This window comes from Cydia amplana, chromosome 14 (genome assembly GCF_948474715.1).
Source record: "Cydia amplana chromosome 14, ilCydAmpl1.1, whole genome shotgun sequence".
Lineage (NCBI taxonomy): Eukaryota > Metazoa > Arthropoda > Insecta > Lepidoptera > Tortricidae > Cydia > Cydia amplana.
In genome coordinates, this window is record NC_086082.1 from 3,139,567 (window position 1) to 3,283,745 (window position 144,179).

The following is a 144,179-nucleotide window of genomic DNA, read 5'->3' on the forward strand; positions in this document are numbered from 1 at the left end:
CAAAGTTCATTTAACCAATCATCATCGTTCATGGGTAACGAGTATAAATACCTAGAGTGGTGGTCCCGTTATTAATAGAGTACCTAATACTCATCGTCATTAATCTGATTATCAACTTTATTGCAATGACGTAAGGTCTACAAATGGTTAGTAGTGTTAGTCAGAAGCAGAACTGGTGTCGAAATCTCTTGAGTGCTGTGATGATTCGTCATCAACTTTCTGGATACTGCAATGGGTTTAGGTATGAAAGGGAGTATTTCTCTATTCAAACTTTTGTTCATTACTGAGTATTGTATAGTATTTATAGTAAATATAAATCAATCATAAGACCTGTCGTCATGTATCATATGGATCAGAGTGTGGGTGACGGATGAAAAGAGATTGTTTGTAGCGGAGATGAGAATGTTAAGATGGATGTGTGGCGTGACGAGAATGGATAGGATAAGGAATGAGTATATAAGAGGAAGCGTGAAAGTTGCACCCATAACAGAAAAAGTAAGGACAAACCACCTAGGGTGGTACGGGCATGTGATGCGGAGGTATGAAAGTCATGTGACGAGAAAGGTATTACGAATTAATGTGGAGGGAAGTATTAGGAGAGGAAAACCGAGGAAAAGGTGGATGGACTGTGTGAGAGATGATATCAAACGAACGCAAGTGAATGATGAGATGACGGGGAAGAGAGAGGCATGGAAAAGAAAGACATTCTGCGTCGAACCCAAGTGAATGGGACAAGGGCAAGCGAATGATGAGTAACAAGAGTTTATGAATTAACCCACTGATGGTTCCAGCTCTAAAATCATCCTACAAAGTAGTTAATATAATCGGAAGTAGCCAAGTGTTATGATTATTAGTCATTAGTGACCGTCATCACCTCTGAATACAGATACGAAAAATAACGGTGTTCCGAGAAGCCGTCGAGAGGGTTTCAGAAAGCTTATCTAAAATTAGTAAAAGATGAGAAACAATTTATCTGGAAGTAACATTTTGTCTTAAAAAAATAATTTCTGAAGATAAGATGAAAGAAGCTCCATGAAAGAATGTGGCAATAGTCTAATATAAATGCAATAGAATATATCGCTATGATCTTGATCCTAAAATTATTTAAAACTCTCGTTTTCTCGGATCTTATAATCGGGAATCGGGACAAATTTTTGCGTAACTGTTACCTGTTAGTCAGGCTTAATAAACAAGAATAGGTACAATAAGATTCCTAACCCTGTTTTGTCTATATCTAAACTATAGTTACGTGACAGCTCTGTGATGTTTACATTGCGCATGAGTGGCAAGTTACCTATTAACGCATCCGGTCCTTTGACACCTGAACCTCCTTCTCATTAGGGACGTTGGCGTTCTGTACCTTTGTCCTATATGACACTGCCGAATCAAATGATTTACGACTGTTTGTGACGGATTTATTAGGGCGAGCGAAGCGAGCCCTATCACTATTCGACAAACTATGCATTCTTGTGGTACACTTTACGGAAAAACTACTGCACTGTTAGGTTTGAGATTTAACATAGTAATTTAAATTGATGTCTAGATGTGTTATCAAACATAAAAATATCATTTTATGAGCGTAAAAAAATAAATTAAAGTAATAACACTTTGTATTAAAACTAGCGCCATCTGTTGGCAAAATAATGAATTAACATTGGCGCTAATGTTAATTATTTATTTCTCTAACAGATGGCGTCAGTAGTAAATAAATAAATAAATATTAAACATTCTTATACAAATCGACTAAGCCCCACAGTAAGCTCAAGAAGGCTTGTGTTGTGGGTACTCAGACAACGATACCTATGTGGTGTTTTCAATTTCAATAATGTCGATGGCGCTTACGCCATTAACATCGATGAAATACAAAAGTGGGTTAAAATCGCTTCGTTTGGTTTGATTCCCAATTTAGCAATTTTCTGTGAATACCTACTAGAACAATCAATCTTGCTGTATATTCACTGCGGAGGTCAATTTACTCGTATGTTTTGTGACGCTAATGAACTGATCAGTCATGTTGTGCTAGCAACTTAAATCAGGTATTTTCAGTTCGAGAAACAGTTTTGGCGCCATTCATTTATTACGTAAGACGATTTTGGGGTGGAGGGGGATCGAACAATGTCTTATTTTTTCTTACAAGGGCGGGAGGGGGTTTTATAGTTCTTACGTAAGATCACAAAGATGCGATTTTTTAAATTTCTATGAAGTTATAACGTTTAAAATAATAATAATACTTCCACACTCTATGCTATCAAACACGGTGCAGAGTTAGGGTAAATGAGCTCAAGTACCTTTGTACAGGTACAAATAAACATTCATAAAAATATATTTTTGAAAAATAAACACTAAAACAAACCAAACGTGAACTCATTTTTTCATTTAGATTAATATAGGGGGTCGGAGGGGGAGGGGGTCAGCCTATTCTTATTATTTCTTACATAGGGGAGGGACGGGGTCAAAACCTGGCAAAAATTGTCTTACGTAATTAATGAATGGCGCCTTTAGTGTTACTATTGCTTGGAACTGCTAAAATTATAAATAAAGATAAGCATATTAATACAAAGTTAGTCGTTAAGTCATGTATCAGCCCTAAGTCACTGAACATAGTTCAGTGACTTAGGGCCGATACACGACTGCAACTTGTATGGAAACTGCACGCCGACTGCACGCCAATTGCAACGTCGGCGTGCAGTTCAACAAAATGACCCAGAATCCTGGCAGTTCCTAGTGGAACTCAGGTTTGGTGCAACAAAGGCACATTATGTTTTAGTCATCCGACTCATCTTGATGAGCACTTAGGAGAGTAGTAGGTACCCAAGATAGAGCTGATGCTGAAACCTGACAGTACCTAGTGGAGCTCGGGTTTGGTGCAACATATATAGACACACGCTGTTTTGGATATCCGACTCGTCATGCGTGATCACTGGGTATACCAGTACCCAAGATAGCTGATGCTGAACCTTGGCTGTACCTAGTGGAGCTCGGGTTTTATACAACATAGGCACACGCTGTTTTGGTCATGCAACTCGTTTTGATGTGTACTCTTAGGAAAGTAGTACCCAAGATAGAGCTGATGCTGAACCTTGGCTGTACCTAGTGGAACTCAGGTTTGGTGCAACACAGGCACACGCTGTTTTAGTCAATCGACACGTGAGCACTTGGAAGAGCAGTACCTAGTGGAACTCAGGTTTGGTGCAACATAGGCACACGCTGTTTTGGTCATCTGACATGTCTTATAATGAACACTTAGAAGAGCCAGGTTTGGTGGAACATAGGCAAACGCTGTTTTGGTCCTCCGACTCGTTTTTTTGAGTACTTGGGAGATACCCAAAATAGAGCTGTAGCTGAACCCTGGCAGTATTTAGTGGAACTCAGGTTTGTTGCAATATAGGCACACGATGTTTTGGTCATCTCACTCGTCTTGATGAGCCCTTAGAAGAGTATATAGTACACAAGATAGAGCTGATGCTGAACCCTGGCAGTACCTAGTGGAGCTCGGGTTTGGTGCAACATAGACACATACTGTTTTGGACATCCGACTCGTCTTGGTCCTCCGACTCGTTTTTTTGAGCACTTGGGAGATACCCAAAATAGAGCTGTAGCTGAACCCTGGCAGTATTTAGTGGAACTCAGGTTTGTTGCAATATAGGCACACGATGTTTTGGTCATCTCACTCGTCTTGATGAGCCCTTAGGAGAGTATATAGTACCCAAGATAGAGCTGATGCTGAACCCTGGCAGTACCTAGTGGAGCTCGGGTTTGGTGCAACATAGACACATACTGTTTTGGACATCCGACTCGTCGTACCCAAGATAGAGCTGATGCTGAACCCTGGCTGTACCTAGTGGAACTGTGTTTGTGTGTTTATGTGCGGAGCAGCGTGATTACCGCCAGTAGGTGTCCAGACGGGATAGTTTTTCGGTCAATTGTGTGGTGTGGATGCAAAAATAAATTCAAGGACATTGGCTCGCTGACCCAACATTATGTAGGAAAAAGCCAGTTAGCTTCCTTACAAAAAGTACTGGGCGATCGTGTAGGATATATATAATGCGTGTGCCTAACGCTGTTTTGGTCATCCGACTCGTCTTGATGAGCACTTAGGAGATTAGTACCCAAGATAGAGCTGATGCTGAACCCTGGCTGTACCTAGTGGAACTCAGGTTTTGTGCAACATAGCACACGCTGCTTTGGTCATCTGACACGTCTTAATGAACACTTAGAAGAGCAGTACCCAAGATAGAGCTGATGCTGAACCCTGGCTGTACCTAGTGGAACTGTGTGTGTGTGTTTATGTGCGGAGCAGCGTGATTACCGCCAGTAGGTGTCCAGACGGGATAGTTTTTCGGTCAATTGTGTGGTGTGGAGAGGGTGTGGACGCAAAAATAAATTCAAGGACATTGGCTGACTGACCCAACATTATGTAGGAAAGCCAGTTGGCTTCTTTACAAAAAGTAAGTACTGGGCGACCGTGTAGGACGTAATAAGCGCTTATGAAATTGTATAATTATGTGTGGATGATTTTGTCGTCTGGACACATTTTTAATGGACAAAGTAAAAGCTGTAACAGACAGGCGTACCGGACAGCAACCGAGGTCCGGTTAGTATATTTCCTTCTTGTTCTCACTTATAGCTGCGTTCTTAACGGACTTATTACGTAGGTACCCACTCGATCGAACATGAAACAAGCCTTGGATTCGATCAAAGTCGCGGTCCGGTACGTTTAGGTAACTCCGCGAGCCCTTACAAAGCTCTGCTTTTTGCTAGTTATAAGTGTGGCCAGGGGCCTATTTATCGAACGGTATTAGACTAATATTATTAGTCCACGAACTGGCAAATCGTATGGGTTGTCATGACAACACACTAATAATATTAGACTAATGTCGTTTTTGAGAAATGGGCCCCAGGGGCCGATTTCTTGAACGACGAACTGTCAAATCGTATGGGTTGCCATGACAACACACTAATAATATTAGACTAATATCGTTCGAGAAATGGGCCCCAGAAGTTGATGTCATGTACCAAGTAGCAATGTCATGTGGTAGTGAAAATTTATTAGTTAGTTTATGCACTTATAAGCGCCACTTGTACCTCCGTATTAATCCGGAGTTAACCGGTTAAACCGGTTTATCCCGGGTTAGTGAATGGGGCAAGTAACTATCTCCGGTTTTAACGCTAAAATACCGGCACAAAAAACATTTTTTTTTTCAAATAGCAATGATAATAAGTAACTAATTAGCAATTGTTACCCAGTCTCAAATAGCTGTGATTATGATAATACTGACACTGATAATGACAGTGATCGTTTCCTGAGGGGCTACCGTGAAAACCGGGCATTTTTCTCTGTCACTCTAATTACGCATTAATTGGAGTAAAAGAGAAAGATCCCCGCACTTTGCGAAATTCGGTTTTCGCGGTAGCCCCTCCGTATTTTTTCATTGCACTTTGCTAAAAAGTGACGTCTATCATAGAAGGACATAATGTTTCACCTTCCGTACCCCTAGATGAACTCGTGTCAAGCTATCGAATGAAATTTACACTAGAGGTTCAATTTGACCACCTTGTTGAGGCCCTCAGTCACTTAATTTCCCAAACAATTTTACGTATGCAATTACAAACCCCTTAATAACAAAGATTCCATTCTAATTTAAGAATTTGTCATTATTTTTAACTGGTCCAGATACGACCTTGACGACCGCTTTGATGATTGGCACGCATCTCACTAACGACTTTATTATGCACCAATCAACCATCACCGCGAGCGATCTTCCAGATCGTATCAAAACAAGATCATCACCGTAACAAACTGTTAACCTCCGAATCGGGCTCCAGTATATGGACGAAAGTCAGGATTAATTGCAGCAAGTATCAAGACACGTGGCCAGGTAAATACTAATATTAGATCGCTATTTTAATCCCGCGGTCAGCGTTGAACGTATATCGTAAAACAAATGAGCATCAAAGGAATGGACTACTTTTGAATCTTTGATTGATATCATATGTACAAATGGGATTTAAATCAAAGATGTTTTCATTCAATATCGCTGCATAGGAAAAAAGAGATATTATGTGGATTGGCAGTTGTTTAATTTCGTAAGTCAAAAGGGTTTTATTTTGCTGTTAAAAGTTAAGAAAGTCTTGCAATTTAGATGCAGCTGTCACTTAAAATGTATGTAGATTTTTTTGGAAATTTAGCACACAATTTAGAGATGAAACATCTTCTTCCTCGCGTTAGCCTGGCATTTGCCACGGCTCATGGGAGCCAGGGGTCCGCTTGACAACTAATCCCAAGAATTGACGTAGGGCGCTAGTTTTTACGAGAACTACAGCCTTCAGACCTTCCAACCCACAGGGGAAACTAGACATTATTGGGATTAGTCCGGTTTCCTCACGATGTTTTCCTTCACCGAAAAGGAACTGGTAAATATCAAATGATATTTCGTAGGTAAATAAGTTCCAAAAAACTCATTGGTACTATGATACGTGCCGAGGTTTAAACCCGCGCTGCGACCTCCCGGATTGAAAGTCGCACGCTCTTACCGCTAGGCTACCAGGATTTAGAAATGTAACATCAAAGTAATAAATTACGGTAAAAACACCAAAACAAACTTGAAGGAACCACCATTCGACGCGTGAGGTATACTTACTTTAAAACATACAAATGAACACCGTTTGTATGGAGCGTGCCTTTTAATAAAAGACGATCAATTGATTGATACAGTACAATCTAAACTGTTTAAGCGGTATCGCCCCCATCGAGTATCGTTCTGCTTGTTAAGGATGCTCATAAAATTATATCAGGAACTCTATTTGATATGCGCTCAAGACATATGGTGAATATGAACGTTTGTGATAGACGTTGTTTTAATAATTGCAATTGCTATTTTACTAAGAAAACGTTGTTCCAAGTAAATATGAGAGAGGGAGGGAGAGAGAGAGAGAGAGAGAGAGAGAAAGAGAGATTCTTTATTTGTGAAAACACAGGTACAATGAATGATCTTACATTACAGTTTCGTACTCGTAGTCTCACTCTGCCAATAAAGGCGTATATACAAATACTATACTACTTATAAACATAAACCATGCATTATTTCAAAATTTACAATTTGTAAATTAAATATTAATCATTAGAACATAGATGTGATGAATCAAAGTCCTTGGTACAATCATTTACTTTTAATTTACTCCGACTAGTTACTTCTACGTACACTCTTAAACAATCTTAAGTTCACAAGCAGTAACCTTCGTGCTAAATTTAGTGTTACTCGTTCCAGCGCCGGGCGAGAATGAATCTTCCACCCCATGGTACATTATATTTATACTCTTTTATCATTACAATCTGCGGGTAGGAGAGAAGGGTCATTTTCGCGACGACCGACAGATTAATTAACAAATATTCGGGTATACACAGATCATATTTTTAATCACTACCTACTGAATACCATTATTTTAACCTAACTCATACTAAATAATTATAATTTATTCTCTAAATCTTATGAAATATCACATAGATTATATGGATGGAGATATATGGTAAACTATTTACTTAGTGGTCATTTTGGTGAACATTTTCTATTTCCAAATGTAATCTGGATTTTACTATAGGAACAACCCCGCGATTTCGGGGTTGGTCCCATGGTAAAATTGCTCGCGTATGATATGACCTATATATTCACCCCGTCTTGGCCCCGTAAATTATTGCAGGTGACTAAATAAACATCCTGTATAAAACGTCAAGTGAATTGTATTGAATTATATTTAATTCTGTTAGGTAATTTCAAGGTAGTCACATTTCTAGTTTCCCATTTAATTAAGTTTTTTATGGATTAAGTTACCTCGTATACTTTGCCTTTGTGGATATCACTTAATCTCCCATCATTTTTGGCACTTACCGGCCCACGTGTCAAGCCGAGCCTAAAATACTTTATCTATTAACACTCAAGGTTTATAATGCGTTAAATTCACAGGCCGATGAACCGTGAGATGAGATGAAACAGCAACGCGTCGGTTGACTAATACTCAATGTAAACCTTGTTGTAATGACAATAAGGTCTGCCGGTGGTAATGGTAGTGTTGGTAGGAGTAGGAACTCAAGGTGTTTGAGTCCACAGGCAACTAGTAATAGGTACACCTATTCCGCGAGACAATTCTAGCCCCAAACAAAACTAGTTGGTGTTGTTTTATCACAGAGTTCCCATGACCATCACCTCTGTCTCCATCATCAGATCAGCTCCATGTCATCATAATATTGCATTGGCATCCAATATACCTATGTATGCAAAAGTTCAGCTCGATCGGACAACGGGAAGTGGGTCAAATTTAGCTTCCAAGATTTGACCCACACTAACGTACTACATAAATAAGAAGCTTGTACAAATGGTAACCACTATGGCCCGTGCAACGTGCAACGTAGCGAACGAAACGCAACTGTCACTGTCACACTAATATAATATAATAAAATAAAGAGAAAAAATATATATATATATGGAAGAGTGATAGAGAGACATAAAGCGATTCGATGGCGAAGCACAAGCGATTGTCACCTTGGCTAGACCGCTTGAAAAGACTCAACATTCTACAAAGACTCGGGTCTCTAACAACTTGAAAGAAACTTGAGTTTTGACTTAATTTTAAAAATGTACATATATATGTATTGTACATCATTTTTGAGAGACATTGTACAATTTTGGGTCAAAAGGTTATCCGACGACTTTCCTGTGGACATCCTAAAATATTTAAGCCTAATGCTTGTAGCATGTTCCAATCTTCTTCTTCATATAACATGTTTGATTATATAAATATAAAGCCTTAATACTAAAATCTAACCATTATAGTTAATATTGTTATAAGAAAGCTATGCTGTGCCCTTACAGGGTCCATGTGAGACATTGTACATTTATACTTGACATCTATACTGTACCATGGTTGCAATAAAGAATTATGAATTATAAATTATAATTTTCGTATGGTCCACAGAAAAAGTCAGTTTTTACCGAAAAATTTTAACCCATTTGTACCTACATTGTGTTTTGCGCTACTAATTAATTATTTCTTCTCCTAACGTGATAATCATTGATTCCTAAATTTTTGACCAATAGCAGCACAACAGAGGCCATTGAACCACGGTTGCGTGCGCGCATAAACATTGGTGGATACACAAACACACCGGAGTCAGCTGGAGGCAAAGGGATTGGTATCTTTATATGTGCACAGCTAGAGGTACAGTCAGTATCAATATTAGTAGCGGATTATGATACAACGCGTCAAAAGTATGCTATCCTGGATTTATTTTCCAAATAGGGATATAAATAAATAAATAATTATGAAGGGGACATCTTACACAGAACCTAGCCCCAAACTAAGCAAAGCTTGTACACTATGGGTGCTAGGCGACGATATTAGAAAACATAGATGCCTACATAGAAAACACCCATGACTCGGGAACAAATATTTGTGTTCATCACACAAATAAATGCCCTTAGCGGGATTCGCACCCAGGACCACCGGCTTCGCATGCAGGGTCACTACCCGATCGTACTAGGCCAGACCGATCTTGTCAGGTCGGTTATGTCTCTATAATTCACGATCTACATCATGTAGAGTCTGTGCGGAAAGAAAAGGTTCGGTTTTGCCCTAGCTTCGGCCATAACCGGATCTTTGGCTGAAACTTGATTCTTATGCTGAAACCTGCCGATACCGAAACTAGTCGGCTAGTATTGACACCGGGAACTGAACGCTAAAATCAATTTACCAGGAAAATATGACGTTTGTAATGACACCTCCTCACTTTGTTCGGTTCAACTCGGTGCAAAGTTACCTTAAATCTAGGTACTCTAAAAGTCTGCATACATAAATTGACAGTCAAGGTCAGTTAAAATTGCGCCAAAAGTCAATGTAGATTTGTACTTTGGCGTAATTTAAAATTTTCATTAGGTACCTTACACTTCACTTCATAATCATAATCATCATAATCATAATCATTTATTTGCACATAAAAACTTCAGGGTACTTTAGTTTCTGTAGTTTAGCTATATTAGTACTTAGTAGGTATTGTATTCGTTACTAAAATTACATCTAGTTAAAATAATATTAGTATAAATACTAGCTTAGTTAGCAAAATATTTAAAACTGTTAACTAGAAACATTATAATTTCAATTTCATATAAAGTTCCTAATACAGAGCCTTTTGTGAAGTCGTGATCATTTCGTTGACAACCAGTTTCTGTTAGGTAATTCTGTAGCATTGGTACAGTTATATACCTATTTTTGTTTTATTTGCAATTGTTCCGTGTTTTATTTGGGTCTTATATTGTAGATATTCGAGCTTAAAATCTAATAACAATTTATAAAAAAATTGTATTAAAAATATGCAATTAACAAACGACTGTTTTCAGGAGTCTACAATTTAAAGTGATACCTACTAAAATGTAGAGAAATCGGAAAACATCAACAATGATGGAAATGGATCATGAAATTCAGGAAGTTTTAGTTTATGATGAGAGAAAGCAAAAAAAGTTTGTAATAAACACACAGAAGGTATAAAGCTAAAATAATGGTTCAACATACTCACACGAGAATATACTGTACTATAAAATGTTTGATTGAAATGGCAGGATGTTGCTGACAGCTATTTCAGTTCGTTTTGAAAAGCTCAAAATATAATTGCATCTACGTATAATCCAAATACTACTTTTATTTTACTAAAACAGCAGAAGAATCAATACTAATCCGTATTAATTCTGACACCATTTACACACGAGCACTAAACGTGAAATTCCCGAACCAAAATACTTTATGGAACACAGTGACGTTGGCATTAAATACGTTCTAAATCCGTCTTACCTGATCATTCTGGTCGTGTGTCAAATACAGCCATCCGAGGAGGGCTTGAGGGCAGTTATCAGCCTTACCGCACCACTGGGGCAAATCGGCCCCCAAGGCAGTCGGAGACATGCCCCTCATGAGACCACTAGCACAACACTTTGAAGTTCAAAAAAAGAACTAGTATAAAATTTTAAATCAACAAAAGACGAGCGTGATGTTCGAATTTGGAATAAAAACAGTTGGTTGGTGGAATTGTTTTGTTTTTAAAACGGTTGCGCTCAGGGCGCGCCGCGGGTCGGGATGGCCGGGTGGTATTTTTGGATCGTGCGCGGGCGCCGGCCTCGGCTACACTGTGGACGGCTACCTTAAGACGGGGCGCGGTGGTGATGCTGGGATTGTCGATTAATTTTGTCGATATGCTCAATTGCTCATTGCTACTGCACTTTCAGACGGCCTACTGCGAAATTTGAAATTATGTTGTCTGCCTCTTTTTCACTCTTATTTATTCGAACGATAGACAGGCAGATAACGAATTTTTGCGGTGGGTTCTTGAGTTACATATACACAGAGACCATCAATGTTACTAACTTTCGGGAACAAATTGGATCTTTAGCTATTTTTGACCCATTTTATAAAACTCATCATTGTTTTATTCAATGCTACGAGTATGAACCGTGCTGGTTTAGACTGTATTAAGGAAAGCTTTTCTGCTGCTATATATCTCGGCAGAAATAGATTTGTCTTATATTAAAGAAAGCTTTTCTGCAGAGATGTACAAAATGGTTTTAAAAATGCATTTAAATACAAAATGCAAAATACTTTTCAGATTTACTATTTCAAATGCAAAATACCAAATAGTTTTGCGTTTTGTATTTCAAATGCAAAATGCAAAATAGGTATTTTCAAAATACTTTTTCAAAATAAAATACCTTTTGACCAAATCTCAGATATTTTTTTTATTTTAGGTATTTATCATGAGAATAGCCATAGAATAGATAAAATGTCATTCAATAGAACTTGCTAACTATGTAAACAAACCGCCATACTAAAATTGACACTGAATGTCAAATTACTAGTAAGTTTTGTTTACATAGTTCGCAAGTTCTATTGAATGACACTTTAATGTTCGTCGTTTTCGTTTGATATTGACACTAGTCAGACATAATAGCCGGTTTAGTCTCTCGTGGCTCGCAAGCTCATCGAGCTAATATAATTTAAACACTAACGGCACGGCATAAGGTTTATAACCGAATGACAAGCCGAACGCGAGTGTGTCGAGGCGAGTCACGAGACGCGCCGCGAGCCGAGCCGAGAGTCTAAACGGCTATAAGGCGCGCACTCTGACCAAAGAAGAAAAAAGGGCGCGCATGGCTAGCAGGCGCCTCTATCAGTCAAATTCGGCAATACAAGCGTCATTCGTTCATTTCATTTTGTTTGACTGGTAATGTTGGCTAAACTTAATCACAAAGTATTTTGCATTTTGAAATTAATATTAAAAATGCAAAATACATCTCGAAAAGTATTTCAAATAAAATACAAAATGTTTTTTACTAAAAGGCATTTAAATGCAAAATACAAAATAGGTATTTTGCATTTTGTATTTGCATTTTAAATAGAAGTATTTCAAATAAATCGCATCTCTGCTTTTCTGCTGCTATATATAGCTGTTTCTAGCAGTAGCAGTACCGTATTCTTTGCATATATTATTTTCTACTACCGCCAGCATGTGTACTATAGCCCGTTTTTTCTCTTGCATGAGGCCTACGCCCAGCAGTAAGTCGCATACAGGCTGAATAAATAATTTATTAATATCAAGCCCTAAAAATTTAAGAAACCAAGAGCCGTAGAAAAACACCCGCGTCCTATCAATATTTAAAAAGCTTTTGAACTTTTAAACCATCGATATATTTATCGACTGCTATCCCGTGTGTCCCATCCTTATAGCGAACATGTGGGCGCTCCCGACCGCCGGGGACTCAGAGCAATATTTTTGTTCAGCCCCCGTACCACGACACGGTCGCTTACCTATCGCTATGGTAGAACGGTGTCGTGGTGCAGGAGCCTTTTGTTGTTCTACATATTTAGTGGATTACCTATACATAATTATACTCTTTATTAGTGTTATATATAGTGTCATTATGTATTATACATTCACTTTATTAAAAAGATAATTATTTATTCTACAACCTAGCTAGAAAACAGATTATGCTAAGACTACAACTTTTGTAGTTTTCATTTTAAATTTTACAGCATTTTCAATTTGAACCTTAATTGCTCTAGATGCCGATTTAATGAATTTTCTCTACTAAGGTTATTTAACGAATTAGTGTCTTTTTCTATTGAAATTATAGCTAAGTGAATAAAATTATGTAGTTATTTATAAACTCGCCCAAAAATGTTAAGAACTGTGACTTAGTCCTTAAGTGGAACTAAAACTTTTAAAGTGGGAATAATAAATTAAAAGTTAAGTGTGGACTTGAAAATAATAGATTTTTCAAGTGTTATGTCAAGCGCGGCTTATCCATATAAATTGTATGGAGATGACAGCTGTCACCGTATGCAAGCTATTAAAAAAATAGTAACCAAAATAAAAAGCTGAATGTAAAGGGAAGTGTAATGAGAACAATAGTTCATTGCGTGCACTGGCGCGTCCCAAACACATGTTTAACTAAGAAAGGTATTGTTGTGTTGAGTTATTGACATCGAAAACAAAGATTCATTGATTGCTCAAAAGTTAAATTTACAATTGCTTTTATGAACGCCGTAGTTTTCAAATTTTGTTTTGTACAAAAGCCTGGTCAATGATGTTTGACAATAAGTAGGTACCTAAGAGGTAATTATAAATAGTGTAATGTAATGTTAGAAATATTTATTATTTAGGTATATAATATTATTTAGTTATTTAGTTAAATTTCAATTGAATTTGTACATATGTAAATAATTGTGAATATTTTGCATGCTATATATTATGGCTAATTAAGGAATGTACATAACATTGTAATAACACCTGTAAACCAACCCTTATTATAGCAAAATAAATTGATTGGTTGATTGATTGATTGAAGAAAGTAAGTAAGTTGTAGTAGGAGTAGTAGTAAGTAGTAGTAGTATTCAGTATTCATTTAATCATTGCTTTGTGTGTACAAAAAGGTCTTATGAATATTATATTATGTTACAACACAACCCTGTAAGGGCACTGCAATTGTAGTACTAAATAGTACTGAACTAATTCAGTTATTTATGCCAACTGTATTGATGTAAATTATTAGGTACCCAAATTACGTCACATAGGTACTTACCTAATACAGTCAAAGAATTTATTTTTCGTATCATTTCGTACCTTGTCACAGTGACAATCAATATGAAAGTCGCTAAGGGACCTCATACTATAATTATTGCCACTGTGACAAGGTACGAAATGGTGCTTGACCGTACCATAAAATCACTATCTTAGAAACCGACCAAATCCAAATACAGTGTATATCAGTATACATAATATAGAAAGATGTGTGATATCAAATCAACAACAGTTAAGACGAAATTGGACGGTCGCAAGAAATCATCATGTCAATATCCAGAGCAAGGCTCGGAACCGGTTTTTTTTTCATACAAAAAATACCGGTATTATTTCGTTCTTTTTCGTTCTTCGGTTTATTATTTCATTTTTAATGGGACAATCTAATAATACGAAGTTTTTACGTAAATACATGATTCAGTCCTACGTAAAGAGCATAAAATAATTAAAAATATTGGGCTATTTTGGGTTTTACAAAAAAACCGGTTCCGAGCCCTGATCCAGAGAGGAAAATGGGGACTACGTTTGTATGGAGAAGCCGCCTTTCCTCTTAAAGTTTGATGCCGCTCCTGCATATTATACCGGGTAGGATAGTGGGGCCTCATTGGAGTCAATTAAATGGCATCAGCCAACCAATTGTGTTTATTACGAGCGTGGCAACAATTTATAACGATGACAGGATAAAATGGTTCTGGTTCTAGTGATATGAGTGACTTTTAAAGCCCTTTCTGCTTGTTTTGAAGTGTGAATACTTATATACTAGTCCACACGTCTTTTTAAATTAAGCGTAACATTAATAAATAAAAAGTATTCGACAACAAAGTCAAGTTCAACTAAAGACGCCGTTCGGATTCACACTGCACCAGTAATGCTGGTGCAGTATTGCAGCGCGACATTGCTGCCACAAATGTCAAAAATATCAGCGTCCATATTGAATTTGAGATTTGCGGCAGCAATGCAGTTGGTAGTAATGTCCGCATTACAGCCGCAGTATTGCAGTGCAACGTTACTGCCGACAGCATTGCTGTCGCAAATGTTCCAATCCGTATTCTTCTGAATCAGATATAATGTAGGTACGTACATAAGTGTCACATGAGCTTTGTCAATGCTTTGTATTATAGGTAGGTACACTAAGTAGATCAGGGCCGGATCTAGGGTGGAGCGAGTGGAGCGGCCGCTCTAGGCGCCGGATGGCAAGGGGGGCGCCAAAATGGCAAATGAGAAAAAACAAGCAACAACGGTTGCACTCCGGGAGTGCCGATAGAAGTGAAAACTCACCTCACTATGTTACCGACGCCCGGTAATACGATACATACGTTTAGCGGAGGTATTCTATTTATTTATTATATATTATTATCATTCTCAAATAAGATCACACTTTTTCATTGACATGTTTATTTACATACTGCCATGACAACGTGAAATTATTTGAACATAGGTAAAGAGTGTGTAAAAAGGAAAGTATAGGTTTTGAAAAGGAGTCCGCAACATAACGGTCACGTGATCGCCTTACGCCCCTTACGGTCACATGATCGCCTTACGCTGTTTCGTCTCGAGTTTATCATTTTTTCCCCACCTCAAAAAGTGCCCAGCGCCGCTAAAAAAGTTTTCACTTCAAAAAGTTTTAAAAGACGCGAGTGTGGCGAGGGTGGAAAATACGCTTGAAAACTTCAAAGAAGGGCGCCAAAACCCGATTTCGCTCTACCCTGATCAAGGGCTCGGGCCGGCACTGAAGTAGATTATGGCCATTATCAATATTATCATTCCGTCCTTCAGCGTAGATTTCCAAGAAAAGTAGACATTTTCAATTGTTTGGTTTACGATGTATAGGTACACTAGAATTTGTTTTAAGAACTGGATTTAACAATCATAACACTTTAAAATACTTGTAAAATAATTTTCGGACAATCTTTCATAATTCCAAATAATTCTAAACAGCCCCTATGGCTTCCAAATAACTTCGCTCGGCAGTAAGTTACCTGAGCCCGTACCATGAGTCATTAACAGTGTCAAAACTGACATAAACGCTTTCGAGAACGTAATTTACTTTCTATACATCTCGCTTGCCGTAATATGCGAGTACGAGCGAGATGCATAGAAAGTAACATACGTTCTCGATGGCGTTTATGTCAGTGTCAAACTGGTGATAGTGGTACTTAACTATTAACAAAAAAATAAAATAAATTAATTAAAAATTAAAAAACACGACTGCAGTTTAAAACCGAACTGAAAAGCTAAAAATAATTTTTAGTTATGTTAGTTACTCAACTTAATGAATGTAAAATATAATATATAAGTGTCCTGTCAGGGTCGTAAACAGCAAACGGAAAAGCTTAGGCTCATTTAGGATCGTGACTGTACCTGTATATTTTATTTCGATGCAGTCGGGGACCTGTGAATGGGAGAAATTCAATATATCAAGGTCCCCGACTGCATCGAAATAAAATATACAGGTACAATCACGATCCTAAATGAGCCTAAGCTTTTCCGTTTGCTGTTTACGACCCTGACAGGACACTTATATGTATATTATATTTTACATTCATTAAGTTGAGTAACTAACATAACTAAAAATTATTTTTAGCTTTTCAGTTCGGTTTTAAACTGCAGTCGTGTTTTTTAATTTTTAATTAATTTATTTTATTTTATACATTTTAGTGACCATACAAACCAATCACATTTTTTATATGATTTAAGGAACTTAAGTTGCTTCAAGGAGCTTTCATCATGTTGATACTTGATATGTTAGCATAAAACGTGCTTAAAAACCTAAATAGGTCGGACCCAAAAACCAGACGTATTGAAAAGTGCTATGGCTTAATATCTCTGCAACTACATAATTATTTCCCATTAGTTGGCTTTCGGCCTTCGCAATTAAGATACTTAGGGAAGCTGCAGAAAACATGCACCTATCTTACGTTCCGGGCCTTCGGCCCTACGCGAAGCTCGGCCTTCGGCCTTTGCAATTAAGAATCTTGGGGAAGCTACAGAAAGCGCGCACCTTTCTCACGCTCTGGGCCTTCGGCCCTACGCGAAGGTCGGCCTTCGGCCTTCGCAATTAAGAAACTTGGAAAAGCTGCAGAAAGCGTGCACCTTTCATACGCTCCGGGCCTTCGGCCCTACGCGAAGCTCGGCCTTCGGCCTTCGCAATTAAGATACTTCGAGCTGCAGAAAGCGTGCACCTTTCTTAAGCTCCGGGCCTTCGGCCCTACGCGAAGCTCGGCCTTCGGCCTTCGCAATTGAGATTCTTGGGGAAGCTACAGAAAGCGTGCACCTTTCTTACGCTCTGGGCCTTCGGCCCTACGCGAAGGTCGGCCTTCGGCCTTCGCAATTAAGAAAATTGGAAAAGCTGCAGAAAGCGTGCACCTTTCTTACGCTCCGGGCCTTCGGCCCTACGCGAAGCTCGGCCTTCGGCCTTCGCAATTAAGATACTTCGAGCTGCAGAAAGCGTGCGTCTCTCTTACGCTCCGGGCCTTCGGCCCTACGCGAAGCTCGGCCTTCGGTATTTACAATTAAGAAACTTGGGGAAACTGCAAAAAGCGTGCACCTTTCTTACGCTCCGGGCCTTCGGCCCTACGCGGAGCTCGATCGGCCTTCGGCCTTCGCAATTAAGATACTTGGGGAATTTACAGGAAGCACGCACCTGCCTTACGCTTCGGAGCGTCGACCCTATGCGGAGTTCGGCCTTCGGCTTTCGTTATTAATATACTCGGGGAAGTTGCAGGAAGAGCCCATCTGTCTTAAGCTCCCAGTCTTTGCTTCTCTAAAATATTGTTTCACAACAGTAGGTAGCACGTGTGCTCCGGGATTTGCAAAATTTGTCGTGCAAACTTAAAATCAATTCAGAGTACCTGAGCATTTCTCAAATAATTTGTACATTTCGATCACATCTTAGATTAATTCTTCTTATTCTATAAAAATTGGTATGCTGGTAAAGTGAAGCTGAACAATTTCCTTACACATTTGGTAACAAAAAAGGAATGTTTCATACAAACTTTCTTGGACATTTTGGGAAATATGGTGGAAATTGTTCAGCTTCATGTACTTTACCAGCATACCAATTTTTATAGAAATCTAAGATGTGATCGAAATGTACAATTTTTTTGAGAAATGCTCACCTAGTCAATCGTTCAAACCGTTGCTTTCGTATTTGACACTTTCGCAATTGAAAATAACGTAAGCGCCACGTATGACGTTGTCGTATATAGCTGCAAAGAGAAATGTCATTAGCGCGATGTAGAACATTTCGTATTTTCTCTCCAACGATACAATTAAACATATAACTTATATATATTCGTATGATCGCCTTAAAAAATCCTTTCTTCTAATATCCCATTCAATAGATTTAGACAATTCATTTATCTTTGCGTTATACTTACATTTTGTAAAATCTTGTCCTACCAAATGAATAGTTTAAACCATATTTTGTGTACAGTTTTAGAATCGTCTTTCAAAATCCTTTATTTTAATACCCAACTCGATAGGTTTATAAGTTTTATTTTTGTTTCGGTTGCACAATTTGCAGTGCATAATCCGCCATATTGGTTTTGTGATGACGTCACATAGCCTATGTTACTCGGGATGACGTAAGGATTCCAATGACATATCAAACACCTAAATCGGTTCAGGCACTTAGCTGTTACGGTGTAACAAAGAAACTTACATACCCACATACAAACATGAACCCTGAAAACAATACACTCTTTTTTTGGGGCAGTCGTGTAAAAACACGCACACACAAACATAGCGTTTTAACATTTTTCCGCTAAACGTTCGACATTATAAATGTCTTTCAACGCTGATAATGCTATCGACCATACATTTCATTAGAAAAAAACTGGCCAAGTGCGAGTCGGACTCGCGTTCCAAGGGTTCCGTACATTAAGTCCGACTCACGCTTCACTGCACATTTCTAATAGGTTTTCCTGTCATCTTCAAGGTATAGAACTATTTTTGTATTTTTTTACAAAATTTTAGACCCAGTAGTTTTGGAGATAAAGGGAGGGGGAGGTCGGACGGACAGACAGACAGACAGACAGACAGACGCACGAGTGATCCTATAAGGGTTTCGTTTTTTTGCCGTTTGAGGTACGGAACCCTAAAAACACAAAACCGGAAACGACGCACTACGGAATAACTATCCATCTTAGCTTTCTTCCTATTTCCGCTATAGCAGACTTAATTGTTTTGGGTCAAAGAATAAAACAGATGTGTCAAACAATAAATATTGAATGTTTTTTTTTACTTACATATTTGATTTTGAAATTTTGTTGACGCAAAATCCCTTCCCTTATCCAAAATAAACTGTGTACCCACAAACAGTACAACTGTAAACTGGTAGTTCAAAGTACACTTAATTAATCAAATTAGTTAATAGTAGGTGTAGGTAATATTAGTTCTAATATAATATTCATCATGAACAATATTGGGTGAAGAGCTCAAAGTACCTTGTCAATGAAAGATAAATTAAAATTATTTATTTCAAGCACAAAGTCACGCAATTTTTTTTTCATTAGGTACTTTGTAACAAAGTTTACTGCAACATAACAATGTTACATGTCAATGTAGCAATCGGACGCTTGCGCAATTTGGTGATGATAAGTCACGACGACCGTTCAATAGAGTTCAAAATTGTGCAAAAAAATAGAGAACGGAAAGTATATTATGAACAATAGTTCATTGCGTGCGCTGATGCGTCCCAAACACATGTTGAACTAGAAGAAAGCTATTGTGTTATTGTTGTATTAAGGTCCATTTGAAGAATTTATTGTTCATAGATTTATTTATAGGTTGAAAGGGCTTAATGTAAGTAGGTAGTACAGTTATTTTTACAATCTTTTGCAACTTATTTCATTAGTTTCTTTTAATAATATCTTGCAAGAATTGAAACAGTTCATCTTCCGGATATCCAATTTAGTTGAATTCTAACATACTTACTTACCTACCTTCTTCTACGTAACTTTAGTGACAATGACAAGTGACGACGTAATATAATAGCAGAGACCAAAACCCATAATACATAAATTATATATTAACATGATCTTCATACCATGAAGTGACCGCGATATGTCATTTAAGGTCAGTCTAGTTACTAGTAGAGTCTGTGCGGAAAGAGAAGAGTCGTGGAATGTATGGGGCCCAATACAATTCACGACTCTTCTCTTTCCGAACAGTCTATAGGCTAGTGATCTTAAGCGTACACAGTACACACACCATGCAAAAAGACATAACAGCATGGAAATGTCATTCAAATGTGTTCCGTATTTTCGGGCAATAAATTCCAAATTCAAATTGCTTTACAATGTCTGATAATGGCTATCATTGTATGACGGGGCAGAAATATGAACACTTTTCCATCGGTCCTTTTTGGTCGTACCAAAATAAATAAAAATGACATTTGACAGCGAACGTTCTAAAATTGACAGTTGTCACGAGAGTCGTAAAAGAGTTTCGCGTGTGAAACGTGGAAGAAATCGTGTTTATATCGAAATTGTGCATCGTGTTTAATATTCCTGATTTTCCGGTTTTGTGATACCTACTCGGTAAGTGATTTTTGTATAAATTATATTACTTGTACCTACTGTGCTATGATTTAGTTGGATTGTATTTATAAGAGGCCATATCGTCGCTATACTTACTCAACCTCATATCTGCAACAATCATTTGATGGAAATGTCGCTTTTCTTTCATTCGGAATACGGGTGTTTTTGTCATCAAATGAGTGTTGCAGATACGAGGTTGAGTAAATATAGCGGCGATATGAAGATTACGCTTAATGAATAGGTATAATTTAATGTTCCACTCGCCAAATAAGTACCTACCCATTTGCAAAAACTAATCTTTCTGTAATTTTATTGTTTTTACATATATTTTTATAATACGTATTTCACGATATCCCAAGTTAGTAAATTGTCGTATAAAATAATGCTAATATAATACAAGCACATAATAAGTCTTAAAATCGGCTTATTGATGTTGCCACAGACTTAAATGTGACGTTATCTATGAAAAGGGACCTTATTGTCGATGGCGCTTACGCCGTTGTTAACGATGCTCCGATATAAATACAATGCCGCGCGACGCTGTGCGGCGTAAGCGCCATCGACAATAAGGTCCCTTTTCATAGATAATGCCCCAAATATATTTTTAAGCCTGTGGATGTTACTGAACTTTCAGTAACATCAATAAGCCGATTTACACTTGTATTCTAAGTTCTATACCTACTAAGGTCCACTTGCACCATTCCACTAGCCCGGGGTTAACCGGTTAAACCTGGAGTTACCATGGTTACCAGTACAATTTGACACTAGGTTAGCGGTTTAACCGCTTAACCCTGGGTTAGTAGGATGGTGCAAGTGGGCCTAAGTGCATGAATTCAGGGTTGGCAAGGCGCATGTAATGTACACTAATAGGCGTCCACAGGCTACGATGACTGCTTACCATTAGGCAGGTGTGTATGCTTGTTTGCCACAAACGTGGTATTAAAAAAAGAATACTCGAATAATCTTCTGGTCGATTCTTAAAGGTCTGAGTCATTACATTGTGAGTAGTTAATACATTTTAGTTTGCGTATACATATTTTAAATCATTGACATATATCTAAGGACGGGCCTTACGGGCACTAAGGCTGGGGCTTGCACTCACGAATTCGAGTCATTCGTGCAGTCTAGCGCAGCTAGTTGCGACTAATCGCGTGCGTGATTCGAACTCATTAACCATCGCGTTGTGGCGTAAAACTGCACGATTGGCTCGAATTCGTGTGCGTGATACCGCTAGTAGTAGGCTATAACCGCGAAAATCTAAGTTCGCAAATTGCGGGCACCTTTCTCTTTCACTCTAATTACGCCTTCATTGGAGTAAAAGAGAAAGATCTCCGCGATTTGCATACTTTGATTTTCACGGTTATAGTCCTGCCCCATTCTTATTGCCCGTAAGGCCCGTCCTTAGATATAATATGTCAATGTTTTAAATACTTTGTAGCTTATCAATTCGTGGTAGCAGCACAAAGCACAACGAGATGGAGCATAGCTGACCTCGCATTCGGTGAACTTAATCTGATAAATACTGCTTAGGCAGTTTCATAGAAATGGCAGAGGATATTGTCCTATATAATTTGTATGTAAATATACACTGTATATATATATTATACAACGTGGGAAAAAATCATGGGCCCTGGAGGGCAAGTAGGTACCTTAAAACCTTAAGTTAGCTTATCTTATACCTTTAAATTTAAACGAGCAATTCTTGTTTATTTACCTATATATTATATTTCGGGGAACTCGGAAACTGCTCTAACGATTTCGATGAAATTTGTAATACGGGGGTTTTCTGGGGCGAAAATTCGATGTGTCTTATCTCAGGGAATCCGCGCATTTTTGAATTTTTATGTGTTTTCCGAGCAAAGCTCTGTCTTCCAGATATGTTTACTTAAAGGAAACATTATTTTATTTAAAAAAAGAAACAATACTGCATCGTGCGTCTCGCCCATGCCAATACATGTACAGTCGCCATCAAATATATCGGAGCGACCAAGGCGCTCACAAATATCTGAACACGCCTCTATTGTCAAAGCGTTAGAGTGCGTGTTCATATATTTTTGAGCACCATGGCAGCTTATTTACGGACAAGTACGAGCGACAAGCACGGTAAGTCGGTACGGTAACTGAATGACTTCAATTAGATGCCATTCTGATATCAGTGTACATTCGAATTGGCCTGCTATAAAATAGTTAGTAAATACTCGTATCCATGAGAGTCCGGCACTCGGCCTGTGACCCGGACGTGGGTGACACTTCCGGGTCTCGTCCGGTGTTCCACACACGTAACTTGCACTGTTACCCTACATTACAGTACGTGTGGAGGTTTTGTGGCCATTTGCTAACATGGGTAAGTAGATACATGGAAAAAGGAATGTTTGCCATACTGTATCTAAAGTGTCATTCTATGGAACTTGCTAACTATGTAAACAAAAGTCACTAGTAAATTCATGTTTTTTGACAGTTTCAATATGGCGGTTTGTTTACATAGTTAGCAAGTTCCATAGAATGACACTTTACTACTAAGTACCTACCTACTTATCCATGTACCATTTAGTAAAGGGCCGTTTTGAGCGTTGTGTACGAATGTCAGACTTTGACTGTCGTTGCTAAATGTTGTATTGCTTTAATGCAATGAATCTCATAAAAACATTTGATCCTCAAAACAAACCGGATGGACAAATACCATTAAATAAACTCATCATCTAACCTATTGCCATGAATACATTAAAAACAAATAAATAATAACCAGAAATGGATGGATACACTGAACGAACCATAATTTTTTTATCAAATACATCCATACAACATAATATGGTATCCATTTATAAATTAAGTAAGTGACATTGCAATCAATATATTGTGATAACTAGACTGTAAAATGTGTACAAAACAGCCACATTATTTAATTATTATATTATTGACATGTCTGTCATATTATAAGGTAAAATAGCTCACCCCCGCCGATCTCTGATTAACTGATTATATATGGCATTATTACCATCAGTCGTAAAAGTGCATGGCAACTTTATGAATGAATTCATTCATAATTTCTCCATGCAATTTCGCAGTCCACTGTACACACTACCATAGAGAAATATAGTAAGACAAGAGTGCTCACTCCATACATCAGTTCAGACTATTAATTTCAGTGTCTACATCTAGCATCGAGTAGCGGAACTATCAGTACTGCTACTTGACAATAGATGTAGCACCGACCGGAAAGTCTTATCTCAACAGCATAAGACTTTCCGGTCGGTGCTACATCTATTGTCAAGTAGCAGAGTACTGATAGTTCCGCTACTCGGTGCTAGATGCTAATAGTCTTGTTGGTACTAAAACTGATGTATGGAGTGAGCACTCTATGTATTTTTTTCTCTATGACACTACCTACTCTAGGGCAGTCGGGTAATGACAAAATTTTGCAAGTGGTTAGTGACCCTGTTACACCGTTAGAGGGTAGCGAGTATGATGGAGTGCTGATACCGATCTCGGCGCAACGACCCCTACTGTTACTTATTCTGTACAGTCGCCATCAGAAATATCGGAGCGGTCAAGGCGCTCACAAATATCTGAACACGCCTCTATTTCCAGGGCGTTAGAGTGCGTGTTCAGATATTGTGAACACCTTGGCCGCTCCGATATATCTGATGCCGACTGTACTTCGGCTAAACCAGACTAATAACTGCCTAGTTCACGAAGCTTGTCTTGTTAAGAGGCTAGACCAGCTCGGTAAGCTTTGTTTCTAACAGCCGCGATGTCTAGTCACGAACCTGAAATTGGCTACCTTATTTGTAATAGGATTACAGCAAGTAGCTACAAATTAATTCAGTAGCCATTATGGACTGTAAGACGTTGCACGATACACGTGCGAATAGGTAATTCGCAACTGGTGTCAATTTCCTATTATCGCACTTTTATCGTAAATAACTATTCTGTTATCGTACTTATAATAATGGAACGCTCCTAGGTACCTACCTAGTATTTATAAAATTAAAGTGGTGTTTTTCGTAGACGCTTCATGAAGTCTAGGTAGTCTTTAGTTAAATCAGAAACGCTTACTTCGTATTACTTACGTCTCTTGTGTTATATTATACTAGCGAACCGCCCCGGCTTCGCACGCGTTAACAAATATATACATTCCTCTTGAATCACTCTATCTATTAAAGAAAACCGCATCAAAATCCGTTGCGCAGTTTTAAAGATCTAAACATACATAAGGACAGACAGCGGGAAGCGACTTTGTTTTATACTATGTATTGATACCTACTTATTTATATCATACTCTGCAAGTGGCTTGCCTCCCAAGACTGTAAGGCAGTTATTTAAAGGCTATTTTTAAGGATGACCTAATAAAGATATGACACAGCAGATTAAACATTCAAGCAGCATTCTAACCACATGTTGTTTCGGCCTAGTTCGTCCACTCATTTATATTTTATCGTTTTTGCTTTACTTTTCTTTCGCTTCTTTAGTCGAAAGTTGGAGTAATGTTTGAGTGTAAAAATGTCTATTATATTTCAGAAATTTTAGGGTGTTATTTCAGAAATTTATGAATTTCAGAAGGAAACACATAAAATCATTTCCTATTTCCCATGCTATAAATTATGAGCGAAAGTAAAGAGTTGAAACTTTACTTGCAGTTCCCCTTTCTATTTTGTTATTAGGTACTTTTCAGTATTTTACAGTAGCTTATTTTCACTAAAAGTACATAAAAATAAAATCCTATTAATATAGGTACAGTCAGCAGCAGAAGTTGCTAAGCGGGCCAATTGTTCAAAATGATCTTGACGCGACTTTGTTGTTTAGAGAAGAGTCAAGATAATTTTGAACACCTCGCCCGCTTATCACTGTGCCCCGTACCACATACCACATTTGCCTATAATTAAAAAAACATAACCTGCTTATAATTCCCGGAAATTCCCCAGAACCAGGCATTAAATGGCATAACTAAGCATAACCGGGAACAGCCTTCAGAGGTCGCTGAACCCTCGCGTGCCGTCGCGGTCAAGGGGTGGTCAGAGTTGACCGCCGAGATCTTGGTAAAGGAGGTAACACACTAGGTACATTTATGAGAAATTGTCGAGCATGCTGGAAAGTTGTTTTATGTGAGTGCGTAGTGTGATATTTCAAGTTCAAACTAAAGTTAGTAATTATTAAATTTAAAGACTGCATGATGATTTAGCCCGCATAGAAATCGGCAATCGGAAGGTTTTATATTCTCCTTCATAGACCCCCCCAGGTATTCGATTCGGTGACGTACCTTAGGTACCTAAATCTAATCCACTAAAATACTTAAAATCGTCAAGATCTAGCAAATAGCTTCTGACTGAAAGTACTCAAATTCTGATATTATTTTGCATGGATTTAAACTTTCGTTGACAAATAGCCTTACCGGCATGACATTAATAAATCTTGTACAATCCGAGTCGTAGACGTTTTATAAAGTTCATACATAAGTACATACATATAATCACGCCTATTTCCCGGAAGGGTAAGCAGAGACCACGGATTTCCACTTGCTACGGTCCTATATAGTTCGTCTGTTACGATTCATATTTAAGAGATTTGGTAGAAGCCGTGTATTATCTATCTATCTATCTAATACCTTTAAACGGGCAATTCTTGTTTATTTACTTATTTATTTATTTATATATATATTTCGGGGATCTCGGAAACGGCTCTAACGATTTCGATGAAATTTGCTATATGGGGGTTTTTGGGGGGGAAAATCGATCTAGCTTGGTTTTATCTCTGGGAAAACGCGCATTTTCGAGTTTTTAATGTTTTCCGAGCAAAGCTCGGTCTCCCAGATATTGTGAATTAAGTGAGTTAAGTACAGCCAATTGTAAAAATATGGGTGCACATATCATCTCAATAAAATGACCCATAGCTCTTATGTCAGAGAACTAAGAACTATGGGGCATATTGTTGAGAAAGTAGTCTACATCCATATTTTTACACTTTTGCCCACAAGTAAAATCCATTAACCTAGGTACTTTAAAGCCAATGCCTAGAATTGTCCACATCAAATTGACCACAAACGACAGTAAAAAAGCATTGTCATCAATTTGTTAACCATTTGTTCCAATCGTAGCATCGACTTCGCGGTAAATGCAATTGAATTGAATTGTAATTGAGCAACGAGAACTATGAAAATGTCAATTAAGATGGCATTGCAACCGTTTAAGGAATCATAAAATGACAGCTGGCAATTAATGCAGGTAATTAGGTATACCAATCTGCAGAAAAAAGGTAAAAATCATCAGATTGCGTGTCTAAAATGTGAAATGTACTTAGATTCCTATAAGGGGGGCCATTTAGACTGCGGGGTAATTTAAACTAATTGAAATATCCTCCATGTTTTACATTATTTGTCTCTATGTAGCAAAATTCTGGTGATTGGAATAGCAGATTGAAAATATTGAAATATTTTATTTTCCAGAAAATTTATTTTAGGAAGTACGTGTTATTCGGTTGCTAGGTTATTCTACTTATCCTGTTCTTCAACTGTCGTAGACTACATTTTTGTTATTATTCTGGTTAAAACAATTGGTAGTGTCAAAATTTACGAATAAAACTGTTTATTTTCTTCATGAGTCTCACGTAAAAACCATTGATGTGATGTAATAATTGAGAAAAAAATACAGGTCCAACAAATATATCACAAACAGGTGAAACAGGAAATTAAACAGTTATTTTGTCTCCTGAAAAAGTAGCTTAAAAATACATGGCAATTTTTTTATTCGCACCGACTAATATTCGCTAACGTCTGCGTTACTTACTTTCTATACATCTCGCTCGCACTAATATGCGAGTACGACCGAGATGCTTAGAAAGTAATTTACGCACACACTAGCGAATATGTCAGTGTCAAACTGGTGCCGTACCACCGCCCATACTGTTAATTGACAGTTTGTAAACCTTATTATAAAAGGCATACGGTCCACCGACGGATAGCTAAGAGCGTTGCTCTTTGTACAGTCACCACACGGGATAGTTATGCCATTTAGGGTTCTCGCTAAGTTGGAGATTCTATAGCGTAAGTGGGCCATTTTATTTGAAGTTGTCCCCTATACTTAAATTTTTTAATTTTGAGAATTTCTATGTTATTTCTACTCAGAATCACGAGCTCTTTCTATCCTAATAGGAGAAAAAAAGTGTCCCAAGGTTTTTTTCCCATTCCGTTACCATTTTTCATAGACGTTGTATGGCGGCCACGGAATGGAAAGATCGAAAAATGTATGAAAATTTTGGGACACTTTTTTTCTCCTATTAGGACCAAAAGAGCTCATGATTCTAAGTAGAAATAACATAAAAAATCCCAATTTTGAAAAAAAAGTGTAGGGGACAACTTTAAATAAAATAGTCCAAGTATTGAACAATCAATTTATCTAGGACCCTTAAAGAAGTCCTTAAAGAAACCCTTAATCCTTATCAACCACGTACTTATTTTTCCAAACTCGTCATTGTTTTGTTTGTGTATCGTGCTGCAGTTTTCATTCGCCGGTGATTTATTCGCGACGTCGCCGCTTATTTCTTCCGATGTCGTTGTAACCCGATACCGTTTGCGTGACGCTAGCCGGGCCTTCGGCTTCCGTCGGTATCGCCACATTGATAAGTAGGAATTTTCGCCATATTGATAAGTTTACGTGTCAGAGGGCATCCTTATTTGCTGACTAACAGCCTTATTCGAACTTTAAGATACGTCAAATATAAGATATTGAAACGTATTTTTGTTTGAAGAAACGTCACTTTTGACACTGACATATCCGATCCATATCGTTTCAATATCTTATACTTGACGTATCTTAAAGTTCGAATATGGCTGTAATACTGTGATACATTCCTGAAAATCTGTACAATTGTCAAACAAAAACCGATAAAAGTTCAGATTGTTGACGTTTTAAATTTCACAGTGTTGCATTAGCTTAATATAGTTTAATGATTATTTTTATTCAAAGTGTTATTCTTCTTCGATAATGACTCTTATTTTTGTTGATGATAGCGGAATTACATAACTACAACGATAATCGATGAAAAGGTGACATCATTAGATCATTACATATAGCGGCTGGGAGAAATCCAAAGGTATAATTTTAATGATGTATTTCTGATCGTGAACAGGTTTACAGACCAATTCGAACGTAGGTTCACTGACATCATAATGATATTTGAATCATGGTACCTACTTAATTATTGTGCATTTCGCTCGTACTTGTCCGTACATGTATTAGCGTGGGCGAGACGCACGATAACTAAACAACACGACCTGTCATATCATTCTAATGCCAGTGTCCGTCCGAATTGGCCTATTAGAAACTAAAACTTCGGTTAAATACCGTTGATTCGGTTTAGATTTATCTGTCCCCATGCATTATGCTATCCGAAACCACGGTATTCGGAAAACAAGATCCGTTCTAGACTAGAGAACGATACGATATGTAATATGTACTAGATATGTTGTAGTTTAGATTTCAACTAGTTCTCTTTTGCATCTCAATTCGGGCGACAAATGTCACTTTTACGTTAAAATATCGTAATAATATCTTGTGGAAATCGTTCAAGAGTATCTCCAGAATCGCGGAAATGTCAAATTTGACATGCTAGATCTTAAAAATATCGTTATCGTATATTGGTGATGTCTAATAGATGTGTAGTTCAAAATCGGAATCGGGCCCCGAGCCTCGCTACGACAACGCACACGATAGTCATACTTGTCGTCAGTGCAGGCTGTCGCGCGCCCGTAGCCGCCCGCCCCCGTAGCACCGTAGCACCGCGACGCGTAGCACTTACTACATTCGTAGCCGGCACTTTAGCCTCTGTGAGTTAGGGATGTGTAAGGCTTAGGGGTCAGTCGACTAACTGCTTGTACTTATATATTATTTATAATTTTTTTTATTGTATTATTTGACAATCATTATCTGAAAAATAAATAAATGGACATAAATTGTAAGTTCTGTAGTGAAATAAATAAATTTGAATCAGAATTTATTTACTTAATCTTCATTAAATGACTAAGTTCGTAATTAATTTTGTAAACCCTCGGTTTTAAATACTCAACTAAATTGTATAAATGCATTTAACATACTGTCTGTATATCATAAGGATCCTGGCTTAATTTTTAGTCTTCTTTTTGCATTTTTTCTGCTCTTTAGCGAGGTCTTTACGATTTTTGGCAAACATATGAAAGGTTAAAACGGCTAATTAATGAACAGTTGTATAAAGTGACATTTAAATCACAGTGAAAAGACTAGTTGGAACTTTATTGCCTGATTGGCTGAAATTAATTCGTCATTTAAAATGGTGACTGTCGCTTTTTGTGTTAGTGCCGCAAAAGTGTGTGGTGAGTATTTTTTTACCTATTTTTAGTTTTTTTTTATTGCAGTTTTACAAAAATAATATAGCCTGTACGTAAAAACTAGCCAAGTCAATGCCTGAACTGTAATTACTTACAGCCCCCAAGTGAACTAGAACTTGGCACTCATATAGGTAGATAATATACATATATCAATTATTTTGCCGGCGAAGTCAACAACGACTCACTGCCGTATTCGAACTTCAAGATATTCACAAGAGACGACACGTACTAGATCCATTCTAGATACGTTATAGTTTAGATTTCAACTAGTTCTCTTTTGCAGCGCAATTCGGGCAACCAATGTCACTTTTACGATAGATCGTGTTAGATATCTATTAGATCTCTAAGTAATATCTTGTGGAAATCGTTCAAAAGTATCTCCAGAATTGCGAAAATGTCAAATTTGACAGGTTAGATCTTAAACATATCGTTATCGTATCTTGGCGATGTCTAATACATATCTATTACAAAATCTGAATCGGGCCCTCATATTCATAATGTTGAACTTGGCTCTCATTTCACACTTATGTTTTTGATGGGATCGATTGTAACTGTGACAAGGTTTTAAATGGTACTGAAATTAAATTCTTTGACTGTGCGATCATCCGCAATAGTATGTTACTCTTCGAAGGCCGAAAAACTATGTGACACGCTCTTATGGCTTTACAAATAAGATCGTGTCAGATATTTTTGCGGCCTTCGTTGTGCAACATATTATTGCAGGTCTTACTTTACATAACGTCAGGTGACAACCAAAACTCACTAATTACTACAAAATAATTAAACAAAAATCACCCTTATTTTGGTTACGGCCCTATGGCTAATGAACTTGTGATGGTAAGTGATGGTAGGATAAAATGTTATCACCGTCGTTAGCGTCAACCTTCACATTTTCACATTGAATACAAAGTGGTTTCCACTCATTAGTGGTGCTTGACCTCCTGCACATTTTACGGGGGGTAAAACACTGCTTTACATTCAAGGGCTTCGTGCTTATCGCAAGACTGCAGCATGATTCATTATGGCTACTTTGTTATGTTTAAATTATGTCATTATATGGCGCTCCCCAACAAACAATTAAGCGACACTTAGCACTTATTTTATCACCTAAAGACATAGAACGGCTGTAGAATAGCTACATATTCTAAGCTTACAGACTCTGGTGACATCAAGGTCTTTAAGAGGTCCATGTAAGATCCACAGTAGCCGTTTTGGCCGCTACGTATAATGCATCTTAGCCGCTAGTGTTATAGCTCAAAGTGAATTCTACCACCTAGTAACATCTATATGAGTAATAAGCAGCTGCAATTTGCACATAAGGTTCTAAACAGGCGATAAAAAGTCTTTTATATCTCCGTGTATCGCAATCGCTACTTAACTCTCTTGTATCACTTACAGTCGAAAAGAGAAGAGAAGAATACTCATTGACAGTCCGTCGGACGGTATCGGCCTGTCCGTTGTTCGGAACTGTCAACTTTTTGTTCTAACTGACAGGCCGATACCATCCGGCGGACTGTTAATCAGTGGGCCCCTTTAGACCATTCAGAGCTACTGACATAGATCTATAATGTACAAGATGGCTCAAATTATAACAAAAAATTATACTTTCATATACGGGATATAATAACGTGCTGGTCAATCAGTGCCAACCTTTAAATTGTTTTAGCAATAAACGCAGCGTTGAACGCGTGCGTTAACGGAATGCATGAAAAATGACAAATATTTCTACATTCCGTTTATCACATATAACCGCGCGATTTATACCTACTTGCGTATTTTTACATGCAGCAAATGTTCCCACTCTCGAACCGCGAAACTACGCAAATAAATAACAAACCACCAACAAAAGCACAAAACTCGACACAGTCATGTTTCGCCTCTCTACGAGGCATCATCAGATGCTGGAGACGGTCTGACGTCCGGCAATGGAACCGACCTTACTTTCATTATGTAACAGTCACATAAACTGCTATTGTGAAGTCTTGTTTTCTTTTTAATAAAATTTACATACTGATTTGATCATATACCTTTAAACGAGCAATTTTTGTATATTTATATATTTCAGGGAACTCGGAACCAGAAACGGCTCTAACGATTTCGAGGGCGAAAAATCGATCTAGCTAGGTGTCTCTGGTAAACCACGCAGCTTTCAGTTTTCACATGTTTCCAGAGCAAAGCTCGGTCTCCCAGATATTTATTTATAATTACATGGAGACCATGGAGACAAACCAATGTAACTAAAAGCACATCGTACGGGAAGTAAATCCAAGCAGCGAGATTGCGTGTCCCCGCCGATTTGCTGCGACATCACGATCGCTAATCAATAGCGGCCGCAGTCGCTTCCACGATTTTTTTTCTAATGAATCAGTTTTGACATTGCATCGTGCTGGTGGGTGAATCAACTTTTTCTTGTCACTCGTTGCCATGGTTACGTTCTCTTGGGTCACTCTTTAAAACCTGATTTTTAGGCATTTAAATTCACTCAAACACGCTTTTTTGTAATACTTATAAACCCTTTCCATAGAGGGTCGTCTACCAAGCGTGCCAGAAGAAGATACTTAGTGTACAATGTCTTCTAACAAAGTATGCTACTATTGTCTCTTGGCTGACCGGACAGAATAACAACAAGAAATAGTTGATCCACCATGGTAATCTGATGATTCCTTGGATGACCGATTATCTGTTACACGGTACGAATGATGAAAGATGAAGCAAAAAATAAAGATAAAGAAATTCCAAAATCTGTGTTCTTTATCTTTCGAGTTTCTCTTAAAAACTTGGTATATTCCCATTTGTCCCTAGGTGATTAGGTGAATATTCATATGAATCTTTCCCGTCTGTCCCCGCCACATGTACGGCGGTGGTCACGTGGGGCGGAGAGAAATGGGAATACACCAAAAACTTCCGAAAATCGGTAGGTTACAATCCATTAAGTATAATAATCCATATTTCCATTGCAGATAGAATTAAATATATTGGCTACGTCCTAGCAGTCTAATTTGATTCCTAGTACATTTTATAGAATTCAATGTCGAATGTCGTGCTAATACTTTATTACCATCCAGTCTTGGCTCGGGAATGTTTATTAAGCTATTGAAGGAAGGTAATAAGGAAAAATTATAGCCAAGAGCGAGTAGTATTTGCCTGTTGATGTTCAGTAGGCAAAAGATACAATTACTAGAGATGCCCCGAATAGTGGTTTTGGCCGAATACCGAATATTCGGCCTCTCTCGGCCGAATACCGAATATTCGGCGACCGAATATTCGGCATGAGATGCGAACATTGTGAGTCACAATTATTATGAAAACTGTTCGCCAACTAGGGTTTGAGATCCGGATATCCAGATATCCGAAATATCCGGATATCCGTCAAATCTAAGATCCGGATCCAACGTCTCATAGGATCCGGATATTTCGGATCTCACGGATCCGTTAAATATTGCATTGGTCGCGTTATTGGTACGCGATAACGTCATAATAGTAGTTTATGCAACAGTGATATAATAAGGGTTCTTAAAATTCAAGGGTCGAAGTTACAAAACGAGACGTAGTCGAGTTTTGTAAAAAAAGACCCGAGAATTTTAAGAACCAATTATGAGCTGTTGCATACATTACTTTTTCTATGACAGCTGCAGCAAAAAAAAAAAAAAAAAAAAAGACCCTTGAATTTTAAGAACCAATTATGAGCTGTTGCATACATTACTTTTTCTGACAGCTGCAGCAAAAAAAAAAAAAAAAGAGTTATTATTAAAAAAAAAGAGTTATTATTAAAAAAAAAGAGTTATTATTTAAAAAAAATTGAGTTATTATTTAAAAAAAAAAGAGTTATTATTGTAAATGAAAACATACCTCTTTCAATCAAGATGATCGGAACTTGTATCTTTAAAAAAAATAAAGCAGTTGTATTATACTCATAAGATGACTGCTAGCAGTCATCTTATGAGCCTATAGACAAAGCATTCAAATGACATTGCTTTAGATATCACTGTCAGTCATTTAATTGACACATTTAAGTGCTGGAGTAGAAAAAATAAATACAAATATTGCTTAAACTAAACAGTAGTAACAGTAACAGTCTTAAAACGAGCTACCTGCATGCCTCCTGACTGGAATAAGTGTTTGTATGTTTTAAAGTAATTGTTATCAGGTTTTCGCTCAGTCGCCTTTGGGTCGTCTACCTGGAACATCATTAGTGCTTGTGCGTGTTGTTATCAGTGACTTTTTTGTGTTATCGTGTCGGTTCCCAGTCTTCTGTTAACATAAATAACATGTGCTTGATGTGCTGCTAACTGAGTAACTAATATTGATATTTTTTTTTTCTCGTTATTAAGAAGCTGTAGCCCAAATTTCTTAATTTCCCGAAACTTTTGTAGTAATTTTACATTATTTTGCAGTAATTAACTGGATTTATATATACCTATAATGGAAGATTGTTGTAATGGGGACTGAATAAATGAGTTAGATACTTTTTCTAAGCTATTTTTCTCAGTCGAACGACTGAAGGTATAGCTATTTTACCAAGGTAAAGGAAGTACGTTTTTTAATAGTATAAATTATATCACACCACACCGGTATAAAATAATAAAAGTACATAAATGTAACTTTTTCTCCATTTTCTATTTTGTGAGCTTATAATGGCAAATTTAAGAAAAAACGCCGAAGTTAAAGCGGTGTTTTAGGCACCTTTAGAATTAATTCTTCTGAGCAGATATATAGAAATAAATTTGCTTTAATTACTTCATTTTTGGCGTTTTCGGTTACAAATCGACTACGGCCTCCTAAAAAAAAATGCATAATATTATTAATAGGAATACCTAATTAAGACTACACTGAATATCTTATTATACTTATTTATATCGTTTTGAGATAATAGTAATAATTATTAATAATTGTAATTAACTAAAATATGAACATTTTACATTTTACTAGCTGTTTCTTGTATGTAAGTTGTAAATTTCGTCACCTTTCTTGATACAGATCCGTATTATCCGAATTATCCGGATATCCGGATCCGTCAAATTTTAATATCCGAAATATCCGGATCCGAAAAATTGACGGATCTTGCAAACCCTATCGCCAACAAAGCACAACGTTTGCTAAGATATATTTTTTGTAAAAAAGAACTAATGAATGTAGTTAGAGTCAATCAAATCACACCCATGATAAAAATAAAATATGTCATAATCAACAAATGCTTTAAAAAAGGGTCTTCCTATTTAACAACTTTCCAATAATACTTTTTAAATATTAAATATACCATTTTTTTATTTTTGTTTTGTAATTTTTCTTTTTAGTTAGCGACAACAGATATTCGGTATTCGGCCGAATAAAAGGCAACATTCGGCCAAATACCGAATATTCGGCAAAGTGGCAGAATAGGCCGAATACCGAATAGTTGCCGAATATTCGTGGCATCTCTAACAATTACCTGTTATCACAACAATCCCTTGATAATCGTTTGTCCTTATCTGTCGTTTTGACATTCGTGTTAGTTAGAAAGAGACAAAATTTAACAAAGATTTGCTGCTAAGTTTTATGAGTAAGGGGGTAAATGTCAGCAAATACAAATCCCCCCGCTGATCCCTGAACTCTTACTATGAGTAGCCTATTAGCTAAATATCCCTGAATTTCCACCTTGACGTTACAGATTTCATTTAGTGCACATTTGCTCTTAACTCTTAAAGTGACGATGTTGGTAACCATTATTACGTGCACCATGGTATTGCGGAACCCTAGAATGCACAAATTAGGAATACCGTGCTCGTGAATCTCGTGATGCGTGTCTCCTACTGGCTTTACCATTATTGGATTGATTATAACTCTGCAATTTTTTATATACCTACTTCCTTTCCGCGGCGCTGCTATAAATTACGAATGCAACGGAAAGTTTATGTTTTGCTGTGCTTTTGCTATCATTATTTTAAAGCAGGCGCTTTTATTGTTTCGTATTGCGAATCGAGCAGCAAATAGATTTTCGCTTCGCTGTTATCAAATTTAATCTTCATAATCATGGGAAAAATATGTCGTTTACAATATGATTACTCCAACTACTTGGCAAGGAACTGTATCATAGTCATTTTCGCTCATTGCAGATCATTTTGATAGACGTAGAGTTGTAGGTACCTACCGTTCACGAGAACATTCTTCGTTTCCTATGGGAAATATTTTCGAGCGAGAACATTTTACATACAAAACAGAGAACAAGAGAGTTTAACAGCATCGTATGCAGACGTTTCTGCTTAATGCAAAATTAAAACAGAGAACGTTCTCGAGAAAGGCACAATTAACTCTAGGTACGGGCAAGCACTGCCCTTAGTTCTACAAAAGCTTGAATTATTCAAGCAACTTCATGTATCATGAGTTCATGACAAAACGCTTAACTTCCAATGGCCGTATCAATAAACAATGACATAACCAATGACATGTCCGTTTGGCATTGACCGTTCCCCATTAGCGTCACGAAACGTGTGGGCAGCGAAAAAAAACCGGCCAAGTGCGAGTCGGACTCGCGCACGGAGGGTTCCGCACCATAAACAAAAAATAGAGCAAAAAAATCGTGTTTGTTGTATGTTATTTTATTTTTAGTATTTGTTGTTATAGCGGCAACAGAGATACATCATTTGTGAAAATTTCAACTGTCTAGCTATCGCGGTTCATGAGATACAGCCTGGTGACAGACGGACGGACGGAGAGCGAAGTCTTAGTAATAGGGTCCCGTTTTTTATACCCTTTGGGTACGGAACCCTAATTACCATTTTGAGCCTAATTTCTTCAACATTTGTTCTAAAACATAGGGTTTGTCCAATGTCACGTAAAAATAATCGAAGGACAGACCGATTTGGCTATTTGTTATGTATGGAGACGTTAAACAATGAGTTTCGCGTGCTGCCCTCGATCGATTTGATTGCTTTGTTAACTTTGAGTAGGTTTCATGTCAAACTGTAAGACCTGACATTTATGACAATTATGACTTATTTTTATAGCCACTATAATAGGAGTTTGCATTGATTCAAGGGATTAAAAGTGTCTAAAAGGTTATTTGATGTGTACCTAATTAGTATGTCCTAGCGTTCAAATATAACTTTTAATCCAGTCTGTATAATAAAATTATTGACGGACTAATTTATTCCAAGTTTAGATATTCTCCATTTGATGATGGAGACACCTTAGCTTTGTACCAATATTAATCTTTATTCAAATTAAAAATTAAACATTGCACTTCCTAATGTCCTCCTTCCTAATGTGTTCCTAATGTAATGTGTGTAATGTAAGGTAAAGGTTATTTATGTCAAGGATTTGTTTCAATTAAATTACTTTGTTCGGAAAGAGAAGAGTCGTGGAATGCATTGGGCGCCGGCGCCATACATTCCACGAGTCTTCTCTTTCCGCACCGCACAGACTATAGATAATTCAACAATAGGACAAATTGGACGCATTCTGCCCAAAATGATGGGAAAATGCCAATGACAGGGTCGAGTGGAAAAAATGAGGGGAGGCCTTTGCCCAGCAGTGAGACACTAAAGCTGAAGAAAGCTAATTTAAAGAAATCTAGGAAGGTAGGTATATAAGTTACATTGCTGGGCACAGGTCTCCTGTCAAACGTGAGAGGCTTTGGGCTAATAGTCCCCACACAGGCTCAATGCGGGTATTGTGGGTGGAGGACTATATCCCATGCACATTTGAACTAACCTATGTCCTTCGCGATCGTGAGACCATAACTTATCTTCAAAAACGTAAAACGTAGCGATTATATTCTCTTTGCTTATCTCCATTCCAAATTAAATTTCATCTAAATCGGTTAGGCGGTTTAAGGGTGATGAGGTACCAAACAGACAGATAGGGTTACTTTCACATATACCTAGGGAATAGGGAAGGGAATAGATAAGTCGCCGTTTGCTATTAGGCAAACACACCGATTCTAAATTCAAGGAACAATTTTGGTTTTCTTCGAATACTTTTTAAAAACTCTAAAGAGACCAAAGCTTTTAACTTTATAAATTACTTGCACCAATCTGAAATCGATACCTGTCACATTCAACTTTTCAAAAAAAATTGTCAGTAAATAGGAACAAAAAAAACTATACTCATGCTTTTCTTTTGGGTGCTAGTACTAGTGTAAGACAAATATAGTATGATTCTCTCTGTCTATGTTTGGAATAAGACAGGCCTTCGACACACTCTAATTTAAATTACACCTCTTCAAATCACAAAGCGAAATGAAACTAAATGACAGAGTTCTGCCTCTGAATAATTGAGAACTGTGCGCAAATGCAGCCTGGATGGCGGGTGTGTAATTACATTTAGTCGATGGATCACAGTGAACAGGCCGCCAGTAAAGGCATAGACCATTCCATTCACATCAACTGCTACGTTGTTGTCATTATGGCAGCTGATCGGCTCAAATTAAAGTCATAATCATCAACTGAGTGACGTCCACTATAGTTCGTTTTTTTTAGCATTAGAAAGAAGGTAAGCGATCTTGACGTGATTTTTCATTGAAAAACGCTTTTTAAAAATCAGTAACTTATACTTATGAAAGCAGAAGAATATAAATGATCGTATTAGATTCATAATTTTGCCTTGACTTCTTTTTAGAACATGTTTTTCAATTAAAAGACACATAAGATTGTTTACCTTTTTTCTAATGCTAAAAAAACGAACTGTAGAATGCACAGGCCTACGACAAGGATTTTAGATGCAAGTTACATCTGTTTAGATGTAAGTGAAGTATATAGTGATAGATTTTTTGGCAGAAAAACAAAATTTAATGCAGCATGCATTTGCACATGTTATCTAAAGTTAAGGACTCTAAGCACGAGGAATTTTTTTTCTCTATCGCACAGCGGGATTGACAGCAATAGGATTACGCGCGTGCGATAGAAATAGGAAATAGCGGGTGAATGTACGAAATTCTTCGTGCTCAGTGTCCTTACTTTAGCCGACCGATCTACTCTACTGCTTCTCGTGGTCTGTGTCAAACTGTCAACATATGTATCTACTAACCCGCCCCGCACCTGGTTCTGCCGCGATTCCTCCCATATTAATATTCTATGTAACAAAACGAGTCAGTCCGTGGATGTCAAAGTATATACATATAGATACCGTATACTTATATACGTAATTTGTGAACCAGAACTGTATATTATAGACCTTCAAGTCTCTAACAATTATGACTGTTAGCAATTATGAAAGGTTAAACAAAAAGTATTTCAGGAATATTCACTTTACAGTCTAGCTTACAAAATAGCTAAATCCTCTCTTAGGTAAGTATCTATATATGTAGCACCTCCGTGGCACAATATTTACGCTCCACCCATCAGAACCGTGGCAAAAAATGTGCGGGGTCATCTAGATGACGAAATACGTAGCTCTTCAAAATGGCCCTATGAACCTAAAAATGACCCTAAAAACATAGCTATGTTTATTATACACCAAATAAACCATTTCTATTTCTATTATCAATCGCTGGTTAACTACTAAAAACTAATTTTCACTTTATTCTGCTAGAGTCGAAAGATAGGACGAGCGAAGCGAGCGTGTTAGGTTAATCGTGATCAAAAAGCAAAGAGAAGAGTCGTAGAATGTATTGGATCCCATAGATTTCGCGACTGTTCTCTTTCCGCATAAAGTCTACCTATACAGAGGGGTTGACGAACCTGATATTGTTTATGGCAAATTATAATGTCTGTTTTACTGCAAATTGCCTTTATTGGGTCCAATTTAACGATTCCACCGCATTTCCACCGCGAATAATGTGCCATAATAAGGAAGTAGGGCAGTTATAGATACCGGAGCAAGTAATATCTGAATGTTTAAAATTTTTGCAGCCATGCATAGAGAATGGAACAATAAATGCGTTGACAAATATTTTTTTTGAAATATCGTCGCTAATATTCTTACTCAACCTCATATCTGCAACAATCATTTGATGGAAATGTCGCTTTTCTTTCATTCGGAATACGGGTGTTTTTGTCATCAAATGAGTGTTGCAGATATATACGAGGTTGAGTAAGTATAGCGGCGGTAATTATGTTTGTTACTGTCATTATTGTCATTACTCATTAATTAGGTAACAATTAAAACCATAATGTTTTACTAAATTCTTTAAATTATCGTGGGTGCTCTTTTAAATTCTGTCATATGCTCAAATTACGGAAACTGAAACTGAACTATAACAACTATAGAAATGGTTTTCTTCCGCTGTAATTTAATTGACAGACCGCATAGCGAAATTTACCACCGCAAAGATGATAATATCTAATTATACTTTAGCTTTGGTATAGTCCGCAGCAGAATTTGCTAAACGAGCGAGGCGTTCAAAATTACCTTGACACGCTCTTATTCTCTTAACTATAAAGTCAAGATCATTTTGAACACCTGGCCCGCTTAGCAACTTCTGCTGCTCACTGTACACAAACGCGCATTCAAGGGAGTCCGAAATCAATTGCCATTTGCTATCCTTGAGTGACAATGTTGAACAATACACAAAAGTTTCATTGAACGCTTTCAAGTAAGAATTGCGGAACTCAAGGTTGGGTCAACATGAATGCAAAAAGTCCACATTTTTAAAAGTACTACCTCCTTTTTATTTCTTGCTTAGCCCATGGTCTAGTGACCTACATCTTTATAAGTGTACACTGTACAGTCAGCAGCAATAGTTGCTAAGTGGGCAAGGTGTTCAAAATGATCTTGGCGCGACTTTATATCTCGCGCGCGCATGATAGCCGGCCGGTGCCGAGCACAGCAGTGGGACATATATAGGCTGATGAATTATTTTATTATATTATAGAGTATTAAAGTTTTCAAAACTACTTCACAAAGACGAGAGTTACTCGTAATTTTGATCCTTAATTTCAGTGACGTAGAAAAAATACAATTCAAATGCCAGAAAAATTATGATTTTGACAGTTAAAACCATTGTCCTCAGATTCATCAAGTAGCAGCTAAAATGGCCGGCCATGAGGAGCAAGATGCGCCGTTTGTCCCCCTCCACCCCTAGCAGCCGCGCCATGGACAAGTATGAGCAGCTAGCAGTCGTGAGTACTATTCATCAAGTAGCAGCTAAAATGGCCGGCCATGAGCAGCATGCGCCGTTTGTCCCCCTCTACCCCTAGCAGCCGCGCCGTGGACAAGTATGAGCAGCTAGCAGTCGTGAGTACTATTCATCAAGTAGCAGCTAAAATGGCCGGCCATGAGCAGCATGCGCCGTTTGTCCCCCTCTGGCCCTAGCAGCCGCGCCGTGGACAAGTATGAGCAGCTAGCAGTCGTGAGTACTATTCATCAAGTAGCAGCTAAAATGGCCGGCCATGAGCAGCATGCGCCGTTTGTCCCCCTCTGGCCCTAGCAGCCGCGCCGTGGACAAGTATGAGCAGCTAGCAGTCGTGAGTACTATTCATCAAGTAGCGGCTAAAATGGCCGGCCATGAGCAGCATGCGCCGTTTGTCCCCCTCTACCCCTAGCAGCCGCGCCGTGGACAAGTATGAGCAGCTAGCAGTCGTGAGTACTATTCATCAAGTAGCAGCTAAAATGGCCGGTCATGAGCAGCATGCGCCGTTTGTCCCCCTCTGGCCCTAGCAGCCGCGCCGTGGACAAGTATGAGCAGCTAGCAGTCGTGAGTACTATTCATCAAGTAGCAGCTAAAATGGCCGGCCATGAGCAGCATGCGCCGTTTGTCCCCCTCTGGCCCTAGCAGCCGCGCCGTGGACAAGTATGAGCAGCTAGCAGTCGTGAGTACTATTTATCAAGTAGCAGCTAAAATGGCCGGCCATGAGCAGCATGCGCTGTTTGTCCCTCTCCAACCCTAGCAGCCGGGCCGCGGACAAGTATCAGCAGTGGTATATTTAAGTCTGTGTGTCGTGAGTACTCAAAAATATCATGACACATACCATAGACGTGTACAACCGCAAAAAAATATGATCACTTTATGAATAATTCATTTATAATTTAATTTTTTTTGTCGCGCGAGTGACAACTTGACAAGTGAGTCTAAACAGTAAAATTTCTCAATGTTAGTATGTCTCACAACAGTTTAAATTCGGTTTAGGTATAATGCAATTTTGCAGCTCGTTGTAGATATAAGAATACAACGATGTTTGCTATATGTAGGCACCTCACTCGGCACCTGTAGGTAAACATTTATATCTGCGATACAAAAACAGCTTAACTTACAGTTTAAAAGGATGAAATAAAATATTATCCTTTTTGAAGGATAGAGCGTTACCAACTGATATGTTTGAAGTCGGTGCCAAGCCAAGTGGTAACAATAAAAAATGGGATTTATAGCCATAAAGCTGATTATTTTTGACTGGTATTGTTACTACTTGGCTTGGCACCGACTTCAAACATATCAGTTGGTAACGCATAGACTTCAAAAAGGATAATATTTTTATTTCATCCTTTTTGAAGTTGGTTTTTTTTTTGTAAAAAGTTTTTATTTTTCCATTTTTAGTTTCAATCGGTGAGTGAAAAATCAATCATCCCCTATTTTCCTACCCTTAAGGTTGGATTTTTTTTCCAAATTTATATGGGACCAACTTCGGGATATACCCTTTCCAATAAAAAATAATTATCAAAATCGAACTACTCTGTAAAAAGTTATGCGTGGTCATACATAAAACTTGAGAACCTCCTCCGTTTTTTTCGTCGGTTAAAAATCATGTGTTCCCCAGGTCGGCGAAGGCTCGTACGGCGTGGTGCTAAAGTGCCGCCGCCGCGACACAGGGCAGCTCGTCGCCATCAAGAAGTTCCTGGAGACGGAAGACGACGCCGCCGTCCGCAAGATGGCGCTGCGCGAAATACGGATGCTCAAGGTATCACCAAAGTGAACTATATTGCACGGTAATAAGGGAAGTATGGCATGCACTTCAGTGTTACAACAACTGTGGCAACTCGTGGGGCAACTCGCCGCCCATCAAGAAGTTCCTCCTTAGAAATAAATGAGATCATTGAGATATCAAAGCGCACGTTCGAATTGGCCTCTTATTTATCAGTTTAATGCATAAGGTATCATCGATTGGGGTAAAATTCACAAAAAATCTGATGTCCATTACTGTTACACTAGAAATAGTAAGGTTACAAAATTACCCTTTCTTAAAAATGTTCCTACAGAATCAAACAAAAACAACACGTTAACTTTCTAGTTTCTACTACGATTTGCTCAGAATTGCCGAGTCATCGCGTTAGTCCCCATTAGGTTATTTAGTGTTATTACGTCAACCATAGACCTACATTTTCTAGGCCACTGAAACGAGCAAACTTAAAATCACATCAAACACTGAATTACCCCTTAAAGTTGTATATTGCCTACGGTTTTCGTTGCAAGATGATTTCGTCGTAAGACATTGATGTAATACAAAAGAACGTTCAAGGTTTTAGATTTTAGAAATGACTAAAGTTTTCCTGATGCTAATCTATTAATAGCCACTATTCACTAAGTACTACCAGTGACTCAGCAATACGTTTCAAATTACTGTATTCACTTTTATATTTGTTTAGTATACTTGTTTTTCTGTATCTAGATTATTTTTAACCGACGTCATCCCGTTTTATATGCTCTAGCAACTGATACACTTGAAGTCGGTGCAAAGCCAAATAGTTACAATACTGGTTCTTTCTTTCTCATCGAACTATACACTACACCAGGGTTGACATTCTGGTTGACGGCGTGTTGGCCCTTTTAAGATTTGGCTTGGCACCTACTTCAAACGTATCAGTTACTAGCGCATATAAAACGGGATGATAATTTTTTTATCCTTTTTGAAGTCGGTTTTACTTTTTTTTAAAGATTAATTGAAATTAACATCTTACAAGAAAATTTTAAATTGTAGTAAATTACTTGTTAAGAAGGTCCAGTCGCCATCAAATATATCGGAGCGGCCAAGGAGCTCTCAAATATCTGAACACGCCTTTATTGTCAAGGCGTTAGAGTGCGTGTTCAGATATTTTTGAGCACGATGGCCGCTCCAGATGGTGGCTGTACATACCTTTACCTTGTTTTCAAACATTGCACTTGTTAATTCCAGAAGCTTCGCCACGAGCACCTGGTGAACATGATCGAGGTGTTCCGTCGCAAGCGGCGGTTCTACCTCGTCTTCGAATACCTCGACCACACACTGCTGGATGAGCTGGAAGCAGCCCCTGGGGGCTTAGGAGAAGATACCGCTAAGAGGCACCTCTACCAGCTGTTGAAGGGAATCGACTTCTGCCATCAGAATTCTGTAAGTACTTACCTACTTTTACCTTATTTTGCTTTTATTGGAAAGATACCAATATACTTTCACTTGTGTTCTTAGTTATGCGCTTTGAGATGGGCCCTAGGTTTTATTTAGCGTTTTATTTTCTAGATTCTGGGTTGGAAATTAATAAGTAGGTTTCTACTCGGTGACAAGAAGAAAATAAATACTTTACTTATGAATTGTAATTTAATTGTGTAAAGCTGGTTCTGGCTGCGAGTGCTAACTTAGAGGTGTTTAGAGCCGTTAGAGCGTGGTTATCTAGGTGGAAATAACTTTTGGTCTTGCACATCTAAAATTTCACTTTCTTTTCGTGCTTCTAAGCTGGGAAATGTACAACTACCCTAAAATAAGACTTAAAACCTAGCAAGACCAGGGCAATTTTGGCGCTTTTGAATTTGTAACTTTCTTTTATTTCTATATGAGTCCAAAACTCGAATTTAATTTGTACTTGTACAAGTACACGGGGACTTACGAGGATAAAGAAAGAAAAATAGTAGTCACTTCCTTACAAATATTTATTCTTCTTACAGATCATCCACCGCGACGTGAAGCCAGAGAACGTCCTAGTGTCCAAAACAGGCATCGTCAAGCTGTGCGATTTGGGCTTCGCCAGGGCTCTAGCAGCGCCAGGGGAGCCCTATACGGAGTACGTGGCCACACGGTGGTATAGGGCGCCCGAGTTACTGGTAGCAGAGCACAGGTAGGTTATATTAGGCCCTCCATTGAGACATTATCCACACCATCATCATTATCGAATCGAAGGATCTCATCCAGTCCTTGGGATCTGGATCGGTGGTACTTGTTAGGTGACTTCTCTTGCTGAAGATTTTTTCTGCGTTAGAATAGAAGCCATTGCGGTAATCGGCCACCAACACCATGTATCCCGCCTGCTGGCACTTCAAGTGAGGTAGCTCTCTTAGCTATGCCAACAAACTTGTGTTTTATACTCCCCATTCATAAAAAAGTACCTAAACACAGAAGATTTCGGTCTTCAACCATGGTAAACCCGTGCAATTTGGGAGTCGCCAGGTGCCGGATGAGCCCTAAGTACGCAGTATGTAGCGACATGGTGGTATAGGGCTTCATTTTTATACTATACCTACTTATACGCACTAGAAGTAAGAGACTCCCGAGTAAGAGAAATTCTGGGCCCAGCAGTGGGATGAATGTAGACTACGGACGAACAGGTATTCGATTTTAACACTGTGCCATGTTGTCAGGTACGGCCCCGAAGTGGACATTTGGGCAATCGGCTGCATGTTCGCCGAAATGTTGACCGGCGACCCACTGTTCCCTGGCGATTCTGATATCGACCAGCTTGCCCTCATCATCAAGACTGTCGGTGAGCTTCTAGTTTAGGAACCTTCACACCGCTAGACCAGAAACTGACTCCAGTAAAATCTGCCCAAAGGGAAGTAAATTTATAATGCAAGCACCTGAATTACTTTTGTATGAAAGATTAAAAAAAAAGCTAAACAAAAAACATTTTAAAGAAGGAAATATGAAAGAAAACCACTTTGAAATTAGGACTACAAGATACGAGCTTGCCGCTTTACCAACATAGTTATATACGTAGTCTGTTGAGAAAGATCATCAAAAATAGCTCGGTAATATACTTATTTTTACCTTCATCATCTTCCTCGCGTTGTCCCGGCATTTTGCCACGGCTCATTGGAACCTGGGGTCCGCTTGGCAACTAATCCCGGGAATTGGCGTGGCCACTAGTTTTTTACGCCCAATACTTATTGTTACCTTATTATTTTTAAAACATTTCCAGGCAAGCTACCCCCGCGCCACCAGCAAGTTGTGGCTCGTCTGTCCGGCGGCGCGGCGCTGGCGGCCGGCAGTCGAGGCGCTCTGCCCGGGACTGGGCATGCCAAGGACTTGCTGGCGGCTTGTTTGAGGACGGAGCCCCGCGCGAGGCCTTCTGCCGGCGCGCTGCTTAGGCACAAGTGAGTCGTCTTGGTGAACTAGGTTCTCTGTCCGGGACGGAACAGGTCAAAAGGCCTTCTGTTTCGTCCGTCTCATAGATTTGGAGGAAAAAAATAAAATAGTTTTGGGGTTTATCGGGCATTGTGGACCCCCAGGGGGTCGGAGGGGGTTGAAATCTTGTGCAGAATATTATCCTCTTAAAAGGCATCGTTTGGTTATACATATTAGTTTCGAACCAAAAGCTCTGGGGGCAATTTTTCAAAGGCTATCCTGTTACACCCTTTACGTATACCTATACTCACTGTTTAGTTTTCCTTCTTAACATTATGATTTGTTTTATATTATTTCAGATACTTCACTCATGATGGCTTCGTGGATGTCTTCAACGCAGAACTGAGGAAAAAACTAGGCAAGGAACTACAGGTATTTTGTATAATATTACATCTGGTTACATACAATATCGCAAAGTAACGATAATAATGATTTATGTAACTTTAAATGTAGGTATTGTAGCGTTGATTTCAATAATCTAACTTGAAATTTATTGATTTAAACATCGTCGATTTGCACACATTATTATTTACTTTAATGGGACTTAATCGCGTATAGGTATACCTACCTACCTCTTCTTTCTCCGAGATCACGGGGACAATGCCGTCCTCGAAACGTCGAGGGTTAATTTTAAAGCTTAGGTAAGTATGCGAATAAATTTGAAATACATTGTCGACAGACACCTCCTCAGCAAAGCACGGCGCGCGTTGGGAAACCACGTCAACAATGGACGCTGAATATAATCCCTGTAAGTTAAATTTACCTGTTTATAACGTCAAACAATACTAAGAAAATAAGCCTTTAAAAGATTGCTTATCTGTATAATTCGAGTAATTCGAACGGTGACCGGGAGCTCTATGAGCTGGTTCAAACCCAGCTTCGGTCACCTGTTGGCACATCTCTTGTTAGCCAACAGTCTAGTGCTTGTGCTAATTATTGCGGACCCCAGGCTCCGAGGAGACAACAAAAGGCGATATATATTTTCATTTGGTAACTGCTTTTATTTTTACTCGACATCATCTTCCTCGCGTTGTCCCGGCATTTTGCCACGGCTCATGCAATGGGAGCCTGGGGTCCGTCCGCTTGGCAACTAATCCCAGTAATTGGCGTGGACACTAGTTTTTACGAAAGCGACTGCCATGTGACCTTCCAACCCAGAGGGTAAACTAGGCCCGTATTGGAGTTAGTCTGGTTTCCTCACGATGTTTTCCTTAACCGAAAAGCGACTGCAGGTAAATATTTTGATATTATATTTCGTACATAAATTCCAAAAACTCATTGGTACGAGCCGGGGTTTGAACCCGCGACCTCCGGATTGCAAGTATTTTTTTTTTCATTATTGGTAAATAAAAATCGTTGATTTTCTCATTTTAGGACCACAGCAGGTCTTGTACAGAGAGCGCGGCTGGTGAATCTTTGTTAGACTGCAATTACACTCCTGGTGAGTTTAAGCATCACTATAATTAGATTTACCTATATCATAGAGAAAAAAATACAATATTGACCGGGACATGGACCGTGATTACCTTTTATATTGTTTTCGAGCTCCCGATAATAAGAAAAGATGTCGTAACTGCGTCGAAATATCGGGAGCTCGAAAACAATACAAAAGATAATAACGGTTCATATCGATAAAAATCTAGTAGTCTAAGTTGAAGGCACGAGACCTCAGGCCCCTCCTCCTACTAGATGGTGTTCTCAAATTACGGCACCTATGCAATTAAAACTGCACGAGGCCATGCGCTTGGCGGGGAACAGAACCCTATGGAGGAACCTGGTCTTCAACAGACGGACATGTTGTCACGATCCTCAGTATTGAGGGACCGACTGAAGAAGAAGAAGAAAAATCTAGTGAAACTAACCGTGAATCATTTAAAACTGTTGACAATAATTGCCTCCTTGAAGCACTTTCAATGTACTTATACATCCTGTGTACAAGGAATACGTTTTCATACTTCAGTAAAAGAAATTAATAGCAGGTACGAGTAATCGTAAATCAACTTTGAACAAGCGGTACTTACCTTTAAAAAAACTCTCCTATCGTTGATCGCAGCTGGTCGAATGTATGCCTAAGGGCTCATTTAGACGGTGCGAGAACTCGCATGCGAGTTTCATTACATTGCGTCATTTGATCGGTCGGCTGAATTGATGTAAAACCTCATTGGTCCGCAAACTAAAATCGTACCTATACAAGTTCGCGCGCCGTCTAAATCAGCCCTAAGAATCAGCACTCAACTTATCTGTTTCAGTTTCAGAGGCTCAAATGGAGACATTGTCGGAGAAAAAGCCACCGCACCCCTCCGAGGCTTCTCACGTGGCCGCTGAGGTGATTATTGGATACCTATACCTATTAAAACAGGTCGATAAAAATGATATTGACGAGACTTACCTAATTGTTAAGAGAATAAGAACGCGTCAAGGTAATATTGAACACCTCGCCCGCTTAACAACTATTGCTGCTGACTATATTAATAAATAACGAAACTTTAATAGAAACTTATGAATTCTTTACCACAAAATTTCAAACACAAATATTGAGACCATGTCTCTGTTCTAGCGTTAAATTATATCGACTGATATTTCGATGGCTTGTGTTTTACAGGCGAAATTAAGACTCAGTAAGAAGACACCGCGCCCTAGGCGAAGCGCCGCTAGTACCTCAGTGGCCCCGATAGCTAGGCCTATTTTCAAGGGGCGTGCGCCCGCGCCGCTCGTTGCAAGGAATACAGGCGTTGCTTCCTTGGCAGAATGTCGTGTAGTGTATTATTTTATTTCTGTTTTGACAATCCTATTTTTTAAGTTTAACGTGAGGCGAGGAACCAGAACGTTTGGATTTTAAAAATGATTCTGATTTGATATTTCTTTTACATATCCTCGGCATTTAGCGTGTCTAGTTACATTAATTATTATTCAATATACTATATGATCGTCTATGAATGTACCACTAGCTGCTTCTTGCTTCTTATACAATATTTTCTTTCTAATACACAAGAAAGGATCGATATGTTTCGTAATTTATTATGACATAAGTAACTAAAAAAGTGTAACTTTAGCGGGGAAGTGAGTAGGTAACTTTAACTTCAGATGCGGCAATCCTTTGAAAATAGGCCTAACTGAAAAGACCACTAACAGATAATCAAACTAATTACTAAACTGGTAGGTAATGACAACACAACATGCTAACATCGTTTCCAGAAAGCTGCGCAGGCGTCGCGCAAAACGTATGCGACGGCAACACGAGCGCCGACTCGCTCGCTCGCCCCTGCCCTGAATGATGCTTTCCAAGTAAGTAATAATAAAATGTAGAATAGAATATAGGTAACGGAAATAATTTATGTGTAAGCTCAAATACAGAAGAGAAAATTATACAGAACAGAAAAAAACATAGGAAGGAAAAAGTGCCATGGAATAGTCTCATCTCAGCAATGGTGCTGGCGACTTCCAGCGCTGATCATCCGATAAGACCTGCCACATCAACTACTAGTTAACTATTAGGAATACACTGGGAGACATTGACTTTCATTTTTTTTCCGAGCCTATTTGTGTGTCCCACTGCCCGGTCAAAGGCTTCTCCCCTGGTTCTCCATGACTCCCGATTTAGCGCTTCTTCCGGCCAGTTAAGGAAGTCGTCAAAGTCGTCCCGCCATCTCTGCCTGGGCCTGCCCCGCCCACGCTTCTTCGTCGGCATCCACTTGGTGTCTATGTTAAATTGAATAATAACAGACACCAACTCTGACCAATTAACAATTTATTATTACATATTTTCCAGAGCTTCAACGTGCCCGTAAATTCATACCCACGGACGCCTTACATCAAGAAGTGAGTGAAATTTTAGTATGAAAAGTAAAATATTAATACTTAGACACATCAACTTAAAAGAAATGTAAGTACCTACCTATAAAGATAACAATCTACTTTTATAAATATAAACGCTTCAGTAAAAAAAAAATGTTCGTCCTAATAATTTTATCATGAATCATGACTGACGTGTTGACGACCGGTCTGGCCTATAGTTCGTTTTTTTTTAAGTTACGGTAAATATGTAACAATTTTATTATGAATCTAATACGATCTTTTATAGTCTTCTGCTTTCATAAGTAATAGTTATTTTTAAAAAGTGTTTTTCAATTATAAGACATGTCAAAATCGCTTACCTTCTTTCAAGTTCTTTCTAATGCTAAAAAAAAACGAACTATAGCCGGTAGTGACCATGCCTATGAAGCCGATTGTTCTGAGTTCGCTTACCGGTAAAAGCATTTTACTTATTTGTGAGATGAGCACAGACATTTGCTCCTGGGTCATGGGTGTTAACATAAACCATTGTAAATAGCTATAGCATTATTTACCGGTAATTTCATGAAGCAAACTTAGAATCTAAGTAGGTACTAATAAAGTGTATATTTGCGTGCAGGGTGAACCACAAGCTGGTGATGGATGAAGACCTGATGCGAGGGCGTGCGGCCGCTAAGAAGGCCTTCAAGAATCAGCCAGAGTTCTCCTTACCCTACGTTCCAGGAGGTACACTCAGTCATAGAGAAAAAAATACATAGATTGCTCACTCCATACATCAGTTTTATAGTACCAATAAGACTATTAGCATCTAGCATCGAGTAGCGGAACTATCAGTACTGCTACTTGACAATAGATGTATCACCGACCGGAAAGTCTTATGCTGTTGAGATAAGACTTTCCGGTCGGTGATACATCTATTGTCAAGTAGCAGTACTGATAGTTCCGCTACTCGATGCTAGATGTAGACACTGAAATTAATAGTCTAACTGATGTATGGAGTGAGCATTCTTGTCTTATTATATTTCTCTATGACTCAGTTAACTGACTATTTGCAAACTTTTTTCCAAGGTAAAGTTCAATAATGCTGTTTAATTCACAAAATTTATCGTGAAGAGTTCCGCGGACGCGATCGAACGTCGGCTGAAATGTTTTACCTCTAAGCCCAGCGGACACGATATCGCACACGCGATTTTATACAAAATGGAGGTATGATAAGTCTAAAACTTCTGCTGGCGTAGCATGGTTGCATTTTTATCGCTTGTCACCACGCCGGTCACGTTCTAACGAGTAAGTAAGTGCGAAAGTGATGGGCATTGTGACAAGCGATAAAAATTGTCTACAATGTCTATATATATATATATATATACAGACAAACATATGCTTGGGAATTGAGGGGTTAACTACCATCAGCCTGTCATCCACCACACTTAAGCATCTCTATGAGTCTACCACTGATACTAATCTATTACACTCTACCTTCATAACTTAACAAGTTTCTATTATCTAGTTAATTTAAGCATCTCTGTCTTTCAGCCAGCAATAGCCCAGTGAAGATAGCAAAGAAACATCTGCCAATTGGTGCCAACAAATCCTGCGAGAATTGGGAGGTAATTCATGTGTGTGTGATTTCGTCGTACTTTTCTTAGTGTAAGGCCTGAGTGGACGCTCGAGTTGGGCGTGCAGCGGGGCGGGGCATGCGGCGTGCATGTTAAACAAATGCAAGCGTATAGGAGCGGCCTTAGTACACGCTGCTCAAATCACTTGTGAGCCCGACGCCACGCTGCACGCCCCGCCGAACGCTCCGCTTCGAGCGTCCACTCAGGCCTTACAATTAGGGTTTGACCTAACTCATAGCCACCAAGCCATCCGGTTGCATCCTCATAAAGAGGATCATCTTGACAAAATCGTTCCTCCAATATGCCAGGTGGCACACGTCACCTGTCCAATTTCTTTGTCCAATGCGCTATAAGCTTTGCTTAGTGAAAGAGTGAGACGCAATGGACCAAGATATTGGACAGGTGTGGAATACCAACCTAATGGCTCCTCTACACGATGGGCCAGCTCCGGCCACTCCAAGGGACGCAGCCATGCGGTAGAATGAGATAGCAATATCACTTGCTCCCTCTAACGCATAAATGCGTCCCTTGGAGTAGCCGGCGCTGGCCCATCGTGTAGAGGAGCCATAACCCAGCAGATGTCTGGTTCTGGTTCCACTGCGTCATCTATTGAGCGTGTGTAAAGTTATTTTAAAGCTGGTATTTAATCGGCGCTTAAACCTTAGATGACGCTGAATATTAGTGATACTGCCAGTCTTCTTGTTCTTTCGTCCATGATTAGATACACCTTGTTTTAAAGAATTTTTAAGCTTTCTAAGAGACTTCGTTTGATCTCAGCGGAACGCGGATTTGGCATCCAGTGCGAGAACGCCCACCAACCTACCGTACATGTGACAACACGGCCACGGATTGCTCCGGGCCCTATTCTACTAACCACTTCGATACCACAACGCATATTTTAGAAGCAGATTTCGAAAATACCAATATTGCCAAATTACAAATGAAAAATATCTAAACAATAACTGTAGCTAGTTACGGCGTTATCCATAAACGTCGGCTAAGTTAATCAGCTGATGATCGTCATTTGTCCCTCTCATCTCATGGCATAACGACAGATAGGGACAGACGACGATCACCAACACCGTTTAGGGCCACCCCACATCTAGCGTCTTTCGAGCGTCGGCGTCTCGTCGGCGTCTACAACTCTATGGCCCTGCTCGACGCAACGTCGGAGCAAACTGCGCAGCGACGTCATTTTCCATAGCGCTGACCGACGCCGACGCTCGAAAGACGCCAGATGTGGGGTGGCCCTTAGACGGCGCGCGAACTCGTATACGATTTTAGTTACACTGCGGGCCATTGAGGTGACATCAATTCAGCCGACCGATCAAATGACGCAATGTAATGAAACTCGCATGCGAGTTCTCGCACCGTCTAAATGAGCCCTAAGACTATAACTTTTGCTCCTTAAATAAAATTAGGTATCTGGAGATATTGTAAAATGTGGTATAAAAATAGGAAATTAGATTTAGTGTTCATCCCAACATGAGGTTTTTCCGGCTTCTTGTATAATTTATCTTTCATTGTTCTGAATTTGTATTCAGTGTCTAAACAATAGTTCAGCCGTCGGTTATCTATACTGGTCTGTATTGTACTTGTTTTACTAGTTTTGTATTTCGTAGTATACATTAGTATGTTTATTTTAGACTTTAAAGATGCTTAATTTATTGTATATTAAAATAACTGTGAATGAAAGTTTTAGATCTATAGAAGACACTGCCAAAAAGTATTAAGAATATCGAATTTATCTGATATTTGGAAAAGTTTTGTAAAAAAAATGCACAACCAACTGTAGGATTTGAAAAATGGACTAATGTAATGGATTTTGACGTAAATGGATAAGTTTTTGTATTACAAGCTACCTACATCAAGGAAATAATGAAATAACATATTATTATCATTATATTACTACTATTTATCTATGTCTTATAGAGACCGAAAATTAATGGTCCGTAAAAGGGGTGTGTTTGTAAATAATGTATAGTGTTACATTTTAATACTTGCTTAATTAATAAACACTTACAAATAAAGGTTTTTTTTCTAAATGAAACGACAGAGTAATTGACATATTTTTTTAATCTAGTTGGCAGTTTACAGTACAATATCGTAGATCTATCGTCTATCTACAAACGACAATGGCATATAGATCATTTAAAAATATATAGATCTTAACTTGTAGAAGCCGAGAACTCCGTATCTAATTTGAATTTCACTTTGGCTTGTTAGAATCCGGGTTTCGCTTAGAGAAAGCAATTTAAATAATACTGAAGCAGATGTGGTTATTATCACAATAAATAACTATTACATTAAATCTAACGTTTGTTCATTAACGCGGGAAAGTGCTGGCACTGGCATCATCCAAAATGGCGCCGCGTGTGGAAGTGCGTGCGACAATTAAGTCAAAAAACAAACTTTTTTGTTTGAAAGTCATAGGGATAAAGTGCTTATTTATTAATTTTATTAGCACCAAAAGCACACATTTCATATTGCAATTTAAGGCCTCTCAACAATTAACATAAAGTAATATAATATATAAAACAATTCGTACAAGTAAATGCTAGGTTGATACCTATTGATACAATATTTATTCGAGACTAACTTCTTATTAGGACTTTTTATGGCTCTCTTCTAACGATTGTTACCAGAAGTTGAAAAGAAGTAGATAATACAGGGTGAAATTGCTCGTTGTTTATGGAGTTAGAAAAACATATTACTGATCACGACTTAAATGTCACCCTATATATCGTATCTAAAAAAAAAAAAATATTGACAGTGTTTTTTTCGAAAATTAAACAAATTAATAGGCTTTAGAATACAGAGGTCCTTTCTTCGCTACCTATAGGTATCACGTCCGTAAGAATACTTAGAATAAAGCGGTCAAATCTCAGAATAATACAGACATAACATAACTTACTTCTAAATATACATGACTCGTAGAAATGGTCCCAGTTTGATCTACAAATGTGACTCAATATTTGAGACGTCTTTCTAACAGCTTATTCCTTAACTTCTAAATTACATAGAACAGTAACACGAAGTTAGCGCTTTTGACAAACAAAGACATGTTACATTTATTGACAGCTGCCAGAAACCATCAGTGAAAACTCATTGAAAACTACTTTTCTAACGTAAACTGGCGTCACATCTAAAGCGAAAATGGTTTAGAGTTTAATTTCTTTTAATATTGCTGAGAATGTTAGAAAGCCAATTTCAAGTGTGTCGTGTCAAGCCGTGAAGTCGGTACCTACATTCAACCAAAGATTGGTTTTCTAGCTTTACCAGAACTATTGAAAGAGTACCGATTCGTAAGCGACGCTCTAGTTTAATACTTCTAATACTTCTGTCCTTCTGATATGCTTGCTTCTTCCTGTGAAACTACTCGAACATATACTACTGGGTTATTAAGGGCTCATAATTAATTGGAATGACTCAAGAACCTTTTTCAAATAAAGACTTATGAACATCGCGAAATGTAATGCGTACCCCAGTCCCGAAACATTTCGGCTACTTTGAGCTCGCAAAGTTTCATTCACTGGGATAGGTGATTTAATTTGCGAACTCATGTTTGGTACCATATGGAAGGTTGATCAGTATACCATTCTGACCCCGTAATCACCCAGTAGATATACGCCCTGTAGAACGACGTCATACGTCTTATTTGTGAATGGATTTTTTTGTTTTACGATGACAATTTTTTATGGCGTTCACAAAGATTCGTACATTTTGGGTGAGACAATCCTGGGGCCTAGCCTAGATGAGAATTGTTTTCAGAAAACGAAACGAAAGGCTATCTGTCTATCGTACTAATATAGAGTTTAACTGTTCATGGAACATATTCCCAAATTTCATGGATTTTTGTGAGGACAATAAAAAATATTGTCAAAAAAACAAAAAAAAACCTCCTTCCTAACCACAAGTACAGATGTAATGCATTGCAAACGTTCTCGTATTTATCATGCTACTTCAGTCAACGACAATACTTTTTTCACCTCAGCAGCTCGAACAAGGGTACTTTGCTACTTAAAAACAGTGAGCAAAATCGCATTTTGCTCACTGAGTGAGACAAAATGAGCAAAATGCATTTTGCTCACTGTTTTTAAGTAGCAAAGTACCCTTGTTCGAGCTGCTGAGGTGAAAACTTAATTGTTGGTATATCTTAAGAAAACATGAGTGAATAGAGGTAAGTGATGAAGAAGGAATATATTTTTCGGGTTCTCTAATATGTTCTCACTGCTGAGGTGAAAAGTTTTGTGAACTACACGAGATCAAAGTTATTTACATCTCGTGCGCTTTTGAGTCCCGTACTACGCTCAAGATTCTAATTCTTCTATTATAGAATCTTTCGCTTGCATAGGACTTAGGGTTGCCAGATGGTCGGGATTTGGCGGGATTCTCCCGATTTTTAGCATGTGTTCCCGATTCCCGACCAAGTGAAAATTGTCCCGAAAAACAGCTTCACGTTATAAAACGATAATTTCAAGTTCCGAACTGTCGTCGAGCGAGCGAGCGACTCGCGTCGAGCCGTAATGGACAGAGCCTTGGAGGATATAATCAAACGGAGACGCCATGTCTGTAATTTTCTGTACAAAACAGTCTGCCGATTTTTGCGGGGGAGGGGAACGTCAAATGTATGCGTAACGTAAAAATAGCCATGTCAGATAAACGTCAGTCCATACATTGTGTATGACCGTTGGCCGCCTATTTTCGACAGAGGGGAAAGCCTGTTAATGGCTACTCCGTTTAGTTGTATCCTCCAAGGACAGAGCAGCTGACGTAGTGCCAATAATGTAAAATATCGTTGTTTTTAATACAATTACTTTAATTTACAACCTACTGTTTACTTACATTAATACCTGTAAACGTTACCCTTTTTTTGCAAATAAATTATTGTTTGTTTGTTTGTTTGAATTTTTTTTCCCGGCCCGAGTCCCAAAATCCCAAAAAAAAATATTTTTTTTCCCGATAATAGCGCCTTTTGATCTGGCAACCCTAATAGGACTCAAAATAAGCACTCGAAGAAATATCAAACTTTGATCTCTTGTTGTTCAAATAACTATTGTACCGAGACTGTCTGAAATAGCAAGACACGTTCGTACGTTTCCGTGAAAATACGATGGAAAATAATTATGCACTACACCTGTATGGCGTCGATCCACTGTAATACGGTTGTGAGTTGTGTGGTGCAGTAAGGGACGCTAGAGCGTGTCCAAGATGGCGGGCGGCCGCTGGTGGGGGCACACGGTGGTGAGCAACTCACCACCGTTCTCGGTGATGGCCACCGTCTTGTGGTACGCTATGAGATCAGCTGGAACAGAGATGGGTATGGTAATTTTTTTAAACAGTTTTTTTTTTATACGAATAAGCGAGGAGTTGGTTGTTACAGAGAGACTAAAGTAAAATTCTTCCTAACACAACTCAAGTTGAACACATGACAATTAAATATTCTACATTTTTAGTCGTACTGGGTAGAAAACATTCACGTATGGAACATATAGATAATTCGTTCATGGTATAGGTACAAGTGTAAGGGCTGGTTATTGAAACAACGACATCTTGGAAGTCTTTTATTCATATATCGCTATCTCTTTCTAACCTAAGTGCCCGTGACCTTATTCTCAGGTGGTTTATATTCGCTGGAAACCTCCGTACCTATAAGTACCTAAGAGTTGATCGGTGTCGGCCAGTATGGTAAAATTCACCGCCGGATCGCTCGGTCACCGCCGCTTTCCGCATGATGATTAAGGTAAGCACAATCCGCACAATCAATATCTGTTTCATCTAAGTAACTTTCCTTCTAAAGGGGCTCATTTAGACGGTGCGAGAACTCACATGCGAGTTTCATTACATTGCGTCGTTTGATCGGTCGGCTGAATTGTTGTAACCTGAATGGTCCGTAATGTAACTAAAATGCATGCGAGTTCGCCCGCCGTCTAAATCAGCCCTCTCTCATTTCTCTCGCTCATCCTTATGCCGATATATATACAGTGTAGAATATGGGACTACCACGGGAATAACGGGAATAACATAGGAAAATATGTGTTATCAAAACTATCTGTATTAAAGGAATGAGTAACGAAAAACAAAGACAGATGTCAACAGAAACTAAACCATACAACACAACCAACCAACTTTTTGCAAAATCAGTGCGTACAACACATATAGACATACCTAAGGTATCGTGCGTGGCCTGGCTATCGCCCAGCAGCCGGTACCCCCGGGGCAGGCGCTCGAGCAGGTAGTGCTTCCTTATGCCGGTATATATATAGACATACAGACATACCTAAGGTATCGTGCGTGGCCTGGCTGTCGCCGAGCAGCCGGTACCCCCGGGGCAGGCGCTCGAGCAGGTAGTGCTCCCTTATGCCGGTATATATATAGACATACAGACATACCTAAGGTATCGTGCGTGGCCTGGCTGTCGCCGAGCAGCCGGTACCCCCGGGGCAGGCGCTCGAGCAGGTAGTGCTTCCTTATGCCGGTATATATATAGACATACAGACATACCTAAGGTATCGTGCGTGGCCTGGCTATCGCCGAGCAGCCGGTACCCCCGGGGCAGGCGCTCGAGCAGGTAGTGCTCCCTTATGCCGGTATATATATAGACATACAGACATACCTAAGGTATCGTGCGTGGCCTGGCTGTCGCCCAGCAGCCGGTACCCCCGGGGCAGGCGCTCGAGCAGGTAGTGCTTGCAGCGCGCGTGGGGCGCGCGGTACGACAGCGCGTAGCCCCACACGCGCTCCGACACGCGCACCAGGAACGCGCCCGGCAGGCAGCGCGACAGCAGCTGCTCAGCCTCCGTTCGGGTGATCAGACCTGGAACAATCCCGTCACCATCATCAACAAATAACTTTTGGCAACAATTTCATTTTTGGTACAAGCTTTTATCGCTGACTGTACTTTTCTTACGACAGACAACTACTCATCGAGGGAATTCTAAAAACCCCTAACACAATTAGGTTGCGTTGTTTCATCACAGAGTTCCTATAGCCACCTCCTGTCTCCATCATCAGATCAGCTCGATGGTACCATAATATTGCGTTGTCACCCGACTTACATGTGTATGCAAAATTTCAGCTCAATCGGAAACCGGGAAGTGGATCAAATTTAACTTGCAAGATTCCATTACAGACAGACAAAGGGACAGGTGAAAGTAAATAAAAGTTTGTAAAAAGGTACATATTTTGCAAGGGTGGGAAGTTTGGAACCCTTATATATAAATATCGATATTCCCTAATGTAAGTAAATGCTGCTGCGTATTCTTCAGATCCAGTAATCGTGTTCTGTGGAAGATCCCATAATGAGCATAGTTTTTAAGCCGGGAAAATCAGAGATTTAAGGTCAGTTGCACCAAACTGTTTGTCATCGTTAAAGAGTTCGCTAAATTTTATGCGCCGGCTGACGTTGATCAGTCTGTCGAGTGCGGGTGGTGCAACTGGCCCGTACGAAACGCTGCGGAATTCGCTGGCGTGTACCTGCGTGTAATGTGTTAAATTGTACGTTCCAAACCTTACAATTTTATTAGGTCACTTAACTAAAGGGTAACTAGTACTAGTAGTAGTCAGTAATATGTGTAGTACTAAAAACTAGTACTACACATATTACTGAGTTACATTTTTAAATAAAAGCCAGTTAAAATAAAAAAATAGAAGAGTTGGTACCATGGAACCAGTTGACGGGTTTGTTGTTGTCGTCGAGCCCCACGCCTCGGGGCAGCTCCCGGCTGCGGAACCACTCCACCACCGCTTCTCGACTCGGTGGCTTGCCAGCTGAAGAAAAAAATAGGAGTACTTAATGAAGAGAAAAATACAGCAAACGGATATACTTCCCGAGTCTACTGCTACAAATTAACCTCTAGGGTAGACTTGAGATCATTTTAAAGATTTATATGAGATCTGCCGCAATCTTTTGGTAAAATTTTGATAATACTAGGACTTTTGAGATAGTCGTTCTTCTTGGGCTATCTTAGGGTCGAGAGTATGTCTTCACTGAATTATTTTCTGACCCATCTTCTTACGGCATACAAAATACACAATGATATTGGATATCCTTTTGGGTCTTTCACGCATGCAGTTTCATAAAAAAAAATAACAAATTTTACATATAAGTAGTTGAGATGTTAAGAAATGAATAATATAAATGACGGCTGCTCTTCATTTATTTCCTTCATTTATATTATTCAAGTACCTTGGCTGGGGCAGGGCGGCGGCGGCGGCGCGGGCTCGGCGGAGCGGCGGTGCGCCTCGCGCGCCGCGCGCGCTATCTCCCGCATCGCGGCTTCCGCTTCCTTGGCTTTGCGCTCTGCAATAGTAAACTCGGTGTCAAGAGGGTGTTGATACGGAACTTTTTTATTGATAACACCAAAAATTCAGTTGCTCGAATGTCAATGAAGAATTAGATGGAAGAGATGCAAGGAATAAGATAAAAATATTCACATCATGATAACAACCTTAACGCATACTTAGTGAGGTACATGGACCTAAAGTCTATTTTTTATTCGGTAGACTGAAATGACAGTTAATAGTATGAAATGACATTTCATGTTCATACTATTAAATGTCATTTCAGTCTACCGAATAAAAAAATAGACTTTAGTACCGTCTACCATTGCATGGAGCGTACCCTCCTGAACTTGATTCCGTGCAATAGTTCATCAGCTCTCGCACCCATCACGTGCGTGCGTCGTTTCCATACAAGCACTCAATAACACAGCCAGTGAAGTTGTCTAAAGGTAAAGGTACGACATACCTTGCTCCCGCCAGGCTGCGTCATCCTGCGCATTAAGCGTAGCGTCTCGCATCGAGCGTGCTCTCCTGGCCTTGATCCCGCGAAGTAATTCACCAGCTCTCGCACCCACTACGTGCGTGCGTCGTTTCCATACAAACACTCACTAACACAGTCAGTGAAGCTGTTTACTGTTCATACCTTGCTCCCGCCAGGCTGCGTCATCCTGCGCATTAAGCGTAGCGTCTCGCATCGAGCGCGCTCTCCTGGCCTTGATCCCGCGAAGTAATTCACCAGCTCTCGCACCCGCCACGCGCCGCTCCCATGCGAGTACGCGTGAACTGACGCCATCAGTGGTGCTGTTTGGAGACAGGTCCTGAAAACAGCAAGTAAAATGGTATGACATGTACGCCAACTTACTGTTTCAATAGATGGTCGACATATCCAGAGAACAGAAAACAGAAACTGAACTGTTAAATAGCACAATAGGCACTATCCGAGTGTGATAGGATCAAGGGACGGTCAGCTACAGATGTGCAAGACTTTGCAAAAAGTTGGTAAACTTCTTGGGAGTTGCTCAAAAAAATTACTAGAAATAAAGGAAGCTTTCAACCTTGTTGCCAATACAAAACGGTGTAAAGGCTCCGAAATTTTTCGATGTGGAAAATATTGTCTTTTGTGAAACAGCGCCGAATCAAATATTGCAGGCTTTAAGGTTGCTAGAGGTCTTTCTTCTTTGCAAGAAGCGATAAAAATAAAATTTACTAACCTGTAACCCATCCCTCTTCCCCTCGATAAAGTTGAAATGGAGAGTATTCTTATTAAGGTCCAGCTTCATGTCGTCGCTGTAGTCCTTCTCTTTCCCCCCGGACTTCTCTTTCACCTCGGGCTCCAGCGCTGCGATCCGCTGCCGCAAATCGTCCACTGTGCAGTAGATATCCAAGGCGTCTTCTATAGACTCGACGTTTTTGGGGGATAGGTCGAATTTCTGAAATTGAAATGAAGAATCGTTACTCACTTGGTCAATAAGAAAGAAAACTTTAAAGACGTGATATGAAGCGTCAAGTTCCGAACCTTAAAGGAAACAAGTATCAGAGGTCACGATTGGTGTCATGATATGTTGCTTTTGAATGACCTACAACACAGCCACTATCTTGTAGTCTGCTAGAAATATAGACAGAATTAGGGCAAAAAATCTGATACCACCGCATAGTAATACCTACAATATTGGTGGCTGCTTTAAAGCAAGATAAGTAAGTGCCAGTTCTTCGCCATCTTGTTGGGTTGATTATAAAGAAACAAAATAATCTATTGGACGACTAATTGATATTTTAATTCCGCGCAAAATGTCTTCCATGCGTAGCTGGTGCGTCCTATCGCGCCTGCGCGTGTCTTCCATAATTTTCTCTATGGCAATAGTCATAAAATCCACTTTACCTGCTCCAAACTATCCAGAGGCCGGTAGTCTATGAGTTGTGTGAGTTCCTTCTCAACGGACTTGCGTAGCTGGTGCGCTTCCTGTCGCGCCTGCGCGAGTGCGCGCGCGCGGGTCTCTTCTTCCAGGATGCTCTCTATGGACTTGTCGTTGGCGTGCTCGCCCATCACCCAGACCTGAAGAAAGATTGTGCTTAGAAAACATACAGGGCCACTCCATTCGTTATTGTTTGCTTGATGAAATGAAAGATGAACTGATGAGAGCCATATTATAACGAAAGTACCTAATTAATACTAAAAATTAACGACAGAGAAGAATAACCAACCACCGGGAAAAATCCCCAAGATTTCACCCCGTAGTTAGGTATCGGTTAAAAGTATATACATTCATACATTTAAAAATACCCTGAGTCCAGTCCGGATAACACAATCAGCATTTCCGTTTGCGCATACGCAAGTATGACTGTCGAGTCACTGCGCAGTGCAATTTGAAATGATTGGGCGCTATTTGGTACACTTCAGTTTGTAAACAGTTTTGATGATGTAATTGCTATGTTTGGGAACTGTTTGCTACGACTGAACAGACTTTTTTAAGCATGATGCTCTATTCATCTTTACTCTACGTAATTTCATCATCATCAGTATCGAGTAAGAACGAGACGCCAATAAATTGGCGACTCCTGATTTTGATGATTTTGCTCGGCGCTCTCATAATGTTATCATTGAAAATTCTCATCTATATTGAACTAGGTATCTATATATACTTAGTACTATGTATATTCTTAATTCAGCTTAGGTTGGAATGATAAAATTATTAGGTAGCTGTAGGTCCGCCGTAAACATTAAATAATTGATCGAACACCAATAACTACATCGGTAGGTACCTACCTTTTCTATTTAGAATCATCAAGTCAAGGTAAGTACCTATTTAGGAAGACACTAATTAATAGTCTGAAATTGTCAGCGCTTCCACTCTGCTGAAGTATTATACTTTTTCCGGCTTCCCACTGATAAAACATGAATAGGACTTACGTTCACAACAAAATAAATGTTCAAGCATTGAGTAAACCTCAACGACATTGGGATAAAGAACCAGATGTTACTAAAGGCCGCTTGTGTTACGATGGAAGAAACAACTTTAAACCGATTGAAATAAGTGTTAATGGCTTTGATGACAATCATCAAGTAATGCCTGGCATTGCAAGATGTTTGGCATTCCATTAAATATGTTCTCTTATTTAGGTCAAATGCAAAGCGTTTGACATACCAACTAGACATTTACCATAATCCGTGTAGGTACTGGTTAAGTTTCCTATTTGCAAAGATAATCTGTATAAATTCGTCTTCCTAAGTACCTAGTTCCGCTAATGAAAGTAGATAAGTTATTCTTCGATGTAAATCAAGGCTTTAACGTTAACATTAGGTAGGTACGCTCATCATATTTCATCATAGTTTAATGTTTCTTATAATCTTATCCAGATCGCAAAATAGTTATCACATCTTTTATGACGTTATATTTTCATAACGTACACTTTCCCTGTGGGAACTTTGATATGATATAATGAGATATCATTGTTCTATTGTGCAATTATAATAGTGGATAATATAAGTAGTTGTATACCTAAACATTTAAAAAGCAAGCCAGATACTACAATCAAGAAAATGTTATGAAAGTTTCTAGTACCTACAGTTTAGCATGATCGACATGATCGTAGATAATTTCATAGAAGTTTGACGTTTAACATAACACTTGCACAGTCTGTGCTATCCAAAACTCTGCTAACTAAGCTTGGTCTAACCTAACTCTACCTAATGTCATAATGTAAACCTTGACGTTATCGGTTACGCATTGAGCAAATATTATCACGTAGGTATTCATTCCAGCAGTCTTAAGGCTTACTTACCCATGCTTCCCAGATTTTGACCTGTCTGACATTTCTCCTTCAGTCAGGTTCTGGACTTCCAGATCCTTCCTTGTAATATGGCTAACCCTTTAAGAACTTGCTTATTTCCATAACTATTATGCCAAAGCCTCATCATCAGCCTAAGCCTCTTGGCTAAGCCTCTTTGCTAAGTTATATTTGCTTACCCACGGTTCTCCATCTTCTCCGTGCAAGAATTTGACCTGCTTCTTCCCATTCTTCTTCGGCATGTCCGTCGTTTCTTCTTTGCAGAGCTTTTGGTCCCAGATCTGCCAACGACGCACCTGGAATTCGGTTTAAATTCTTTATTATACTACTTCAAAAGAGTTCATGAGTCCATTAAGAATTTAATTTTAATTATTCCTCCCATATTGGGATAACCTCCTCCAATTGAGAGGGGATTTAAATCTTCTGTAGGCAGTGGTGTAGGGTTGGCGCCGGTATAGTTTTATTTGAAGTTCCTAAGCGCATTGTATATGCCTACTTGAATAATAATTAATAAACTATCTTTATCTTATTTTCTTTCTTCTTAAGTACTTAAATACCTATTTGGTCCGGTTCGAAGGACCAACACCGTTCCCTTCACAGTGAATGAACTCACTGATTGACTAATTAAGTTATAAGTAGGTATGTTGTTTATATTATAAGGTACACACAGATATAAAGAAATGAGCGATCACATCTGATCTGGCGGAATAAAAATACCCTTAAAAACTTAGGTAGGTAGTTATTAGCTTGTAAATTACTTACTTACTGTGGTTGGTTATTAATTAGCTACCTAATAGCCATGACTAAAGTCGCCTACAGCTTTATTCATTGCACTTGTAACTATGTAACAAGTAGGTAAGTAACTGAAACTAACAGGCCTTTAAGAAAATATCATTCAGTTACCTATATACATACTTTGTTGCAAAATGAAGACATATAAATGTAATATTTTAACATTATTATACTCTTCAGACGACCTGTTACAACAATTGTCTATTGCAGCGGTCGGCAACCCGCGGCCCGTGAACCTGTCACTTGCGGCCCGCGAGCCTCCCTGGCTATTTTGTATGTAATATTGACAAACTACAATGTCTGATCAAGTCATAAATATTAACAAAGTGCGGCCCGCGTCAACTTCGTTAACTACTATGTGGCCCTTGGCTGCTAAAAGGTTGCCGACCGCTGGTCTATTATAAGTTCTTCGGTACCATTAGCTCGAGGTCAGATTTGTCACGACCCGCTATCGAATTTTAAAGCGTTTACCGATATATTTATAATTAATAGAGTCCATCTAAGCTAACTTTGCAGCGATTTGAACATACGAAATAATTCGAATTTCCCATTTTTCGCACTTGTACCTATCGTAGATCATTTTGTATTTACTTACCCATTACATTTACAAGAAACAAAAGATAAACGATGACTCAACTCATATTTACATTTAGAAAATGTTCAATAGTGTTCTGGTGAAATACAAGACATGTTATGAGACCACAAATTTTAACCCTATCATAACCTCATCAACATCATCGCGTGCCTTTACTACATATTAGAATATTAGTAAATAACATCAAATGGTCATAGCAATGTAAAGCAACATTAACCTTCTAACATCATTCAAGACAGCAAAAGAAAGAATGTAAGATGTATGCATTGAGATCTTTAGAAACGAATTTAATGGCTATTGCAAAGAAAAGGCAAGCGCTACGAGAATAGATTTACCATTTAGAAATAATAGAATAGAAATAATTTTATTCGTGAGCACAAACACAAAATAGAAACAGATGTAACAGATATAACAGAGATATAACAAGAGATGACAAGAGATATAACAGAGAATAAAAGGATAAAGTGCCACGAAATGGTCTCATCTCAGCATGTTGCTGGCGACTTCCAGCGCTGATCTTCCGATGATAATCTTCTGATACTTAATTGATGGGTACTATTAAGAATTAATACAAAGGCAAACCTCACAAAGGTGAGTATCGATGTTAGATCATTTTATAGATAACTTAGACCTTCGCATTTTACAAGCTTCAAATAGGAATGTAGCAAATTGATCTATTTTATTGTCCTTGCCATTCAATTAGTCATTAGTTTAAAATCAGACTGAGCACTGACCTTGCTGTGTCGAAAGTACAATTTCGTACAAAAAACGGAATCGAATTATGTAAGGAAATCTATTTCGGTTGACCCATAGATTGTCGATGTCCGCTAATTGTCACAACATCCGTTTGGCTTTTTCAATTCAAGGCTTGGTTGATCTAATAGATATCTAACACGATCTATCGTAAAAGTGACATTGGTTGCCCGAATTGCGCTGCAAAAGAGAACTACGAGTACATAGTTGAAATCTAAACTATAACGTATCTAGAATGGATCTAGTACGTGTCGTCTCTTGTGAATATCTTGAAGTTCGAATACGGCAGGATGGCTAATAATTATGCACTACATCTGTAAGTCTTTTGTAAGATTTTGTTTGGTAGTAGTAGCAATTAGAAGCATCGACTGAAGAGAGAAAAAGAGGGGTATTGTTAATGTTTTACGTTTGTGTGTGCACTTCTTGGGCAAGTCCTTTAGCCCCAAATAGCTTTACGCTTTTTGTCAACTCTGATTTGGTAATTCTAGCGATAGGATTAAGGCGGGATTCCACCCGGGAGGCATGTGTGCCTGTGTGGCACAAGCATTATTGTACAGAATATGCTCGTGCCGCACATTGCCGCACACTGGTGGAATCCCGCATTTACGCATCGCAGTTTCAATGTTACAACAGGGGTCCCTTTTGTTTCCCATATTATCATTAGTCATAAAACTGAAACCGTTAACTTTTCAGGATTTTCGTAAGGTTATCCTATAGATAGGTTAGGTTAGGTTTGTTTTATGGCAATCCTGAAAAGTGACGCGTATCTGAACCATATGAATTATGACTAACGAAAAAGCGGGCAAACAATACATTATGACTTCAAACTTTTTGGGAAACAATAGAGACCCGTATACAACATTGACTTAATTAATTTGAGACAGATTGAGATTAGAAATATTTCATCTCTTAGCTTCGAATTAAGTATTCTACTACTAATTTCTTATAGGAGCAGCCAGCAGTTCTGCTGCAAGGACGCAGAGGCTTTAGTACACGTACCTGTTCCTCCCGCATTTTGCAGAACAGCGTCTGTTTCTGGGCCTCGTCCAGCTCGGCCAGGATCTCCGGGTCCACCCACATGTCCAGGACCTACAGCACCAGGAACACGTACCTGCTCCTCCCGCATCTTGCAGAACAGCGTCTGTTTCTGGGCTTCCTCCAGCTCGGCTAGGATCTCCGGGTCCACCCACATGTCCAGGACCTACAGCACCAGGAACAAGTACCTGTTCCTCCCGCATCTTGCAGGACAGCGTCTGTTTCTGGGCTTCCTCCAGCTCGGCTACGATCTCCGGGTCCACCCACATGTCCAGGACCTACAGCACCAGGAACACGTACCTGTTCCTCCCGCATCTTGCAGAACAGCGTCTGTTTCTGGGCTTCCTCCAGCTCGGCTAGGATCTCCGGGTCCACCCACATGTCCAGGACCTACAGCACCAGGAACACGTACCTGTTCCTCCCGCATCTTGCAGAACAGCGTCTGTTTCTGGGCCTCATCCAGCTCGGCCAGGATCTCCGGGTCCACCCACATGTCCCGCAGGATCTGCTGCAGCATGGTGCCGGCCCTGGAACAAGGCAAAACAGGTTTATAAAAGGCAGTCATCATTGAAATAAAAAAGAAAACCTACAGGGCTCTGAAGCCACGCCCAAAACTTGATCAAATATTTGAAAAGACCCAAAATGTGAAAAGATAAGTAGGTATTAACATGTCATCCTTATGCAATTCTATCGAAATACCTGAAAAAGAAAAAGTTCTTGGGAAAGTCCTTTTTTGAAATTACTGGGACTATGAAGGACGTTTTTAGCAGAGTTATAATAAGTTATAAAACTTATTATTTCCATGTTGCTCTTAATCGTCATATACAGATATATTTAAACTTGTAGTTATAAATATTTTATAAATTCACCTTATGAAATAAATTACTTACAATTCAATAAAAACTAAATTACAACTACTTAACACAAATAGTCCCCCAGATCCGATCCCTGCGGAAGGGTGCCCTAATAAGTTATTAGTTATCAGGCTCAATAGAATAGAATAGAATAGAAATAATTTTATTCGTGAGCACAAACACAAAATAGAAACAGATGTAACAGATATAACAGAGATATAACAAGAGATAACAAGAGATATAACAGAGAATAAATGGAAAAAGTGCCACGAAATGGTGTCAATATTTCCTATAAGTACCTATTATCGTAATACAAACAGCAAAACTACTATCCATCGGTGGACCTTATGCCTTTTGTAATAAGGTTTACGAACTGCCAGTCAACAGTGTAACATGGTACTATATCGACATAACGAAGGAAATCAACATGTGTATGTATACTCTACTACTTTTACACACTCATTAACCTAATGCGTACAAATCAGGCAAGTTATATTTACTCCAGTCATAATTACAAATTTCCAGGAAATAAACCAGTGAAAGTAAATAATGGTCTTGGATAACCTATGGTCTATTAATAGTACTTCCTCGTATATGTGGCCTTTGCGTATCAATGCTTGTATTGTTGATTAATGTAGCTTTTAATGGAATATTACCGAGGAGTTTTCCTAGTGCCATAAAGAGTATAACTTGATATATACGAGTATTAAGTACACAATTACGCACAACTCGCACATGTACTAATAACTTATGTAGTGCGTAATATGCTTATGTATTAAAAGAGTTGTATGTGCAATGTAAAAGGTATATACGCATTTACGTTTACTAGATAATCTTTAATGTTAGAACAGGTATACAATTGTTTAAAATAGGTAGTTATCAATTCCTAATTCAATTTATTATTGGGAGCGACTTTGTCAGACTGATTTTATAAATAATTTACCTACAATCTGGGAGACCGAGGTATACTCGGAAAACATATAAAAAAAACGAAAATGCGCGTTTTCTGAGAGATAAGATCTAGCTAGATCGATTCTTCGCCCGCGAAAACCCCCATATATCAAATATCATCGAAATCGTTAGAGCCGTTTCCGAGATTCCCGAAATATATTAATAAATATAGAAGAATACCTAGCTCGTGAAAAGGTATAAGATATATAATACATATCTTAATATATAGCCACAGAGCCACGCTTGCATTCGCATTACGCCGATATGTCATGCACCTTGTCACAGTTGGTTAGTCACGCTCACATACAGGGCGATAATGGGAACTGCCTCAAAACGGAAAGAAAAGATATACTTAAGTATTATTTCGGTTTCAAACTTCATCTCTATCCGTGTAGGTAGCTACGTTATTGTATTCTCTGTTCAAAATTGAGTCTAATACACATAAGAGTCAAAAGCAATAAAAACTGTTGTATCGTTTTATGTCAATAATTTATAAATTTGTAAATAAAATATTTTTAAACAGACCCGAGAGACGTGATTGTGTAGTGTGTACTCGTAAGTAAAAACACCGGTGTGTAGGTATTAGAGTTACAACAAGATAAGTCTGCAACGATTTTGACAGCACACGCAGTGCAAGTGTTATTTATACCTCATAATTTCATAGAAGTTTGACGTTTAAAATGACACTTGCTATCAAAATCGTTGCAGACTTATCTTGGTCTAACTCTATCAACTTCTGATTCCTAATATTGAATTTCCAAATAACAGACTAAAGTTCTAAATGGACGACATTATTCTCATCTCACCCTGTATACATTCTCGCAGGATATTTACAATACATCAGAGGGCCTACCGCGAACCACGTTCGAAGTGTTACCTCCCTGTCACACTTACGTACGAATTTACAAGTGCGACAGAGAGGCAACTAGGGCTTCCAAATACCGGACTTCTCACAATACCGGTATTAATACCGAAACTGTCTTCATCAATACCGGGATCCCGGGATCCCGGTATTGGATATGAATCGCTTAAAAATATATAGTTTTATTAAAAAGGGGAATTAGAAAGGCTCACTGGAATACCAGATATGTCCTAAAAGCTATTACAACAATAAACAATCAATGTCGCCATCTGCAATAATTTTATTTCACACTCCAGGTTGGCAATAATTTTATCCAATTTGTTGACTTCACCTCGCCAGTCACATTTGTAGTCCAACTTAACCAACCAGACAACATTTTTTCAAATTTCCGTCAAAATTGGTTTGCCATTATTACAGTTATCCTTGCTCTTTCGTTTTATTTTTTGATAAAATTATAAGGACTAATTATGTTAATGTTAATGGCACTATTCATCACAATCATCAATTCATCACTCACATAACTTCAGGACTCATCCACCACCAACCACCAAATATTTATCTGACGCATTAGGCAACGATCTTGTTTCAATAATAAAATGCGGGCTAGAGACCAGTTAGAGTTAGACCAAGTAAAGTCTGCAACGATTTTGATAGCATACGCAGTACGCAGTGCAAGTGTTATTTGTACGTCATAATTTCATAGAAGTTTGACGTTTAATATAACACTTGCACTGCGCGTGCTATCAAAATCGTTGCAGACTTTTCTTGGTCAACTCTAGATGCGTCTGACGTTTAGTAAGCTTTTTGATACAGCCGAATATAATGGATTTCAAGGGTTTATACTGAGCATTTCCCTCATTTTTTAAAATACCGGGATCCCGGTATTGCCTTTAAAAATACCGGTATTGAAAAATGCGTTTAAAAAGACGGGATCCCGGGATCCCGAAATACCGGGATCCCGGTATTGGAAGCCCTAGAGGCAACACGTCGAACGTGGTTCGCGGTAGGCGCTCAGAAATCGCTAATGGTGTGTATTTATTTTATCTGTCTGTTTGTTCTTTTGTCGTGACTAAGTGCATTGGGTTGGTGCTATGAATGATATTTATAAACTCATGTTACAAGTATGCATTTTAAACTTCTATGAAATTATGACGATTGAAAAAACACTTGCACAGTCAGTGCTATCAAAATCGCTGCCGAGTTAGCTTGGTCTGACTCGACATCGTTCAACAATCCGGGCTCAAGTAGGCTCGTACCGAACTTACAAAGGAGTCGTGACTGTGGTTACGACACTTGCGACACAATCAAACCAGTTCTGTGGCGCAGTACATGCAGCCTGTGCAACACAGCCCTGGAGCATTCGAACTTTACTGATTGTATTATGATCTCGTACTTCGTACTTATAAAGTGGTGCTAGAATAGGTCGCTGGTGGGCTGCGAGGCCTGCGAGTGAAAAAAATTTGGTACCTAGACCAATTTATATAGGTACCGAAGTAAACAATAATGCCGCTCTTGGTGGAACCTCCTAATCCCGAGTTCCTTTTAAAAGGACAAAATAAGGTTCCAAATTAATAACTGCAAAAATTACTCAGGGTAGGAGGCTACAGTTCCTAATGTAACCGATTCTGGTTCTAAATATTTGAGAAAATGCTCAAGCCAATTTTCGTTTCGATGCACTGATAAAAAAATTATTGAAGAATGGCATTAGATATAAGGAAATTTCAATGTATTGCACTATACCATTTACTCAAAGCTGTCATATTCCGTTCCATAACCGTCAGAATTCGAGATAAAACTGTTTCTATCTCGTAACAACCTAAGCACAAAAGCTTCACAGACATCCATTACCTACCAAACAGACATGAATGTCCTCCATTTTAAGACGCATACGCCATTTTAAAGCTAGTCTGTGGGTGGCAATAGTTTAAAAGTGAAGGTGACTGAAATGTCGTGACTGAGATCTAGGCGGGTTCACTTCTAACACTTGCCTTGGATTAACATGGTTCGTATATCTTTTTGTACCTACGAGTCCTACAAACAATAGGCAAAGTGAATTCTTAGAAACAGGATTAAATTACGTATCAAATCGGCACGTATACGTGGAAATCATTTATATATAGAAACTTTCAGTGATATATCAAATTCAGAGCTTTTACCAACACTCCACACTAGTTTTACCCGTGAGCTATTTCATTCATTCATCACTCATCCCAGTCGCCTCTCTTTCAATTGCAAGACCTTACCAACATAGGCAACATACAAACGCCATTATCTACTAAGTACTAAACAATTTGTCAAACTCACGCCTAAACAAATGACTGCCGACCTTTCGCAAAACGAAGCGTCCATCATTAAACAAATGCATGACGTGACGTCATCCACTCCCGCGCTTTGCATTGTGCAAACAAGTGATATTCTGATTGCTTAGACGTTTATAATGGTGAACCAGAAATAGGAGCTGTTACCAACCTCGGTACTAGAGGATCGTCTATATCTATGTATCGTGAAAGCCGCGAATTTGGTTTGTCGAAGTTCCCGGTGGGGCACCATTTTCCCAATCCAGAGTCTTAAGTGTTCATATTCAATTAATGGTTTCTATTCACCACACTAGCAACACATGACAGTTTAAGATGGAGTCAAAATGGAAGTACCTACTCACGCTCCAAAAAGTCCAAAAAGACTCAAATAAGGACACGGTTGAAAGATTCCTATAGCCTTTAAAACGTGGTCTCATAAATCGGATTTTGTTGACCCAACTTGCCCAAGACCGAAGCGAGTGGAAGACTACCTGCCTATGTTTGATAAGCTCTACCCCAACGTTAGATGTAGAGAGACTCCTCAAATCTTCTTGTTTTTCTGTTCTGCAGGAAAACAAAAAGATTTGAGGAGAATAGTGTGGGAATGCCGCCGGGACAGTAACCTGCAGCTCCATCTTCAGGGAACTGGGCTGAATGAACGCGACACGTGATCGACCGGGCGTCCCTACACTACATCTACCCCAACGTTACGACGGGTAGCAAGAAGAAAGAAAAGCCCTGAAATGGGTGGTGTCTGAGGCGTCCGACGTCGACATGTCATTTTCTATAACGGCTGATCGGTGATCACGTGGTGCTTTCCATAGAAAACGATGCGCCGGAAGCTTTGGCCCGGCCCCGGCACGGTCTAGCGTGCGTCATCCTTAAAGCGGACCTCGACCTTTTGTCCGTCCCTCTTGATTGAACCTATACTTATGCTTCAGATCATACTTAATTGTTTTGCTTGAAACGTCCATTATGAATAGCAGCGCGGCGAAGAAAGCGTCCGACGCGCAGGCGCAGTCAAGGGCACCTCGCCATTCACTGTCAATCTCAAACGCCGATGCCGAGGCTATGAACTACTGTTTAAGGTTTGTTAGGATTTTATCGAGGAACTAAATACTTAGTATGGAGTTATTTAAATTTTAAACAGGGATTACAGGTTTCTAACTAGTCGGCAATATACCTACCAAGACTTGGATTATCAGTAGTCTATAGGCTGACATATATAAATATAAATATATATATATATATGTCGGCGCGTAGCACCTGTAAGCTTATAGTGGCTGGGGCCCGTGAAGGTGGCCCGCATTCCTGGTCAATTGTTTACATTAACAGCATTAGGCGTGATTGTCACAGAGTACGTCGTTGTTCCTTGAAGCGGGGCGGTTATTGTAAACACTGCCGAACGTAGCCGTGGGTCTGGTATTTGAATGAAATTTGATATTAGTTCTTTGTTCTGAGCTTAGCTATGAAATGCCGAGCGGGCATTAAGATTTGGGCCATGGTTGAGTTGGGACGCGTGCTGTCCCGTAAGCCCGTGACCGCGCCGTGCGATTTCGTGTGCGCTTTAAGTACCTACTTGTACCACTTGACCCACGGATTCGTTTCCGTTTCTTGATAACTTTGTGGTGTAAGCTTTGATTAACTTGGTGTGATTTCTTTGTGATTTGGAACTTAATTGTCATTGTGATTTAGTGACATTCGGCACCTATACGTAGTTACACTAATTACTAGTGTCAGTGAGTTTATTGCATTAACATTGTATTGGACTTGTGTGCGAGATATGCCCACTGTTTCCGCCCACCATGGAGCCGATGCCTGGTCCCCTGATGCCTTCATAGACCTACCGGCTCCGACATATATATATATCCAAAGACTTGTGCGTATCCTCAATCCGCGAAAAATATGGCCTGTTTTGTCGGAGGTAACCCAACATTCGGACGTTTATAGAATGGTAACTACTAACTACCTAACTATATGGATCTGCCAGACTAATCCAGGGGGAAATTGAACTAAAAATAAGTGAACTAACTCCATTTTTCTCTAACAATGATTTTACTTACTGAACTAGTGGTAAATATGAGACTTATGAACACTCATTAGTACCAGCCAGGATTTGCACCCACAAGCATACATTTGAAAGTCCTACGCTTTAACCATTGCAATAATAAGGTTAAAACCAGGGATCGGAACCGGTTTTTTGCAAAAACTTAGAAATAACCATATTTTTCGAATTATTTTATACTCAAAATGTAGGACTCAGTTGTGTTTTTGGTTACGACTTCGTAATATTAGATTGCCCAATTAGAAATGAAGTAATTAGCAAAGAACGAAAAAATACCGTTTCCGTTCCCATACAAAAAATACCGGTATCCGATCCCTGGTTAAAACACATTGTCAAAACTACACTTGACTAACCCGCATTAGTGTTTCATAACAATATGTCACCAGCTTATTACACTACAGTATAACTTGTTCATAGCTCCAATTCTTGCTAGCAATGAACGATGCATATCAGAAAGATGGCAGCGTTTGATTATGAAACCTGTTTACTTTGTCAACAATGCAAACATTATAGTGTCTTTTGATAACAGCCTTTTTAGGGTTCCGTAGCCAAATGGCAAAAAACGGAACCCTTATAGATTCGTCATGTCTGTCTGTCTGTCTGTCTGTCTGTCTGTCCGTCTGTCCGCCGTATGTCACAGTCACTTTTCTCCGAAACTATAAGAACTATACTGTTGAAACTTGGTAAGTAGATGTATTCTGTGAACCGCATTAAGATTTTCACACAAAAATAGAAAAAAAAACAATAAATTTTTGGGGTTCCCCATACTTAGAACTGAAACTCAAAAAATTTTTTTTCATCAGACCCATACGTGTGGGGTATCTATGGATAGGTCTTTAAAAATGATATTGAGGTTTCTAATATCATTTTTTTCTAAACTGAATAGTTTGCGCGAGAGACACTTCCAAAGTGGTAAAATGTGTGTGTGTCCCCCCCCCCCCCCTGTAACTTCTAAAATAACAGAATGATAAAACTAAAAAAAATATATGATGTACATACCATGTAAACTTCCACCGAAAATTGGTTTGAACGAGATCTAGTAAGTAGTTTTTTTTTAATACGTCATAAATCGCCTAAATACGGAACCCTTCATGGGCGAGTCCGACTCGCACTTGGCCGCTTTTATGTAATTACCATGTACTAATCCTACTTTCGTAATAATACCTTTTTTTAGCCCTGAGGCCTTTATAAAGGATTTAATACAAATCGAATTTTGAATTAAAATGGAATACAAGAAGGTTCCAAATTCAAAACTGAAATAGTGACAAGGGGGACTCAGCTAGGAGGTTAATTAGTACCATGACAACACTCTTCAACCTCACAGAAGACCACGGTCTTGCGAAACAGCACTTGACTAACTGCGACTACTTTGACATTAGTACCTAATAGAACACATTTATTCCTCAATCATTTATGTGCCATGCCAAAGCAGTGGCAAACAACATGCCTACCTATGGACGCCTGTGCAACTTTAAAGGGGCCACAATCGCGTTGCCCTGACCGTATCAAAATAATCAAATTGTTATAACAGAATCGGCGTTTTTAACTTCTCCAGACACGTCCCATAACATCCTTACTCTGAAATCTCGATTTCAACATTTTATTTATAACTCTTTACTATGCAGACCACGATCAGATCGAGTATCCGTTTACTGGATATTCAAACAGGCATAAGTCACGATATACTAAGTACCTTGTCGCTTTAAAATAACGTTGTACTATTAAAAAGAAACACATTAAGTTACATCGACATGGTACTTAATTCAATGCGATCTGATATGGTGATATTCGTAGTCACGCACGACTATGAAGCGTTTTTACATTTTACTCTAAAAATACCGTGTCTCGCTAAAAAATATTAAGTCCGTGTTTAAACTCATCTAAAGTGTGTCTAAAGTACATCACAAATATTAGGGTCAGCATCCAAAGCATAACCTACTAACACTAAAGTGTGCCAATTATCGCTTGGAGGCGCTAAAAACGCCACACAACGCAAAAATGTCGTATGCGTCATACAATCTTGTACAGTTTTGTTTTTTTTTTTTCACGGCGAAAAAGTCGGTCACACGGTCCTAAAGGTTGGCATACATTATCGGCCAGTAATCCGGCCGGTTCGCCGGATGCAAGTTATGTCGCATATGGGTTTAAATTGGATGATTATGGGCTGGATGTTGAAATGTCAGCGTATCGATTAGGACCCGCGATGCGAATCCAAAGATGTACGCTGAGTTATTATGTTTGGCGCCCTTGGGCGCCACTTATTTTAGTAGAATGATTGTTTTCTATACATTTAACATTTCTCTATTTATACTGCTCGTGAGACCGTTCTTTGAAAATAACAATGTGAATTTATCACCAGTTTAATCGGCCCTCCTCCAAAAATGTAAGTTACCAAAAAGAATTTAAGAAAAACAAATTATTGTGTACCCATTACCATAAAAATGTTCTTCATTAAGAACATTGGGCAGAATTCGGAAATCCTTTTAAAAATTTTGAGCAAGAAGTAAGTCTGCGCGTTACGTTATCTTATAAAACTATGATGCCTATCAAACTTAATGATATAAAAGTATAAATAAGCCCACAAAACAATAAAATCGTTCCGACAACCATCTTGGCGGACTTAAGGTCGCGCCTTTGTCCCGCAAACCCGCAATTTTAAAAACAAAGAAATGTCACAATGACAGATGTCAGATGGCTGACGCGGGAAACAAAACGTTCGAAAGTGGGTTACACAAACAAATTAGAGGTTACAGGTGTTACGAGGTTTGCGATGAATATTCTATTGTTTTGCGAATTTTACTTTCGAAGGATTCACTTACGTTTTTAACACGTCATTTGTAAGTCGGTTTCTTTTCTAAATATAGATTTTTGGAAAGTGTTTAAATTAGTTATAAGTACATTGTTTAGTTACGGTAATTTTAAGAGTGTACAGTCGACATCAAAAACATGGATATTTTTTCGAGATAAGTTAGGTATTACAATTTACAATAGAATAAGGTACTAGGTATAGGTAGATTAGGTAGGTACCTAGGTATACGGTGGTAAATCGGTCTCGTGATATGGAAATTCCCATACAAAGAGGCCTGATTTTTTTGTTTTTGAGTATTCCTAGTGTGCGTTCCGTACGTACCTACATAAAATACTCTTATAAAAAGATTGCCGGTCCCATATTGGGATTTGGGATACCCTCCTCCAATTTAGGAGGGATTTAAATCTTCTCGAGCAGTGCAGCTTTATTTGACGGTCATAAGCGCATTATAATATGCCTAAGTACTTGAAATATAAACTACATACATACAGGGTGACATTTGAGTCGTGATCAGTAATATGTTTTTCTAACTCCATAAACAACGAGCAATTTAATGCCCCTACTCTTACTAAAATCAGACAAGATTTTTTTTATTTTTTTGTTTACTTTTTGTCATTTATTTTACTTTTACAAGTGGCAATGTGGTATTTAAACAGCTTTGTAAGATATTTCAAATGAAAAATTAAGTAAATTTTATTTCTAACTGGGACAAATGACAAAATTGATGTCAATGACAGTTCCGATTCAAAAACGCGATTCAATTTACTAATTTAAATATCTTAATAAGCCGTTGTAATCTCCTAAATCCACTTATAAAAGTAAAATAAATGACAAAAAATAAAAAACATCTTGTCTGATTTTAGTAAGAGTAGGGGCATTAAATTGCTCGTTGTTTATGGAGTTAGAAAAACATATTACTGATCACGACTCAGATGTCATATATATATCCTTAAAACTTGTAAACTGTCTTCGTTTACGCGTTTAGAAACAAGATTAAGCGCCAAAAATCATTCAACTCTTTGAACAACTATTGTATTATGTATTAAAAATGTTTTTCCGGCAGATCATCAACACCACCGATGTGACCGATGTAGAGTGTATAATTATCATACATACAAGTATTTATAGCGGTCATTTTTTACTACCATCAAACAAAGGATCATGTTACCGGCCAGACACACATGTACTTCATGTAGGCATGTACTACTTGAGGCCCAAGATACACTTATAAGTTTTACTTACGTAAGTAGGGACACAGCTATACTACAGAATGAGAGATGAATATCGTTATCTCATTCTAACAAATAGCTTTGTCCCTACTTACGTAAGTAAAACTTACAAGTGTATTGTACCCTTTATTATTCTCGACGCGTGAAGTCGGCGCAAAAAACAAAACACGTGCGCTACATAAATATCACAAATGTCGGCTGTGACTATCGCAATATCGCATCTAACTTTATATCATACTAACAAAAAAGACTTTAACTTGAGTTGCATAGAGTTTAATTTTGCTAAGATCCGAGTTTATGATACTGTGTTATGTAAGTTATGTGTACAGTGTAGCTTGAGTCAATGAACTTTTGAAATTGTAAGTACATGTTCAATTTTGTTACTTGAAATCCTGATTATTCGGTAACATTGTCAGCGGGTGAACGATTTTCATAAACTTAAGTTTTTTGTGAAACCAGTCCAGTAATAAAATACCGTTATTGTTGTTATTACAGGCTTATGCAGCTTTCAAATATCTTATAAATACTTGAGCAGCAGCTTACTGAACAAAGAAAGAAAGTAAGAGCTATATAATTTTTAATTTCATTATACCACGACGAATTGAATTAAGAAATACCTATGGATGTTAAGTACGTGTATTAATCATATGTTTCTTCTATTTGTCTCTCATTCTCATTAAATTATGTAGGTAAGTATATAAAGATAAAGATAAAAGATAGTTTATTCAAGTAGGCATATTACAATGCGCTTAGGAACGTCAAATAAAGCTACACCGACTACAACGCCTACATCCCTACACCTCACCTCTGCCACGAGAAGGTTTAAATCCCCCCTCAATTAGAGGAGGAGGATTATTTATGCAAGTTTTTTCATTTTTCTTCATAGTAGTTTACCCATTTATTTTAATAATCTAGGTGTCAACCTCAGCACGATATAACTAATGACAGCTCAGCACACATGTAATTAAGGATGATGGCTAACCCCCGCAAGGCGACACCGATCCACTTTTAAACTAGGCCTAATTATAAACACACGTTATTTTGTTCTTCATGTAGTACCTAGGAGAAACAGACACGTCTGAAGGCAAGTAGCATAATAATTATGTAATTTTAAAATTGTGACGATGGGAAATCCGTGAAAAAACTTTAAATGGATGCGTCTATAATATATGTTATTATTAAGTACTTACTTACTCGTACTGTTAATGCATACGTAGACCTAACTAATCTTAGTAATTCATGCTGGAAGGTACTAGGCCTGTAGGCATATGCAACTTTAAAAATTGCGAGAATATATAACTTGTTGAAGAAAATACATATGCAAGGCATGTGTGTGATTATTTAACAGATATTTTTATGCAGCGTATTGATTAATGGCGTTATTCATAAACGTCTGCTAAGTTAATCAGCTAATGATCATATTTTGTCCCTCTCTATGCCATAAAGACAGATAGAGACAAACGACGATCATCAACTGAATAAGTTAGCAGCCGTTTATGAATAACGCCATAAGATAATTGCAATTGCTGAAGCCTCTTATGATCCTATTTTAAAACTAAACTTATTCGAAACTAAATCTAAATTCTTACCGACATAAAATAAATCGACGAAGTTGAAAAAAGGAAGCAAAGAACTCCTAACGATCAATCGTAACAGTATTGAGCCCACCCCATGTCCTTTAAATAGGACACAGACGTATTTATTAGCTTAGAGCCATGACAGAAATGGCAATATAGCATGTTATCGTTATTTTATTCGTGCTTTCAAGAAATATGCCCGTGGAATCTATAATCAAATTCTATCATTTTCAACGTACTAGGCACCATAAAGAATGGCCTCCTTATAAGGTTGAATTCCCGCCGTGCCGTACTATGGGAATCGTTGGTTCCCATTGCTTCTGTTGTAGAGAAAAACGGCGATTTTTATTCCTCACATGGTCTTAACGCCTTATTCGTATAGACACGTTGGCGCATGGCTGTTTTCCCATCTTCCCGAGCCACTGAACTGCTATAATGGTGATATCTGAATACGCGTACCTACTTATGTACTGAAAAGAATCTCTAAATTGGCATATTTGCGGTTTTCTGGCCGGAATTGTAAGCATTGTAATTGTAAGCCGTAAGTATTGTATAGGCAAAATTGCGTTCAAATCTGGCGAATGCATTACTAACGCATTAGGGAAATGATCGCTAACTGCTCGCTTGCATTTCAAATAGGTTCGCAAATGGCGCCCTAATCAGTATTAGTAGGCGTTCGCCAGATCTGGGTCTGGGGCCCATTGTAAGATTGTAAGTTGTAATACAAGCGCAAGGCCTCTGGACGCAATATTATGGGACCATGTAGGTAACCACACACGACGGGGTTAGGTTTCATTGCGTATAGGATTACAGTATATTTATGCAGTGCTTTCATGCTTCGTTTGATCCACGTTTTAATCATGCTTAGGTTTAAGACTATGAACATTTAAAGCGTCCTTACGGGGCAATGGAGTATCGTTTTAGAACTAACACATGTCTATAGACAGTCTATGCCGTTACGTTTTCACAGCTAATAAAAAAATGAAACTAATAAGAGAAAGTTTTTACTCTGGGTATGGTAATTAAACTACTTTCTCTTATTTACCCCCAGGGGTGAGGAAATGGCACCATAACAGAATCCCGAAGAGTACCCAGCTTTCTTGAGACAAAGGTAGCTACTCTAAAAATGGTAGACCCAGGTAGCTACTCTAAAAAGCATCCAAACAATATATATTATTATTATGCGAGTAAAGAATATTCATAGGTACTCTATAATCATTAGTCTTTTATAATGTAACAACAAAAAGCTAATTGAATATCTCTCACCACAGCTCTTTCCAACTTTTTCCCTCACAATGCTAGTTAAAAGACCGTATATCAAACATTGCTGTGCATAAAATACGAGTACCTAGCACAATAAAGAGTCATGGAGCGCACCATGCTCGGCATTAAACTGCAAGACCGAGTGAGGAATGTCGAAATCCGACGCCGCACCAAGGTGCGGGACGTGGGTGACGTCATTACCAAGCTTAAGTGGAGTTGGGCAGGACATGTTGCTAGGCAGAGTGATGGCAGGTGGACCAAAATGTTGACGGGTTGGTGGCCGCTTACGAATGAAAGAAGCGCCTGGCGTCCGTTGGCTCGTTGGGTGGATGACGTTCGAAGTATCGCGGGGCACTTTTGGATGAGCTTCTGGCTCACTTCTCACTCTGGAGCTCACTTCTGGAAACTTTAGAACAGCCCATTAGTCGGTTAGTAGGTACCTACAATAAAATTTGTCTTTAAACCACATGAGCGCTAACTGAAGTTCTGAAAGTAGTTATTTTTATATTTTTAGTTTGTATTTATATTTAAGTTTTTGCAATAAATGTTTTTTTTTCTTTTTTAAAATGGGTCCACTATTTTTTAACGAAACTAATCTGAAAAGTCTCATTCGCTTTAAGGTCACTTTTTCCACGGAATTAAAAAAAAAAATTGTATTATCATAAAGCAGGTTTCTGTTCTATGGTTAAATGATGCAAGTTAAGTTTTCACATAGCCGTGTTTTCAAGAAAAAAGGCGAAATCTATTAACTATCGGTCAATACAGCTTCCAAGTTTCTAGTGCCCTCTTTAGCTAGCTAGATTTCTAGGTCTAGAACAGAGACCAGAATAATAAAGACTGCAACGTTGGGAGAGTTATTAGAAACATCTGGAAATATTCACAAGAAAAAGGATATTTTTATTTTGAAAATGAAAGATTTGATTCCCCGTACAAAAAGGTAAGTTTCCTAAGTCTGCCTGTATCTAAATATGGGTGCGTATCATTCTAACTCCATAAACAACGAGCAATTTAATGCCCCTACTCTTACTAAAATCAGACAAGATTTTTTTTATTTTTTTGTTTACTTTTTGTCATTTATTTTACTTTTACAAGTGGCAATGTGGTATTTAAACAGCTTTGTAAGATATTTCAAATGAAAAATTAAGTAAATTTTATTTCTAACTGGGACAAATGACAAAATTGATGTCAATGACAGTTCCGATTCAAAAACGCGATTCAATTTACTAATTTAAATATCTTAATAAGCCGTTGTAATCTCCTAAATCCACTTATAAAAGTAAAATAAATGACAAAAAATAAAAAACATCTTGTCTGATTTTAGTAAGAGTAGGGGCATTAAATTGCTCGTTGTTTATGGAGTTAGAAAAACATATTACTGATCACGACTCAGATGTCATATATATATCCTTAAAACTTGTAAACTGTCTTCGTTTACGCGTTTAGAAACAAGATTAAGCGCCAAAAATCATTCAACTCTTTGAACAACTATTGTATTATGTATTAAAAATGTTTTTCCGGCAGATCATCAACACCACCGATGTGACCGATGTAGAGTGTATAATTATCATACATACAAGTATTTATAGCGGTCATTTTTTACTACCATCAAACAAAGGATCATGTTACCGGCCAGACACACATGTACTTCATGTAGGCATGTACTACTTGAGGCCCAAGATACACTTATAAGTTTTACTTACGTAAGTAGGGACACAGCTATACTACAGAATGAGAGATGAATATCGTTATCTCATTCTAACAAATAGCTTTGTCCCTACTTACGTAAGTAAAACTTACAAGTGTATTGTACCCTTTATTATTCTCGACGCGTGAAGTCGGCGCAAAAAACAAAACACGTGCGCTACATAAATATCACAAATGTCGGCTGTGACTATCGCAATATCGCATCTAACTTTATATCATACTAACAAAAAAGACTTTAACTTGAGTTGCATAGAGTTTAATTTTGCTAAGATCCGAGTTTATGATACTGTGTTATGTAAGTTATGTGTACAGTGTAGCTTGAGTCAATGAACTTTTGAAATTGTAAGTACATGTTCAATTTTGTTACTTGAAATCCTGATTATTCGGTAACATTGTCAGCGGGTGAACGATTTTCATAAACTTAAGTTTTTTGTGAAACCAGTCCAGTAATAAAATACCGTTATTGTTGTTATTACAGGCTTATGCAGCTTTCAAATATCTTATAAATACTTGAGCAGCAGCTTACTGAACAAAGAAAGAAAGTAAGAGCTATATAATTTTTAATTTCATTATACCACGACGAATTGAATTAAGAAATACCTATGGATGTTAAGTACGTGTATTAATCATATGTTTCTTCTATTTGTCTCTCATTCTCATTAAATTATGTAGGTAAGTATATAAAGATAAAGATAAAAGATAGTTTATTCAAGTAGGCATATTACAATGCGCTTAGGAACGTCAAATAAAGCTACACCGACTACAACGCCTACATCCCTACACCTCACCTCTGCCACGAGAAGGTTTAAATCCCCCCTCAATTAGAGGAGGAGGATTATTTATGCAAGTTTTTTCATTTTTCTTCATAGTAGTTTACCCATTTATTTTAATAATCTAGGTGTCAACCTCAGCACGATATAACTAATGACAGCTCAGCACACATGTAATTAAGGATGATGGCTAACCCCCGCAAGGCGACACCGATCCACTTTTAAACTAGGCCTAATTATAAACACACGTTATTTTGTTCTTCATGTAGTACCTAGGAGAAACAGACACGTCTGAAGGCAAGTAGCATAATAATTATGTAATTTTAAAATTGTGACGATGGGAAATCCGTGAAAAAACTTTAAATGGATGCGTCTATAATATATGTTATTATTAAGTACTTACTTACTCGTACTGTTAATGCATACGTAGACCTAACTAATCTTAGTAATTCATGCTGGAAGGTACTAGGCCTGTAGGCATATGCAACTTTAAAAATTGCGAGAATATATAACTTGTTGAAGAAAATACATATGCAAGGCATGTGTGTGATTATTTAACAGATATTTTTATGCAGCGTATTGATTAATGGCGTTATTCATAAACGTCTGCTAAGTTAATCAGCTAATGATCATATTTTGTCCCTCTCTATGCCATAAAGACAGATAGAGACAAACGACGATCATCAACTGAATAAGTTAGCAGCCGTTTATGAATAACGCCATAAGATAATTGCAATTGCTGAAGCCTCTTATGATCCTATTTTAAAACTAAACTTATTCGAAACTAAATCTAAATTCTTACCGACATAAAATAAATCGACGAAGTTGAAAAAAGGAAGCAAAGAACTCCTAACGATCAATCGTAACAGTATTGAGCCCACCCCATGTCCTTTAAATAGGACACAGACGTATTTATTAGCTTAGAGCCATGACAGAAATGGCAATATAGCATGTTATCGTTATTTTATTCGTGCTTTCAAGAAATATGCCCGTGGAATCTATAATCAAATTCTATCATTTTCAACGTACTAGGCACCATAAAGAATGGCCTCCTTATAAGGTTGAATTCCCGCCGTGCCGTACTATGGGAATCGTTGGTTCCCATTGCTTCTGTTGTAGAGAAAAACGGCGATTTTTATTCCTCACATGGTCTTAACGCCTTATTCGTATAGACACGTTGGCGCATGGCTGTTTTCCCATCTTCCCGAGCCACTGAACTGCTATAATGGTGATATCTGAATACGCGTACCTACTTATGTACTGAAAAGAATCTCTAAATTGGCATATTTGCGGTTTTCTGGCCGGAATTGTAAGCATTGTAATTGTAAGCCGTAAGTATTGTATAGGCAAAATTGCGTTCAAATCTGGCGAATGCATTACTAACGCATTAGGGAAATGATCGCTAACTGCTCGCTTGCATTTCAAATAGGTTCGCAAATGGCGCCCTAATCAGTATTAGTAGGCGTTCGCCAGATCTGGGTCTGGGGCCCATTGTAAGATTGTAAGTTGTAATACAAGCGCAAGGCCTCTGGACGCAATATTATGGGACCATGTAGGTAACCACACACGACGGGGTTAGGTTTCATTGCGTATAGGATTACAGTATATTTATGCAGTGCTTTCATGCTTCGTTTGATCCACGTTTTAATCATGCTTAGGTTTAAGACTATGAACATTTAAAGCGTCCTTACGGGGCAATGGAGTATCGTTTTAGAACTAACACATGTCTATAGACAGTCTATGCCGTTACGTTTTCACAGCTAATAAAAAAATGAAACTAATAAGAGAAAGTTTTTACTCTGGGTATGGTAATTAAACTACTTTCTCTTATTTACCCCCAGGGGTGAGGAAATGGCACCATAACAGAATCCCGAAGAGTACCCAGCTTTCTTGAGACAAAGGTAGCTACTCTAAAAATGGTAGACCCAGGTAGCTACTCTAAAAAGCATCCAAACAATATATATTATTATTATGCGAGTAAAGAATATTCATAGGTACTCTATAATCATTAGTCTTTTATAATGTAACAACAAAAAGCTAATTGAATATCTCTCACCACAGCTCTTTCCAACTTTTTCCCTCACAATGCTAGTTAAAAGACCGTATATCAAACATTGCTGTGCATAAAATACGAGTACCTAGCACAATAAAGAGTCATGGAGCGCACCATGCTCGGCATTAAACTGCAAGACCGAGTGAGGAATGTCGAAATCCGACGCCGCACCAAGGTGCGGGACGTGGGTGACGTCATTACCAAGCTTAAGTGGAGTTGGGCAGGACATGTTGCTAGGCAGAGTGATGGCAGGTGGACCAAAATGTTGACGGGTTGGTGGCCGCTTACGAATGAAAGAAGCGCCTGGCGTCCGTTGGCTCGTTGGGTGGATGACGTTCGAAGTATCGCGGGGCACTTTTGGATGAGACTAGCACAGGACCGGGACAAGTGGCGTACAAGAAGAGAGGCCTATGCTCAGCAGTGGGCGACCGAAGGCTAAAATGATGATGATGATGATATCAAACATAACAAAGGTAAACCTAGGTGGCACAAAAGAATCTCAACAAGTCTACACTGCTAGGCGTACAAATGTGTACCTAAGTTGCAAAAAGATTCCACTAAAGTATTATTTTAATTTGGAAATGGAAAATTCTGTGCTTCATACAAAAATTAGATGTATTGGGATTTTAGTCCTATGAAAATTGCGAAATCTGGAAACTTTAGAACAGCCCATTAGTCGGTTAGTAGGTACCTACAATAAAATTTGTCTTTAAACCACATGAGCGCTAACTGAAGTTCTGAAAGTAGTTATTTTTATATTTTTAGTTTGTATTTATATTTAAGTTTTTGCAATAAATGTTTTTTTTTCTTTTTTAAAATGGGTCCACTATTTTTTAACGAAACTAATCTGAAAAGTCTCATTCGCTTTAAGGTCACTTTTTCCACGGAATTAAAAAAAAAAATTGTATTATCATAAAGCAGGTTTCTGTTCTATGGTTAAATGATGCAAGTTAAGTTTTCACATAGCCGTGTTTTCAAGAAAAAGCGGCCAAGTGCGAGTCGGACTCGCCCATGAAGGGTTCCGTATTTAGGCGATTTATGACGTATAAAAAAAAAACTACTTACTAGATCTCGTTCAAACCAATTTTCGGTGGAAGTTTACATGGTAATGTACATCATATATTTTTTTTAGTTTTATCATTCTCTTATTTTAGAAGTTACAGGGGGGGGGACACACATTTTACCACTTTGGAAGTGTCTCTCGCGCAAACTATTCAGTTTAGAAAAAAATGATATTAGAAACCTCAATATCATTTTTGAAGACCTATCCATAGATACCCCACACGTATGGGTTTGATGAAAAAAAAAATTTTGAGTTTCAGTTCGAAGTATGGGGAACCCCAAAAATTTATTGTTTTTTTTCTATTTTTGTGTGAAAATCTTAATGCGGTTCACAGAATACATCTACTTACCAAGTTTCAACAGTATAGTTCTTATAGTTTCGGAGAAAAGTGGCTGTGACATACGGACGGACAGACAGACGGACAGACGGACAGACGGACAGACAGACAGACAGACATGACGAATCTATAAGGGTTCCGTTTTTTGCCATTTGGCTACGGAACCCTAAAAAGGCGAAATCTATTAACTATCGGTCAATACAGCTTCCAAGTTTCTAGTGCCCTCTTTAGCTAGCTAGATTTCTAGGTCTAGAACAGAGACCAGAATAATAAAGACTGCAACGTTGGGAGAGTTATTAGAAACATCTGGAAATATTCACAAGAAAAAGGATATTTTTATTTTGAAAATGAAAGATTTGATTCCCCGTACAAAAAGGTAAGTTTCCTAAGTCTGCCTGTATCTAAATATGGGTGCGTATCATAATGAATACGCACTTTTGGTATAATTTCAATTTACAAACGTTCAAAACGTATACTAATCTTATGTATAATGCACTAAATCTATATTTCCAATAAAGATAACATAAAAATAATATAACATACACTATACATACCGCTGTTTGGTATAAAATACAAATAAACTAATTACATTTAATATAACATTCATTATGCATATAAATTAAAATAATGAATAACATCTCATATAAATATCTGAACAAAACACCAGTAAAATTATTTGGATAGCTCAGCATTTCATAGGTCATCGAAACTAATTACTGTCAGAAAAGTAGGTTAGGTTAGGTCAGAACTGTGACTCCCCAGGAAAAGAAACTGCTACGAGAAAAGTAGGTTAGGTTAGATTAGAACCGTGACTCCTCAGAAAAAGAAACTGCTACCAGAAAAGTAGGTTAGGTTAGGTTTGAATTATGTGACCCCCTCAGACAAAGAAACTGCTACCAGAAAAGTAGGTTAGGTTAGGTTAGAACTGTGACCCCTCAGTGAAAGAAACTGCTACGAGAAAAGTAGGTTAGGTTAGAATTGTTACCCCACAGAAAAAGAAACTGCTACCATAAAATACCACAAAACTGTAAGGGCAAAACTCCGGCCTTGGGCCCCTCCGCTAACCAGCAGCCTTGAGCCGGACCTCTTAGGACGAATCCTTACTGGTCTGTTCCCTGAAAGAGGTGTATGGCATCCGCCAGCGATGGGTGGGAACGCTACCAGCACTGCGGTAGAGGAGGACATACCTCCTGTCACAGAGGGGGAACTCGGGGCAGCGGTGTTAAGGCTCCGGCTGAAAAACAGCGCCCCCGGACTTGACGGCGTGCCCGGACGTGTCGTGGTGCTCGCGCTTGGTGAGCTGGAGGAGAGAGTGAGGGCCCTTTTCCGCGCATGTCTCCAACAAGGTCGGTTACCGCGAAGCTGGAAGACCGGTAAGCTCGTCCTTCTTCAGAAGGACGGGCGCCCGGCTGAGTCGCCGTCGGCCTATCGCCCCATAGTCTTGCTTGACGAGATGGGCAAGCTCCTTGAGCGAGTGCTCGCGGCCCGTCTCGTCAGACACCTCGGGGAGGTAGGACCCGACTTGCACGAGTGCCAGTACGGCTTTCGGCGGGAAAGGTCGACCATTGATGCCATATCGCGGTTGAGGGTCCTCGCCGATGGGGCAGTCTCACGGGGTGGAGTGCTGTTGGCAGTGTCGCTAGACATAGCGAATGCCTTCAACACTTTGCCCTTTGAGACTGTCAAGGAGGCACTGAAGTACCACGGTGTGCCCCACTATCTCAGAATAGTAGTCGAGGACTACTTCAGAGACCGGGCCATCACATACCCGACTCAAGCTGGATGGGCAAGCAGGACGGTCACGTGCGGTGTCCCACAGGGGTCAGTCCTCGGACCACTCCTGTGGAACATCGGGTACGACTGGGTGCTTCGCGGTACCAACCTGCGGGGCGTCAACGTACTGTGTTACGCTGACGACACTCTCGTCACCGCAAAGGGGAGCACCCACAGGCAGGCCGTCCTGCTCGGCACAGCAGGGGTAGCTCACGTGGTGAGTCGCATTAGGGCCTTGGGACTCGAAGTGGCCCTCAACAAGTCCGAGGCTCTCTGTTTTCACGGGCCTCGAAACGCACCGCCTCCTGGGCTGGAAATAGTGGTCGGGGGAACCTCCATCGCCGTCGAGTCGACGATGCGGTACCTAGGCATTGTCCTCGACGGTCGGTGGAGCTTCACTGAGCACTTTGCGCGGAAGGCGCCAAAATTGCTGGCCGCAGCCGGAGCACTCGGGGGACTGCTCCCGAACACCGGGGGACCGGGCAGCACATGCCGCCGCCTTTATCAGGGTGTTGTGCGCTCCATGGCACTCTATGGGGCCCCAATATGGGCAGAATCCCTGAACGCTCGGAACGTGGCTCTGTTGCGCAGACCCCAACGGGTTATAGCCACAAGAGCGATACGAGCGTACAGGACGGTCTCCTTTGAGGCGGCGACGTTGCTGGCCGGCAGCCCACCATGGGACCTGGAGGCTGGGGTCCTGGCGGCGGTATACTGGCAAGTTGCGGAAGAGCGGGCGGCGGGAAATCGTCCACTTCCGGAGGAGATCAAGCTTTGGAGGGAGGAGGCCAAGGATGACCTTCTCCGGAGGTGGGATGAAAGGCTAGAAGCCCCGAGCGCAAGCCGCGAGGTGGTGGGCGCAGTACGCCCAGTCCTTAGGGACTGGTTGAAACGTGACTTCGGGCCAATGACGTACCACTTGACACAGGTACTTACTGGGCACGGTTGCTTTGGTAGGTACCTGTGGCGAGTGGCACGACGAGAGGACACAGCGGTGTGCAAGCACTGTGACAGAGGTGAGGAGGACACGGCGCATCACACCCGCGCCGTATGCCCTGCGTGGGATGAACCGAGATCGGAGATGGCTGCGGTTCTTGGAGCAGACCTATCGCTGCCGGCAATAGCCAGTGCGATGGTCCGCAACAGAGGCACATGGGAGGCGGTCGTCGCGTTCTGCGACGCTGTCATGTCCCTAAAGGAGGCGGCGGAGAGAGAGCGAGAGGACGATCCCCTCTCGCTCCCTATCCGCCGAAAAAGGACCGGGCGGAGGCGGGCCGCGTATGACCGCCGCTTGCCGCCCTAACGGACCTCGGGCAGGAGATCGGGGGGTCTCCTGCCTGACGAGAGTGTCCCGAGGCGGATAAGGCGCAAAAAGTGCACACCTAGGAGGGACAGTGGCAAAAGCCGCAATAGCCGAGCCCGTAAGGGCGACACGCACATGGCAGGGCCGAGGTAAGCGCCAAGCGTTCCCTTAGCCCTACCTCAGGCGGAGCGAGGGTACACCGAGGGGTTTTAGTGGGTAGGCCTCCCCCTAAGGGAGGAGAGTCCCACATAACTCCCGACCCCCCCCCCGGGGGCGGGAGTATGCGCAACGCATTTCCCCTCGTAAAAAAAAAAAAAAAAAAAAAAAAAAAAAAAAAAAAAAAAAAAAAAGGTTAGAACTGTGACCTCCCACAGAAAAAACTGCTACCAGAAAAGTAAGTTAGGTTAGGTTAGAACTGTGATCCCTCAGAGAAAGAAACTGTTGCCAGAAAAGTAGGTTAGGTTAGGTTAGAACTGTGACCCCCCCACAGAAAAAACTGCTACCAGAAATATAGGTTAGGTTAGGTTAGAACTGTTACCCCGCAGAAAAACACAAGGTTAGGTTTATTGCGTGGTATTTGTTTTGTATATTATATTATTTCAAAGTTATACCTTTTTATACTTATCATAAACGGTATTATATGTAAAGTTCATTATACATTATAAAATTATAGAATTCATTGTTATACGTATTGCACGTTATACTTATTGCACGTTATGCCATTCAAAATTATACTAATTGAATTTATATATTCTGAGCAATATATTATAGGTTTGTATACGTTCTATTACTTACCCTCTAAATATTATAGTTAAGTCTGTGCGGAAAGAGAAGAGTCGTGGAATGTATGGGGTCCAATACATTCTACGACTCTTCTCTTTCCTCACAGACTCTATGGTATGATATTTTGAGTTGACTCTCTAAGGGCCACTTGTACCGTTCACTAACCCGGGGTTAACCGGTTAAACCTGGAGTTACCATGGTTACCGGTACAATTTGACACTGAGTTACCGGTTAACCCCGGGTTAGTGGGATAGCGCAAGTGGCGCTTAGGGACCTGACTACGAGTATATATATATATATATATATATATATATATAGCGTCGCTATTATCTATGACAAGACAATGATGTGATGAGACAGACAACTTTGTCAGTCTTAACCATTTACCTGTCTCTAGTCTAGAATGTTGATGGACCAATCTGCAGTGTGCCAATATGTGCCAATACGGGCCAAATGGCCAATGTTGCGGCGAATGGCTATCATTAGAGAAAGCCGTAACTGTTCCTGGTACGCAGTAAAAGTGGATTGTTTGCTCCATTATAAATACGAGTAATAACGTATGGGATGTGTGCAGGTACGGTAGGTACCTACGTAGGTACAGTATCTATTTATACAGGATGGAACATTTCTAGAGGCTGAACTGAAAGGATTAGTGTTATCTACGTGATCTACAATCGAGTTATTATAATTGTAAAGCTGCAAGATTAAAAAGTAAAACAAAATCACTAAAATGAATTATTTTTATGTCATTGACAACCCTACCACTACAAAGTTTTTTACATTTTAAATTGACACATGATATTCGATTCTCGGATCTACTTGAAAGTCTTGAAACTATGATTGAAACATGCAGATTTTTGCACACACTAGTTATATCTCACAAACGGTTATAAATATGAACGAGATATAAGTGAAAAATAAAGTACGTATATAGCCTAAACAATTCCCCGTTTCCATAAAAGTCCTTCGTTCTATTCCAACCGATATACAAGTAAGTATAGGTTGATTCATAATAGAACACTAACTACACTACTTTTGAACTATGGGGTCCAAAAAATCATGAAAGCAAAGACTATAGCGAACATTGATCGGTTTTAAGGCGTTTTTGAGTTAGGTAATAGCAAAAAGTATTCCCTTATAAGTTAAAAGACGTACAAAGCGCTGCAAAGATCCTCCCTTTTGTTTAGGTAATGTAAAAGTATGTACATGATACTAATAACCCCCGTTAGGGTAGTAATTAGAACAGCATGGCCCAACATGTTCTTGTTCGGTTTTTTGCGTTATTAAAACTATTTTACAGGCTTTTATGTCCTATATACATACAATGTTTTCTACATTTTCCTCACTGTCTTATTGAACCAAGCCATAATCCAGTACACGTTAGTCCAATAAAACGCGAGCACTTCCTTCCGCGTGCATAATGTCGAAGTCGGAACTTGTTAGTTCCACTGGCATTGAAGCGATGTATGCCTATGACGAAGTATACTATGTATGTACTGCGTCATAGTTACTTGGATATTTAAGGGCATGTTACTTGTAGAGATAAGGTTTAAATGTTATATTACGCGACATATGGTAGATCCCGTACCATGAGCCACTGCTAGTGTCAAAACTGAGATATACGCTACATACGATGCGATGCTATATACGATAGCGTTTTTGTCAGTGCCAAATTGGTAGTAGCCACATAGCTCTTATAATGAAATATAACAATTAACAATTTTTCTACCAACACTTTTTAACAAAAAAAAGATCAGTCTTCCTTCACAAAACAGTTAAAATGTCATAATTTTATGGTTATGTAAGCAGTTCTATTTTAACATTCAAGTACTCCTTTTTTGTGAAGATAACTTTCAGGTAAGTAAGTATATTAATCTAAATTGCATAAAGACATATTCAGAAAATTGGTATGAGCTACGCGATAGGTATAAGTGTAAAAAACCATAATTAATGTCTGTATTTTTAACCGACTTCAATATTTTTCAACCGTTTTCATCTAGGCGTTGATTTCAGTACACGCAGAGTATTCAAATAACCATTACGCAACACAACCAACTACGCACCACAGCGCCGTAGATATTTAGCCTTAACGAATTGCGATTGAATTGATAAGCCCACCATATTGAACTGGTTATGTTGAACTATCGATGCACGATATTATGTGTGTATTATTATATTACTAGCGACCCGCCCCGGCTTCGCACGGATTAACAAATTATACGAAAACCTTCCTCTTGAATCACTCTATCTATTTAAAAAAATCGCATCAAAATCCGTTGCGTAATTTTAAAGATCTAAGCATACATACAGACAGTAAGCGGAAAGCGACTCTGTTTTATACTATGTAGTGATTAGGTAAGCTATTTGATTAAGACGTAGCCTATATGCCATTTGTTAAACGGCATAATACATTTCATGTGTGGCTACTACCAGTTTCGCATTTAAAGTTTGTCAAAGGACTGTCTCATTTCAAACATAGACAGAGAGAACCATAATATCTTTGCACACACACTTGCACTAACACCCAAAAGGGATGAGTATAGTTTTTTTGTTCTTACTTACTGACAATTTGGTTTGACCAACTATACATAAACTTTACCGTGAACGTAACTTACTTTCTATGCATCTCGCTCGTGCGTGCATATTAGTGCGAGCGAGATGTACAGAATAGTTATTTGTACAACAAGAGATCAAAGTTTGATATTTCTTCGAGTGCTTATTTTGAGTCCCGTGCAAGCGAAAGATTCTATACTAGAATCTAGAGCGTAGTAAGGGACTCAAAAGCACACGAGATGTAAATAACTTTGATCTCGTGTAGTTCACAAAACTTTTCACCTCAGTAGTGAGAACATATTAGAGAACCCGAAAAATGTATTCCTTCTTCATCACTTACCTCTATTCACTCATGTTTTCTTAAGATATACCAACAATTAAGTTTTCACCTCAGCAGCTCGAACAAGGGTACTATGATACTTAAAAACAGTGAGCAAAATCGCATTTTGCTCATTTCGTCTCACTCAGTGAGCAAAATGCGATTTTGCTCACTGTTTTTAAGTAGCAAAGTACCCTTGTTCGAGCTGCTGAGGTGAAAAGTAAATTACGTAGACGTTGGCGTATATGTCACTTTTGACACTGTCAGTGACTCATGGTACGAGTACTGGTAGGTCCTCAGCAACTAAGATGAGTGAGAAAGTGGTCATGGTGGTCCTTTGTACTTCTTACTTTTTTTTTCGTTATTTTTAATATGACTTTTTGTACAATAAAGAGTTTACTACTACCTACTACTACTACTAATTGTCTGAGACTGTATTTAATACAAATCAACTCTTAGTTAACTCTTTTCATGTAATCCTATTGTTATTGCAAGTCATTTACGCCATCAGCAGAACAATGACAAAACTAATTGTTAATAGAGTATAGAAGCATTACAAAGTGCCGTCCATTCTCTAATGAAATCTAACAAAACTTCGGAAACGTGAATAAACAAACACTATTATCTCAATTTCCGTGCTAGATACCCAGAAATCGGAATGACACTGAAACTGAAACCGTACCATGAGTCACTGACAGTGTCAAAACTGACATATACGCTAACGTCTACGTAATTTACCTACCTACTCGACTGAAAAGCTTTCGTCTCGCGATTGTATAAAATACTAATAACTTCCTGTCAAACCAATACCGAAACTAAACAATGTTAATGTTTCGCAAACCTTTGGTGGGGCAGGTGAAAATATTATTATTAAATTAGCAAGGTTTCATTTAGCAAAAACAATTGTTGTGCAAAGGTCAGTGACCGACGCGAATTTAATGCGATTCGTTCCCTAGGTACGGGTAATAGGTCAACAGTTTAATTGTTGACGTCTATATCTTTATTAAGTAATTTTTTTGAAGTGAAAACTTCATTAGCGGCGCTGTGCACTTTTTGTGATGGGGGAAATATAAACTCGCGAGAGGTGTCACGTGACCGTAAGACGTAAGACGGACACGTGACCTGATCGAAAAACTGTTACTTCAATGTCATTGAGTTTTTCTTTATTGATTTAAATGCCATCTAGTAAGTTTCGCTCTAACTGGTATTAATATAACTCGAGTACTAACAGTGATGTGCTTAGGGGTTTCAAGTAATGCGACTAAATAACGCTAGATGGCATTAACCCCAATTAGTGCTGCAGACATTTTGCAATATTGATTGAGTTTTCACTTCTGCCAGCACTCCCGGAGTGCAACCCGTTGTTTTTTCAATATTTTTATGTCGATATTGTAATTAAAATGATCTTCGTACTATGTAACATATTGGAGAAGTTATCTTTTAATAAATGACATATGTACTTACTTATTTGTTTTAGTGCCACTGCCACTTGCACGTTCCAGGTTTGACAGTTACCGATACAGTTTAACCCTGTTTAAACGATTAACTCCGAGTTAGTTGGTTAACCCTGAAACTTGCAAGTGGCCCTTAGTGCTAACTTATCATGTAAACTTGTAAAGTAGGTACATACTATAATTATGATAGTTTTTCTAATTTTAAAATAACACAGGGTAATACACAAAACAATTTATCAATGCCAAATGTGATTAAAATTACCACCAGTCATTAATTAATTTAGTTTTCATTGCCAATCATTCCGACAAACTATCGCTAAATGTCGTGGTCCTGTCAATGGTAAATGTCACGTCTACTTACCGATCGGACATGTTGACAGCTTTCTTGACTGTTTTTGCAAGTCATGTCACTCTCGCTGTCGCTACTAGTATTTCAAGTCACTATTTGACCAGTACGTACATAGTACCTGTACACACATAAAACATTTCTCTTTGCATTTAACGAGTATTAGTTGACAATAAATATAATGTTCGGCCGAAGCTTCGGTTTCGGCCAAAAAACAGCCGAACCTATCGGTCCCGCCGAAAATGTTAGGTGTTTTCAGCGCGGCTGAAATGAATAGAGATGAGAACTATGAGGTACCTACCTACTACCTAGCCACTGCGGCGGCGCACAAAAGAAACAATGCAGTTTGGGCGAAATAGTTATTTTCGATACAAGTGCGAAAAAGAGGAAATTCGAAACGAAGTGGCGATAAATTAAAACACGACCGAAGGGAGAGACCTATTCGCACGTGTATCGAACAACGTTTTACAGTACATTTGGCACTTTAAAGTTTCGACATACGCACGAAAAGTGCTATTTTACGCACTAGTGCGGAAAAGTAGCCCGGAGTAGTAGTGTACTGTAAAAATCATTTGAGTTCATACTATAACTGATATGATCATCACTGTTTAATGTGCCACACACCAAACATTTTTATTCCGAATAATTATACCAAAGTAAATTAATATTTAATTGATTATTTTTAAAATCAGATATTTACCAAAGAACAATAAATATTTGGGGACAATCTTACACAGATCGACCTAGCCACAAATTAGCCTAATAGGCGACGATATACATACTTATTTAAAGGTAAGTTTATTAATTAATTTAACACCGAATTATCCTACACATACAATATAACAATAACAGCATAGGTACCTACAGATCCACAGCGCAGGCTTCGTCATCATACAGAAAGCTCATCCACCTCAGGTTTCGTCAAAATAAAATGCATTTTTTCACATATGTCATCCGCAACACGCATCGTCAAATTATACAGGAAATTGGTCATTACAAAATACATAATAATAAGCCATAAACCTATATCCTAATCCGGTAAGTACCCGGCACAAATGTCCCCAAAATACCAGCGGCGTTCCCGCGCTGAATAGCCAACGATATACGCTGGACCAGGTACGAACCAGACCTAGGATCACAACCCCTATCCCGCAAGCGTTTTCCCAGGTCCCTCACAAAAACCTTCGCCTCGGAACACCAAGGACCAGCCGACTCAACAGCGAGAGGGACAAAATCGTAAACCGGCTTCAAGTTTGAGTACTTGGCATGTTTCTGTCTCGCGGCGTTCTCCGCAGCCCCCCCGGCCGCCCGTATTGTCTGTGCAAGATGCGATGCGGCAAAGGTGCTCACACATGTAGCATCCCACAACAGACTCCGACCTTTATAATAATAATAATAATATATTTTTTTTTATTCAAGCAACATGGCTCATAAGGCAGTGAAACATAAAAATTAAATTAAAATTACAATTAAAATTAAAATACAAATTAAACTACGAAATTGCTTAGACACTAGTGCATGCAATATAATAATAATAATAAATTCACTATGCAAGTTGATGCAACTTTGAGAGCCTTCCTAAGCGCGTGTATGGGGCGGTGGACCACAGTCCTTCGTCAACCAGGAGGCGGGAATGACCGCTCTGGTCCGCAGGATTTTATAAGGATTGAGCGAGGAATCTTTCAGGGTGACAGTCTGAGTCCCCTGTGGTTCTGCCTAGCTCTGAATCCCCTCAGCACCCTGCTGAAAGATTTGGGACTAGGTTGCCGGCTTCGGAGAGAGGGTGAAGTCATTTCTCACCTTCTGTACATGGATGACCTCAAATTATTTGCACCAAATAACCAAGACTTGTTGGACCTACTGAAAACTACCGAAGTCTTCAGTAGTGCCATCAACATGGAGTTTGGTGTCGATAAATGTGCGGTTATACATGTAGAGCGGGGGAGGGTTGTAAATTCAACAAATTTACAATTTAGCCCAAGGAACAAGAGTGAGACCGTCTGGCCTCTTCCCGTCCGTCCGACTAAGACCCTGCGGTTCTAACACGCACGGCAGGTTAGCCAATACCATCGCTCTGCGCACAATATCATTAATCGCATGATGTCGAGGAAACCTGCCAGCACACCGCGCACAACTCAATCCATGGTGCCCGTTTGCCTCCACCATCACCCCACAGACGCACACATGAGGCTCGCACACAGTACACCCGAGCCTTAAAGCAGCACCAATCCTTAGGGAATCGTTATCTAACAACGTCCCCAAGTGCGAAGACGGCAAGGCGTGCAGCCAGGCCCCAGACTCAGGTGCAACCACCGCTTTTAACCGAGCCAGCTCTACCCCCGCCGCGCCTCCCAGCAACCGCTCGTACATCTGACGGCATAAAACGTCATCCCAAGACCTCTGAGCCCCAAGGTCGTCCGGCCGCGCGCCGTCAGAACAGCGAACAGACCACTCATCCAAAGCAGCACCCAGAAAAGGCATGTGAACATCACCCTCACTGATGGATAAAATGCGCGCCACCAGACCCCGCGACGCGTGCGAGGAAGCAAGAAATGCTACAAGCCCCACGTCCTGCATGCGACGTACTCCCAAACCGCCATGTCGAATGGGAAGAGCAGCCTGACACCACTGAGATCCCTCAAACCTGACATTAAGGATGGACTCTAAACCGCCTTGGAGTACCTGATCGAACTGCAACACAACCTGCATATGCATCCACGTCGGCGCCGTTCTCAAAGTGTATGTCACGCGTGGAATCGACAAACAGTTACGCAACAACACCAGAGACACGTGCGCCGTCAAATGCTGCAAGTGTTTCACAGATTCCGAAAGCGCCACGGTCTTCTCCTGGACCACCTGACTAACCCCTTCCGGAAAAATTGGCGCCCCAAGAAGCGACAGCGATGACCTCTCCACCACCCTCAAGCCGGGCAAAGCCGCTTCAAAATCTGCTATTGACCCCCCCCTATCCGGGCCGCAAAGAAACAATTCGCACTTCTCCGCATTTATTTGTAAACCAACGGCCGACAAAGCCTCCACAAGCTTCCTCACATCATCCAACACAACATCCGGCGCTCCACCTAACGTTCCATCATCCAAATACCAGACGTTTAAAGGAGAGGCTAATGATCTTATAACACCCTGTACGGCCAGGCAAAAAAGAAGAGGCCCCAACGGGTCCCCCTGCTGAGCACCCACCCGTGACGCAATCGGATTAGTGCCATAGAAGAGATTACTCGGTGAGGAATAACATTGATGAAGGAAGGGATATAACGAAGGTACACGATCCTTAACCTCTCTCAAAATTACATCCCTCTCAACAGTATTGAAAGCGTTTCTAATATCCATTTTCAGAAGCACAGTAGAAACATTTTCCTGAGCCATAGCAAAAGATCGCACCGCATGAATGGCCGCCTCACACCCCAAAGGCGTACCAAAGCCAACCTGAAACGGCTGAAGATATTTCGCCATTTCTTCCTTGACTGCACGACAAGCAAGCTTTGAAACAAGGCGTCGCAACGTGTTCCCAACAGCAATAGGCCTAATCCCACCATCCCTCTTCGCTAGAGCACACAACGATGCCCCATACAGATATGGACAAGCTTGGGGATTAACCATACCACGCAAAAGGAAGTTGCAGAGCCTTGTAAGAGATTCTAATAGCTTCCTCCCATTGTCACCTGCTGACAAAGAAGTTAGCTCTTTTAAATGCTGAGGGCGCAAACCATCCAGCCCAGAAGCAGACCCATTATAAAAGGACCCCAAAGCGCCCACAACCTCCTCCTGCGTCACCGTCAGGAATGGACTAGACAGATCAGGGTCAGGGGGGAAATCCAACTGCCTCGAAGGTGATGGGTGCTTTCCGATCAAAGCCTCCAACGTGTCCGCATTAGCCGGCGCGAGGGTGGAATCAGAGAACAGAAGACGGACTGCCCCTCTCAAGTCCCCATCATGCACTTTCGCCTCAATAGTACGGTAAACCGAACTTGTCTTAAGACCAATTTCAGGTGGAAAGTACAGACAACAACTGTCAATATTCTCCTTAACCTTCGAAGTTAAAGACCCGTGATTAGCGCCCTCCGGAACCCTCAAAGCCGTGAAAGAAAAGGTGAGCAGCGCAAACCAATCTTTCAACTCATTATTGCTCAAACAATCTTGAATTATCCCACACAACTTTCCTGCCGCCAGATTCCTCGCCCCCTTCGGAACGTGCCGCAACACCCTAACATTCTTCTTCAGCTCGGCCAACTTTGCAATCTCAACATCGTTCCCCACTCCTAGCCCAAGCTCCTCACCAGCCCCAGGTGCCTGCACACCAATCACATCCCTATGCACACGACTAATATGTACATTTAGGCCCCTAGGTACAACGTATTGTTTTGCAGCGCCAGGACAATATGGACACGCCTGAAGATTGGGGTTGCTCATGTTTGCTCAGTAACACACATTGGAAAAAAAACCCACATAATACTGCATAAAGTAAAGAAATGTAAAAAAAAAACACAAAATGCAAAATTAGACGAAACGTCATGGAAAATAAAATAAAATAAAACCAAATGTCAGTAAAATCTGTACAAATTATTAAATAAGTCACGATACAATTCCTTAATAATAATCATGCAGAATTGTCAAATCATAAATACAGCACTAATAATGATTCCACCCAATTTAAACTAATTAATTTAAACACTCACAAAAGCAAAATTACGCTACAATTATACAAATTGTGTGGGGTCACGGACCTTGTCAACTTTTTAAAATTTACTTTCTTATACTTAAGCGCTAGGGATAAGACAAGGTCTTCTAACTATTCGTCTAAGGAGACGTGTCCAATTACTCCACTTTACTAACACTAATAGCGCAATGGCTCACCCCGGAGCGCGATGACGCGCCGTCGCAGATGGGCGCAGAGGCGCGCTTCGGAGCGTGATGGCGCGAGTCGAAGCGCAATGGCTCACCTCGGAGCGCGATGGCTCACTGTCGCAGATCGGCGCAGTGGCGCGCCTCGGAGCGTGATGGCGCGAGTCGGAGCGCAAAGGCTCACCCCGGAGCGCGATGGCGCGCTGTCGCAGATCGGCGCAGTGGCGCGCCTCGGAGCGTGATGGCGCGAGCCGGAGCGCAATAGGTCTGATATGATTCCAATATCATTCTAATATCGGTTTGATGTCAGGTGCATGTTCGAATTGGCGTGTTATGTCATTTTAAATTTAATTGACCCTTAAATATCAGATCTGTTATTGATTGATATGAACTTGAATACAATTATTGTTGGCGATGTTGACCATTAACCGCAAGCGTGACGCATGTAGCGATTAATAGCGATATGACTTGCGTTTAACTTTATCTCATAATTAACATACACGACTTAAAATCTGGAATTATACTGAAATATATAAATATCACTCTTTGCATTTGTAGGTAGGTTAGGTAAGTAAGTAAGTAAGTAAGTAAATCTTTATTGCAAACCATGGTATTACATAGATGTTACAAATTATGTTAAGTTGCACATGGACCCCGGTGGGGTGTAGCAATTTTTCTTATAACTAGCTTACACATAATTATACAAACTAAACTTAACTACTTTCATAATGAAAGCACTAGGTAGGTACTTTTAATTTGTGAATCTATACAAATAGAGGCTACTCTGTAAAAAAATTATTAATTGTCTTCCATAAACTCTTTAACAGTATAATAGGTTTTCTTTATCAAATGTGTCTTGAGTTTAGCTATGAATACGTTTTTGCTTTCTATGTTTTTCATATCGGAGGGTAATTTGTTGTAAATTTGAATGGCTTGGTAATATGGACCTTTTTTGTATATGTCTAGGACTGGTTCCGGAGGGACAATTTAATCTTTTCTACGTGCACTTTTGCTGAATTCAAACATATCGATATTGTTTCTGACGAAGGTAGCAATTTCCAGAATGTACAAAGAAGGTAGAGTCAATATGTTTAGGGTCAAAAAGTGCGGTTTGCAGGTGTCTAACTGTGGGATGTTTACTAATATTCTAATGCATTTCTTTTGGAGGATGAATAAATCATTAGAGTCTGTACTATTTCCCCATAACAATAAACCATAGCGAAGCCAGGCTTCAGCGTATGCGTGATAGACAGATAAAGCACATGCCATGTTTGTGTTGGATTTAAGTATACTCAAGGCGAAGAGGAAAGAAGATAATTTTGAGCTGATTTTAGCAACGTGTCTTTTCCAGTTGAGATGTGAGTCTAATGTCAATCCTAATAGATTAAATTCTGTCACTTCTTCTATGTTCAGGTCTAGTGAGAGGGTTGTCAAGTCTGTAGGTCGTTTTTGGTAAGGTCTAAATTGGATTATCTTGGTTTTGTTGGTGTTTAGTAGTAAGTTGTAAGTAGGTAAGTACCTAACAGTTCAATGATGTGTCAAAACGTCAATGCAAAGAAATATGAATGGAACAGCTGCTCACTTTATTAACATCCCTTCTTTATAATGCCAACAAAATCACGTTTGTTGTATGGGAATCCACAGACAGACGGGCAAACAGACGGACAGACGGGCAGTGGTCTTAGTAATATGGTCCCGTTTTTACCCTTAGGGTACGGAATCTGGCTTACATTTTCTTCATAAACCGTAAGTAATAAAAGTACTGGCTGAAAATTAGGCAAGCCAAGGAATCGAATCATCTTAAAAACTCAATATTACCCAAAACGAACATCAGCCTGTATATCCTTACATCTATACCTAACTTCTCTAATGGATACATACGAGTTGCACTAGGCAGTTGCATTTCACTTGATACGATCATTGAAACGGGATTTAAGCGTACATTTACACCATGTACGGTGATGTGAAACGCGGACAGGCAAATTAAAGTAAAAGCCGATCTTAAACCAGAGCAATTACAATTAAATGTGCACGTATTTAAAATGCCTGATTCGTAATTAAAATGACAAGTTTTTAAAAGCAATGTCGTATGAAATGAACTGTACATACGTTCGCATTTCATGCGTCTCAACCAAGACTGTGAAACCGAGACCTCTAGATTCTATATTTTGAAGTATTCTACGAAATTATTTGTTACCATCCTTGTCCCGTTCCCGAATAAATATAAGAGTTTTTCTGTCACAAAAGGAAAAACTGGTCAAAAATAGTTATTTGTACAACAAGTGATCAAAGTTTGATATTTCTTCGAGTGCTTATTTTGAGTCCCGTGCAAGCGAAAGATTCTATAATAGATTCACGAGCGTAGCGAGTGAATCTAATTTAGAATCTTGAGCGTAGTAAGGGACTCAAAAGCGCACGAGATGTAAATAACTTTGATCTCGTGTAGTACACAACATTTTTCACCTCAGCGCAGTGAGAACATACCTATTAGACAACTTGAAAAATGTAATCCTTGTTCATCACTTAATACCTGCACTCATGTTTTCTTAAGATATACAAACAATTAAGTTTAATTACCGCAATGGAACACAAAAACAAAACGTAATAATAAATTCCATTAAAATAATATAGAAATAACAAACTAACTAACACTTCAATCGACAATTAAAAAAAAAATTCTTTGTAAGATACGGTCCGAATTGCGGATACGTACTATTTGTCAACTATGGTAGAAATTCTTAAAAGTAAAATAATTAATTTTGCGTGATGATCTGTGTATTTTTTGAGTTCGTTATTTGAATTGTACAATAAAATACCTAAAATATAGTATTTTATCAGTTTTTATCAAATCTTAAACTTTATTTTTATTTATTAATTATTAAGAATTCATACTCGTACGTGGTTTGGAACGATGCGGTCTGAAGTTTTTCGGGGGTCTATTATAAAATAAACCGTGAATATACTGTTGAATGTTGTTTTAACTTTTTTTTGCCTGTTTCTTTTTGCTAACAGTGTGAAAGGGACAGAGATAATAGAACCCAAGTATTTCGAACTTTTATTAGACCCCGCATGTTGAAATGACATTTGACTATAAAGGTCACTTGAATGTCATTTTGTCTCACTCAGTGAGCAAAATCGCATTTTGCTCACTGTTTTTAAGAATCAAAGTACCCTTGTTCGAGCTGCTGAGGTGAAAAAAACATTGACTTAATTTCGTAAGACAGTTTTTATGCTTCTGAATTTAGACCTTCATTTTATTTCTATTAAAGTTAAAACTCAAATCGAATTTGTACTTGCACAAGTACGCGGGAACTTACGAGGTTATACCGATGAAAAAAACCTTAATACATAAATAAAATGCGTTCGTGGAATGTTCCTTTTACAGGTGACTGTAAATTAAACACAGTCGAGTAATTATTGTGAATCTGTCATCTGTGCTTACCATTACTAAGCAAAGATACACTTTCTATTTCCCAAGACGTACCAAACTGTCGACTACTATTAAACGCTCTTAGTCTGGCAAACAATTTTTGTCAGTAACAGTAGAATAAAAATCTATACTCATCTCTCTTTTTGGAGTTATAATACAAGCATAAGAAAAAGAGAATATGATTCTTCCTGTCTATGCTCCAAACAATCGACTCTTGTAAAACTTTATTTACCAATTCAAAATAGCGCTTATTAAGAGTGTAACCTCTTGATAAAACAAAATGTATTCATATCACTTTAGGTCCAGAATTATGTGTTTTACGTAATAAATACAAAATTAAACTGATTAAAAACTAAATTGCGGCTCAACTTTCGTTTTTCGCTCATTACCAAAATCATATCTTATACGTTCAGCTAACAATGTACATTAATTATAGTTTAAAAATAATTTTAATTAAATGTGATATAATATGTTGCATCGAAATTAGTAATTAGTGAATTTTGTGGATTCTTTTAATGCTCTCTTGGGTTTAATGCCGTTATTATAATTAATGCTTGTAATAATTAGACTAATGAGTAGGATTACCAACAAAATTAACGTATTGTCTGTCATTAAACTCATTAAGTAACTTACCTATATAATTTGCAAAATGACTACGCTGGCTATGTTCAGTTTCCATCATCATAATCAAATCGAAACTAGATCTTATCACAAAATTGCATTGTCACCTTTTTACATTAGTATACCTAATTTGAGCTCAATCGAAACTCAAGAAATGTTTCTAATTCAGCGTCTAGGAGTTTACCAACACAGAAAAAGATCTCCAATGCTGAACATACCGGAAATATTTTCCTTCTACATGCAACCCTTGTAAAATCCAATAATGTAGATATCAACCTACGTACTTAGTGCACTTAAAAGGCTTTGTTTTACTCGCACGTGGCGTGTCGAAACACTTCTTTGTCCGTCATATGCTGTAATGGATCTTCGTAACACTGGCACTGTGACTAATGTAGGTTCGGTATGTCAAGTCAACAAAGGAACACAAATATGAAATAAGTAAGCATACGAATTTTAAAGCTATACATTTGACAGTTCAAAGTGTTCAAACTTCCAGCTCCAGCATTGAAGCTTTCGTAAAAACTAGTGCCTATGCCAATTCTTGGGTTTAGTTTCCAAGCGGACCCCAATCTCCCATGGGCCGTGGCAATGCCGGGACAGCGCTTGAATGATAATGATAAATTTGTCAGTTGAAGTAAAAAGGCCGTTAGCGGTGTCATAAAACAGTTACCGCGCCGTTATGCGGCTACAATTTTTTGCACTGCTTAGATGTTGAAAAGTAAATTACGTTCTCGATAGCGTAATTATGTCAATTTTGACACTGTCAGTGACTCATGGTACGGGCTCAGTGCAATGAAGAGGAATGTATTATTATTTTTTGCTGTTGTTCTGTCCCGTCAGCCAAGAGACAATAGTAGGTAATATTATTAACTACAAAGAAACATAGACATAATAATGCAAAGAAACACAAAGTAAAGAAAGTACCTTTAAATATTACCTATTCATACATTTAATTATTGTTTGTTGTTCAAAAGAAAGCGGTAATGCAAGAATAAAAGAAGTTGATGACATAAGTAGAGCATTTTCTAGCAGCTGTTCTTCTCGAAAAGTCATCCGACGTCGGATATCGGATCGGACAATGTGAAACTCTTATTGTAATGGTTTCCCGAATTGATTTGATTGAACTAAATATGCGCTTCAGTTTCATAAAAACAGAGAACTACCTACAAATATAGTTGGTCAAGCAGTCAACACAAAACACATCTAGTCAGTACGAGGGGCGTTCAATAAAAAGTGAGAATGAGTATGTTATATACAACTTTTATTAAATATTATTTTATTTTTCGACATAGTCACCTTTTAGCATAATACACTTAGTATATCTTTTTTCTAAACTTAAAATTCCATTTCTAAAAAAGGTTTCATCTTGAGTACTTAAAAAATCCTGTACTGGAGCGACTACCGCGTCGTCGTCTTCAAATTTCTTGCCTCTCAGGTATTCCTTCAATCTCGGAAATAGGTAGAAATCACTAGGGGCGAGGTCTGGTGAATATCGAATCCAGCATCACGTATTGCAGCCATTGCAACGGCGGACTTGTGTGCCGGTGCATTGTCCTGATGGAACAACACAATTTTCGAGAGTTTACCTCGCCGTTTTTCACGGATCTCATTGCGCAATGTTGCTATTTGTTTGGCATATGAAGTGCCCGTAATAGTGGCTCCATGCTCGAGATACTCAATCATTACGACCCCTTTACCATCCCAAAAAACAGAGCCCATGACCTTACCGGCAGATGGGCCCACCTTGAATTTCTTCGGAGTTGGAGATGATGGCCTTTTCCATGTCATAGACTGCGGTTTCGTTTCAGGGTCGTAATGATGGAGCCATGTTTCGTCCATTGTTATAAATCGCGCCAAAAAAAGTTCCCTGTCTTGCTGTATCAGGTCCAAACCTTCTTGACAAATCTCGACTCTAGTTTGTTTTTGCGTGTCAGTAAGCATTCTGGGTACCCAACGCGCTGATACCTTTTTCATACCCAAGCGTTCATGTAAAATATTATGCACGCTCCCCGTTGAAATCTTTACATTTTCAGCAATAAAACGAACCGTGACACGACGATCCGCCAAAACTAAGTTTTCGACTTTTTTCACAATTTCTTCAGTTACTGCTGTAGTAGGGCGTCCGGAGCGGGGGTCATCCATGGTCGATGTTCTTCCACGTCTAAATTCGGCGCACCAACGTGCGACTGTCGAATACGGAGGAGCATTAGACCTTAAAGTGTCCCGTAAATCTAAATCGACTTGGTCCGTAGAAAAATTTTTCAAACACAAGTATTTGATAACGGCGCGCAGTTCAATTTTCTCCATTTTCGCTAACGTACTCAATAGCATCGCAAAGAAATCGCCGTATTTTTTTTTTTAACAAAAAACAGTTAGTTTTTTTTTTCATGGCGATCAGCTAGGTAGATTAGCTTTACCGGCCAGTATTTACTTTCCTAATATTTAAAGAGTTTACATCTCATTCTCATTATATATTGAACGCCCCTCGTACAACAAGGCGGCAAATTTGAAAAATCACGGGTTAGCAACACTACGTTTGAATTGTTCGAAAATTGCGTGTCATTTATATCTTGTCTGTGGAACTGTTATGTTTACATTTCATCGTTGTTCAATATACATTGCTGCTTTTTGTTCGTTTCCTAGGGATGCCATACTTTAGTTTGCTTTACATTGCTACTGACATATCCAGCTTGACAGACTATAACTGTAAACTAAAACGATAACGCTCCTATGTGACACTGTACCGTTTCCTCTGCTCTAGTTGCCGTACACAATGGCTTATCACCCGTTCCGAGCGTCGCCCGCCATTATTATACTAAAGGTGACGTTTGGATGGCGACTGTGGACGACGCGCAGCGTTACTGCTCCGTATTGACGCGGGTAAAGGATGAGTCACGCTAGACCGGGCTGAGGCGTCTGACATGTCATTTTCTATAACGGCTGATTGGTGATCACGTGGTGCTATCCATAGAAAACGATGCGCCGGAAGCTCCGGCCCGGCCCCGGCCCGATCTAGCCTAGCGTGAGTCATCCTTAATGCCATTGTCAATTTCCTTGATAAGTTGCGTTGAGTTCGTTGCGGTATTACTCAAATAAAATGTTCAATTCATCACCGATCTAGAATGTTAAGCGTAAGCGTCATTTTAGATCAGCGGTGGGCAACCTTTTAGCAGCCAAGGGCCACATAGTAGTTAACGAAGTTGACGCGGGCCGTACTTTGTTAATATTTATGACTTTATCAGACATTGTCGTTTGTCAATATATACAAAATAGCCAGGGAGGCTCGCGGGCCGCAAGTGACAGGTTCACGGGCCGCATGCGGCCCGCGGGCCGCGGGTTGCCGACCGCTATTTTAGATCATTGATAATCTATCAATTTATCGAGGAAATTGACAGTGACATTGCCCGTGTTAACACTTACGCCGCAGTTACAGCAGTTACGCCGCAAAACTAAGCACCGTTCAGGTTCAGACTACGCTAGCATTACTGCAGTAGAATTGCAGCGCGACAATTCTACCGACCGCAATGCTGCCGCAAATGTCAAAAATCTGAGCAGCAACATCGATGGTGTAGCTGCAGTCTGAACTGAAACGGCACCTTAAAACATGGCCGTTATTATTCTAAAAGATGCGCAACCAGGTCATGGAGTATTAATTGTGACTTGTTTTATTGTGCGAAATATAAATGAGATGTCAAGGAAGAATTATATGAGACATTTAGACATGATGAAACTATGCGAGCAAAGGAAGTTACATTCCAATTATGGTACTTGATTTGAAAGGAAAATGTAACTATTATTAATTACCTACTTGGATTTAAACTAGAACTCACCTTTGTCAGTCACCGGGCTATAACTGAACGAGGAAATTCATTAAAACCTGAAACAATATAAGGTTAATTAATCCGAAAATAATACCAACTCAACTGTGTCAACTGTGTGTTTAGTTATTTACGATACAAGTGAGGAAAACAGGAAATTCAAGGAATTACCTATTCGTGTGTCGTACAACGTTTTACAGTACATATGGCACTTTAAACTTTCGACATACGCACGGAAAGTGCTATATTTACCGCACTAGTTCGGGAAAGTAGCACCATATGTATTGTAAAATTTATATTTACACACGGTTAGATTATTATATGTATCTATAGTGCAGTGCACTTGCTGGATGACTAACTATAATATTATATAAGTATTTATAGTATGCACGCAGTAAGAATAGCAGCATTTATCACTTCTCGCATACAACTGAAAGTTACGAAACGCGAAATGTGAAAACGTTTTCCTTGTGCCTAATACATGAAAGGATTTGCAAATGGGCATATATTACTTAAAACCGCTACTAATTAGTCATTTGTACTGCGTTAGGCAATCCTATTATTTAGGAAACTCAGTCGTTGCGTAAATGCCTAAGATTGCTATTTGTACTTCCTGTAGTACTTACAGCAACACTCTTAACTGACCATCTGTGAACCTTATGTATTTGCAATAAGATTCACGATTTATCAATTGACAGGTACGGGCAATGTTACTGTTAGTCATGGTACGGACGTTTTGAGCATACTAAAAATGGTAAAAGCGCCGTTCACGTTTACAATGATATAATTTTAGAAGATTTTCCTTCCCTCGCCGTCCCATTTAGATAAGGTAAATATAAAAATAGCAACGTGAGAATTAAATTGTATAAATTGATTTAAGTTTTAGGATACTGATTCATGTGGTTGAAATTCTATTGTCGAAAATCGAATGAAAATAAATGCTGTTCCAATGGTTTAAATAATACAGATTAGTACTTAGTACCTACTATGGAAAGGACCATGGAACTTACTGCCGATAATTAAAAAGCCAAATTCAAGGTTCAATTTTAGACAGTGCACGGTAAAAAAACGGACAGATAAAGGTGTACTTCGAAACGTTAATAATGGCTTCTAGGGCCCTAACCAGAAAAGGTTAGAAGTAGAGAATACAATAATCAAAAGTAAGTGTAAAGGTGGGATTCCACCAGTGTGCGGCACAAGCATATTCAGTACAAAAATGCTGCCTTAACCCTCACAAAGATGGCCCCCATTATGTTACAGTTGATTCACCAAAGGCGGATGCCAGTGTTGCATCATAAAGGCCAAAAACATGACAAGATAAGAAATTACCCTCATAGTGTACACATCAATGGTTTTGTGCGGGTGTTCCGAATGTTAATGCCATCTCGGTTGCGTAAGTATGTCGTAACGTACCTATTTAGGATGTTATACATACAGAAAAACACAATTTTGAGATGCGTACATAGTCAGAAAACACTGTTGTACCTTTGACTCCCAAAAGTAATGGATGGACTCTTTGTTTCAGGCTGTGACTAGCAAAGTGCAAAAGAGAATTATCAAAAATTGCAAAATTCCCGTGAAAGAGTCTCGGTATTTTATTCTGCAGGTTTATTTCCAATCCTTAGTTTCGATTTCTATGCGAGCTATGACACTTAAAATAGACACCAATGAGTGATGTAAATGTTAAATGAAACAGTCGTCAACAGTTAGAAATTTTGAGTAATATCTTTAATCTTAAGGGGAGCTTGCATTAGAATTTTCCCATGAACGTTTCCAGAAACTTAAAAAAAAATGTAGCTTTCTGGCTATGTATTTTGACTAACATGCGTTACCGACGTAGGTTTGCTATTTTCAGCAATAGACAGGACGAGTAAGAAGCTAAATCTGTGTTTATTCTGATTGCATCAGATCGCTAAGGTCGATCAGAGACTTATTTTCGACCGTGACATTTAGTGCATCGTGTTTTCGGAAGTACAATACTTCCGTTTCAATTTCTTGTAAAATTTGCATTTTTTATCTCAAAAAACTAACTACACTCATAAATCTTAATTTGTATAACCTAGACCTTCTTTCTTTCTTTTAGATATGCCATTTTTGATTTAATTATACGTTTATTTTGTTTCAGTTAAAGTCCTTTATTCAATACGTAGAATATAAGTAATTTTCATGTGATTAATATATGATTGGTTATTTCCATTGACAAATACCTACTATATTATGTTAGCCCCAGACACCAAACATACCCCATATTGTCACTTCACATGCCATTATTATCATAGGGGTTTGTTTTGTCCCTAATCTTATTTTAGAACAACAGTACCTCGAAAGATGCGGGTGGCTCGTGTTTGGATAGAGTTAAAATATAGTATTTATTTTTACTACAATAATATACTTATCCTCAGAAGACTTGCTAATTTTTGCGCTATTGGATTTAAAACTTTCTTGTATATTTGTATAAGTAACATGAGAATTCAAACTCAAACAAAACTAATTTAATTTGTGACAGTTTCAGATTTTTTTTTTAAATTTAGCAGGTGGGTACAACTATCACTATGATTCGCCATAAAGCATGTACATAACTACAGAAGTAATATTGAAATGACATTAAATAATTTCGCTTTAAACATTTGCTTTCATATGCAGATCACGAATCTAGAGTTTAGATTCTAGACTTAAACAAAATAAATAAGGTTAGCCAGTTAAACTAGAAACCGCGATCATTGGTAAAATATCACCGTTTACTCACTAACGTTTATTCAGCACAACGGTAACAGACATTAAAATAACTGACGACGCACAAAGACAGTTACTAGTTACCCATTTTACAACTAAGCACGTTATACAGGGTGTTTCCTGTAACAGGAGCAATAAATTAAACTAAAGGCTGTACTCCTCAAACTGACCAACATTTGTTCAGCAACTTATAAAAATTATGAATCCTTTAGACTTCCTCTTTTTTTCATACAAAATAAAAATGTACGCTGACATCAGTGTGTTTGACGTTGCTTGTTATGCTTTAAACATAACAAAATTTACAATACATTGCGTCTTAGAATATACTTAAAAGTGTAATAAAAATCAAAACATGAGTTATTTTCATAAGTTGCTGAACAAATGTTGGTCAGTTTGAGGAGTACAGCCTACAGTTTAATTTATTGCTCCTGTTACAGGAAACACCCTGTATATATCCGTTATATCTCCTCCTAGTTTAGTCGGTAGCTACCCTACCCACAAAGCTCCTGAGATCCCGGGTTTGAATCCTGGTAAGGGCATTTGCTTATCTGTATGTTTATCACACATATTTTGTCCCTGAGTTATTATTGTTTCCCATGTAAGTATATCGTCTTGTACAAGTACAAACCACACAAGCTTTTTGACCTTTCGTATAATATTTATATATGTATAATTATTTTATACAGCAACAGCAAAAACAAGTAAAGAACACTATTCATATTTCAAAGACACGTGAGTTAGTTAGGTCTCAGACAGAAATAAAAAGCCAACGCCATCTAATGAGGTTTATATCTAAAATAGATTGAGGTGTGTTTTTATTTTTCTGCTTGCAGACTAGGACTACAAAAAGGCCACTCCGGGCACTGCGGTTGGAAACTTTGAAAAGATTGCGAAATTTCCACATTCGCAATCTGCACATAGGTAACTTCGGCGATACTCTGGTCCGTTGGAGACCCCAAAATTATTAAGTAACTAATACAAATACTTTTGTACGAGTAGGTAGTATATTTGTTGATAATACCAGTCTCAATATAGATGTCTCTAGCCATAATAGCCATTCTATAAACTTTAGTATGGATACCTCAGCTTCAAATGAACGTTTTCAAAGTTAACTTACACAACATAATGTAAAGAGCGAACATGGCCAAGTCACGACTACCTCACGTATTGTCAACGGTTGTTTGTATGAAGATAGTTCTTTGTAAAATACACCTTTAGGAATGTCCTTTATAAAGGACCGATGTTTGTAATTTTGTATAGTAACGAAATTTTGAGGAAATAAATTTCAATCGATGTTAGATGTTATTCGTGATTTCTAAAATACACAACACAAACAAGAAAACTAAATATGTACTTAGATGAGAGTTTAAAATCTGGATGAAATATTTTACCGGGTGCTGAGTGTGTGTGTGTGTGCTATGGAAAAGTACGAATATTAACACAGATGTGCGTGAAATGACAAAAATAATAATATTGATTTAAGCTATGGTTTCAATAAATTAATACAACTAGGATGTAATTCACTAGAACATTGAGAAGAGGATAGTTTGGAAAACCAAATTGCAATAAAAGGTAAATAGGTACAGATTACAGATAGGTAATGAATATAATGAATTGTCGAATCCTATAATAAAATGTATACAATTATTATCGTTATAATGCCACTCCAAAAGAACAATAGCGATGTTTATATACAACGTTATGATTATTTATTAATCCATAACCATTCAACCTAAAATGAAACGATGTCAATAGGTCACCTGTCTGGCAAAACAAAGACTTGTTGTTGTTATTATTTATACCTTTATCTATTTACACTTAATCTAATTGTGTCAAGAGATTAATGTATAATTGCACCTTATCTTATTATCTATGTTTTATTATCATAATCTTTTCTTAAACAATTTAGTGTAATTATTTAGATTTAGACTGACAACCATTTTCTAAAATTCCGTAACCGCGCGTCCTTCTTAAAGTACAAACGGGTGATATAACTATCAAGTTATATCAATACGATGTAACGTTCTAAAACTTCTAAAGTATTCAGGTTGCGTTCGAATCCAGAGACCGTTGGTTGGCTGATACATAAATGGAATTTAAATTTGCTATTAGAATTCAACGTCTTTGGCGCCAAAATTACTTCACGCAAATACATAGTTTGGCTAGCAAATGCTGAAGAATAAGTATACAGAGCAAAATATATGTATAGTTTTTAGGCCAATATAACACTGAAGAAAGAGATGAGCAACGTAGAGATAGTTGTATGAGTTGTATCTTGGTGATATACTCGTCAGTATATTTATTTAGTATTATAATCGATTTTAAAGAAAAGAAGATTATTGATTCAGCAGTATGTAATAATAATTGGATCATCGATATGATCAATACTAATGGACTTAGATTTTTTTAATGCGTACATTCTAGAGTAGCACAATCGGGTCTCTTTTTAGATAAAGTGTCGCGTTGGGATTTCTACTACCTTTACCATTTACCTATTCAATACGGAACTACGTTTCGCACGTATATCGCTAAAGTTTATAAAATGTGTAATAATTTACTATCGGTGTATCGCGCAAAAACACCTTTAGCAATAATTTGAATTAATTTAACTCCAACTCGTTTACAATTAGTCAAATGTTGCAAACCCGTGATTCACTGTTGTTGTGAAACTTAATTAGAGCCTAAACTTAGCTTAGGTATAATTGTCCTTGAACCCAAAACAGTGGAAAATTAACGAAAATGAAAGTAAATAAACATCTGCCTTTGTTTACACAACGATATTGTATCGTTGCCGCAGCGAGAACATATGTACTGCTGTTATGTACTCGAATACTAAAATGTTTAGTATTTAGTATAATTACTTAATTAGTGAGTACACTGAGTACCTACAGAATTTTACCTTATTTTAATTCATTATATTTTTCACTAAATAATATGTAGGATTTAATCGTTAAGTAAGTACCCATAGTAATTCTACAGCTCGCTTTAAGAAAAAAATTGAGGCTCATAGTAAGTATTGTGATATTTATATATTTTTCATTATTATATAATCGTAGTCAGTTATTTAATATAGATTACGAGTAACCAATAAACACGTAAATACATATAAAAAAACATTGCATGGCTCGGAGCCGCAAATAGTAAAAGTACTTATAAAGAATAAATTAATCAATATTGTGTTCAAATAATGCTGATAGGCTGATACTGAAGACGATATTTCATTTAGAGATGCCACGAATATTTGCCAACTATTCGGTATTCGGCCTATTCGGCCACTTTGCCGAATATTCGGTATTCGACCGGATGTTGCATACTATTCGGCCGAAAACCGATTATCTCTTACACCTACCTAAAAAGATAAATTACACAATAAAAATAATCGCAAACCACTAAATTTTATATTTAAAATATTTTTTTGGAAAGTTGTTAAATACCAAGATTGTTTTTTTGAGCATTTATTGGTTACTCATAATTAGATTTTTATCATGGGTTCGATTTTATTGGCTCTGACTGCATTCACTAGTTCTGACCGACAAAAATGAAATCTTAGCAAACGTTGTACCTTGTTGGCGAACAGTTACCATAATAAATGGACTCAAAATGTACAAATGTTATGCCGAATATTCGGCACTTCGGCCGAGAGAGGGGCCGAATATTCGGTATTCGGCCAAAACCACTATTCGGGGCAACTCTAATTTCATTGGCAAATTACCTACGAACGAACCAAAACACTTTCATTCATTATGTCCTACTGATAGGACGCTGGAGTTATAACCGGTTATTATAATTTTACAACCGGTTTAAAATTAGAATTGTATAAGTTTTTCATGTGCAGTTACAACTGACTGTACCATCTATTGTGCAGGTGATAATTTACTTTACTGAGTTATTTCTGATGAATATGATTGTTTTCATCCATTTAGGGCAGTGTGCATATGTAAACCCAACTTTGAAATTTGGAGTTAAATATTTTACTTATCTATGTGTTTTTACGAATAACTCAATGTCAACACATACACCCTTCCTTTCTCTCTTATCTCATCTTGTTTACTCTGATAGGCTATCTCGACCTTTATCAAATGTTCACTTTGTTTGTTCCTCGAATTTCGTATCGTATCAATGTATTAAGGAATTATGCGTCTTAAAATTTAAGACAAGTGGTTTCGACCATGGCATACTTGACGTGACTATAAAAGCATGTGCTGTTTGTAAATAGTAAATACGCAAAATATAACTGGATATTCCTTTTTTGTATTGTTTACTTATTATACCGCAGCTGCCGCAGTGCAATTAAAATACATAAAGATAATGTATGGTATGGTATAATGTATAATACTCGTAGTATTTCAAACACGTATTCACGAAGTCGTACAAGAAAAGGTACTGTTATTAGTCGAAAATACTTTCATATTGTTTGAAATAATAATAACATGTGGTATTCATTCCTCATCAAAACGCTGTACTAAATATTTTATTGTTTGATCAGCACTAATAATAGTAATTATTAAGTAAACAAACATCAACCTTGATTCAACCGAGGTGACCTAATACCTATGCTCTATTCAGCACTCACACATTCTTCAATATACAAACACACAAAGGTAGGTACAATACAGACAAAGATCCTCAGTTGCCTAAAGCCCTACCCTGGACCTTGAAACTCCGTTATCCATGAGTCACTCATCAGCACATAGTCGATTAGTTCACTGACCTATTCTAAACCTTATTTCAAAGAAATAAGGCCTAAAAATACGCAGTTAAGTTGCTGTTAGTAAATACAAAGAGGCCATTGGAGCCAATAGTTACATTCCATACATGTCGTTGGCGTTTTAAATGGATGTGTTATCGAAAGAGGTTTTCAATCTTGCTGAGTAAATTGAAAGTGTCAAGTTTACTCAAGTATGTACCTATGTGAAATGCACTTAGCTTCTGAAGTTCCGTAGGAAAGGTTTTTGAATGTATTTTGTAATATACATATTATCATTAGAAAATGTATGGCGTATCAGGTTTTCTTTACTTCACATTTGTGACTTGTTACTCAAAATTATATGTAACAACTTTCTATTTAGTAAACCCATAGTGTGTTGTTGCAACGTACCAAAGAAATTAAGCATGGTGCGCCAATTACTGACGTCAGTCATAAAATACAAGCGTCGAAAACCATCAAATTAGTCATACTGCCCATTGTACTATATAAAGTACGTTAGGTTTAGGAAAATACATTTTAAAATCATCGTTTAAACTATCGTAAATACTATTAACGTTTTTTTATATGTAAGTATAAAAAACGTTAATAGTATTATGAATCTTATAAAATGATTTAATTACTTCTGTATACATTACATTACATTATTATAAGTTAATTAAATATTATGAAATATGTATATGATATTCGAGTAATTTAATTTAGAATGGTGTGTTGTATAATTAAAATAGAGCTGACTTGCGTAAAAACACGAATACGAGTTCATTAGGATAACGACTCGTTAACTAATCTAATGTAGTAATTAGTAAAGTAAGTACTAGGGCATTAATTACGTAGGTATTATGGAATTAAAACCAGGACAACACTTTAAATTTAACTTCGTATGACCTAAATTGTTGTAAGACATATAATAAAATGGTTGGAAATAAAAAATGGAATCAAAATAAATAAATAACTATAACAAATACATAGAACTCTATTAAAATTTAAAATAATGAATGACAATAATATTTTTGTATAAATATGTACATATAATAAATGATTAATTTAATAAATAAGTTACTCAAAAACTGTTATGTTATATTATATAATAATTATAAAATGTGTAATACTAACTCATGTTGCTCTACATATTTCCTTGATTAACAATAGTAATTATTCCATTACTTACGGGACGAAACAGAAAAATAACCCCGTCCTGTATAGCTTTTCACAAACCACGAAAACACAACACGCAATCCACAAAATAAACTCAAAGTAACAAACTTTTTAATTTACAGCGGGAACTTTTTTAAATTCGGAACGCGCGCGCGTCTGTCCTCGAAGCGCGCTCTGGGCCGACTGGTGCGTTCAGAAACAAGAGAATGTGACTTTACAATCGGTATGTAGCCGGTGCCATTCTGCACTCATTGCACTTTATTTTCTCTTGATAGATAGGAATTTATTATGTCTTAAATTGTTTACGTATTTTACTACACGCACAGCGAATAAAATAAAAGAAATGCAATAAATTACATTCGCATATCTACCTAGCTATTTGAAGAAGAAAGTCTTATTAGCTTTTTATTTCACCACCAACGGTGTTGAAATTACCCAACGTTACTAAAGTTATCATTTTATTATTTCCATAAAAATAAAAATATTATCGTGTACCTAAATAAAAATAAAAAAACAATTAAATAATAAAGGGATGCTTTTTTTACCAGCTCAATACTGTAACTCCTGCCCTGAAATTTCAGCACTTTTACTGATTAATACAATAATAATTAAATGATAACCTTTGATGTGTAACTTATATTATAACTGTGAGAATTATGAATAAACTTTGAGAACATACCTATAAATATTTACGATAGTATAATTTACGAAGATGTATTTAATAATTCATAATTTTCAAATTGCAACTCAAACCAATAACTTTCAGAATACACCATCAAATTTCGCTCGGCGGCCTATCACGAACTGTTTATCACGACACGACACGCTGTGCGGCGCGGGCGCAGCCGGAAACACCGGCAAGGGTTTTGTTCTACACAAAGTACATAATGTATTACTTAATAGGTTGTAGTTTTAAGTGTGTAATATATTACTTAATCTTAAACGGTAGCAGTAAAAACTCAGCCGTCATGTCGAGCTATTCCTGCTTTTTAATTAGAACTTGGCAGTTTTAAAAGCTTAATCTGATTTAAAAAAAACCTTGTAGAAAATCTGAAAGAATTTTGTTCAAGAAGAGAGAGAAAAAGACAGTGAACCTTAAAATTATAGTATAATTTAAATATTATCTTAAAGACAATTTCTTTTCATACGTAATATTGTAATATTAAAAACTTCAAGTAATTTCATGTCACACTTTTTGTGTTCCACTTGGGCAAAGGTTTTTCTCCATTAAAATCACTTAACCTTATTTAACGACTACTAGAGTGTGCCGGCGGTATTAGATAAGCAGACAATGTTTACTTAACATTAGCTATGCACTTTCTCCATATAGCTCACGATATGTACTTGTGACGCCGACTCGTGATATGAACTTTGACACAATTGGCTCTATTTGCGGCTCATCTAAATCATATGTCGTGCATGCAATGTGTTAGCGTCCTATTTTATCTCTAATATCTGGGTGACCGAGCTTCGCTCGGAAAACATATAAAAACCCGTAAATGCGCGTTTTCTCAGAGATAAGACCTAGCTAGATCGATTTTTCGCCCCCGAAAACCCTCGTATAGCAAATTTCATCGAAATCGTTAGAGCCGTTTCCGAGATCCCCGAAATATATATATGTATATATAAATAAATAAATAAAAAAATAAACAAGAATTGCTCGTATTATAGATAGATAGATATTTATAGTTAGTACCAAGATAGGTGTCTAATATTATTAGATGAGTAAATATTATTATAACATGGAAAGTTTGCCAAAATTCATTTAATCAACATTAATTAAAAATTGGCAAAAGTAGAGTCTGTGCGGAAAGAGAAGAGTCGTGGAATGTATGGAGACCAATACATTCCACGACTCTTCTCTATCCGAACAGACTACCTACCACAACATAAAAATGATTGACTGGTGCAATCAAGTGAATTAGCCATACATACCAACATCACATGTCTTATTACGCACCCAGTCACCCACCCATACAAATACAGATTGAAACGGCTGATAGACGATATCATTAAATAAACACTTTCTCTACTTATGACCTATGACACACTATCACTGTGAGATACTCCGTAGTATTATGGCATAAGGCCCTAAAACAAGCGTCTTGAGTGCAAAACTTAACGTTTCCCTCTTAATTATTTTTACAGAAAACCGATCTAAAAATTCCTATAATCATTTAATTGTGTAGAGGTTACAAAAACCACAACGAATGTAAGACTAGTGTTATTGTATTATAATAAATTAATTACGTATCTAATTAATATGAAGACACTAAATAGAATACACTTTTTAGTATTTTTACCTCGATGACACTCTGTCTGCGTGCAATTTAATAACCTAGTGCATTAAATGACAGTTTGATGAATTTAAGGTCACACGTCATATTTAATAGGTTATCATTATCAGTGATGGATGACGCTGACAGTGTGGCCTCAAACCATAATAATATACGTTCACAGCGAAAACAAAAGTGTAATACTTTCATCGGCAAGCTCATTCCATAATCAACTTTATTATGTACATTATAAAGAACAAATTTGAAATGATATGTTGTTTTACTTATTCTTTTTTAGTTTCAAAACATATGATCGATGCGCAGGGGCAACGCTCGCGGTAACTTTCTGTAATAAGATTATTAAATATTCTATTATAAAGCAAAAAAAATATTATGTAACGTTACAGCGAGTAACGGTATCTTTTTTGTAAAGTCGCCAACACTTGTGGAGCAATGAATAGAGAGATTATATTTTGCGATGAAACCTACCTACCTAGTACCATAGATTCGGAAAAATTATACTACTATCAAATTAATATGAAATTACGTATTTCATAATTTAATTAATAATTATTCATATTATGACTTCCATTTATCAATATCATTAAAATTAAACTGATTTTTAAAGAACTCTAGTTTCAATGTCCTTTAAAAAGGACAACTGGCACTTTTTTTAAATGTATCTAACAAGACAAAATTACTGAAGTTTATTTTTATTTGGACTAATGTTAATTTTGTTGTCGATTTTTTTTCGACAGGTTTTAATAAAAACTCTGGGCGAAATAAACACGAAATCCTAATTTGGGACATACAAAACGTAGATAATTTTCCGGAGTTACAAAAAATTATGGATTTTTTGTAATTCTGTGGTAGATTTCTGAAATGAAATGAAATTGCTCTTATATTTTACAGAACAGAGAACTTACTATTTACCAAATTTATCGAAATCGAACGAAAATTAATGTTAAGAAAATAAAAATCGGCCATTAATATGTTTCAGTTGCATGTAATGTCGTAAACACCGTAAGTGCCGTGATTTATTAGTCCATTTCGACTAATTACCGTGGTCGTAATCTTAATGTCGTTGTTAAATACAGTAAGTGCATTCACTTTGAGTTTCAGCCATAACTCTCTTGTAACTCTTAGGCCGGTTACTAAACTTTAAATTGTTCGAGAGCATCACATTATATCCTACAGTATATTTGTGTTTGGAATATAATAGAACACTATTTTGTGAATGTATGTGTAAAGTAATCTCTAAAAAATATATTGAGATTTTTGGAAAAAAAAAAATTTTAAAAATTTAGTTTTTAAAAAGATGTAAACATCAAATTCTACAGTAGCGATTTTTTGTTCAAAAGGCATAACTAAATATTTTACACTGTAAGTAAAATATGCACCACTTTTTTAGTGGTGCATACGTCACGAGCAATAAAAATGTTTGAAATAAATAATTACAATACAACATTAATTAAACACTTGGTGATTTTCCACTATATTGTTACGCCAATTATTCTACTCAATCTAATAAAATAAAAAACCAGGGGATTTTATTTTTACTATTTTTTAAACAATTATAACGTATTTTACCCCACGCGCATTAATTCTACAGTATATTTTTTACACGACTGCCCCAAAAAAAGAGTGTATTGTTTTCAGGGTTCATGTTTGTATGTGGGTATGTAAGTTTCTTTGTTACACCGTAACAGCTAAGTGCCTGAACCGATTTAGGTGTTTGATATGTCATTGGAATCCTTACGTCATCCCGAGTAACATAGGCTATGTGACGTCATCACAAAACCAATATGGCGGATTATGCACTGCAAATTGTGCAACCGAAACAAAAATAAAACTTATAAACCTATCGAGTTGGGTATTAAAATAAAGGATTTTGAAAGACGATTCTAAAACTGTACACAAAATATGGTTTAAACTATTCATTTGGTAGGACAAGATTTTACAAAATGTAAGTATAACGCAAAGATAAATGAATTGTCTAAATCTATTGAATGGGATATTAGAAGAAAGGATTTTTTAAGGCGATCATACGAATATATATAAGTTATATGTTTAATTGTATCGTTGGAGAGAAAATACGAAATGTTCTACATCGCGCTAATGACATTTCTCTTTGCAGCTATATACGACAACGTCATACGTGGCGCTTACGTTATTTTCAATTGCGAAAGTGTCAAATACGAAAGCAACGGTTTGAACGATTGACTAGGTGAGCATTTCTCAAAAAAATTGTACATTTCGATCACATCTTAGATTTCTATAAAAATTGGTATGCTGGTAAAGTACATGAAGCTGAACAATTTCCACCATATTTCCCAAAATGTCCAAGAAAGTTTGTATGAAACATTCCTTTTTTGTTACCAAATGTGTAAGGAAATTGTTCAGCTTCACTTTACCAGCATACCAATTTTTATAGAATAAGAAGAATTAATCTAAGATGTGATCGAAATGTACAAATTATTTGAGAAATGCTCAGGTACTCTGAATTGATTTTAAGTTTGCACGACAAATTTTGCAAATCCCGGAGCACACGTGCTACCTACTGTTGTGAAACAATATTTTAGAGAAGCAAAGACTGGGAGCTTAAGACAGATGGGCTCTTCCTGCAACTTCCCCGAGTATATTAATAACGAAAGCCGAAGGCCGAACTCCGCATAGGGTCGACGCTCCGAAGCGTAAGGCAGGTGCGTGCTTCCTGTAAATTCCCCAAGTATCTTAATTGCGAAGGCCGAAGGCCGATCGAGCTCCGCGTAGGGCCGAAGGCCCGGAGCGTAAGAAAGGTGCACGCTTTCTGCAGCTTTTCCAATTTTCTTAATTGCGAAGGCCGAAGGCCGACCTTCGCGTAGGGCCGAAGGCCCAGAGCGTAAGAAAGGTGCACGCTTTCTGTAGCTTCCCCAAGAATCTCAATTGCGAAGGCCGAAGGCCGAGCTTCGCGTAGGGCCGAAGGCCCGGAGCTTAAGAAAGGTGCACGCTTTCTGCAGCTCGAAGTATCTTAATTGCGAAGGCCGAAGGCCGAGCTTCGCGTAGGGCCGAAGGCCCGGAGCGTATGAAAGGTGCACGCTTTCTGCAGCTTTTCCAAGTTTCTTAATTGCGAAGGCCGAAGGCCGACCTTCGCGTAGGGCCGAAGGCCCAGAGCGTGAGAAAGGTGCGCGCTTTCTGTAGCTTCCCCAAGATTCTTAATTGCAAAGGCCGAAGGCCGAGCTTCGCGTAGGGCCGAAGGCCCGGAACGTAAGATAGGTGCATGTTTTCTGCAGCTTCCCTAAGTATCTTAATTGCGAAGGCCGAAAGCCAACTAATGGGAAATAATTATGTAGTTGCAGAGATATTAAGCCATAGCACTTTTCAATACGTCTGGTTTTTGGGTCCGACCTATTTAGGTTTTTAAGCACGTTTTATGCTAACATATCAAATATCAACATGATGAAAGCTCCTTGAAGCAACTTAAGTTCCTTAAATCATATAAAAAATGTGATTGGTTTGTATGGTCACTAAAATGTATAAAATAAAATAAATTAATTAAAAATTAAAAAACACGACTGCAGTTTAAAACCGAACTGAAAAGCTAAAAATAATTTTTAGTTATGTTAGTTACTCAACTTAATGAATGTAAAATATAATATATAAGTGTCCTGTCAGGGTCGTAAACAGCAAACGGAAAAGCTTAGGCTCATTTAGGATCGTGATTGTACCTGTATATTTTATTTCGATGCAGTCGGGGACCTTGATATATTGAATTTCTCCCATTCACAGGTCCCCGACTGCATCGAAATAAAATATACAGGTACAGTCACGATCCTAAATGAGCCTAAGCTTTTCCGTTTGCTGTTTACGACCCTGACAGGACACTTATATATTATATTTTACATTCATTAAGTTGAGTAACTAACATAACTAAAAATTATTTTTAGCTTTTCAGTTCGGTTTTAAACTGCAGTCGTGTTTTTTAATTTTTAATTAATTTATTTTATTTAATACACCATACAGCCTGTAATTAATGTTATCACAACGTCAAAGAATCTCCTATTAATACAATGAGCTTTTGTCACAATTGTAAAAATGGCTATCGTTAAATTATTTAAATGATCGGCGCGGGGCGGGAGGGGAAGCGATGGCGATACCTCAAGGCCGCACGGCCGCAAAGCAACGGATTGGATAGGATGAAGGTATCTTAGGGCGGTTACAGAGTAGCGTTTTATACGAGCGTACGCGTACAGTCACCAGCAATTAAATGTCTGCTAGTGCACGAAAATACTAACGACCTTTTTTCCTACGTCCAGTTGACCTAAGTTTAAAATGTATAAATTGCGAAACTTGTAACGACATGTGTCCCACGTTTAGCTGACCTAAGTTTAAAAAGTCTACCGTACCGCGAAGAAATTCAAAGGTGTATGTGAAGTCCCCAATCCGCATTGGGCTAGCGTGGGGACTACCGTACGAAACTGATAATTTTATTTAACATCACGATTTTTGGTCGTTCATGAACTGTCAAAAGTGACGTTTCTTCAAATAAAAACGTCACTTTTGACACTTGCATGGATGGGATATGTCAGTGTCAAACAAGTGACTAAAGTGACGTTTTTTTTAGAAACGTCACTTGACACTTGTATGGATGGGATATGTCAGGGTCAAACAAGTGAGAAAGGTGACGTGTTTTTAAGAAACGTCACTCTTCACACTTGTGTGGATGGGATATGTCAGTGTCAAACAAGTGACAAAAGTGGCGTTTTTGAAGAAACGTCACTCTTGACACTTGTATGGATGGGATATGTCAGTGTCAAACAAGTGACAAAAGTGACGTTTTTTATGAAACGCCACTATTGACACTTGTATGGATGGGATATATCGGTGTCAAACAAGTGACAAAAGTGACTTTTTTTTAAAGTAACGTCACTTTTACATGTTGGATGGGATATGTCAGTGTCAAACAAGTGACAAAAGTGACTTTTTTTAAAGAAACGTCACTTTTGACATGTATGGATGGGCTATGTCAGTGTCAAACAAGTGACAAAAGTGACGTTTTTAAAGAAACGTCACTCTTGACACTTGTATGGATGGGATATGTCAGGGTCAAACAAGTGAGAAAAGTGACGTTTGTTTTTAAGAAACGTCACTTTTGACACTTGTATTGATGGGATATGTCGGTGTCAAACAAGTGACAAAAGTGACTTTTTTTTAAAGAAACGTCACTTTTGACATGTATGGATGGCATATGTCAGTGTCAAACAAGTGACAAAAGTGACTTTTTTATTTAAAGAAACGTCACTTTTGACATGTATGGATGGGCTATGTCAGTGTCAAACAAGTGACAAAAGTGACGTTTTTGAAGAAACGTCACTCTTGACACTTGTATGGATGGGATATGTCAGTGTCAAACAAGTGACAAAAGTGACGTTTTTTATGAAACGCCACTATTGACGCTTGTATGGATGGGATATGTCAGTGTCAAACAAGTGACTAAAGTGAAGTTTTTTTAAGATACGTCACTTTTGACACTTGTATGGATGGGCTATGTCAGTGTCAAAGAAGTGACAAAAGTGACGTTTTTTTTTTAAGAATCGTCACTTTTGACACTTGTTGACACTGATATATCCGATCCATATCGTTTCTATAACTAATATTTGACGTATCTCAACTGACCTAAGTTTAAAATGTATAAATTGTGAAATTTCTAACGACATGTGTCCCACGTTTAGCTGACCTAAGTTTAAAAAGTCTACTGTACCGCGAAGACATTCAAAGGTGTATGTGGAGTCCCCAATCCGCACTGGGCTAGCGTGGGAACTACCGTACGAAACTGATAATTTAATTTAATATCACGATTTTTGGTCGTTCATGAACTGTCAAAAGTGACGTTTCTTCAAACAAAAACGTCACTTTTGACACTTGTATGGATGGGATATGTCAGTGTCAAATAAGTAACTAAAGTGACGTTTCTTCAAAAACGTTACTTTTGACATGTATGGATGGGCTATGTCAGTGTCAAACAAGTGACAAAAGTGACGTTTTTGAAGAAACGTCACTCTCGACATTGACACTTGTATGGATGGGATATGTCAGGTCAGGGTCAAACAAGTGACAAAAGTGACGTTTTTGAAGAAACGTCACTTGACACTTGTATGGATGGGATATGTCAGGGTCAAACAAGTGAGAAAGGTGACGTTTTTTTAAAGAAACGTCACTTTTGACATGTATGGATGGCATATGTCAGTGTCAAACAAGTGACAAAAGTGACTTTTTTATTTAAAGAAACGTCACTTTTGACATGTATGGATGGGCTATGTCAGTGTCAAACAAGTGACAAAAGTGACGTTTTTGAAGAAACGTCACTCTTGACACTTGTATGGATGGGATATGTCAGTGTCAAACAAGTGACAAAAGTGACGTTTTTTATGAAACGCCACTATTGACGCTTGTATGGATGGGATATGTCAGTGTCAAACAAGTGACTAAAGTGAAGTTTTTTTAAGATACGTCACTTTTGACACTTGTATGGATGGGCTATGTCAGTGTCAAAGAAGTGACAAAAGTGACGTTTTTTTTTTAAGAATCGTCACTTTTGACACTTGTTGACACTGATATATCCGATCCATATCGTTTCTATAACTAATATTTGACGTATCTCAACTGACCTAAGTTTAAAATGTATAAATTGTGAAATTTCTAACGACATGTGTCCCACGTTTAGCTGACCTAAGTTTAAAAAGTCTACTGTACCGCGAAGACATTCAAAGGTGTATGTGGAGTCCCCAATCCGCACTGGGCTAGCGTGGGAACTACCGTACGAAACTGATAATTTAATTTAATATCACGATTTTTGGTCGTTCATGAACTGTCAAAAGTGACGTTTCTTCAAACAAAAACGTCACTTTTGACACTTGTATGGATGGGATATGTCAGTGTCAAATAAGTAACTAAAGTGACGTTTCTTCAAAAACGTTACTTTTGACATGTATGGATGGGCTATGTCAGTGTCAAACAAGTGACAAAAGTGACGTTTTTGAAGAAACGTCACTCTCGACATTGACACTTGTATGGATGGGATATGTCAGGTCAGGGTCAAACAAGTGACAAAAGTGACGTTTTTGAAGAAACGTCACTTGACACTTGTATGGATGGGATATGTCAGGGTCAAACAAGTGAGAAAGGTGACGTTTTTTTAAGAAACGTCACTTTTGACACTTGTATGGATGGGATATGTCGGTGTCAAACAAGTGACAAAATTGACGTTTTTTATGAAACGTCACTATTGACACTTGTATGGATGGGATATGTCAGGGTCAAACAAGTGAAAATGTGACGTTTTTTTAAGAAACGTCACTCTTGACACTTGTATGGATGGGATATGTCAGTGTCAAAAAAGTGACAAAAGTGACTTTTTTTTAAAGAAACGTCACTTTTGACATGTATGGATGGGCTATGTTAGTGTCAAACAAGTGACAAAAGTGACGTTTTTGAAGAAACGTCACTCTTGACACTTGTATGGATGGGATATGTCAGGGTCAAACAAGTGAAAATGTGACGTTTTTTTAAGAAACGTCACTCTTGACACTTGTATGGATGGGATATGTCAGGGTCAAACAAGTGAGAAAGCTGAATTTTTTTTAAGAAACGTCACTAATACACTTGTATGGATGGGATTGTCGGTGTCAAACAAGTGACAAAAGTGACGTTTTTTATGAAACGTCACTATTGACACTTGTATGGATGGGATATGTCAGTGTCAAACAAATGACAAAAGTGACGTTTTTGAAGAAACGTCACTTTTGACATGTATGGATTGGCTATGGCAGTGTCGAACAAGTGACAAAAGTGACGTTTTTGTAGGAACGTCACTCTTAGCACTTGTATGGATGGGATATGTCAGTGTCAAACAAGTGACAAAAGTGACGTTTTTGAAGAAACGTCACTTTTGACATGTATGGATGGGCTATGGCAGTGTCAAACAAGTGACAAAAGTGACGTTTTTGAAGGAACGTCACTCTTGACACTTGTATGTATGGATGGGATATGTCAGGGTCAAACAAGTGAGAAAGGTGACGTTTTTTTTATAAATATTGACTTTCAAAGTATTGTCATTAGGCTTTTTGAACGTAGCTATTTTGAGCGTAGCAATTTTAAAAGTATTGGTTAATTGTTATTTATTTTGATTTCTCGCAAAGCACTTGTTATTTTTCCAATATTTTTTTGATAACACGTGTTAAATAAACAGATAATTGTAGAAATATAACATTTTCGAGTGTAGGATGAATAAACATATTTTTTAAGCATAAAATAAAAAATAAAAAATCATAATAAATAGATCTCACGGTATCCGAGTGGTGCAAATTTCCATATCAATTGAGATTAATATTATGACCTAATCATCAAATTTTCGAATTGTGTAGGAATTTTTAAGTTACATTTATATCGATTATTTAAAAAAAAACTATAGATTGAGCTTACTGTACACAGCTCACAGGAAACTCTCGGGATTTCTTTGTTATTAATCATGAACTAACTTAAGACATATAATTGATACATTATCCCGACTGTATGACTTAGTCTGTATAGTGTTCTAGATATTGACCCTAGGGTCATTAATTTCATGAAGAGCTCAATTACGGTACTGGAGATAATCGTATCGTGGGCATCTGTAAACCCTAAATATTGATTAGAAAAAGCTTTCGAAACTGTACGAATTAATGCAAGCAAAATTTTTTCTTCCCCCGCCTATCTTGTAAGTCAAGTAAACCAGTGTAGTTTTCGGTAAAAAGTATACATTACAAAAACTAACGTTTTTTGAACATTTAACGCCACCATAATTGCATAGAAAACAGCAGAAGTTGCTAAACGGGCGAGGTGTTCAAAATTATCTTGACACGTCGCTCTTATTCTCTTAACCAATAAAGTCGCGTCAAGATCATTTTGAACACCTGGCCCGCTTAGCAACTTTTGCAGCTGACTGTACATAAAGCTACGCTATGCTAACAACAACGGAGGATGGCGACACAATATACGCATTCCTATAACCTATAAGTGACGCACGGTAAATAAGACTTCTAAGTAAGTGTAATCAGGCAGCAAAGAATCTGTAACAAGTGACTGTTTCCGTTGAAGCAATTAGCACTACACTCTGCTTGATAAACCTATTACGGCCTTAAATGCCTGAATTTATGGATGTTGACAAAAACGACACAGAGCAACTATTCAATTGGTCCTTGGCCCTTTGGCCTTTTCCCTTTTCTTGGCCACATATCTTACAAAATATCTACGTAATTTTTTTACTTATTTGTGTAATTTTTTTTAGCATAATAGGCTTGACTCACGATTATTTTTATTTGCCAAGAAAATGGGTGATTACCAAGGCTCGGAAAAACGCCCGTCATTTTGAAAACAAATCATAATTTAGGATCCATTTACGAGTCGAAAATGTTCGTTTACGGCAGCGGTCGGCAACCTGCGGCCTGTGTACCTGTCACTTGCGCCCCGCGAGCCTCCCTAGCTACTTTGTATGTAATATTGACAAACGATAATGTCCCGCGTCAACTTCGTTAACTACTATATGGCCCTTGGCTGCTAAAAGGTTGCCGACCGCTGGTTTACAGTATACGGATGTCTTTGGGGCATATTTTAATCGTCGGCATTGGTATAAAAAAGTCTGTGTTGTACGACTTGTACGGAATAGGGTAATGTTTTCAAAATGACGGGCGCTTTTCCGACCCTTGGTAAACCGAGTACCTACCTACTATTAAAAGTATTAAATCAATAACAAGTCAAGTGTGTGTATGACTCACAACTAGAAATGTACCTACTTCGTCACATCATCGGCGTGTGAGTGTGTATACATAGGTATACCCAAGTGGTGCGTGGCAGACCCTACGCCCATAAGGCCGCAATTAGATTATTATTTAAATGATCATATATAAATCTTGGGATCCTATTTGAAAGCAATCCAACAATTATGATCATGAACGCCTAATTTGTTAAAATTGTTGTTATTATAACATCTGTTAATGAAATATAAACAATTTTAACAAATTTGGCGTATACAATACAAATAGGATCCTATATACTTATGTATATATGATCATTAATTTATATGATAGTCTAATTGCGGCCTTAGTCACGTTGTAAAATCAGTTATTTTAAATGTCTAAGCTTGATGGGATGGCTTGATTGTGTGGAAGTAAACGGAACATGAAACAAAAATCTACATTACATTCAGCCTATTATTGTCGTTGTCCAACTATCCCTGCAAACATTATAATGCGAAAGTAGTAGTAGTAGTAGTAAAATACTTTATTGTACAAAAATAAACATAAAACATGAAAAAACACACATCGTACAAAGGCGAACTTATCCCTTTCAGGAATCTCTTCCAGTTAAACTTTGAGCAATTGAGGGAGAATTGGAAAGTAGGTAACTGTTTGTCTGTTAGGTACTTGTCACTTAAACCACTGAACCGATTAAGTTGAAAATTAGTAGGTACATACTTTTGAAGATATATAGGTAAACTACATAGTTTGAGCATGGGGAATTACATAGGATATTTTTATCACGGAAACCATCTTTCTATGCAGACGAAGTCACGTGCAGAATATAGATGAGAATAATAATAATAATAATAAACTTCTGGCTAAAATGGTTCCGATGCTCGCACTCGTGCTTGGCAGCACAATTTCAACAAGCCCTCGAGCTTGGTTCTCTCCCACCTTCCTTAACAACTGGTGTTACCTTCCTGCTCTATAAGTCCGGTAGTACCACGGAAGCGAAGAATTACAGACCCATCACGTGCTTACCTACACTCTATAAGCTCCTTACATCCATTTTGAGGACAAAAATCAACGCGCACATTGTCGCTAACAATATTTTGGCCCCCGCTCAAAATGGATGTAGGGTTGGGTCCCGTGGTACTATAGAGCTCCTCCTCATAGACATGACCATTTGCCAACAAATCCGGCGGAACAAGGAGGCCCTCTCAGCCGCTTGGATTGACTATAAGAAGGCCTATGATTCGGTGCCTCATTCATGGCTGGGGAGGGTCTTAGAGCTGTATAAAGTTGATGCAGCTTTGAGAGCCTTTCTAAGCGCGTGTATGAGGCAGTGGACCACAGTCCTTCGTCAACCAGGAAGCGGAGATGACCGCCCTGGCCCGCAGGATTTCATAAGGATTGAGCGAGGAATATTTCAGGGTGATAGTCTGAGTCCCCTATGGTTCTGCCTAGCTCTGAATCCCCTCAGCACCCTGCTGAAGGATTTGGGACTAGGTTGCCGGCTTCGGAGAGAGGGTGAAGTCATTTCTCACCTTCTGTACATGGATGACCTCAAATTATTTGCACCAAATAACCAAGACCTGAAGGAGCTACTGAAAACCACCGAAGTCTTCAGTAGTGCCATCAACATGGAGTTTGGTGTCGATAAATGTGCGGTTATGCATGTACAGCGGGGGAGGGTTGTAAATTCAACAAATTTACAACCTTCTGAGACAATGTCTTTCAGATCTATCTCTGAATCAGAAACCTATAAATACCTTGGTATGTCACAGTCGTTGGGTTTTGAGGACGAGGGTATTAGACGGTCGGTGAAGGAGCGCTTTTTCAGTCGGCTCACAAAAGTCCTTAACAGTCTTTTGTCAGGAGGCAACAAAGTGCGCGCCTTCAACGCCTGGGTAATGCCCCTACTCACATACTCCTTTGGCATACTAAGGTGGACTCAGACCGAGTTGGATGCCCTGGATCGGAGAGTCCGATCACTGCTCACCGCACATCGCATGCTACACCCACGCTCGTCAGTTATGAGATTGTACATTCCACGGAAATGTGGAGGCCGAGGCTTCCTAAACGCCAAGGATCTCCACAACCGCGAGGTGTACAATCTCAGGAATTATTTCCTTAACAACGAGTGTGGGATGCATCGTGATGTGGTGGCAGTAGACAGGAACCTCACGCCGCTCTCCTTGGCAAACGAGAACTGGCGCAAACCTGTGGTACTAAGTACTGCGGATCGCAAGGCGGCATGGGAGAGTAAGGTGCTACACGGGCGGTTCTACAAGGCCCTCACGGGACCCGATGTGGACCTGCTCGCGTCGGTGAACTGGTTACGATTCGGGGACCTCTTCGGAGAAACCGAGGGTTTTGCCTGTGCAATTGCGGACGAAGTAATGATGACGAACAACTATCGGAAATATATCCTGAAGGACGGTACGGTCGACATTTGTCGGGCATGCCGCCGTCCCGGAGAGTCACTCAGGCATATCATTTCCGGTTGTTCTCATCTTGCTAACGGCGAGTACTTGCACAGACATAATCTCGTAGCCAGGATTATTCACCAGCAGCTTGCTCTCCTATACGGCCTTGTGGACCGCGAAGTACCGTACTACAAGTATTCACCTGCGCCAGTTCTCGAGAATGGTCGTGCCACGCTCTATTGGGATCGATCTATCATCACTGACAGGACTATTGTAGCCAATAAGCCTGACATTGTGATAATAGATCGAGCGCAACGCCGGGCCGTGCTCGTTGACATCACCATCCCCCATGATGAGAATCTCGTGAAAGCCGAGAAGGACAAGTCCAGTAAGTACCTAGACTTGGCTCACGAGATAACCGCCATGTGGGATGTTGATTCGACGATCATTGTTCCGATAGTTGTTTCAGCGAACGGTCTAATAGCGAAGAGTCTCGACCAACATCTTGAGAGACTCTCGCTAGGTGGTTGGATCAAGGGCCAGATGCAGAAGGCGGTGATCTTGGACACGGCGCGGATAGTCCGCCGGTTCCTGTCTCTGCAGCCCTGACCACCGGTAGCTTGGGCCTTGCCCCGCTGCTGGCGGCACCCTAGGTTAGGTTTTTTATAATGTGTTTATATGTATTTTGTATTGTTTTTGTAAGTGTTTTTGTATTTTATTTTTATATCCATATTATAAAATAACCTAACCTAAGATCAGAAATAAATAAAGTGAATAATAATAAAAAAAAAACCCGCTGACACTGACAGACGTCCTTTTACATTTCTTTTCATAAATTATATTTTTACATGTGGTTTTTGCCCTAAAATACTGATAATTTACTCATGTGTGAATCGAGTTATTATTAAATCATGCGGACAATTGATATATTTCATTATAAACACTTCGACCATGGTATCGCACTTGCATAACTATCGTGTTGACAGTTGTCATACACCATCGGCAAAACTATATAAGAAATGATTACAAGGAGTCAAGCTAAAGCTAAAGCGGTAACAACAAGCGCACGCCCACCACCCCCGCCCGCCTCGTCCACTTCCTCGTCCGCATCGTCGTCAGGCGACGAGTTTGCAACGGCGCCTGACACAGACGGGTCCAGTGACGAGAGCGGGCCGCCGCCGCCGCCGCCACGACCACCTGCGCGACGAGGGCGGCCACCGCTGCCGGCACGCTTGGGGCCTGCGGGACATCCTGCCCCGCCCACGGCTCCCGCTGCCGGTGGTATAGTGCGACGCATGCGATGGACTCGAGAAATGAACGAGAATGTCATGCGCGCCTATTATGGGGCTACAGAGGGGGGAACACAGCTATCCGCCTATCGTTCAAGAATACTGCCTCTGTTTCAGGCTCTTGAACCCACCATCACCGTGTCGGAGCAGCGATTATCGGATCAGGTGCGCGTCATTCAGCGGCTAAAGCGGTTGGATGACTCGACACTTGACCGGCTTCGCCTGGAGGCTCTCTCTGCTTGCGCGGCCTCCACCTTGGCGCAGGACCCGCCCGCGACGTCGCCGGATCCGGTGCAGACACCCGACCAGGCACCGGGGGCACCGCGGGTGGATCTCAACGCCGACGAGGAGGAGATCGCGCAGAGTGTGAGTAGTACAGCCAATGAGCAATTGAGGAGGACTCTGGATGAGGCGATTACGCAGTATCGCTCCACGCCCAACACTAGGCCACGATTACCACGTTTGCCTATGAATAGACGCAATCTAGCGCTAATGGGAGCCCTAAACGCTTTACTAGAGCCATATCTGCGGACTAGTAAAGATTTAGATGATACGCACGCGATCATGTATTGCGGAGCCATCGCGGCGTGCCGTGTTGCACGAGTCAAGTTTCCGGACTCTGAACGTGCACCTAGGACCGACGGTGGTGCCCCCGCATGGCAAATACGGATCGAGCGACGTATCAGCTCTTTTAGGACTCTTATTGCAAAGCTGATCTGCTTTAGGGGGGGCAACAACCGCCCCCGAGTAATGCGCTTTGTGAATCAGGCGTTCGTGGGGACGGGTATTGAGCCCCGCGACTATATTGCCAATATCACGGAGCGCATCGACTTTCTTAAGCAGAAAGTCTATGCATGGGCAAACCGTATTCGCCGCTACAGAGAGCGTGTGGATCGATTCCAGCAGAATCGTCTTTTCCAGAGTGACCAAAGGAAGGTGTACCGAAAGTGGGAGGAAACCAACCTTCGTGAGTCCGACACGAGGCCGCCGGATCCTACTGTCATGACTGACTTCTGGCGTAGCATCTGGTCGGTGCCTGTTGGACACACCGAGGGGAGTTGGATGAATGTTGTCGAGCGTGAGTGCGAGTCCATCGAACCTATGGGGGTAGTCACTATCACCCCCGATGACGTAAGTTGTGCCATCCGCACGGCCCAGAACTGGAAAAGTCCTGGGCCGGATGGATTGCACAACTTCTGGCTAAAATGGTTCCGATGCTCGCACTCGTGCTTGGCAGCACAATTTCAACAAGCCCTCGAGCTTGGTTCTCTCCCACCTTCCTTAACAACTGGTGTTACCTTCCTGCTCTATAAGTCCGGTAGTACCACGGAAGCAAAGAATTACAGACCCATCACGTGCTTATCTACACTCTATAAGCTCCTTACATCCATTTTGAGGACAAAAATCAACGCGCACATTGTCGCTAACAATATTTTGGCCCCCGCTCAAAATGGATGTAGGGTTGGGTCCCGTGGTACTAAAGAGCTCCTCCTCATAGACATGACCATTTGCCAGCAAATACGGCGGAACAAGGAGGCCCTCTCAGCCGCTTGGATTGACTATAAGAAGGCCTATGATTCGGTGCCTCATTCATGGCTGGGGAGGGTCTTAGAGCTGTATAAAGTTGATGCAGCTTTGAGAGCCTTTCTAAGTGCGTGTATGAGGCAGTGGACCACAGTCCTTCGTCAACCAGGAGGCGGGGATGACCGCCCTGGCCCGCAGGATTTCATAAGGATTGAGCGAGGAATATTTCAGGGTGATAGTCTGAGTCCCCTATGGTTCTGCCTAGCTCTCAATCCCCTCAGCACCCTGCTGAAGGATTTGGGACTAGGTTGTCGGCTTCGGAGAGAGGGTGAAGTCATTTCTCACCTTCTGTACATGGATGACCTCAAATTATTTGCACCAAATAACCAAGACTTGAAGGAGCTACTGAAAACCACCGAAGTCTTCAGTAGTGCCATCAACATGGAGTTTGGTGTCGATAAATGTGCGGTTATGCATGTACAGCGGGGGAGGGTTGTAAATTCAACAAATTTACAACCTTCTGAGACAATGTCTTTCAGATCTATCTCTGAATCAGAAACCTATAAATACCTTGGTATGTCACAGTCGTTGGGTATTGAGGACGAGGGTATTAGACGGTCGGTGAAGGAGCGCTTTTTTAGTCGGCTCACAAAAGTCCTTAACAGTCTTTTGTCAGGAGGCAACAAAGTGCGCGCCTTCAACGCCTGGGTAATGCCCCTACTCACATACTCCTTTGGCATACTAAGGTGGACTCAGACCGAGCTGGACGCCCTGGATCGGAGGGTCCGATCATTGCTCACCGCACATCGTATGCTACACCCACGCTCGTCAGTCATGAGATTGTACATCCCACGGAAATGTGGAGGCCGAGGCTTCCTAAACGCCAAGGATCTCCACAACCGCGAGGTGTACAATCTCAGGAATTATTTCCTTAACAACGAGTGTGGGATGCATCGTGATGTGGTGGCAGTAGACAGGAACCTCACGCCGCTCTCCTTGGCAAACGAGAACTGGCGCAAACCTGTGGTACTAAGTACTGCGGATCGCAAGGCGGCATGGGAGAGTAAGGTGCTACACGGGCGGTTCTACAAGGCCCTCACGGGACCCGATGTGGACCTGCTCGCGTCGGTGAACTGGTTACGATTCGGGGACCTCTTCGGAGAAACCGAGGGTTTTGCCTGTGCAATTGCGGACGAAGTAATGATGACGAACAACTATCGGAAATATATCCTGAAGGACGGTACGGTCGACATTTGTCGGGCATGCCGCCGTCCCGGAGAGTCACTCAGGCATATCATTTCCGGTTGCTCTCATCTTGCTAACGGCGAGTACTTGCACAGACATAATCTCGTAGCCAGGATTATTCACCAGCAGCTTGCTCTTCTATACGGCCTTGTGGACCGCGAAGTACCGTACTACAAGTACTTACCTGCGCCTGTTCTCGAGAATGGTCGTGCCACGCTCTATTGGGATCGATCTATCATCACTGACAGGACTATTGTAGCCAATAAGCCTGACATTGTGATAATAGATCGAGCGCAACGCCGGGCCGTGCTCGTTGACATCACCATCCCCCATGATGAGAATCTCGTGAAAGCCGAGAAGGACAAGTCCAGTAAGTACCTAGACTTGGCTCACGAGATAACCGCCATGTGGGATGTTGATTCGACGATCATTGTCCCGATAGTTGTTTCAGCGAACGGTCTAATAGCGAAGAGTCTCGACCAACATCTTGAGAGACTCTCGCTAGGTGGTTGGATCAAGGGCCAGATGCAGAAGGCGGTGATCTTGGACACGGCGCGGATAGTCCGCCGGTTCCTCTCTCTGCGGCCCTGACCACCGGCAGCTTGGGCCTTGCCCCGCTGCTGGCGGCACCCTAGGTTAGGTTTTTTATAATGTGTTTATATGTATTTTTTATTGTTTTGTAAGTGTTTTTATATTTTACTTTTATATTCATATTATAAATCACCTAGCCTAGAGAGTTCAAGTAAATAAAGAGAATAATAATAAGTCCAGCAAGTACCTAGACTTGGCTCACGAGATAACCGCCATGTGGGATGTTGATTCGACGATCATTGTCCCGATAGTCGTTTCAGTGAACGGTCTAATAGCGAAGAGTCTCGACCAACATCTTGAGAGACTCTCGCTAGGTGGTTGGATCAAGGGTCAGATGCAGAAGGCGGTGATCTTGGACACGGCGCGGATAGTCCGCCGGTTCCTCTCTCTGCAGCCCTGACCACCGGCAGCTTGGGCCTTGCCCCGCTGCTGGCGGCACCCTAGGTTAGGTTTTTTATAATATGTTTATAAGTATTTTGTATTGTGTTTGTAAGTGTTTTTGTGTTTTATTTTTATATCCATATTATAAATTAACCTAACTTAAGATGATAAATAAATAAAGAGAATAATAATAATAACATTTATTTCAGACAGAGCCCATACAATTTTGTTAGTGAAACTTAAAACTAATTATTAATTTATTAACTAGCACAAAATTTAAAATTTAAAACAATAAATAAAAATATAAGTATACATTTTAAAACAATTTAAAACAATAAATAAAAATATAAGGTACATACCGTCAGCAGTGTTTGACAACATGCATGGACGTCCACCGGGCTAACATAGGGTTGTCCCAGCGGTTTGCAAACACGCTCAGAATGCGGTTGGGACTGTCGCGCAGACGGGCCATGAGCGAGGCACACCTTTTCCTCATGACGGCCGCAAAGCCGTCTGTCCTTGCTTCGGCAAACATGCCAGAGGCGCTACAGTGTCGCGGCAGCCCCATTAGCACCCGGAACGCGTTATTGTATTGGACGCGAAGGTCGCTGTACGCTCTTTGCGTATAATTGACCACATGAGTAGAACGATACACAGAAGGCTTTAAAGAGAGTGATCTTAACTTTTTCTGTGCATCGCGCAAACCTGCGGCCCAACATATTGCATCGAACGGCCAACGACCTTCGCTCCCGTTCAACGTCCAAGTTGTCTTTTAAGTCTTCGGTGACCCAGTGACCCAAATATTTAAATTGGCTAACTTGCTTTAAAGGCACACCTGTTAATGAAATTGCTGGTAGCGTGTAGGTTTTGGTACCTGCCTTAAAAACCATTATTTCACTTTTGGTAGCATTATATTTGAGTCCATGGGCCACCGCATAACTTTCACATATTGCCAGAAGGCGCTTGAGGGCCCCAATCGAAGGACTCAGCAGTACCATGTCATCAGCATAACTAATGTTATTGACACAAACACCGTCAATATGACATCCGACTTTGGTACTGCTGAGCTCCTCCATTAACCCGTTCATATACAGGTTAAAGAGCCGAGGTGAGGTTAACCCGCCCTGCCTCACCCCGCACTCCAACCCATACTCTTCCGACAGAGACCCTGCCCACCTGACACTATTCTTCTGATGGTTATACCAATAACTCATAAGAGATGTAATTTCACAAGGTAAGGTCGTCTCATTACTTATCTTGTCCCAGAGTACGTCGTAAGACACAAGGTCGAAAGCTTTCGACAAATCTAGGTAACATGCAAACACCGGTGTTCTGCCTTTAGTATAATATTGGACAGTCTGTTTGAGGCACAGGATAGCACTTTCCGTCGACAGCCCCGGCCTAAAACCAAACTGTGCATCATTAAGACGGAAGTGCTGCTCCAAGTGACCATCCAACACACTGTCCAATACCTTGGCTACAATAGTTGCCAACGATATTGGCCTGTAATTTGAAACCTCAGTAGCATCGCCGGTTTTATTTTTAATAACTGGGACAACAGTGGTGCGCATGAGGTCATCGGGTAGGTACGAGTGTTTCAGACATAGGGTATAAAATAATGCAAGAACCCTAGGCAAATGCGCACCAGCATGCTGCAGATGTTCAATGCTGAGGCCGTCGTGTCCCGGTGACTTACCTCTAACCATGTTTTTAATAACATCCGTTATTTGACTAGCCGTGATGATAAGGGTTTCCCCCGGTATACCGGCATCAACATTGAACACCCGCGTGGGAGGCCCTAACGGGGATTGTACTCTGAAATGTCGCCGAAAAAGGTTAGCAATATCTTTCGGGTCATGAGCTCCGGCGACGCTCACAGGAAGGCCAAACTTGTGGTTATGTTGATTCACAGCTTTCCAAAACTGTCCGAAGTTTTTATTTGAGTGGTGCTCAGCAATCATGTCACATTTTATTTGCTGTTCATTGTTTTGACACCACTTCAATTTTGCCTTGAAAACCTTTCGGGAATCGCGCATCTGTTCATAAATATGCCCAGATGACGGTTTTCCGTGCAGAACCCAATTTTGAAAAAACAGTCTAGCCTTACCGTGAGCCTCACGGACATGACGGTTCCAACCCGTTACCTGTCTCTTTCTAACGGACTTCTTAATACTACTAGATCTTTTTGCAGCATCAGTCAGAGTACAGATAATATCGGAGTACATTTTCTTTAATAGCTCCATATGATATTTGTTACCACATATTCCATTGCTACAGTTGCAAAATTCAGCCTGAAAGTCAACATTTTTTAGCTTTGTGTTACACAGATTCTCATATAATGATCAAATAGGTGTTTTCTTAAGTCTCTTATAATGTCAGCTGTGTATACCTACTCATGCATGGCTACATAATCATGACCTCGAACCGATTTGACTCCACGTATCACATGCTTCCAATGACATATCACGAGTGTGCAAGACTCAATTGAGACAAAGGTGACAAAACATGTTGTTTAGTTCTCGGATTTTATTGAAGTAGGAAGATGTTAAGGATGACTCACACTAAACCGAGCCGGGGCCGGGTCGGAGCTTCCGGCGCTTGTTTTCTATGGAAAGCACCACGTCCTCCGATCTGCCGTCATAGAAATGTACCTACATGTCAGACGCCTCGGTCCGGGCCCGCCCCGGTCTAGTGCGAGTCATCCTTTATGATGTTGACATGATGAGGCATCTTCCTCATACGCATATAGGACAGGTCAGGTAATTGAATCAATGAATGGAGTAGGTAGGGAATTGGTCGTATCGTATATTATTGCCTGCTCCTCCCTCGGCATGTAACTGGCGTGAAGTGACGCAGAATAGGACGGGGTGGCGCTCTCTTATGTCAGAAGCCAAGATCCTTTTTGGGTCACTGAGCCAGTGATGTATTATACATAACATAGTGTATTGAAAGTATATTCAGAGCTAGGAAAACATGCTACTACCTACCTATATACTTCGCAAATGGCAGTTTCAAATTGTTTTTTTTTTTTTGATGGAATAATTTTTGAAATTGAACTTGAACGAAAGAAAAAGGAATTGTCGGAATTCCACTTGTGATTGTAAACTTTTTCTCATACGATTCCACATTTTCTCACTTAGGTGAAACGTTATGATTTTTTTTAAAGAGAATACGCTATAGTGCTTACATTTTTTAAGTACCTATCTCATGATTTTGCTCTCAACATTAAGCACAGTGAAACTGCTATCGAAGAATGCTGTTTTTTTATAGAAATTGGTTTTCTCAAATGCCTTCAGGACGCTGGTTCGATTCTAGCCCTGGGTACCAGAGGCCTCAGTAACTTTTTCTTCTGTATATGATATCCAGTTTTAGTTTATCATCATTGCCACCCGGCCAAACAAGACATCCGCACCCGGCCACAATAATTTCGTCATATAAGTAAAGCTGTAGTATATCACGTTCCCACATTATGGCTCCTCTACACGATGGGCCAACGCCGGCCACTCCAAGGGGCGAATTTATGCGTTAGAGGGAGCAAGTGATATTGCTATCTCATTCTACCGCATGGCTGCGTCCCTTGGAGTGGCCGGCGTTGGCCCATCGTGTAGAGGAGCCATTATACCACGATCCCGACTATCGGTTCGTCCGGCCTGGGAACGAAATCATAAAATACCCGATAGTCGGGTTTTCGGTACTAAATGTGTTAAATTGCACAGAGAAAGATTCACAATCATAGGTCACAACTTATGATTGTGAATCTTTCTCTGTGCAATCTACAGCCGTCGTTCAATAATCATTCGATTGTCTTCGATAACAATGGACACACTAAAATGCAAGGTACATAACAACAATCAAACATTATCGATGCATAAATTATTGTGTGCATATCCGTCTGCTAAAGAAATTAAAAAAAAATTGAAAAAAACGGAATGGATGCAGAGATTCAAACTCGCGACCGTCTGGGGGTCCAGTTAATTAAAAGTATTGGTTGTTCAAGTGAGCCATGCTATCAAACGGTGAATCTTGTTCCCAACATCTAGTAACACAGAACACTCTAGCTAGTACAGTTAGCAGCAGAAGTTGCAAAGCGGGCGAGGTGTTCAAATTATCTTGACACGCTCTTATTCTCGAATAAAGTCGCGTCAAGATCATTTCGAACACCTCGCCTTAGCAACTTCTGCTGCTGACTGTACCTAAAAGAAAGAACACTTTTTAACTATATTATCGTTTTACTACCTTAATTGGTTCTAGAGATGCGATTTATTAGACAGGAAATACCTACAATACGTTTCCTACAAAAATGTAACTGTACGCACAACAATGTATCGATTCCGTACCAAGATTGCTCATAATTGTAGGAACTTTATCTCAACTCACTTCACTACTAAAACGCTGTAACTCAAATAATGCCCTTTTTGCGTGACAGAACAAGGTAGACGTTGAAAGGAATTCCTACAAAAACTGATGTAATTTAATTACAATTCATAATTGCATCGTTTGTATGGGCGTGTGGGCACAAAGTGCTTCCTAACGTTGGTATTGTATGCAGATATCCTGCTGCGATTTAAAAACTAGCTAATTTGAACCTTAATTAGCTAATCCCACAGCAAGATTTCGTGTAACACGTTGAAATCCTTTGATTTGATAAAGTAACTATTGCAAATGATATTAATAAACAGTAGGTTAGGTTAAACGCTTAATAAGCGTGAAATAAAACGCAAGAACATTAAAAAAACTTACCTAATATTGATGAAATCTCGATTTATCTTGCCATAATTTTTTCACAATTCTCGCCATTCATAAAGTACTCCTATTTAAAAAAAATCTTTCAGATGTTTCATATTATACATCGCTTATTCTTACTGATTCCAGGGCCAGTGTTAATACAAATCTGCCCATCCTTCTTTAACTAGCACCAACTTTCAGGTCTATATCAATTTTTAACAAGCAGATACGTCTGCGAGCGATATTCCAAATTTTTATATTAAAGGTAAGTAGGCGTCCGTAGCTCAATTGGTTAAGAGCAACACACGGGATGCGGGTTCAAGTCCTGCCGGAAGCGTAACTTTTTCCATTTTTTCCTTTATTAATATAAAATTTTTCAGGTCTATATTTTTATTTCCTGTTTTCCCTAACTCTTCCTATTTTATTCGCATAATATAAAACCATAATCAAAACCTTGCATTGTCAAAATCCGGGTCATCCGGAAGAACGGCAAAACCAAAAAATCAATGCAGACGCTATGAGCTTTATTGTGTTCACAGAGAGTGTAATATTGTTTGACCCCGTGGGATGTAAACGGATATTCTGTAACATAATGGTCGACCAATTAGAGTGGTGCATGGCTGACTGCGTGTGCAATTATAGGGTTACCAAAAATATCATAGTTCCATTATTTCGTATTTGGAGCCAGCCAGGAGTTTTTTTAAATATCCTCGATGCTAATACGATAGTGCGATTGGCCAATTTCTAGAATAGGGATGTTGACAATTTTTTGGAACTGGTTTTATTTTGTAGATAGACACGTAATAATTACAGAATAAAATATTAAAAAAAAATATTCATTAATTTTGAATAAAAAAACATGTACAATAAGTTTCGTGTTTAAATTTCGCGCCTAAATGCTCCAAACTGCTTAACTTAACACACTGCCGCATCGGACAGCGACCTTCTTTCTCGCTCTAACTTATAGCTGCGTCCTTAACGCACCACCTTACACACTATCGATTCGTGCGCCGCACCGCACCAAGATCGCGTTTCGGTACGATAATCTGTAGACACTTAGGCAGGTTTTATAACTTGTCTTTGGTGATTCCACTGTGATTACGTCACGCGCTCCGATTGGCGTTTGCAGTCACGTGATACTGGGCATTATTTTAAATACTTTTGATTATTTTTAATTAATTTATTACGCATATTTACACTTGCAAAATATGATTTTCCGCGTTCTAATATTCCCTGCTATGGTAAAAACATAACATGTTATATATTCGCGATTCATGTCAACATCCCTATTGTCTACCCATTCAGCCTGCTAAGTTAGTTTTTTTGTGAATCGCACGAACCTAACCGCTGCCCTCATTTTAAAACGACATTATGAAATAGGTAACATGAAAATTCACATCAGTCACATGAATGAAATATATGTCAATATATTTTATTTATATCGGTAGTTTTCGTTGCTAGAAATATAAGAAATTTAGAGCGAGTAGAAGTTTTACATTACAAGACAAAAGAGAAAAGTAGCTCTTTATAACCTTAACTTTGATAGTTAAAAGAAGAAAAAACTTTTATTTTTGCGTAGATAACTCAATATCGATTTCGTAATGTGTTAACATTTGTTTGACACTGACATGAAACGAATAATAACCCTTTATGAATAAATCGTCGGAATAGGCAACCCTGTAGAGTTGCAGATGATCGTGATGTGCGATTCATGACCACGTTACATCATGGTCGCTCCACATCCGACATTAGCGGGTCGCCAGTGCAGCGGGCGTTCAAATTACAAATTAATATCTGGGAGAATAAAAACTCAAAAATTCCCGTTTTCCCAGAGATAAGACCTAGCTAGATCGATTTTTCGCCCCCGAAAACTCCCATATAGACTCCCATTAGACGACCGGTCTGGCCTAGTATGTAGGGTAGTGAACTAGTGACCCTGCCTGTGAAGCCGCGGTCCTGGGTTCGAATCCCAGTAAGGGCATTTATTTGTGTGTTGAGCACTGATATCTGTTCCTGAGTCATGGTTGTTTTCTATGTATTTATTTGTATATTATATCTATCGTTGTCTGAGTACCCACAACACAAGCCTTCTTGAGCTTACCGTGGGGATTAGTCAATTTGTGTAAAAATGTCCATTACTGTTTATTACTGTTTATATAGCAAATTTCATCAAATCGTTAGAGCCCATATTTAATTACACAAACGGGTCTTCCGCGATATAATTTCATTGTTTTACCTTAAATTCCGAGGTTTCAGCTGAGTTGCACGGTGCATCAGCCGTGGCCACGGAAAGACTGACGTCCCAGCAAATGTGAACGGAGATGGTGAAAATTAGTTTTCCCATGGCTGTTATTCACGACCTGGTGTGGCGATAATTTTATGCGTGTTGGGGCAGAAATTGTATTTTCAGTTGAACCCATTAAGACGAAACAGGAGCTGAGATTTAAATATTTTAGGTAAATATACCCGTCTCGCTAACGGAAGCGGCTCCTAAAACTAGTGCGATAAGGACAAGGCGAAAAATCGTGCGTAAAAATCACAAAAATCGAGGTTTTGTACTCGACTGTTTCCTCCTCCAAAACTTAACCAATTGTAACCAAAATTGGGGGGGGGGGGGATTTGGAGATCTAAATGATTATGAAATTATCTGTGTCGGACCGTTTTGCTTTTTTGGCTAATTGATATCAGTTTTTAATAACATGCCTCCTATTGCGGCATAGTCAATTAGGCCATTTCGGCCATTTTTGAAGGGTTCTAGCGCCTTATAAAACAAAAATATAAAAAAAAGCAAAACGGTCCGACAGAGATATATTGACAATATTAATCCCATCAAAAACATTACATGTAAAAAGGTGCAAGTCTCGCAACGCTTTTACTACAAAAAAGTTTTGAGATGTAATGTGAAACCAAATCGGTTATTTTAATCAGTGCCAGAGGGTGTTAAAACCGTATCAATAAGATATCTTTAATTTGTAATACATACGTATAATGACTTGGCCATCGCACGGATGCATAATGACAAAAGGATCATCGTCACCTATAATTCTAATTGAACATAACGCTAGCGCTAATTGCAGCTTAAGCATTACACATTTACGAGTACGGTACGAGTAAAGCATTATGTGCGATTGCCAAGTCATTATATGTATTACAAATTAAAGATATCTTATTGATACGGTTTTAACACCCCCTGGCACTGATTAAAATAACCGACTTGGTTTCACATTACATCTCAAAACTTTTTTGTAGTAAAAGCGTTGCGAGACTTGCACCTTTTTACATGTAATGTTTTTGATGGGATCTCATCTCTTTTTGTAGGCAGTCCTTCTTTTCGGGTACTCATACCCATACTATGTATACACATATCATAACTAAACATATCTTCATTCAGACTC

At 39.0% G+C, this 144,179-nt stretch overlaps 3 protein-coding genes across 3 annotated transcripts in view; 1 reads left to right on the forward strand and 2 right to left on the reverse strand.

Annotated features, from left to right (window-relative positions):
* The window catches only part of LOC134653925 (zinc finger CCHC domain-containing protein 24-like), an 18,460-nt gene extending 7,226 nt beyond the window's left edge, over positions 1 to 11,234 (reverse strand). Inside the window, exon 1 of the mRNA XM_063509294.1 lies at positions 10,837 to 11,234. Coding sequence (XP_063365364.1) covers positions 10,837 to 10,956 — 120 coding nt within the window. The 5' untranslated portion in view covers positions 10,957 to 11,234. The remainder of the gene's footprint in view (positions 1 to 10,836) is intronic.
* An 18,658-nt stretch (positions 11,235 to 29,892) lies between these two features.
* On the forward strand, positions 29,893 to 52,531 carry LOC134654314 (cyclin-dependent kinase-like 1). Its single transcript, XM_063509779.1, has 17 exons — positions 29,893 to 29,995; positions 40,938 to 41,046; positions 42,679 to 42,819; positions 44,032 to 44,226; positions 44,775 to 44,944; positions 45,465 to 45,586; positions 46,022 to 46,196; positions 46,527 to 46,599; positions 46,907 to 46,975; positions 47,602 to 47,668; positions 48,477 to 48,553; positions 48,830 to 49,003; positions 49,423 to 49,512; positions 49,997 to 50,046; positions 50,639 to 50,745; positions 51,553 to 51,626; positions 52,413 to 52,531. The coding sequence occupies exons 2-17, from the start codon at positions 40,969 to 40,971 to the stop codon at positions 52,467 to 52,469; spliced, it is 1,719 nt and encodes a 572-aa protein (XP_063365849.1). The 5' UTR covers positions 29,893 to 29,995; positions 40,938 to 40,968; the 3' UTR covers positions 52,470 to 52,531.
* A 4,270-nt stretch (positions 52,532 to 56,801) lies between these two features.
* On the reverse strand, positions 56,802 to 108,047 carry LOC134653948 (SH2 domain-containing protein 4B-like). Its single transcript, XM_063509318.1, has 10 exons — positions 107,986 to 108,047; positions 67,292 to 67,406; positions 63,884 to 64,000; positions 61,798 to 61,971; positions 61,130 to 61,348; positions 60,562 to 60,736; positions 59,824 to 59,937; positions 59,298 to 59,405; positions 58,252 to 58,452; positions 56,802 to 56,940 (listed from the first exon to the last, which is right to left on the reverse strand). Exons 2-10 carry the CDS (start codon positions 67,394 to 67,396, stop codon positions 56,831 to 56,833), a joined length of 1,323 nt encoding a protein of 440 aa, XP_063365388.1. The 5' UTR covers positions 67,397 to 67,406; positions 107,986 to 108,047; the 3' UTR covers positions 56,802 to 56,830.
* Positions 108,048 to 144,179: the final 36,132 nt, after the last annotated feature.

What these genes read in the sequence shown, in the direction of transcription:
- LOC134653948 (XM_063509318.1), bottom strand. Translation starts at nt 67,396, where the DNA reads ATGCTGCAGCAGATCCTGCGGGACATGTGGGTGGACCCGGAGATCCTG. An exon ending in CGCAGCCTGGCGGGAGCAAG is followed by an intron (nt 59,938 to 60,561) that starts GTATGAACAGTA and finishes TTACTATTGCAG; the next exon opens with AGCGCAAAGCCAAGGAAGCG. An exon ending in GGCCACGCACGATACCTTAG is followed by an intron (nt 56,941 to 58,251) that starts GTATGTCTGTAT and finishes TCTCTGTTCCAG; the next exon opens with CTGATCTCATAGCGTACCAC.
- LOC134654314 (XM_063509779.1), top strand. Translation starts at nt 40,969, where the DNA reads ATGAGGAGCAAGATGCGCCGTTTGTCCCCCTCCACCCCTAGCAGCCGC. An exon ending in AACTAGGCAAGGAACTACAG is followed by an intron (nt 46,600 to 46,906) that starts GTATTTTGTATA and finishes CATTGTCGACAG; the next exon opens with ACACCTCCTCAGCAAAGCAC. An exon ending in AGACTGCAATTACACTCCTG is followed by an intron (nt 47,669 to 48,476) that starts GTGAGTTTAAGC and finishes TATCTGTTTCAG; the next exon opens with TTTCAGAGGCTCAAATGGAG.